Here is a 112,485-nt window from a genome sequence, read left to right as displayed (position 1 = left end):
TTCTCCCTTTTCTTTGTAGGTCTAGGTTCACACATACTTCACAAGTTCTCGACCACTGAAATACACCCCAGCCCCAAAAATCCGTTTCCAAAATGAGAAACAGGGACAAGGTTCAGGGATTTCACTTCCTGAGGGAATTGGGGACCTTGAAGACCGGGAGATCCAGGCCAGGACGCTGGCCCTACCCTTCCTATTTTTGCAATTAGTCCCAAGCATTGGTCATACTGCCGCAGCAAGGTTTATGGGAAGTTGCAAGAGTGCAATTTAGTCATCAGCTTCAGCTTTTTTTCTCGCGTGCAGCTCCAAGGTAGACCCCTGAACCTGTGCACCGAGCTAAACCCAAGAGCCCCTGCCCTTTTCGCCTCCAAACTCCAGCCTTAGCTACGTGATGCAGGGATGCAAGAGTCAGAGAGGATCTCTGGTGACAGCTCTGGCAAGGCTGGGGGCTACTAATGGACGGGTTACAGTCCCCACCACGCTGCAGAGGGGGCGGGGCTCGCGCTATGACACCGCCCTCAGTTGGTCCCTCCCACTCGCGCGTTGCCAGGGAGATCAGGTGACTCCCGGCTTCCAGCGCTTGAGGCGCGGGTGACGTCAGGCGCGCCGCTGCGGCTCAGTGGCTCGCGGCAGGTGCGGTGTTGTTACAGGAGTCTGGTCCAGTTTTCCTCAGTCAAGACCGGGTCAGCTACCGGCCGCTGCGTGGAGCAAGAGGTGAGGGCCGTGGGGGTTGGAGCAGGGCAGCCAGCCCGGGCCGGGGCGCAGGGAGACGCAGGCGGCTGCGTGGGGAGAGCAGTCGGGACCCGCGGAGCGGCGGGTTGGGGGCGCGCGGGTCCTGAGGGGAGGGGACCCCACTGCTGCCCTCGCCCGGAGCCTCTGTGGCGGACTGAGGGTCTCCCGCCGTCTGTGGGACCCTCTGAGCGAGGGAGACGGCCGGCTGGGAGCGGAGCGGGGCTCGCCCCACCCTGTCTCCGGGGATGCCTGCCGGAAGCTGCTGGATTTCTTCGCCTTGGGCTGCGGTTTCTGAGACTGTGCGACGGGAGCTAGGGTCAAGCTTGCCCATTGGGAGTGGGGGTCGGGTCGCGGGGTGAGCCGCAAAGCGGGGACGTTAAGGAGGTGTGGACGCAGGACCCGAGTGTACACCTGTTGAGGGGGTGAAACTGGAGAGGGTCCTGAGTGAGGACAGGGAAAGAGGGGACCTCTCGGAGAGGAGACTCGAGCCTTGAACTCCGTGGAGTGGGTGCTGGGGCTATCGGGGACTATGGAAAGTTTGGACCATTAAGTTGGGACTTGTTGGGGAAAAGCTTGAGCGGCTAGCTGAGACATTAAGGGAGCCATTAAGACTGGGTTGGGAAAAGGGGAACACTATGATAGAGAGGCACTTGAAGTGTGTGATATTCTGGAAAAGCGGTAACAACACCTGAACTTGGTGTATTTATAACAGAGTTTGTGGGTGTTCAGGCAGCCAAAATACCTGTAACACTTAAGCAGTTTTGTTTGTTTTTATTCTAGAAGGGCCGTGCCCAACAGTGTCTTATTTTCTTGTATCCCATTTGACTGGATAGAATGACTAGATGAGAGATATATGCTTCCTTCGGTTTGCTTAGAGACTGGAATGTCCTCAGCACATTGCCTTTCAGAGACCTCGGAATGCTTTGCAAAAATACCCCTATCTCTAGGGTGAAATCCAAACCAAACTGACTGGCAGGAGTTTTAATGTGGGAAGGTACTAAAGGGAATTAGCACCAAACCATGATACGGAGTGTTGAGTAAGATGTAAATTGTAAGACAGATTTTTCAGCTCAATTTTTTTTTTTTTAACCCAACTCCCCTCAGAGTAGGATTGCTTAACTTTGTGTGCGGATGGCATGTGTCGGTTCTGGTTTTGATTTTGAGGAGATAGTTTCTCATGAAATCCAGGCTGGGGACTGGAGAGATGGCTCAGAGGTTAAGAGCATTGACTGCTCTTCCAGAGGTCATGAGTTCAATTCCCAGCAACCACATGATGGCTCACAACCATCTCTTCTGGCCTGCAGGCAAAATGCTGTATAGATAATAAATAAATAAAACTTAAAAAAAAAAAGAAAGAAAGAAATCCAGGCTGGCTTCTACTTTCGTATAGCTGAGGCAAGGCCTTAAACACCTCATCCTCCAGTACTGGGTTTACAGACATAACCATAAACACCCAGCTTTGTTTAAATATTAGTTGAGCTATTTTATCTTGGTTTCCTGAGAAACTGGAAAAGTGTATTTTGGGTTTATAAAGAGGAATGATTTGGTGGTTTATATATTTTTTTATATTTCTGAAATATATTGAAGCTGTTAAGACATGAAATCTTTTCTCTTCTGTAAAGAGTTGAAGTGACTAAGCTGCCCCACCAATTTATATTGTATTTGTTTGACTTCAGAAAACAAAATTGGGCCTCCGGGGATCTTGTACAGTAAAGAGCAGTTTAGGGAATTGTTGAGAACTTTGGTGTCCTCAGCTGGTTTATGTGTAAATGTAGAAACTGGTACAGCACTCTGGAGAGCCTGTCTAGAGTGGTTGAGACAGGGAAAATGAGCAACTTTCAGTCAGACCAGTGAAATAAATCTCCATAAAAGAAGTCCTGAGAAGTGATTTTTAAAATAGACACAACCACAAAACTGCAACATGTCTAAAGACCACAGAGGTTCTTCTTTGTTTTTGTTTTTTGAGACAGGGCTTCTCTGTGTAACAGCCCTGGTTGTCCTGAAACTTGGTCTGTCAGTAGACCAGAGCTGGCCTTGAACTCACAGAAATCCACCTGCCTTTGCCTCCAGAGTGCAAGGATTAAAGGTGAGCTCCAACACCGATGGGGGACACCAAGGTTCTCAAGTGTCTCTGCAGGAACCTAAGAATGGTTGGAAATGAGATGCCTTGGGGTACATCAATTTTTTTTTCCTGTTAACAGTTTTCCAAGTTTCTGGTCATATTTCAGCTGGCGAAGGAATTCTGCCTCCCTGGAAAGAAACAGGCTTTCCCCATCCTCCCAGACACAGTTCCTGGGAACTGTCAGGACAGTTAAGTAGGCTGAGAGTTTTTTTGGAAATTTTCCACTTTCATTCACCCTTGCCACCCCCACATGTTTTTCTCGTTGGTAGAGAACTTAAGAGTTCATTGTCAGTGGGGAAAAAAAAAATGTTTTCCTAAACACAAGCTGTGATAAACACCAGGGCTGGCCATCAGGCATTCAAGAAGCATGGTTTTCCTTACATGGAAGGTGGCCACGGACTAGCGGTGTAGCTCAATGTCAGAGTGCTTGCCAAGCATAGATACACAGTGACCCACCTGGGGTCGGTCTCAGCACCTAAGTGGGAAAAAGTGTTCGGTGTTGTAGTTCCATAATTTGAGAGGCAGAGATGAGGGAGATTGCTAGTTCCAGGCCGTCGTGGGTTACATACTGAGTTTGAGCCACCCTTGGGCCGTGCAGTAACAACACTCTGTCTCCAAAAGAAAATAAGCACACAAATAAATGAATAGTTAAAAGAATTGGGCTGAGGTGGCTAGTGTATTTTGAGCCCTTCAACTTTATCACTCTCTTCTTTTTAATGAGAGGCTATATGAGATTTGAACTGCTTCAAAGCAGGGCATTTTAATCCCTAGATGAGTGGTGTATTTTGAGATGTAGAAATTAAAAAAATAAAAAGAAGTAAAAGTTAGTATCCCATTTATACTTAGAGGCCTTTTCCTTTTCCTTTCTTTCTTTCTTTCTTTTTCTGGAGTCTATAGAATTGGTTACTAATCAGTTACTAATCAAGATCTGGAGGCCTGAGATTAAGCACCTGTTTGTATTTCACGGGTCAACAGGCACACGTTTCATTATCTTATGCCCTTTCTCTGTTACCACGTGTTGATTCTTTCAAGCACTTGCGGTAAGCCAGTAACGGGCGTAGGCTTTGGGACAGACAGCATCCCACCCTGCATCCTTTGACAGCAGGATTGTTACTGGAAATTGTCCCAGCCCTTAAGGAGATGGTCAGTCAGCCCTTAAAGCTCTTCAGGGGTAGACGTGGGGGTTACTGCTCACTAAATTACGTGAGGATTGAAATAGTCATCTTTGACTTTTCCCTGTCTTGTTCAGCCACAGATCTGGCTACGGAGAGGTTTGGGCCTTCCTACTAGGACATCAGCCCTCAGACTAAGCTTTCTTCTTACCTGAGGGAAAAGCTTAGGCAGAAGAGACTTCCTGCTTTCTGCAAGCTAAGCTGAGTGCTGTGTCCCAGGCCTCAAAGCTCCTCACATTTGTCCAAGGCAACTAATTGGCTTGGCTATAAAATGAGAGTCAGCAATTAAAAACGACAGGATAGAAGCAAGGGCTTTGGGTATGAGGCAACTCTCCAGCTCCATACACAAAAGGCTCATGCTACCTTGAGAGCTATATACAAAAGGCTCCTCCACAGGAAGTTTTTAGCAAATGTGGAGTATCAGAACCCTGATCTACCAAGGGTTCAAGTTAACATTTTTTTCTTCCTTTTTTTTTTTTGGTTTTTCAAGGCAGGGTTTCTCTGTGTAGGTTTGGCTGTCCTGGACGGCCAGGACGAGGCTGGCTTCGAACTCACAGAGATCCACCTACCTCTGCCTCCCACAAGTTAACATTTTCCTACTTTACATATGGGACAAAAATTTTCCCATATAACCATTCTGGGTCCCATCCTCCCCGCCTCCTGCTCCCCAACCCCACCCCCTATAATGTTCAGAGATTTATAATTACATCCCTCCCCCCACTTTCTTTTTTTCTTTTCTCTTTTCTTTTCTTTCTTTCTTTCTTTCTTTCTTTTTTTTTTTTTTGAGTCAGAGTTTCTCTGTGTTGCCTTGGCTGTCCTGGACTCGATTTGTAGACAAGGCTGGCCTTGAACTCACGGAGATACACCTGTGTCTGGCTCCCGAATGCTGGGATTAAAGATGTGGGCACCACCATGCCCAGCTTCTTTCGTTCTTTTTTTTTTTTTTTTTTTTTTTTTTTTTAATGAGATCTTTTAAAAGATGACAGGACCTCTTCTTGCACAGACTGTCCTCAAAATACAGCTGAGGCTAGGCTTGAACATCTGACCCTCCTGCTTCTACTTCCGAAGTGCTGGGACTGTGGGCATTATACCTGGCTCTCAGCACTTTTATTATATAATGTGCTTTTTGGATGTTTTTGTACCACTGCTGGCTAATGGTAAGTGTTCCAAGCATATTTAAGGTAGTCTGAGCCAAGCTAGGGTATTTACTATATTAACTGCATTTTTTATTTATGATACTTTCAACTTAAGGGGAGTTTGTCAGGATGTAACTCCCTCCTAAGTAGTGGCACGCTGGAACCGATGAAGGTCTCATAGCCAAATATGTGCAGCCGGCAGGATCCTCACATCAAAAGCAAGGGAGACAAATGGTTGGAGTCTGACCTTTGGGCAGCAGGAGTGATTGATGGTTTTCTGAACTCTTAATTAGGTGGTTTAAGGGAGTGTTGGTAGTCATGGTGGGAGGGAGGTTTGCTTTACCTAAATGTACTCATTAGGGAGTAAATGCTTTGTTTATTCAGCGATGCCTAGCCTTAATTCCCTGGTGACTTGCGCTTAAGAATTGTTAGCTAGTCCCAAGAGCACTGGCTAGAAAGTACACCACATTTGAAAACGATCTAGACATGCTCAGTGGCAAGAGAAGGGCAGGACCAGTGAACAGCTAAGCCGCAGCAGTATCCAGGGAGAGGAGGACCTGCACATGTCCCACTTCTTCCACTTGCAGGCCGGAGCAGTTGGAGAGATGCCTGGGTAGCAGGCGTTGCAGGATCACGCTCATCTCATCTTCATTAAGTCTAACCCTCAAGGGCTGGAGAGACGGCTCAGAGGTTAAGAGCACTGACTGTTCTGCTGTTCTTCCAGAGGTCCTGAGTTCAATTCCCAGCAACCACATGGTGGCTCACAACCATCTATAATGTGATCTGATGCCCTCTTCTGGCCTTTGAGCACTACATACATAATAAATAAATAAAATCTTAAAAAAAAGAAAGACACAGACACTTGTTACATTTAAAAAAAAAAAAAAAGGAAGGAAGAAAAGAAAAAAAAAGTCTAACCCTTGATGCCTCCCTGTTGCCCATAGGAGTCTCCTGGACACTCCGGCTGTTCTGAGTTGTCCTTTACTCAGCCTTCCCAACGTAGCCCACTGCCAAGCTAATGGCAGATCCCAGTTGTCACACCTTCTGGCTTTGCTGACACTTTAGCTACGATTCTTGGGGATCTTCAGTGTCTAAGGGTGGCTACAAAACTACTGGGATACTTTTTTTTTTTTAAGTGAAAAAGAGAAAACTTCAAGTGTTTCTCACACTTCATTTGTGTTCCATATGTGTGGTTTTCATCCTCTCTCCGTGCTTTCCTTGCTGGGTTTGTTTCGTTTTTTAATGTGTATGGGTGATTTGCCTACATGTATGTCTGTGTACTGTGTGCATGCCTGGTGCCGGTGGAGTTCCGAGGAGGGCATTGGATCGCTGGAACTGGGGTTAAAGATGATTAGGAGCTGCTTTGTGGGTGCTGGGAATCTGCTGATCTGGGACCTCTGGAAGAGCAGCCAGCACTCTTAACCACTGAGTCATCTCTCCAGCCCCCTAGCACTTTCTTTAAAGTGACCAAGTGACATCTTATCCTAACTATTTTACGTATGCCTAGACACACCTCAGCCTTTCACTCTCCAATAGCCACATGGCATTGGGATTGTCCGTGATGCTGACCATGGTCCAGATGTTAACCAAAATAATGATTATGCAAGCTAAAACACAAAGCTAAAATGGCCAAAGGAAGTGTAAATAAAAAATGTTATGTATTGTTTGGAAAATGCACTAAGCTCTACAAAAAGACAAATGTTTAAGGCTACTCCAACCCCCTCGAACATAATTGTGGGGTTTGTCTCTAAAAATGCTGTACCAGGCTAGAGAGATGGCTCGGAGGTTAAGAGCACTGACTGTTCTCCCAAAGGTCCTGAGTTCAATTCCTAGCAACCACATGGTGGCTCACAACCATCTATATTGTGATCTGATGCCCTCTTCTGGCCGGCGGGTGTATGTGCAGGCAGAGCACTCATATACATAAAATAAAAATAAATAAATCTTAAAAATGCTGTACCTTTTGAGCTTCAGCACCCTGAGACATTTTGGAGGCTTTAGCCTACTCTTGGTCTGGCTGTAATTAAAATACTCCTTATTATTTTTAATTTTTAAAAAATTTTACCTTACAGGTTTTTTGTTTGTTTGTTTGTTTGTTTTTTTGAGAAAGGGTTTTTCTGAGTAGCCCTGGCTGTTCTGGAACTCAATCTGTAGACTAGGCTTCCCTTGAACTCACAGAGATCCGCCTGCCTCTGCCCTGCAAGTGCTGGGATTAAAGATTTTCGCCACCATCGCCCAGCTTTCATCTCACTTTTTGTTTGTTTGTTTGTTTGTTTGTTTTGTTTTTCAAGATAGAGTTTCTCTCTGTAGCCCTGGATGTTCTGGACTCACTTTATACACCCAGCTGGCCTCGAACTCATAGAGATCAACCTGCCTCTGTTTCCCTCATCTCACTTTTAAAACTCGAAAATTTTGATCCCAGGGCTCATATGGTAGAGAGAACTGACTCCTCCCACACAAATTATACTCTTATGCACATATGCTGGGGCATAAGAGTATACACACACACACTACATGTAATAAAATTGCTTTAACTTGAGATTTTATTTACAAGGAAAACTATCACCACCTTTAAGTTAGGAACTACTGTATCAGCTGTCACAAGTAGAAAGTGAACATTATAAGCTAAAATAGTTAACATGTTGCATACATGTTCACCCAGGGAGCTGACTCACTGTGGTGAGTGTTCAGGTGGCAGTGGGTGGGTGGTAGGGCTGGTTTGGGTAGGCAAGCCTTCAGAGACGTCTCCTTAAATCCTGTCCTAAAACCCATGCATCGCTGATACTAAGAAAGTCACAAAATGGAGAATCTAGTTGTTGAGAAAAAGTGGCAAGGTATGGTAACTCACACCTGCAAACCTACCCACTCAGTCAGCTGAGTTAGAAGGGCAGTTCAAGGCCAGACTAGGCTACATAGCAAGACTGTGTCCTCCCCCCCCCCCAAAAAGTATAATATAGACTTCTGTCTATTTTTTCCTTCTCTCTCCCTTGGTTTTGTGCTTTTTTTTTTCTTTTACTGCTTGTATTTTGATGTGAATTACCAAAAGATGGCCTAGGAGGTAGAGAGGCTGTGCACTGTGTTAAATCCTAGGCCTGATGTCAACTTCCCCACAAAGCCCAATCGAACACTCTGGGAGGGTAGTAGAACCTGCCTTTGTTGATGCTGTGATGCGGGTGTTGTCTGGTCTGTGCAAGCGTGCCCCCGGCAAATTCAGGTTTTATGTATGCTATTAGTTTCTAGTCTCGCCAGTGCCACTAACTGCTCTGAATCCTCTGTCTTTCTGCATGTAGAGCGCTCTTTGTGGGTGTTCATAGTGGCAGAAAGTTGTCCTTTGGCACTTTTGTCTTCTAGTCTTTATTATCCAGAAGCTTATACCTTTAAAAATGTTAGGAGACCAGGAGGAGGGGTGGGAGAGTGCTGTGGGGTGGTGCTGAGGTGTGAACTGAAATTTACTGTTGTCTGTTAAGAGCTACCTGCTGCGTTGACAGAGCTGTGGCGCTCCCCGAGGGTTAGAAAAGTGGCTTTCATGGTCCGAGCAAAGAGGGCCGGTTGGGTGCTCATCAGGAGTCAGGAGTGCTTAGTTAAATTGGCAGCACATTAAGCTGTAGGGGCCTTTTACAGAGCCATCAAGATGTCAACTTCCCCACAAAGCCCAATCTAATGCTCTGGGAGGCTGGTGGAACCGGCCTTTCAGGGGCTGTGCTAGTGGGGGACCTGACCTGGGAAGAGGTTTTATCAGGCCTGTTGGGAGGGATGGCCCTGTCCCTTTATAGTGTGTCCTCTCAACTTGGCAGGGGGCAGAGTTCTTCCTGGCTTTCTAAGCTCTAACCTCTCCTTTCATTTCCCTAACTCACTTTCTACGTTAACAGCTTTCTTCCCCCTTTCCCTTCCCTTCTGTTCACCGCTGCCCCCTCTTTTGATCCTTTCTCTCACTGGGCCTCATTTTCTCTCTGTTTCCACTTTGAGGGCTGACTTGTTTGAAGTTCCAGAGTTACAGTGCTGTCCTGTGACTGGATGCTATTCAGAGGCCCCATCCTTTTCTGCTGAGGAGCAGCCAGCCATAGGCTTTCAGAGAGCAGCTCGGCCGGCCCTGAGTCTGAGCCGAGTGCCTGAGTGAGGCTCCAGTTAGGTCCAGTTTGAAGCAGGTGTGAGTCCTTAGTCAGGCAAGACTCCTTTTGGAAGCCCAAGGCAAAGGGAGTCTGCATTCAAACAACCTGTGGTTTTTGCCACAGGACCAAACACAGTGAAGGCTGGAACAGGCCAGTGATGAGGTTGCCTGGGAACCTACTAATTACTCTGCTTGCAATTATGGTCTTGCCTTGGAGCCAGGTGTCCCCAGAGGGTTTCTGAAACAAATTCTGTCTTCCTTGTCATTGGAACCATCTAGAAGCATCCTTTCCTTCTCAATAAATTAAGAAATGAATGCCCTCCCCCCCCAATTAAGGATAATCAGTAAGGATTTGAACCTTTATTGTTAATTATGTCATAGAGGCTAGACATGGTGGTACATGCCTTAAGTCTCAGCACTTCATAGTCAGAGGCAATCTCTGTGAGTTCAAGGCCAGTCTGGTCTACAGAGTGAGTTCCAGGACAGCCAGGCCAGATAATGAGAGCCTGTCTCAAAACAACAGCAATAACAACCAAAAAGCAAACCAAACAATTAAAAGACCATTTTGGTCTATATAGACCAGCCAGGACTACAGAGTGAGACCTTGTCTCAAAAAAGAATAACATAAACAATGTACTCAATAATTGTATTCATTAATATAACCATTTTTTGTGATCTAATTTTTATTTTTGTTTTGTATTTTGAGACACACTTTGGTGACTGTAGCCTGGGTGAGTTTGAACTTACTATGTAGTCCAGGATGGTCTTGAGCTTGTAAACTTCCCATCTAGGCCTCATAAATGCTAGGATTATCGTCTATGACAGTAGAGCTTCATTTTTTAAAAATATTTATTTAGTTAGTTATTATGTATATGTTTTGTTTGCATGTACCCCTGCAGGCCAGAAGAGGGCACCAGATCTCATTATAGATGGTTATGAACCACTGTGTGGTTGCTAGGAATTGAACTCAGGACCTCTGGAAGAGCAGTCAGTGCTCCTAACCGCTGAGCCATCTCTCCAGCCCCCTAGAACTTCATTTTTATTTACTTATTGATCGATTGCTTGACTAAGAAAAGATCTCATTGTGTATTGCTGGCTGGCTTGGAATTTGAATTTACTGGTAGACCAGGCTGGCCTCTAACTCAGAGATCTGCCTGCATCTTCCTCCAAAGTGGTGAGATTAATGCCTAGCTTAAAACTTCAATTTTTTAATCCAAATAGCTAAGAGAATGCATGACTTTGCAAGTTGCTGCTTCTTAACCACATTGGTCCGTGTAATTCTGTCCCATTGTCTTGAAGGTTCTCAGCAGTGTTACTTCTGTCTGTAGTTTGGATTTATTTTGCCTTCACAAGAATGGGCTTTTGGGATACCATACATCCTGTGTATGTGATATGTACCTGTTATTAATATACAATAACAAACCTGTGCATATGTAGATAAATTTTTAGGTTTTTAGCATACTGCTGTAATATGTCTGTAAGATGAAACCCCTAGAGGTAGAACTGCCAGTTCAAATGTAAAATGTTACTTTATTTGAGGTATAATTTTAAATATGATCTGGGCATGGTGACAAACATTTGTAATCCCAGCACTTGGGAGGCTGAGGCAGGAGGAGCTCAAGTTTCAAACCAGCCTGGGCTACATAGGGAGATGTCAGGAAGGAAGCAAATCTTTCCGTGAATGCCTTTGCATGTGAGTTTGGGGTTGACGCTGAGATGTTTTCCTCAGCCAGCTGCACGTTCACTATTGTGGTCCAACTTCTCCACTGAGGGCTGTTCCGCTTGTACTCTTCAGTGACATTGTAGAGCTCTGAAATACAGCCCCTGGACCTCCTAACTCCAGTTTGTCCAGTCTGAGTAGCTGGACCACTTAACAATACATTTGAAATTAGAAAACTTCCAGAGTTTCCTTCCTGATGCACTAACAGACTAATGGAGAAGATTGGTAAAGCCTGAACTAATGTTAGAACTCTTCTCCAGTACCTAGTGCTGGCATTGAGAAGGTATTTCATAATGTGGTTGAGTAAGTTAAGCGATTGGCGTGGCAAGCTGATGTAAATAGAGTTCTACGATTCTTTTTGAAAATAGTAAAGAGTAACTATTTAAAAAGCATCCTGTGCAACTTTCTCATCTTTAGCCTCACTCCGTACAACAGGTGCCCCCATAGTGCTCCCATCCACTTATGAAATGTGCTCTTTTTCTTTGATATTTCCCAGGTTGTTGCCTCTGACTGATGTGTGAGGTTGGAGTAATTGAAATTTCTGTGTCCGCTTAGCTCTTGGTGCGGTCATCATTTCTGCTTACAAGTCGAACTTCCCTGTCACTTGGTCTACTCTGTGCTTCCTAGCTTACAGGCTGCTCTGCAGTTGCTGCTGCTGTCTCTGTGGTCTGAGTAGGAGCAGAGCCTTGCTTACATCCTCTCAGCAGTGCCTGGAACCGCTGGGGTTGAGTTACAGCTAATGTTCCAGGAAGTTTTCATGGACTGAATAAATGACAGTGTGAGTAGCATAAGGAGGTATGCCAAAGGTATAATTAAGGGGAGATTTAATTTAGTGAAAACTATAAATCAAGGGGATAGATGATTGTACAAAACCAATAATCTAGAGCTTTTTTAAAGCTCAGTAATGTGCACTCAAAATTATAGATGCAGATTCAAAACAAAAACAAAAACTTGAGGGGCCTACAATATAAAACAATCTCTTTACCATCCTGTTGGAAGGGCAGCTAAAAGAAATGGAGGCCTTTAGGTTAAGATCCGTGTGTGTGTGTGTGTGTGTGTGTGTGTGTGTGTGTGTGTGTGTGTTTAAACTTTAACCCTGACTTGTACCCATCCATGCATCTTCTCAGTTATGACAAAAAAAAGTCACAGCTACAAAAGCCACAGCAAAAAAGCAGTAAAGAGCAGACATGGAGTAGGTAGTGAATAAGGTGAAGATTAGGACGAGGAAGGAAAATTGGCTTCTCAGACGTGGCTGCGGTTTGGTTTTGTTTCCCGATAGGGTTTCTCTGCATGTAGCCTTGGCTGTCTTGGACGAACTCACAGAGATCTGTCTGCCTCTGCCTCCCAAGTGCTGGGATTACAGGTATGTGCCAACACGCCCAGCTTAGAAGTGGCTGAGTCTTAACAGGTGAAGTAATCGTTAAAAAGGAGCGAGCAGCATGAACATATCAGAAAATATTAATTTCCCCAAGCTTGCCACTACAAATGTCAGCCACCTTTAGGTATAAATAATTTTTTAAAACTGCCCGTGATTTCTGCTCCCTAACCAAACCATTATAGATTTCTTTTTTTATATTTACGTATTATCTGTTTGCTTTACAATATAGAATATGAAAGCTTGATTGTTTAACCCACTGAATTTATATTTTTTATGCAAACATGACCCAGCTCAAGATACAGATGATCCCCGCCACCTGAAAGTCCCACCTGTGTCTCAGTGTCCGCAGTCTCGGCTGCTCTTGCTCCCCAGGTGAACAGAACCATAGACCATCAGGGGTGGTGCTTGATTCCAGCAGACGCTGCTCGCCTGTCTCTGGGATTCACCCGTGCCGTCGCAGTAATAGTTCTTTATTTATTACTGCTAGGTTGTTGTTGTTGCTTACCCCATATAAATATATCGTAATTTAATCTGTCCTGCTGCTCACTTGGATAGTTTCCAGTTTGGAGCAACTATAAGTAAAAGTTGTTCTGGTGTACGTGTCGTGTAGTAGGCCTTTGTACCTCTTCCCTGCAGCGCATAGGAACAGGCTGGGTACATTTTGACTATCAGCTGCCCGGCATATACCACCGTGGTCCCATATAAACTGCTGAGTGGCGATATAGCAGAAAACTGTAGTTGATAAAAAGCATACCCTGTAGCATAGTTCCTCAGAATTCATACTGAAGTGAAGACAAAGCATGGTTCTGTAGCCTCACTGACGTCTCAAAAATATCCCAGAAGCTGTTACCAGGAAGGCAAATTGCTGAGTCATAAGACAAACTGAACATATGACATGCTTTTCCTAAAAGTGTGGTGCTTTAGCTTTTATTTATAGTTCTATGATGCCTTGTGTTATTTTTGTATATAAAGCTAGGAATCAACTCCTCCCTCCCCAAGACATCCAATTAATCCTGACTGTTTTCTTTTCCTTTGAAGGGTAGTGGTATCTTTCTGCTAAATTAAGTGACTGTAGTGTGTGAATTTGTTTTAGGACTTATCTCTCAATTCAAAACTTTTAAAGTTTAATTTAGGGGCTGGCAAGATGGCGCTTCAGGTACAGGCACCTACCACCAAGCCTGTTGACCTGAGTTCAATCCCTGGGACCCACATCATAGAAGGAGAGGACTGACTCACCCTCACACAAGTGTAATGGCACACTCCTGCTCACAACACACAACACACACACAAATAAGCATAAATCATTTGGGTAATCGCAATAAAATAGATTTTTATGGGTTACTAGTGTGTGTGACATGTGGAGGACTTATGCTTGTGTGGCAATTTGCTACTGAGCTATCTCTCTTCAGCCCAGGACTGTGCTGTCCTATTAGTGTTTATTTTAACAAAACCATGAGATTGTGCAATTATATAGCTTTCAGTTTTCTCTTTATGTGTTTGTACATATGTGTGTGATATACATGTGTGCATGTTCACGGGTAGCTCAGAAGTTGATGTCTTTTTCTAATCTCTGTCTTTTGCTTTATTTTTTTATTCTTTCACACACACACACACACACACACACACACACACACACACACACACACTAGTCCTTTTCACCTCCTGTTACCCTGTCCCCTCTTCTCTGTTTTCATCTTATTTTTTAGTCAGGGTCTCACTCCTCCCAGAATTCTCAGGAAGCCATTTTGTCTCCTCTTTCCCAGCACTGGGACTGTAAGCTCATGGCTGCTGGGCTTAGTTTTTACGTGGGTTTTGGGATTGAACTCAGGTTCTTCCGCATTCCTGGTAAGCTCTTTACCAGCTGAGCCCTCTGTCCAGCTCCTAACTTGTCCTGCACAGCGTTACATTTTATTTCAAGAGCATAGGCCTTATGGCTGGGGGTCTAGATTAACGTGGCACCCTTGCCCTGAGTATGTGAGGCAGAGTTCAGTCTTCAGCACCAGACCCCATACGCGCAGACACGGAAATGAGACCAAAACCCACCCTTAGACAGACTAATTAGTCGCACCATAGGTACTTTCTTCTTCTCTAGGTATGTAGGTTGTGATTTCTTCTCCCTGCTTTATTTAGTACCAGATGGAGGTCAGAGGCCAGTGTGTGAGAGTCAGTGTTCTCTTCCCACCGTGTGGCTTCCAAGGGTTGAATTCTGGTCATCAGGCTGGCAGGAAGCACTTTTACCTCCTGAGCCATCTTGCATTTTGGTCTCTTAAGTTGAAGGCCTCACCCTCCAGTGTCGGGTACTCTCTATCCGTTCATCTATATGTGATGCAATAAAAAGTTCAGAAGTCCTCTGTGCATGCTTCTGCCATAGCTGGCTGGGAAGTCATGTCTTTGGTGTCCTCTCCTGTATCAGTATTGGATTTTCCCCCCCTGAGACATGGTTTCTCTGTGTAGATCTTACTGTCCTGGAACTTGCTCTGTAGAACAGGCTGCCCTCAAACTCGCAGAGATCTGCCTGCCTCTGCCTCCCTAGTCCTGGGATTTAAAGGCATGTGCCACCTACGCCCAGCTAGTATCTGATTTTCTTTTTTAACCATTGAGACTGTTGAGTTTTTCTGGAGGAAATGTATCCACCATACTGCCCACACACAGGAGCAGTGCCAGCAGTTACCAGGTAAACTGTAACAGTGATATTTTTCAAGGTTATTATATTTTTATTTCTTGGCTATCTATTTTGATGAGGCCTTATCGTATCTTATCTCTGAGAACAACTTTCACAAACAGTTTCTGCCCTTCTCGTACTGGGAAATGACTGTTATCTTGTGACTATGTTGTGTGTCTTGAACAAGATCTGGAAAGAACAGTGGGGCAGTCTAGTCTATTAGTGGATCCTGGCTGTTGCACCCTTTCAGCTCTTCACTTTGAAGCTCTTGCTTCTCTTTAATGCTTCGTACTGTTTACATTTAACCTTTACTACATACTCTACTTTAGTGAGGCTTATGTTTTACCAAATTTATGAGGGAAACCAGTCAAGTTACAAAGTCCAGTGTCTCATATTTAAAACTCATTAGTGTTTTCCTTATGTGGTGTGGTATGTACCGGACGCGTCTGTGTTAGCTTGTTTTTGTCAGGTTGGTGGCTGGAGAACAGTAGGTTTGTCCCAGGTGAAGTCCTGCTTTTCAAATTCTAGCTCTGGGACCTTTGATTTGGTTCAGATTCTCTTGCTGTGGCTTTTGCTGTTACGTATTGTGAGTGGGTTTTTGTTGTTTGTTTAAGATGGCTGTCTGGGACCTGCAGCCATGCGTGTGGAGAACGGGAATTGTTGTTTCTGGAACTGCCGTACGGCTTCCGCTTTCTGTAGGTGTGTCTGAATAATACAGTATTTTCTTCCTCCTTAGACATGTTGTTCCTTAGACAAAAGGCACACACTAAAAATGAGGGGGAAATGTTACTGAGGGAGAAGGGCACATCCATTTGGAAGAACATTTTGAGGGGCCCAGAATGAGAACTGCATAGGGTGGCAAGGAGTGAAAATAAACATGGGTTAAGAGTAGTCATGAAGCATGGAGGTGCCATGTGTGGCAATTCTGTGCTCTTCACTTTGGTTGGTTTTCTCCTCCGCTGCTCACTGGTCTGCTCAGAATACCATCTTCAGGGAAAGGCAGATGGCTTTGTCTAGAGTGAGAATGGTCACTACTGTGTGTAGGCTTTCTGGATGGATCAGGTTAAACCACAGTTTTAATGGAGTTAGGTCATGTATACCGAGCTTGAGGACAGAGTGGCTACAGTGGCTGCTTGGGTTCTACTTTGGTGATTTAGAAATAAATAATGGATTGGCCATATGAGAGTTAGTGAGATTGACGTCTGTGTTAACCAGACTAAATGCGCAGTGGTCAGTGTTTCCCCATGTCTACCTTCAGGCCATGCTTGTAGTATCTGTCACTGTGAGAAAAGTTGTACATTCTCTCTTTCTCAGATGAGGGGATGAGCTGAGAGCTGTACCCAAGATTTACGGACCCAAAAGCTTGGGGTAAGCCCAGAGCATTTTTATCTAGCTATCCCTAGGCCTAGGCCTGAAAGCTTCTAGCCTCCATACAATCTAATCTTCTACAAGCCTGGACCTTGAAGGCTTCACCTTCCAGCCTCCATCTACTAACCTAGGCCTAGAATGTTTTCAGTCTCTGAGACTTACTGCTGAATAAAACACACCATTTCCGGCTCTTTCTGAACTCTGGTTGGCTGGTTCAACTCAGCTATTCTGACTCAAACTCCTCTCCAAGATGACTGACTCAAACTGGCTTCTCTCTGCTTCTCACTGAATGACTCTGCTTGGAAAAACTGCCTCTGACTCCATGAACTAAACTGCACAAACTGAACTGTACTCCCAAACTCTAGTCTACTGTCTCCATGAATTCTCCTGTACTGACTTTCTCCTTCTCAGCCCTCCACCCCCTGAGTGTTGGGCATATCCTGTCTCTGACTTTTTCTGTCAAATCTTTCTCTGATTCGTCACTTTGTCTGTCCCTCAATTAGATGTCATTGTTTGGAATTAAAGGTGTGTTTATATCCCAGGCAGAGTGATTAAAACTGTGAACTAAGGGCATGTATGTATTCCAGCTGGATCACACAGACCTAGGTCTTTGGATGTGATCCCTTGCCAGAGGAGCCATGTTGCTGGATTAAAATTCCTCTACAGAAAGGTTTCCTAGATTAGGATGGGGTATATAACATATAACAGAGGCAGAGAACAGGAGAAATCAAGGAAGGCTTTTGTTGTTGTTTGTTCTTGGGGTATGCAGAGTGTGTGTGAGTGTACATGTATACTTGCCTCTGGTATTGTCCTCACCCTCCACAGTGTTTGAAACAGGATCCCTCTTCTGCTATTTGCTGCTGTGTACAACAGGATTACAGACATAAGTGCTGTTGAACCTGGCTTTATGTGGGTTCTGGAGATCGCAGCTCAGGTCCCATGCTTGAGTACAGAGCCCCGATTCCATATTAGTATCAATTTATTATTTCCTTCAAGACTTTCCCTGCTTCCCTCTGCTAGGTTTAAGCCATTACGCTAGCATTCATTTTATTTGTCTTTCAACCATTTGCTCATGAGAAGAATTTGAACCACACTGATATCTATTCCCCACTATTTTAGTCTACTTCCTAAATTCATATTTAGTTGTATGCCATTGATTGTTACTTGACCCACTTATCATTGGTTCCCAGGCCTAGAAACTCTAGAGAAGTAGTTTAGGTTAGGCCGGGCTTCAGTCTTCCACTTATGATCTGTTATAAAGTCATGTGAAATTCCACCTTCTTTTTGATTTGTCTGTGTGAAGTGCCCACTCTGTCTTAAGGCTGACAGTTAGTTGCTGATTGGCTAGCAGCAATTTTGTAGGCCATAACTTTCATAGATCTTTGTAAGCCTGTGTTAACAGCAAGGAGAGCTTGGATATGCAAGTTAGAACTTTGTACTGACTGAACCATGTCAGTCAGTCCCAGTGACCAGAGAATGGCATTTATGGTCAGCTCAGTTCTGGGTTCCTTGAATCATTTGTAATGAAAAAGGAGCCACTGGCCTTGATTGGTTTAGCAGGTTGGGTTCTTCCTCTGGGGCTGGGACAAGATGAACTTTTCTTGAAGCACATGATCTACAGCAAGAACGGATGGTATCTAATTGGAAATCAGACACTATTTGGGAGGAAGAACATGGACTATAAAGATAACCAGAAAAATCGGTTACTTAATCCAAATCCCTGGGCAACCTATGACTACTCTGGCCTTCATGAAATCACTTAAGAATTTATTGATTACATATTCTAAAGAAGAATTAATAGTGAGATTACTAAGTTGTGGTTATTAGATTCGTTCCGAGTATTGAAATGGGGTTAGGTTAGAAGGATAGGTTAGAGGGTACTCAAGAAGGTTAACTATTAGTCTAGGAGATGGTTAACAGCGAGGCAGCGCGGTATCACAGGTCTCATATTGTTTAAGTGACTCATGTAGAGTAACTTGTTCTCCAGTTAGGATTTGTTTGCTTTTAATCTGGACGTCTCTGCGCCAGGCACTGTGGTGATTGTAGATGAGGAAACAGTGTGTTGGCCCTCAGAGCTTCAAGCCCAGTCAAGAGAACACTTACTAGGCTTGGGGGCCAGGAAGCATAGGCCCCCTCATAGGAACAAGCCACTGAGGACAGGAACTTGCCAACACAAGTCAGGATTCCTGGTGCGTCCTTCAGAGAAGGCAGTGTGGAAGCTTGGAGGAGATTTTTGCTCAGCATTCTCCAGAGACAGCTCACTGCTTGGAGCAGTGGGTCTGGGAAGAGCAACCATATCATCCCAGAGCCCAAGGCAGGGGCCGTGTCTGGTCACTGGTAGCAGGGCTGCTCCTAGGAGACCCCACAGTAGCCGAGCCCTGTTTATTGGAGGGTTTTCTAGTATTGGGCCAGCGCCTACCGATCTGGCTGGAAGGTAGTGCTATTAGATACTCTGCTATCCTGAAGCTGCCGTGCACAGTCATGGACAGTCCAGGAAATTTAAGACCAGAACTCATGTTCCTCATTCAGCACATTGACTGAGGAGACTGCAGGCACTAGGCAGGACTCTAAGGATGTGGTGGGGATCCAAAAGTGACGTCGTGAATTGTCATAGCCTTCGATCTAGAAGAGAAGAGAAGCAAAAGGAAAACAAGCAGATACATAAGATAATCCTGTGGTTATGACAAGAATGAACCAAGATGGACAAGGCTAGAGACTTTTCAGTCTTTAAGGCAACTTTAAGGCGTTCGGTAAATGATCTCATCAGTTGGAAATTTTTTCTAATGATTTCCATATGCAAATAATTTTTATTTTTGTTTCTTAGGTGCATTGCCAGGTTCCTGATGAACCCAGAGAACCCTCCACCGTATCCGGGCCCCGGCCCAACAGCCCCATATCCACCTTATCCACAACAGCCAATGGGGCCTATGGGACCCCCACCTCCTCAGGGGTACCCCTACCCACCTCCTCAGGGGTACCCCTATCAAGGATACCCACAGTATGGCTGGCAGGGCGGACCTCAGGAGCCTCCTAAGACCACAGGTGGGTGTCTTCTTCGGTGTCAAACCACTGAAAAGTGTTTGCATGATTTGTTGGCAAAGAAGAAATTCTGACCTCTGTGATTTGATTGATGTTTGATGCTGATGGCTCAGAGTGGCTTCTCAGTTCTACCTTCTTCCTTCCTGCCTCAGGACCATCTCTGGGGATGACTTTACTGGCCATGTTCTCTAGTGGCAACCTCCTAGCGCACTGGTGGAGAAAGCACCTGTCGGTGTCTTTCTCTTGCAGCTGCTTTTGTTTTGATTTAGTTATTTGGCATTATTTTATCTGTCATCTGGTTGGCGCTCAAGTCATCCTCGTGCCTTGCTGCTGGGGTTGGTTTTCTTACTATTTTCACAGTTGTCTAATGTACTTCTTGAGACTGCAGTTGTTCTCTGGGTCTGTGTGCTAGAACGGTGCTACTCAAGGCGGTTCATTTATTGAAGAAGGAATTGTTACTGGACTGTGAGAACTACAGAAAGTGAGAGCAGAATTTTTTTTTAAAAAAGAGCAATTTGGCATTCCTGACAGTCAAGCATATAATCGCTCTTTACAAGACTATCAGTGCACGATTAAAAATAAACATGGTGAGAAGCATTGTTCTACATACATGTCTTGTGACTCTTTTATTACCCTTTGGTTTACAGAATAACTGTTTCAGCTTTTAAAAATTAATTTTTAATTTATTTAATTTTTAATTAAAAATTAAAAATTAATTTTACAAATGTTTATTATATGCCACATGGTTTCTAAAACCTCTCTATATATCAACATTTAATCCTTGCAACAATTCAATGAGCAAAACTAGGGCCTTGTGTGTGCCAGACCTGTGTTCTGCCACTGAGATAGTCCTGCCCATCATATTTTATGGTTAATCTACATATACACCCCATCAAGGTGTGCAGTTAGGGTTTTGCACTTTACTGGGCTGTATGCCAATGTAAAAAGAAATTACAGCTTGCTAGACAGTTCAGCATCTTGTCTAGTAATTCTGTCTGAAATTCCCAAATGCTCACCCATGTTTCATCCTTCATCCCAAACACTCATGGTTGTTGTTGCCATTTCCAGGCTCACTCTCTTGTGTGCATTTGATGAGTTTAGAATTTTGTGCAGTTTGTCTAGAACAAGTTGTATCTGAAGTTTGGTGGACTTTATGAGAAAATACCAAATCTTATTTGATTCCCTTTTTGTTGGTCCAATTAAGTACTGATGTAAGGCATTTTAAGAAAAGGTTTCTTTATTCTTAAGATTAAAAGGCCCACCAGGCATGGTGGCACACTCCTTTAATCCCAGCACTTGGGAGGCAGAGGCAGGCGGATCTCTGAGAGTTTGAGGCCAGCCTGCTCTACAAAGTGAGTCTGGGACAGCCGTGGCTACACAAAGAGACCCTGCCTCAAAGGTAAAAAAAGAAAAAGATGAAAAGGCTCTTTTAATTTAGTGTTACCAATTATAATTCACAAGTGCAGTGGAAAGGCATTTAACATCCTTTCCTGCAGTTGTGAATCATTAACTGCCTGCATTCATTATGTACCCAAAGAAAGCTGGCACTGCCAGCTGGTCAGCTGCTTTTCTCACTTGGGGCCCAGGCCTGTGGATATAACCCAGGGGAGAGCTTGTTACAGAGTGAACTCACGGGGACTGTCTCACTCCTGCGCTCTCCAGAGTCTGAGCCTTGTGTGGAGACTTAAGCTTTCCTCTCCTTCCGCTCTCTGTTTGTACTGAATTCAAGTGTACCCCACAGTTCCTTTTGTTAATAGCTGCACAGGTGGAAGTGGTTCCTTCTTCAAAGGAAGGAGACAATCCTTTAGCCATTCCTCCTCCTCCTCTTCCTCTTTTTTTTTTTTTTTTGGTTTTTCAAGGCAGGGTTTCTCTGTGTAGCCCTGGATGTCCTAGAACTTACTTTGTAAACCAGGCTGGCCTTGAACCCCCGGAGGTGTGCCTGCCTCTGCCCCACAAGTGCTGGAAATAAAGATGTGCACCATCACCGCCAGCTCCTTCAGCCATTAATTGACTTTTGGTAATTAGTAAAGATTTAAAGTAACATGTATTTGATACGTGGATGGGCAGGTGGCTAATCCAAGAACTTTCTATGGTCCCCTATTTATGATACGTGGTTCATTCTTCAGGCCTTGTAGTCAGGGGCCTGCAAGATGGCTCAGTGGGCAAAGGAGCTTGTTGCCAAACCTGACAACTTGTTTGATATCCCCAGAACCCACATGGTGGAAGAAAGAACCCACTCCTCCATACTGTCCTTTGATCTTCATGTACTTGAGCTGGGGCGTGAATGTGCGCACACATACACACACACACAAGCAAACAAACAAACAAATAAAGATTTAGGAAGACATTGTAGCTCAAACTAAAAACAAAACAAAAAACCCTTTTGTCTGTCTCAGAAAACCAGCCTTTTGGAAATCACATAAGTGGAAGTGCCTGTGGGCATAAGCCTTACCAAAGGGCACACCTGCAATTTAGGTCAGCATCTCATAAGGTTTTTCCTAACTGTAGCAAGTATTTCTTGCGTATCATGCTCACTATCAGCCTCATGCATGCTGACAGCAACCCTGTAACGTCAGCCCTACACTACAGAGGTGAAGTGCGAGGCCTATCGAGATCTTATTTCAGCTATTTATTGTATAAGACTACACCCCAAAGTTCAAGGACCTAAAACCATGATGATTTGATGATGATGATGATGATGATGATGATGCGGTGAGTTGGCAGGGAGATTCTTTTGCCTCATGCGATCTCTTGTAGGGTCACCTGTGTGATGAACTCAGCTGTCAGCCTGGCTGGGGTCTCACTTTCATGACTAGAGTGTTGGTTAGCCTGCACGAACCTCTCAGTACATATCTCCCTTCATGGGGTAGACTAACCTCCCAGTCTTGGAATCAGATATATTTTTCTATTCATATCTCTTCCACGAATTAATTAGATTCACATCCAAGACTACCAGGTATCTCAGCCAATAACTACATTAGCTTAAACAATCCGCCATTGAAGACTTGGACAGCTCAGCAGTTAAGAACACTGGCTGCTCTTCTAGAGGACCCAGGTTCCATTCCCAGCAGTCATGTGGCAGCTCATAGCCATCTGTAACTCCAGTTCCAGAATACTGACACCCTCCTCCGTCCTCTGCAGACATCAGGCATGCATATGGTACACAGACATGCATGCAGACAAACATTTTAAAAAGTCCATCATTGTAGTAGCCTCTGTGTGGACTAGGCCTGTTACTAATCTTAGGCTACTCTTCCACACTCGCCCTCATTCCCACCCTGCCTGCTTTGCCCTACACATCTCGGGAGAGAGAGAAAAAAAAAACTATATGAAACTTGATGTCACCTGGGCCTCATCTCCAGTAGAACTTATTCCTCCGTGTACTTCACCTGGACACTCATGGGCTCAAAGTATATCCTCTCCCCAAATTCAGTTGGTTTTTATTTTATGTCTAGTTAGCTCCTCGGTGCCCAAATTCAAGTAGCCGTGCTTTTACTGTGGTAGCTTAGGCTTTCACTATTTGGCTTAGTCAAGACTTACAAAGGCAGAACCTCATCCTTATCAGTCAACAACAGAGAACCACCAGCTAGCTATCTGATACCAGGTGCTGATCCAAACAGAGAAAAGGGAAGTCTGGGAGCAGAGGCTGCAGGGAACAGAAACCCTCCCACACAGAGAGGGGAGGAAACCCTGGCATATGTTTAAGACACATGGGGAGGTAAATAAGGGCAGGAATGCTGAACAAAAGGAAGCTCAAGACGGGAACACTTAGCCAAGAATATGAAAGATCAAGTGTGAGACAGATTTGGCAGCCAGGTCTTGCCAAACCAGAATTTAAGGCTTTTGCTGCCAGTGGAAGTTTGGTATACATTTGTTCATCTGAGCAATTAGAGATTATAATTTATAATTTTAACTTAGATAGGACTTTGTAGAAATGTGCATGCTGCTCACTAGGGCTGCAACACAGATCATAACAACAGTGTGCTTGCTCCCTGCCAACCCCTGCCAATTATTTTGAGACTGGGTTTCAAGTGGTCCAGACTGGCTTCCAACTCACTATGTAGCTGGGGATGACCGTGAACTCCTGATCCCCTGGCCTCTTGTCTCCCAAATGCTGACTTACAGGCCTGCACCATCATGCCAGACACCAGTATGCACTTTCTGCCCTGTAGTCGTTTCATAAACATTGCTGCTGGCTTTGCATCGAGGGAAGAGGTGCAGCCCTTCATTGGAGCATCTTCAAGAGGCTGAGGGGAAGAAACATGAGGGCAGACTGTGGCAGGCTAAGAATATTGTGTTGTCTAGTCTGGATTCGAACACTCTTTTTCTCATGTGTTCCCCACCAGCTTCGGCTTCTTCCCTCTCACTGGCTGTGGTTGACTTTTTTAGTTTCCTTAAAGGTTACATTCAGTTCAGCCACATGCTGTCTGTCAAGCTTTTTAGTTTTGGTGGGAATTTGTAGTTCTGGTTTACTTTAACCAGAACTCCATAAATAATAAGCAGGCCACCTATCAAACACCTTAGTTGGGTGGCGGAAACACTTTGGTGCTGGATGCAAAAGTGGTCCCACTGCTTTAGTCAAAGCAGTCCCAGCTCTCTATCGCACATTCCATTCCAAGGGAGGGCGGGTAGACTTCCCTCCTTGACTGAGGTGGGGATTAGTGATATCACTTTGCAAAATGCCCATAGGTAGGCAGTCTTTGGAAACATAGTTCTAGCAGTGGCAGGTGAATTCCTGCACCGTGAAGCATCCACTGTGAATACAGTAGTGGAAACAATTAAGAGTGAAAAATTGAACACAACAGTATCTCTAATCTTGTATCAGAAAACAGGTGCCAGACCTGTTGGTGAATGTCTGTCATCCTGCCTACTTGAGAAGTTGAGACAGGAGGATCACATCGAAGGTTTACCGAGGCTACAGAGAAAATAAGCAGTCTGTCTATAAGGAAAGTTCTGTAAACTGTTAGAAGGTCATGAAAAGGCTTGTTTGTTTCTCTGTGTAGCCTTGGCTGTCCTGGACTCCTTTGTAGACCAGGCTGGCCTTGAACTTACAGCGATCCATCTGACTCTGCCTCCCAAGTGCTGGGATTAAAGGCATGCACCACCACCGCCTGGCCATGAAAAGGCGTTTTAATGCTTTCACTAAATTAAAATGACTCTCACTCAGGTACATCAGTCCCAAGAGATCAAAGAATCCTGCTCAGGTGACCCAAGGCTAACCATAGCAGCCGGGCCACTCTGGTTCTGAGCCACAGCAAACACCACTAATCCGTTATCTTCCTGCTGTGCACGACTCAGCTTCTAAACCCTCACCCAAGCGTGGTGGGCAGCCATGCTTGGGTAAGTTTGAGTTTCACAACACTGATCATTTCTTACTGAAGCCAACTCCCCCTTCTTAGAGAAACCAATGCCTCAAAACCATTACTGATTTGCCAGGATTGGCAAGTTCTTTTGCTTGGGGTTTGGTTGTGTTAGAACAGTGGCTTACTTTGTAGCCAAGGCTAACCCCCTCCTGCTAGATGAGATTACAGGTGTGAGCCATAACTCCTGGCTGAGCGCCACCAAAAGTCAATTAAGACAGAGGGCTCTGATTTCAGGCTAAGCACATTTCCTCCTTGTACTCTGCTGTGGAGATCCAGCAGAGATTGGCCAGAAATTCTGAAGGACTCACCAAAGGAAAATATTTTTTTCAGCTTTTTCTTTCTCTTTTTCTGTCTCTCACAGTACAAACATATAAAATAATCTAGTAATTATAATAGGCCAGTAATTTTCTCCTCCTCCTCTCCTTTTTTTTCTTTTCCTCCCTCTCCCTCTAATTAAAAAAAAGGGAGGGGGGCTCACTATGTAGCCCTGGCTGTCCTGGAACTTATTATGTAGACCAGCCTGGCTTCAAACTCAGAGACCCACTTGCCTGTGCCTCACAAGTCCTAGAATTAAAGGTGTGTGGTACCATGCTAGCTATTAGTTTCTTAATAGCAGAAGTAAATTAGCATTCGATAAAACTAGACTGCCATTCCTTACTAATACTAGAATCCAGGTAGTTTCTTTCTTTCGTTTTTATATTTGTTTTTTTTTTTTTTTGGTTTTTGCTTTTGTATTTGTTTTTTATTTTTGTTTTTCAAGACAGAGGTTTCTCTGTGTAGCCCTGGCTGTCCTGGACTTTATAGACCCGTCTGGCCTCAAACTCACAGAGACCTGCCTTGCCTCTGCCTCCCGAGTGCGCTACCACACCTGCCTCCCAGGCAAATTTCTTAACCTCTCTGGTCTTTGCCTGTGTCCTGCCTTTACTTGGAAGTCTCATAAAGGCAGTTTCTTCTATAACAGTGTATGTACATATATACCCTTGGTACATCCGTGGCTGTGGATCTGTTGCGTGTCCGGGCCTCCCTGTTCTCTCTCTGAGAGCCTTGCCTTGCCTTTTAACCACAAAACCTGGCTTTATACATTATCTTCCAGGACGGACTGTGATATCTGGCAACATACTGATTTAAAATGAATCCCACTTACAGCACCATCCTTTGGGACACCCACGTGGAACTCCAAAGCCCAATTGGCCCTGGAATTAGGTTTCTAAGTTGGGAGCCTCCCATTGACCCCATTTCTGTCCTCTGTAATCTGAGGGAAGGAGTGGGAGCACATTTTCAGGGCACGCTTTCAGTTGGCCAGTAATAATTGAGTCAGAACTGTGGGGAAGTGATGGGGACCCGTGCTTCCCTCGATGTCTCGCCTGCTTTCCTCAGTTAGTGTGAGGATAGAGATGGAGAGGTGGTGTTTCTGACTTCTCTGGCTTCCTGGCCTAGGTGTGGGACTGCAGCCTGGACTGTGTGAACCTTCTATTCCTCCTTTCATCCGGAACTCTGAGCACTCAGTTTCTTTCCCTGAGAAGTCTCTCCAGCATGGACAGTGCTCCCCATCCCTGGTGTCAGATGACAGAATGTCTCAGCAAGGACACTGAATAGGCACCAAAGCTACACTGATTCAGTACTCTAAGTGGTATTTATCCTGGTCTGTGGATGGTAGCTTCCTATCCTGTAAAAATGGGGTTACCTGCCCATAAAGAAAGTAAATAAAGGGCTGCGACTTCCACTGCTTATGGCACATCAGTGGGCAATTTGGCTTTTGCTTGTAGATGAACAGAAAGGAGGAAGAGCAGGGATGCTCAAAAAAGGAGGGGAGACTGGCTGAGGGTCAGTCCTGCTTACCCTGCAGGGCCTGTGGCCTGGGGCGAAGGGGGTGGTTCCAGAGTCATCTCACCAGTAATCTAACCCCCTTCTTCTCGTACCCTGCTATGTATTTCCCAGCAGACCCCTAAGTTGCTTCCATTTTACTCAAGTGAAAGCCAGGGTCCTTTCAGGGTGCCCACCAAGGCCCTTCGTGAGCTGGCTGCTGCCCCTCTCACTTTTTAGCCGACCGCTTGTTCTGCTCTTCTGAGGCCATGCTGGGCTTGCCAGGCCTGCGGGCCCTGTGCACAGGCTGCTCCCCCAGGTTTGTCTGCCATGTAGCCTTACTGTCTTTTGGTTCCTGCTTACCTATTACTTAGCCTTCCAATTGCTTCTTCTTCCCTCGGTCCTTTGTGTATAGTACTCAGCCCTGGTGTCCCCAGCTGTCCACCTGTTTCCCCTCCCTGACATACTACTTCATGGTTTGGGGGCTGCTGCTTCCCCCCATGTCATGTACGCTGCTTGAAGGCAGGAGCTTCTGTTTGTTGTTGTTGTTGTTTGAGAAAGGGCCTAAAGACATGTGCCATGATAACCCAGCAGGGCCTTCTTCTCGTTAGGGTCACCACTGAGTTCTGAGCATTGACTGAGTGGCCAAGTGTCCCCTTAGGGTGTCTTGTGCAGTTCTCTCTCAGGCCTTCCCTTTCCTCCTCTTATTTGGACAGAGCCTACTGGGTTTCTGTCAGGTCTATTGCTGGGCACTGCATACATATTCTTTATCATTTCCGCAGCATGACAGTTAAAGCTGTAGGAGGTGGAGCCTAGTGAAGAAGCTGGTTAGTGCAAGATGTGAGCTACCAGGGCACAGGGCAGGCATCTGATAGTGGTGTTTGGCTGAAAGCCTGCTGCCTGCAGACACTGCCTTGGTTGCCCCACCCCTCCAGGAGAGGGGCCTGCTCCTTTGGACTCCGCTTTCTCCAGTGTTGCCTTCCTACTCCAGATCTGTGGCCTGCACTTGCTGTGCCTGGTGCCTCCAGTGCTGCTTCCTCTTCGGCCTCTTAGTTCATCCTGGCGTCTTTCTCAGTAGTTAAGAATTGATTGCTGTGCAGAATATCCTCTGTAGCAGATCCTTAGTTTTCCTGTTCAGTCTCCTTAAAATTCTCCCGTGGGGACTGGAGAGATGGCTCAGAGGTTAAGAGGACAATCTGTTCTTCCAGAGGTCCTGAGTTCAAATCCCAGCAACTACATGCTGGCTCACAACCATCTATAATGTGATCTAATGCCCTCTTCTGGCATGCAGGTGAACATGCAAGCAGAGCACTGTATACATAATAAAAAAAAAAAAATCTCCCTCAGTTAGATCCTTACTGTACTGGCTAGAAGTCTGGGATGAGCCTTTCTATATCTTCTTTTTTTCTTTTTTAAAGATTTGTTTTGTTATTTTAATTATATGTATGGAGGGGGATTGGATGCCAAGTGCCTACAGAGGTCAGAGGTGTCACATCTCTCTGGAGCTGGGGTCACAGGCAATTGTGAAATTCATGATGTGTTGGGAATTGAACTAAGGTCCTCAGGAAAAGCCGTGTATGCTCTTAACCACTGAGCCATCTCTCCAGCCCCTGCCTTCTCTCTCTCTCTCTCTTTCTTTCTTTTTTTAAAATAGGTTTTTCGAGACAGGGTTTCTCTGTGTAGCCTTGGCTGTCCTGGACTTGCTTTGTAGACCAGGCTGGCCTCAAACTCACAGCGATCTGCCTGCCTCTGCCTCCTGAGTGCTGGGATTAAAGGCGTGCGCCACCACACCCGGCTCTTCTCTCTTAACTCCTATCCTGGGACATTCATTTGAATATTCTAAGAATCCTTTGGGAAAGTTGCCTGGGTCTTTTGTTTGCTTGTTTTATGTTTTGTTCTGTTTTTCAAGACAGGGTTTTTCTTTGTAGCCCTGGCTTTCCTAGAATTCACTCTGTAGATCAGGCTGACCTAAGAGATCCTCCTACCTCTGCCTCCTGAGTGCTGGGATTAAAAGGGGTGTGCCATCACTGCCCAGCTCCCCTGGGTCTTATATAGGCCTGCACAGCATCTCTTTAAGATGGTATCTGGGCATGTCACCGATTTGAGATGCTTGTGGTCCCTGACCCAGCCCATGGGTCTGGACACATACTTTTGCTAGAACAGAGACATGAAGGTCCTGGTGGCCACCAGGACAGATGGCTCTGGCTTCTCAGCTCGAAGAAGGCAGGTTGCTTATGTGACCTCTCCAGGGTTTGTGGCACTTGATCTTCTCAGCCCGGTGCATCCTCGTGGTCACCAGAACTCTCTGCACCAGAGAAACTTGCTGATCCTGTGTGTGGAAGAAAGCCCTTTCCTTCCTTCTTGCCCTCCTAAGGTGAAGGCTCCACTCACAGCATAGACTTGTGTGTGGCAGGTGGGAGGAGCTGAGTATATAACTTAGAATTTAAATGTCCCTTTACCCAAATGCTTTTCTCCTCTTAGAACATTCAGAAGGCCTGAGACCCGTCTTGGTCTGCCCTGCTTCAGGCGCAGTTTTTGTTCCTTGGTCTCACCAGGCACCCATTCCTCCTCGTCTCTTACAAATGCCGTTTCTTCTGAGTTGTTGAGACACTCCTTAGCTCTCTCTGGCTAGCTATTACGAGGTAGTCCCTGTGACAACTTTTGTTCATATCCAGACTGGGGCATCAAAGGAGCGAGGAGGGGATAGATAGACGTACGTGCAGAAATGCTGGCGTCAGATAGAATGGCACCAGCTACCACACCGTGTCGTCATATTCACCACAGTGGGAGGGGTTAGCTAGCCTTTGTAAACATCTGGAAGGAAGTAGCCCCAGTTGCGGGGTTTTGTGCACACTGGCCAATATTCCTAAGCATTCACACTTGGACCAGAGAAAGCTTTTTGCCAGTTCTGAGCCTGGGGGTGGGAAGGCTTTGCATTCCTGTGGGTCTTGTGGCATTCGTTCGTAACATGGCTGTGCCCACCTCCCAGTTGGGGTTAAGTTTCTTTCCTTCACTTCCGCTGTCTTCATTCAAAATTTTACAGCATTGCCTTTAGTAATAGAATTCTTTTCTCTGCTCTAAAGCAGAGATGACAGATCTTGTCCAACCTGACTGGTCATTGGGTTCCCCAGGAACTATTCGAAAGTGGTTTTAAAAGGAATGCTTGGCTGGGCACGGTGCTGCAGGCCTTTCATCTCAGCACTGGGAAGGCAGAGGCAGAAGCAGGCACGCTGTGTTTGAGGCCAGCTTGGTCTACAAGTCAAGTTCTAGGACAAAAAGGGCCATGTGAAAAGGTCCTGTCTCAAGAACTTTACATACCAGAGAATGGGGGGGGGGGGGGCGGGACAGCACAGAGTGAAACTGAAGAGTCTTTTCAAGTTGTTAAACTTGAAACTTCTGACTTTGCAGAAAAGACTGAATACTTTGCCCTCCCTTACCTTATCACTTTTGGTCTGAGACTAGAGCAGAGTATTTACCGTGTGGTGGGGGCCTGGAGCATGGTTAGGACGCCAGCAGTCACAAAGCTCTGAGGAGTCCAAAGTGGCTGAATCAGTATCTGTCTCATAAAATACTAATAATAGTCCTAGAATTCAAAAATTCCACTTACAGTCCAGATACCCTATCATGTCCCTTCACTTTCGTGCTACTCCTGGGCGTTGGTGGCTTCCGTGCACATGCCCTTTGTATCTGGCTGGCACTGCGCTGCTACACCACGGATGCCATTGTGTATTTATTACAGGCAGCCTTCCTGTCCGGCAGGATTTCTCAGCAGTATTCACCTTTTTACCAGAAATGTTTTATCTTATGGGCATTTTCGTGAAGCACTGTAGTATGTGCAGCAGCACTCTTCCGCTTGGCTGCCAGCTGCAGCAGAGGCTCTTAGGAATGCTCTGGAAGGGCCACATCCCCTCCCTTGAGAACTATTGCTGTAGAGTCTGAGTCGCTCAGCATTTAAGTGGATCACTGCCTTTGAGCTCAGGGAAGGAAAAGGGCCTTCCTAGCCAGCTTTGCCAGCTGCTGAAAAGCACTGGGTGTGTTCTGCTGGCCTGTGGGGGAAGGTGGTCTCAGAATTTGGAACTGTGTAGAACTTCTGGACTGGATGGGCTTTATTTCTGAATTTCTATGCAGCTTAGGGTTAGAGAACTGTATTAAAGCTATTAGAACAAAAAGGTCTCAGGCCAGTTTTTTAAAAAAAATATTAAATATTAAGTAGTTCTTTTATTAAAGAGTAAATACTAGCTAAATAACAGCAAATATTTGTGGATTAGTTACGTATGTTGGGTGCTTTATATGCTAACTCATTTAGTCATAAAAGCAGCTCTCTGAGGTAAGCCTTCTTGTTATCGCGGCCATATAGATAAATAGAAGTACAAGGGCCAACTGATTGCTGGGCAGCAACGAGCTGGAAGAGCTGAGATTCAGACCCCCAGTCTGAATCAGGGCCCTGGGCTCCTCTGCAATGGCTGCTTTACTGAGCGCCTATCGCATCGATGGTTCTGGGCTGAGAGAATCATGGATTGATTTCTGATTTAGTTGTTGTTGTTTCGAGACAGGGTTTCTCTGTGTAACCATGGCTGCCTGGAACTCACTTTGTAGGCCAGGCTGGCCTGAAACTCAGAGATCCACTTTTGTCTGCCTCCAGAACGCTGGGATTAAAGGCACGCACCATCACTGCCCCCATAATTTCTCGTTTCTTAACAGTCCTTGCTGGTACATGGCAGTGTCCATGTCAGACCAGGGACTTAACAGAAGTTATAAGGTCTTGTTATGGTCCCTCAGTCTCTGGTCAAAAGCCTGGCTTGCTTCCATGTATCGTGTATCTGCACAAATTAGGGGGGAAAAAAGATGGGGAGATGGGCCAATGAGTTAAGTTTACCAGCAAGCCTGATGGCCTAAGGTTGAGCCCTGGGACCACACGGTGAATGAGAGAGCCAGCTCCCTTGCTCTTTCAAGGTGTGTGTGTACCTGTCTCTTCTCTCTCTCCCTTTCTCCCTTTCTCTCTCTCTCTCTGTCTCTCTGTCTCTCTCTCTCTTCACACACAAGTTTTAAAAGGTGTGTAATTCAGGGCCGCTCACAGATGTTACTGTGTCTAATCAGACCTCGCGCGCACGCTTTGTGCACACCATCCGCCGTCCAGGGAGGGAGACTGACATGACTTCCCTGCAGCTGTTGAGGCAGTAGCTGGATGAGCCTGATTTGAACCCACATCTGTCTAGTTTTAAGCTGTTGTCTTGATTTCTAGGCCCTTTTGCATTCTTCTAGGAACTAGCCTTTGACTGGTGTTAGCAGTAGCGCACACTGTTGGCTGCAGAGGACTTGATGATGAGTTCTCTGTGGTGGCCGTCAGTGGACGATTTGACACAGGCAGGTGAGAGCACCCTTCAGGAGTCTTCTAGGCACTTAACACCAGCTGGGCTCTTGTTACCTGTGATAAGACTCATGGATCTGTGGGTTATGTAAAGACGGTCTAGCCAAGCAGGGTGGCACTCGACTTTAAGCTCAGCACTTAGGAAGCAGTGGCAGAGGGATCTCTCTGCCTTTCTGTTTTGAAGGGCTTGCCTTTCCTAGCACCCACACTCCGAGGTAATGAATGTGAAAACACAACTATTATTTGTATAGTCCTTTTCCTTGGCTAGCTGGTGAGTGTATCCGGTGCCTGCTGGCTGGAGCAGGCCGGGTTGCTGAGACCAGTTTGTCATTGTATTCTTAGCCCCCTTTATCCCTGTACAGGCTGGAATTCTGCTCAAATATTACTCTACCTCATCTTGAAAACAAAATGCCCACATAGTCTTCACTTTGCACATAGCTTTCTTCAGTTAGGCTGGTAGAAACAATGAGGACACTGGTTTGGTGGGCAAAGAAAACAAGTCACAAAAAACCACCGCTCTACAAGAGGAAGTTAAAGCTATGCTGGGATGGAGCAGGCCAGTCTCAGAGAGACTGGCTAAGCACACACTGGTGGAGTTTCTCTACCAAGCAAGACCAGTGCTCCAGGTCATTCGTTCTGGGGACACCAGGGTGACAGGGATCTCCTGTAGACAGCTCCTTCTGAACAGTCATAAGGCATTAGTTACACTGCGAGGCCCTAGGCTCCAGGGTTTGCACAGTGCAATGTGGCCCTTGTCACACTAGCTGCCTGTGTGGCATAATGCCCAAAGCATCCTAACTCCATCCTCCCAGTGGCCAGTGTGGTTAGCCATACTGGAAACCTGAGGAAAACCTCTTTACAACTGAAGGCTCCCTTGGGTTTTCTTGGAAGTTACTTTAAGGAGAACTGGCTACCCGGGAAATAGCTTTTTAAAGGTTTGCCTTCTAACCAGTATTGTGGCTCTCCAGAGCTGAGACGCTCTGTTGACAAAGAAAACAGTACTCAGCTGGCAGACAGTGGCACATTAAAGGCCAAATCCAGATTCAACTGTGATCAGAAAAGTTGGTTTTTTCCAAAGCCCAGCTTTTTTAAAGCTCCCCTAATATCCAGAGCTTCTGCCTTTGGTTAGACCTGGGTTCTTACACCAAGAAACCTGGCCCTTTTTAAAAATAATTTTGTGGAGGCTGGAGAGATGGGTCAGTGGTTGAGAGCAAGCATTGCCCGTAGTACTAGAAGACTGAGCTCTGTTCCAAGCTCCCATATTTAGTGGCTTTACAACCTCCTGTAACTCCAGCTCTGGGGACGTCAGATGCCTCTAGTCTCGATGAGTCTCTGCACCCATGCATATACCCACATACACACACACACACACACACACACACACACACACACGCACACACACACACACACACAGACACAGAGACACACACACATACACAATTAAAAATAGCAAAAATTAATCATTTAAAATAACTTTGAAGTTACACAGCTGTATCTTCTGTACTTGGGGAAATGGTAGGACCTGGGAGGAGCCATTGGTAGAGCCTGTAACCAGCATGCACTCTCACTCCCCCACGTGAGACCTGGGAGCTGAACTCAAGTTATCAGGCTTGGCAGCAGACACCTTTACCAGGTGAGCCATCTTACCAGTCCATGATGCAGCCCTTCTTGAAATTCATCTAACGCATGGTCTCTACCCATTTGAAGCTGACCCTGCATTGCATAAGTGTGTGCTGGTGCTCTGTTGTTCCTGTTGTGTTAGCATTTTAAATCATCAAGGCCGAGCCTTGGCCTCCAGGGACTATGACTCTTGAGGAACGGGTGTCAGTTTATACCGAGGTTGCCATTTCAAATGATAGTCTCACTCTGCTGACTCTCCGCTGTGTCTTCCTTTACCCCATCCTAACATGTGCCTCCCTGTGATGAAGATGTACTTCCAAAAAAAAAAGTATAAATAAAGGGCATAAAAATCTCTCCTATGCTGCTCCTATGGTCTCTGGGAAAGCGGGTGGTGGTCTTAGTTAAAAGGAACAAGGTCTGATGCCTAGGATCCCAAGAAGAAGGAAATTATGAGACCATGTGCAATCTGCTCCTCCCCCTGGCTTCAGAAAGCTCCTAATATCTAAAAATGCCAAGGAGAAGGGGTGGCAGGTGAGTGTGGCGGCCCATGCCTGTAGTAAAGCGTTCTAGAGGCCAAAGTCTGGGGACTGTGAGTCTGGGCTTTGCTTATATTATATGAGACCCTGTCTCAAGAAAAAAAAGTTTTATGATTAACTGTCTTCCTTCAATACTTGAGGCTGGTTGGTTTTGGTGCTTTTACTAATATTTACAGTTCTTCAGAGAGCAGCCAGCTAAACCTAAACCCGCAGCTTGCTTTCAAGTGATTTCAGGAGCCATTACTATGACAGTTGTAAAACATGAAGCAAATTGCTTATTCATTTATTCCTTTGGTGTCTTCTGTGTGCTAGGCCTATTGAATTCCCTATGGCAGCTTATGGGCAAAGTGTGATAAATGGCATTGAAGACCTGAACAGTTTTATCCAGGTAGAACTAGGAGCTGGGAGCTCACCAGAGATCTTCCTGAAGGTCAAAAGGAATTCCTAAAAAAACGCTTATTGCCCCTTTAGTGAGAGATAAGCACTTTCGGTCATTATATAGAAGTCTGTCTGTGTAGGCTCTCCCAGCACTGTGTAATACCCATGGTGCTTCCAGGCGTTCCAGCCCCTGGAGGGGCTCTGCCTTCCTTTCTTTGCGTGTCTGTTTGGGGAGTAGCAATAGGCGCCACTGTAGGCTGAACACTGTGTACTGCACACTGGCCTCTGTGGTTTAACTCAGGGAGGAAACTGGTGCATTTTACAGATGAGGGAACTAAAACTGGGAGAAACTGTTGCTTCAGGAGTGGCCTTGAGGCTAGCTGTAGGATGCCTTGCCCTAGGCTGTCTCTCCTTTCTCCTCACTGTGTTTCCTAGCGGGGCCAGTTGCAGGTGCAATATTGGTCTGCCGTGCACAGGTAGAATGTTGCAGACTGTCCAAGAGTGTGCCCGAGGGTGAGTGTGTGCTGTGCTGGACTTCCAGAGTTCCCTGAGAGTGATTCTGTTCTGTCTCCGGCCTCCCTGAGTGGTGGCCTTATAAATAAACCCGCTGCCTTGGGCAGCTGAACTCCCCTCAGTGGTTTTGTGTTCTTGCCTTCCTGGCAGAGCAGAGGCTCTGAAAACATCTGCTTCCCCTCCAAAGCCAAACCGTTTCAGGGATTTATGATGAAGACTAGTGTTTCTGTGGGAGTGTGATGGCGGTAGTCTTTTGAATGCCGTAGTGACAAGCCAGCCAGACTGATCCTGTTGATCGTGGGAGACAGGTGTTTCTTTAAATGCTGGCTCTGTCTCCCAGGCTAGCAGAGTTCTAGCCATAAAACTCAGCACTCTTCTCCCTTTCTCCACTGGGGAAACCTCTGCCCTCTCTTCTGACAAATAAGTGTGTCTGTGTGAGTCAGGGAGTGGTTGTCAGGACCCTTTGGCATTGACCTTCAGGTGGGTGTTAGCTTGTCAGTGTTACAAAAACAACAGCATTTGTGACTAACAGATGTGATACTATTCTTCCCTCTAACTCTGGGCAGTGTGCTCAGTACACAGAGGGGAGACATGGACCAGCCAGTTCTTACTAGCGAGCATATTGACTGACAATGTCATCCTGTCCCATTCTTGACCTCAGCACTCACTGGGCCCAGGGCTCTAACTGCATTCAGGGGAAAACAGCTATTTTTATTGTCATATAATTATGTCTGCTGGTCAAGGAAGAAAACAGCCTGGGGTGTTTTTGCATAAATACATCTGTGGGAGCTGTTAATTAGTTACCTAGAAATCTGTTCCTGGTAGAAGCCAGTTGTGGTCTGTATACCTAAGATAAAACATGCTTTGTGTTCAGTAGAAATGATGTGGCTGTGTTTGCTCTCCTGGAGAATGTGGCAGATACGGTTTGAATGAGGCTCCTGGGGCTGGCCCTCCACATGAGTCAGGCTGACATTGCAGATAACAGCTGCCTGTGCCTTTCTGTACCTGGACACCACGGGTGAGAAACAGCAGCTTCCTCCTTGGTGATATCTGCCTATTTGGGCAGGTTCCCAAGAACTGGCTCCCCTCAAAGGAACTGCTCCATTTCCCCTTTTCCTCTAATTCCAGTACTAAAACCCAAGAAACAATGGTTTCTTTTTTGTTGTTGTTTTGTTTTGTTTTTGTTTTTTCGAGACAGGTTTTCTCTGTGTAACAGCCCTGGCTGTCTTGGAACTCTCTTTATAGTCCAGGCTGGCCTCCAGCTCCCAGAGATCCCCCTGCCTTTGCCTCTAGAGTGCTGGGATTAAAGGAGTGTGCCACCATGGTTTCTTTTATTTCTGTTTAGCTCTCTGAAATCATCCTAGCAGTCTGGAATTCAGGGATATTCAGGGCCACCTACATTAAAGGCTGGGGAAACTTTACTATTAAGCTACATCTCCAGTTTGTTGTTTTTTTCTGAGACAGGGTTTCTCTGTATACCCTTGGCTGTCCTGGACTCGCTTTGTAGACCAGGGTGGCCCTGAATTTACAGTGATCTGACTGTCTCTGCCTCCCAAGTGCTGGGATTAAAGGCTTGTACCACCACACCCGGCTTTTGTTGTTTGGTTTGTTTTGTTATTATAACATTTTTATTATTTTGAGACAAAGGCTAACAAAGTTACCCATGCTAGTCTAAAAGTCCAAACTGGCCTTGAATTTGGCAGTCCTACCCCAACCATCAGGCCTGGCTTCCTCAGTCACTTAATGGTTCTGTTCTACTCCCCGCCCTCCCTGCCCCCAATGGTTCCCTTGTTCCAAGAATCTTTCCTGCTGCTGTATACAGTGTAACAGGTAATGTGTTAACCACCCTCACCACCATTTCATCCTGGGAGCATGAACCACCAGACCATGAGGGCTGCTGTATTGGTCAGAAGAAGACAGGGCCAGACTGGGCACAGTGGCGCCGCGCCTGTAATCCCAGCACTTGGGAGGCAGATGTAGGTGGATCTCTGTGAGTTCGAGGTCAGCCTGGTCTACAAAGTGAGTCCAGGACAGCCAGGGCTACACAGAGAAACCCGTCTCAAACAAACAAACAAACAAAAACAACACAACAGAACAGACAGGGCCAGTCAAAAGTCCATCCACCTCAGCTCATTACGGAGGGCCCTTTCCTGATGCTGAGTTTCAGTTGTTTCTTGTTGGTTCTTCTAGTCTAGCATGCATCTGGGTGCTGCTTCTCCATTTCTTTTCTCAAGTGTTCCGTGAGCTCCCCGAATTAGACAGTCTCCTCTTTTTCCAGACTCTCCTCCAGGGTTGGCAGTGTCAGAAAAAGAGAAGTGAGCTTGTGAGGTGGGAGATGAGCAGCAACCACAGCTGGTTTCCCCTGGAGCCCTGGCAGTGAGGGGTGCTTTGAGGGAGCCGTCTGGAAGAGTCTACCGGCAGGAAAGCGGGCAGGCACCAAGGCAGGCGGAATAGACTTGGCTTTTTGTTAACCATGGCCTGTGTCTGGCTGACTGGAGTCCAGGCTAACCCCAGGGAGTACAGGGCTGAGGAGAACTGAAGCAGCTGCTGAAACAGTGTGGCCCTGTAGTGCCAGCCACACTGTAGTGTCCTGACTTCCTGAATGTTGAAGAGCCCTGGAGGCCTCATGAGTCAGTAGGAGACTAAAGAATGTAGGATTTCATGCCGTTCAGGATCCTTGAGGATGTGTGTAGTTACGTATTCACAGCATCAAGTCTGCTCTTTTGACCACGTCTGAGGACAGAACTCTTTGGCATTAGCTGCATTCACATTGTTGTTCAGTATTGCTTCCAAAACTTTGCTTCCCAAACTGAACCACGGTACCTTTTGAATAGCAGGTCCCTATATCCCCGCACCCCCTTGTCCTGCCCCTGACCACCCCATTCTGCCTTCTGCCTGAGGATTTGACTGCTGCACGTACTTCAGATAAGTGGAGTCATACAGTCATACAGCATCTGCCCTTGTGACTGGTTGAGTTCATGAAGCGTGTCTTTAGGGTTTATCCAAATTTCCATCCTTTTTGAAGCAGAATATTATTCCATTGAAGATATATTCCACATTTACTTTGGTAGATATTGACTTATGCCCACCTTTCAGCCACTGTAAATAATTTCAAATAGTCTAAATAATGGCCATGGGTATGTGGTATTTGTTCAGGTCCTTGCATTCAATTATTTGGGTGACGGTATTAAAGCAACGTGTCTTTAAAGAGTAGCTGCTGATGACTTACCTTTCTCCACTAAGGGCTTGACTTTCAGGCCGAAAGCTTTACTCACTTCCTAAATTTAGACTGCAGCGTGCCCATGAGGGGTCATCTCAGCATCGCACTACATGTTGATATTTGATCGGCTTTCATAACAGGCTGCTGCTGCATTTTACACATCACTCTCTGTGAAGAGCTCTTGAGTTGGTGGCTTCCCTTAGGGCTAGACAGAGCCCTGCTGGTCTTTTGGACTTGTCCCTAGAAATGGCTTCATTTTGAGACTTGAAACCATGAGCCTGAGGACTGGTGTCTTCCATTCAGAAGCCATGTGGGCATGTCAGCACCCAGTCTGCTGGCTCCATAATCTGCTTTTGTTTCAACTGGTAGTGGTAGTAGTAGTAGTTGTTCTTCTTCTTCTTCTTCTTCTTCTTCTTCTTCTTCTTCTTCTTCTTCTTCTTCTTCTTCTTCTGTTTGTCATTTTTGGTTTTTTTCGAGACAGGGTTCTCTGTGTAGCCTTGGCTGTCCTGGACTAACTTTGTAGACCAGGCTGGCCTTGAACTCACAGAGATCCACCTGCCTCTGCCTCCCAAGTGCTGGGATTAAAGGCGTACGCCACCACTGCCCAGCCATTTATTTGCTTTTCAGGGCAGGGTTTCTCTGTGTAAACCTGGCTGTCCTAGAACTCACTCTGTAAACCAGGCTGGCCTTGAATTTACAGAGATTCCGCCTACCTCAGCCTCCCAGGTGCTGGGATTAAAGATGTGCGCCACCACCACCCGGCTCAGCTGGTTCTTGCACAACATAGAGGATGTGGAATTACATGTAGATGTCCCCTAGGAAAACAATCCACTTGGGAAATTCCTCAGTGTTGGGACTTGGACCTAACTGGTTGCACCATCTAATGGCACACCTGCTTGGGAGTGGGCTTTCTGTGGCTGCAGCAGTTGAGTTATAGAGAAGGCTTCCTGGGCCCGGGCCTCCTCCCCATGTTTGCCTGCCATTGCTGCTGGAAATGGAGGTGGCTGATTGTGTGAAGCTGAGTCTTAATGGTCATTGGTGTTTTCTGTGTTAATTAGAAATTCTTTAGATCCACAGATGAGCCATTCAGATTTCTTGTACATTGCCACAGGTGCTAAGGACCTAGATTGTGGGCCATGCAGCCCATGTGAAAGGTACAGAGATCCTGGCAGCCCCTGTTTCTGCCAGCCTTCCTTGGGCCTCAGGAGTTATGGGGGCAGTGTGTGAACAAGGAACTCAGAATTCATCTACAGTGTATGAAGACATCTCCGATAGTCCTGTGGTCTCGTGCTCTTGTTGACAAGAGTAAAAAGGAAAGCACCACCAGCTGTCGTCTGTATTACTCCAGCCCACTCTGTTCTTGCAGACGTGCTATGCCGCTTCAACTGGCCCTGAGTCGGTTCTTTCTCATCTGAATATCCACTTGAGCCCCTCACTGCCTCAGAGCCCAGCTGATAAGGCAGGTTTGCAGGCTTGCAAGTGAGAATGCGCTTGCAGGAACCTCGAGCTTGAAAGAACCTTGATAGTCCAGAGAAGGCGGGGAAGGCTCATTCCCGGAGCTGCCTGGAGCCCGGGTGGGACAGAGCAAAGGAGGGTCATCCTGGGTTTTCTCGGGCACCTTTTCCAGCTGCTCTGGCACATGGATGCTGGGACAGAGGGAGAATAATTGGGTGATATTTTGTCTTTGGGTGCTCACTACAAAGCACCAATATCAATTCTGAGAGGTGACAAGGACAGCCCAAGTTAGGAGCAGGGCTGAACTAGAGCCTGAACTAGGGAGGAGGGAAGGGACATCAGGCAGGTCAGAGCTAGATGAGGACCTGTCAAGGCCATGGCCTGGATTCTGTCCTGTTGTTGTCTTGAATGCTAGAGGACAAGCAGATGCCTCTCGGGATCAGAGGTTTTATGGGGCACAGGGTAAGGAGGATGTTTTCACAAGGCCTTGAACCAAGTCTCTGCTATCCACTTGGGAGGGGCCAGCTAATGAGCCAGGCAGCTGGTTTGGGAGCTGACTCAGAGTGGGGCGCTTTCTGCCCCAACCCTGCAGGTCATTCCTTAGACAGGGAAAGGAGAAAGAAGAGTTATTCAAAGGGTATGCAGCCTGGCCAGTTTCTGGAGGTGGGTGTGCTTGCTCACAGGTGTTCTTGCCCATTCTGGATCTTGGGAAGGTTGAGGCCCAGCAGGTGGTCTAGGCAGGTGCAGATGACACCCCGGGAGGAGTAGGGCTCCTGTTGGGGTGCTCAGGATACCCAGGCCTTCAGTGAGTGAGTCATGTGTATGACTGTACCTATGTCTGTGTCCCTGGGCTATAGCCCCAGGCCTCCCTCCCAATGGTTCCTGTGTTTCGGGCTCAGTATGGAAGGTCTCCTCCACTGTCTTGGAAAGTTCTCTACCTGGACCTTGCCTGGGCTTCTAAGTATTGGACTTCCCAGAGCTATGGCCTGGAATCCAGTTATCTTGAAGCCAGAGGAAAAGTGACAGGAGATGTGTGGCATTGGGGCAACAGAAGAGACATAGGCAGGAGCTTGATTTCAAGGCTACCCCACCCTGGTGTTTATCCGTCCTCCTCCCATGGGTCTACCAGCTGTCTTCATTCTCTCTCCCCTCATAGTGGCACATTCTTCCTCACACAGGAACTGCTCCCTGTACTGATTGTGGGGCCCTCTGCTTCTAGAACAGCATATGGCTTTGCCGCCTCATCTCTCAGTTATTCCAGAAGCTCCTCCTCAGAGTCCAAGGAGAGAATAAAGCCCCTCTTTATTCTTCTTGCCTAGATCTATCTGGAAGAGGCCTACTCTTGTCTGGCATGGTGCCACATGCTGGTCACCCCAGCTTTTAGGAATCTGAGGCAAGAGGATTGAGAGTTCAAGGCTAGAGTTCAAGGCTAGCCTGGGCCACACAGAAAGTGCATTTCTTGCTTGATCAGGAGGGCCCTGCCTAAAAACTCAGTCATGTGAGTAACGTAACAGTTCAGTGGTACTCACTGCATGACTCAGTGTGCTGATGCTGCTCTAAAGATGCGTGGTCTCCTAATCTTCCCAAGAACTCTGGGGGCTGCAGACCGACAATACTACCTCTCTTTTACAACAGAAAAAACTGAGGCTAAGAGAGATTATCACTTACTCAAGGTTACTTGGCTAGCAAGTAGATGATTGTATATTTACTTCAGTTTGCTGTGTTTTGTTAAAACCACTAGTCTGAATCCCTGAATGTAGTAACTCCTACTTCTACTGAATGTAGGACCTCCTACAAAACTGAGCCATGGTGTCTTAGGGCTTATGACCTGGATTGAGACCTTTGTCTTCATGTGCCTGATAAAGACCATGACCAATGCAGCCTCGGGGAGAAAGCTTTTGTTTGTCTTACACGTCTGGATCATAGTCCATCACTGAGGGAAGCTAAGGCAGGAAGTCACGTAGAGCCCCTTGGGGTGCTGCTCCTCTAGGCTTGTTCTCTGTGTCTTGCTCAGCCTGATTTCTTACACACTCCTGACCACCTGACCAGGAATGGCAACACCCAGGTGCTCTGGGCCCTCCCACATCAATTATCAATCAAAAAAATGCCCTACAAACTTTCCCACAGTCCAGGCCTCAACTGAGGCTCCTCTTTCCAGATGACTCCACCTTGTGTCAAGTGGACAAAACCAACACAATATCCCTTTGGGATACCCAGAAAGACCCCTTTTTACTGTCAAAGTGCCTCTTTTCATATGTTCCCTTATCATCCATCAATATAGAAGACTTCTGTGACCTCAAACAACAGCATAGAAGCAAACATCTGGTTCCAGGGGCTGGAGAGATGCCTCAGAGGTTAAGAGCATTGACTGCTCTTCCAAAGGTCATGAGTTCAATTCCCAGCAACCACATGGTGGCTCACAATCATCTATTATGAGATCTGGTGCCCTCTTCTGGCATGCAGGAAGAGTACTGTATACATAATCTTTTTTTTTTTTTTAATTAAATCTGGTTCTCTAGCCCCAGACACCAGCCTGGGCATCATCTGATCCACTCCTCAAGTTGTCCACCCAGAATGGCATCAGATTCTGTAGGTTAAGGCCTGGTCTCTATGTGTCCTCCTCCATCCAGATGCCAGTCTGAGTCTCGATCACCTTGCCTGTAGTTCCAGTCACCTTGCTGCTTAAAGAAACTCCCTACGTGGCTCAGGGAACACTTCTGTTTGCTGGTTTATTATAAAATCCAGTGCAGAAACAGAGAAGGAGCCCTTCTTTCCTGGCAAGAGCACAGAAGGATACGATATTCTGCTGTCTTGGCAGAACTGGCTACCCCTTTCACCCCTACCCTACTTACTACTTCCAGCTGTACCTCAGAATCCTGAGGTAAGGAGAAGGGCTGGAGAGATAGGGGCTGGCATCTTGAGAACATAAGAGCTGCATTTTTGCATATTGCAGGGTGGGACATAGGATACTGCTTCAGATACTGATGCCCTACACATTTGGAGAGCTGGTCTGGGCCACCCTAGGGTATGCTAGCTAATGCGCACATTGCTAAGCCCAGCTGTATGCTGGACCCTGCCTGGCAGACTCTGCCTTAAGTCTCTGCTATGAACACTGGCTGCCTTGGAGCAGTTCCCTTCACCAAGCTCTCAGAGGCCAGAGTTCTGCAGAGTCTCGTGCTAGCAAAACAGCAGGGCCAGAGTGCTGGAAACAATTTTATCACATGAAATTCACACTTCTCTTTAGATTGTTCCCAGCCTGGTACTTGCTTTTGCACTGCCTAGAGTTGGGTTCCTTGACTCTTCTGAAGAGGGGGCACTGGCCCTGCTTTCTGTGGTCACTGCAAGGCTTCTCTAAGGGGCCTTGCTCTTGTTCCACTGCTAAGCAGCCTGCCCTGGGGACAGACGTCAGATCCAGGTCTTGCCAGGTGTGAGGAAAGGCATTTGGCTCTGAGGCATCTGAGGCCCTACACACCCATAGGGTCCATGGAGTCCGAATAGTTGAGGCAGAAAAGGAGAAAGTGCTGTGACAGGAGCCTAGGTGTGAATTCAGTGTGGGACCTCGAGAAGGTGCTGCAGCTTAGCTGGGAGACTGGTAAGGAAACGCTGACTTTAGACAAAATCAAACTCTGAAGTAGTTTCTTTCTCCATAAAATTGGACCACAGTATGCTGGCCACCTGTAATGTGCAGGACTTCCCGGACTTGGGCCCAAAGATGGCAGTGATAAATTATGAAGGCCGTGTCTGGAGATGAAGGCAGCTGTGCTAGCTAGAAGGCTGCAGTCCTGGGTCCTAGTTCCAGATGTTGGAGGGCCACCTAGAGGGAGGAGCAAAGGGACAGAGTTGCAGCATAGCCTCAGCTGGTGCGAGTGAGTAGGCTGTGGAGTTTGTCCTGACAGCGGGTGCCCCCGAGGGGCTGTAACTGGAGTTGAGAGCAGGGACTTTGCTTAGGATGCGAGGAGGAGGAGGATCATCACACTTGGGAAAGGGGATCCAGGACCTGGCCTCCTCACCTCAGAGTGAGTCCAGGACAGCCAAGGCTACACAGAGAGACTCTGTCTCAAAAATCCAAAACCAAACCAAACCAACCAAACAAACAAAAACAGAGAAAAGAGGGCGAGGCTGGGGCTGAGTCTGAGTAGAATCGAGGCTTAGGGAATAGATCGACCAGGATCAGAGCTGCTGGGCGTGGCTTTGAGGGGGCGTAGATTGGGTGGGGTTGGGCTGAGTGGGACTTCAGATTGACAGTTACTTGGGAAGCAGTCCAGGCCAACGAGCACCATAAGCAGCACTTGGAGGGTTCAAGGCAGCCAAAATCAGAAGGGAACCTTCCGGCCAGAGCTGGGTCTACCTTCCTTCCTCCTCCTATCCATTTTAGTTAGAAGAATACCTTTGAGTGTGGCTTAACTCAAACTGAAGTAAAAACCTCTATTGCTCCCCATACTCTGACATTTAAGTTTCTTATGTTGTCTCAGAGATAATGATAACCCTCTCCATATAAACACTGTAAAAGCATCCCCCTGTTGGCCACACAAAGGCCTACCTAGCTCTTTAAAAGATGGCGTTCTCTGCCTAGTCTCTGGTGTGTGCTCTGCTTTACTTTAGCTGAGTGGATTCTAGGGTAAATTGTATATACTATTGTTTTTAAACCCCAAAGTACTTGATTCTCATCCCTACAAATTTCCCTTCTCAGAAATGCTGCCCGCCCCCACACCATAAAGGTGCATGAGAATGTCACCGCGATGGTGCTGACACACGTGGTTGTGAGGATTAAATGAGAGTAGATGACGCTCCTCCAGTGCCACGCACATCGGGCTTCGGACAAGGGCTGTAAACTGAGGCACGCATCCAACTTGTAAATTGGACAACATCAAATGAGGAGCTGGGTGGGGCTTTATAACTTACAGGAAGTGAGGTGCCTGACACTGGAGTGGCCCCTGTCCTGCCCTCCTGGAGCTGAGTCTTCTGTGCGTGAGCCTGACTGTGTTAAGTGCTGCCAGACCATCGCTGCTCCGAGCCCCTTCTTAACTGGTCTCTCTCTTCCCCGCCTGCCCCCCTCCTAGTGTACATTATGGAACGGGAAAGGAAGATGAACACGGATGGCGGGTGTCAGGCAGTCCTGGCCGCATGCTGGGCCGCACTCTGCTGCTGTTGCCTCCTGGACAGCTTGGACTGAGCAGCTAAGATCCAGTTCTCCTGCAGCTGCCACACCTGTTGCTGGAATAAACAACTAGTGTTACACAAGTTCAAGTTTTTTCTTTCTTTGGAAAAAAAAAAAGCTAACCTTCAGACTTTGAAAGTTTAGCACCTGTAAATAGGTGAAATAGTATTTCCACTGACCTTCAACAAGAACACATTTGGGAATACATATGTGTATGCATATCAAATTGTTTATATCTATAAATTTTATTTTATGTAGCACATGTGGAGGTCAGAGACAGCATTCAGGAGTTGATTGTCTCTGACCCAGAAGCTGAACTCAGGTCAGGTCATCAGGATTGTAGCATGTCTTTACCCTCTAAGCCATCTCTTCAGCGCCTAGTGTATCCTGTTAGACCATTTTTCCTATTAATTTGTCTTTTTCTACTTATTTTTAGAGAACCCTAGTTTGGTTTGGTTTTGCAGGGGGAGGCATTTGGGACTGGGTCTCACTATGTAGCTCTGGCTATCCTGGAATTCTGTGTAGACCAAGCTAGTTTCAAACTCACAAAAATTTACCTGCCTCTGTCTCCCAAATGCTGGGATTACAGGTGTGCACCACCACACCTGGCTGCGCAGTCTTTCTGATACATGAATGAACGCTTGTCTAATTTATAAGCGTGCAGGCTTCTAAGTTTTATAGTTGGTGTTGTTCTGTTTATTTAACTTTGTGTGTTAAATCTGAGTGTAGTGTGCGCATATTCATGTGTGGGGCCAGAGGAAAGCCTCCTGTGTCTTTCTCTATAATTCTCTACTTATTTCTTTGAGGTGTAAGGGACTCTCCCTGAACCTGAGCAGGTGTTGTTAGCTAAGTTGGAAGCCACCAGGCCCCAGTGATCTTACTTCTGTGCCCTGAGCAGTTCTGGGTAAAAGGCCTGCATAGGAAGCTGGACTTGGACCTCGGTGCTGGGACCTGAGCTCCGATCCTCATGCGGAGGGAGCATCTCTCCAGTCTGCCCGCTTTGTCGTTACTGTTTCTCTAGATTTTCTAGGTAGATAGAGTTCTCACTTTTTCTGTTTTGATAGTTCCAGCCCCATTTTTGATTAGGTTGTTGAGTAAAAAAAAAAAAAAGGCCCTGACTCGGTTCCCTTTCTATACTGTCACAATGGAGATCACATCTGACACTAGCAAGGCACCAGGCAGTCTGTGCAGCACTCGCAGATACCAGCCCAGCGTCCCCAACTCAGTTCTCTCTGAAGATGCCTGCCAGGAGACCCACAAGCCAGGGTGGGGACAGCAACAAGACCCAGGCAGACGGGACTCTGGCCCCATATCAGATGTCAGGCACAGCCGCAGGCCTCCAGAAGCTTCTCTGGTGCTGCTGACACTGGCTGTATAAATCATCCCCACAGCCTTTGCTTAAGCAGCTCACCGAGCTCAGGAACCTGCTGCCTGGTTTATCATACAGACATCAAGTTGGAGGGGGCGAGGAAGAGAAGCAGAGGGAGTGGAGGAAGGCCTCCTGTGCCGTTTTCTGGGTTCACTACCGTTTAGGAACCGCTACATGTTGAGTTTTCTGAACTCCATCCTTTTGGGTTTTCCTGGTGACTTTATTGTGGTGGAGTGGCTGTCGTGGCACAGGCAGCCATGTTGTGACTGGAGGGAAGGAATCAGATCTAATGCCCACAGACTGAGGAAGCCCAGCGAGACCTGCCCCATCCAGTTTTGAGGGCCTTTCCTTGCTAATGGTTACTCTGACAGGGCAAGTCATGGTTTCTGTGTCACCTTGGGAAGAAGTTATGAGCTATGGGCAAAGCACGTCTATAAATAGCACAGGCATCCCTTCCCCCTTAATTTGAAATGAGATTTGCCATCTACCAAGTTCCCATATGTAAATGTCCACACTGCCAGCTCCCTCTCATTCTTTAGCTAGAAAAGGAGCCCAATCAGGCCCTATGGACTACGTTGCTGCGTCTGTAGATCTGCTGTACATTTCTGCTTGCTCGTTTTGAGGTTTTTCTTTCTCTTTTCTTATGAGACAGGGTCTCTCTATGTGGCCCTGACTAACTGTAATGGGACTTGCTCTGTAGACTAGGCTGGCTGCAAGCTCAGAGATCTGCCTGCCTCTGCTCCTGAGTGCAGGATTAAAAGTGTCTCCTACCAATGCCAACTTAAAAAGAAATTTAAAAAATTTATTATTTGTAAAGTATACTGCCTGCATACGTGACTACATGCCAGAAGAGAGCACCAGATTTCATTATGTAGTTTTTGGGAATTGAACTTAGGACCTTTGGAAGAACAGACAGTACTCTTAACCTATGAGCCATCTCTCCAGACCCCACCAAAAAAATTTTTTTAAGGTGGTAAGTTTAACTGTTTTGCCTGCATGTCTGTACATGCCTGGTACCCACAGAGGTCAGAAGAGAGCTTCAGGTCCCTAGAACTGGAGTTATGTGTGGTTGTGAGCCACCGTGTGGATGCTGTGGGACTGGAGTGACGTGTGGTTGTGAGCCTCCATGTGGCGCTGTGGACTGGATTTAGGTGTGGTTGTGAGCCTCCATGTGGCACTGTGGACTGGATTTAGGTGTGGTTGTGAGCCTCCATGTGGCACTGTGGACTGGATTTAGGTGTGGTTGTGAGTCACCGTGTGGCGCTGTGGACTGGAGTGACGTGTGGTCGTGAGCCACCGTGTGGGTGCTGTGGACTGGATTTAGTGTGGTTGTGAGCCTCCATGTGACGCTATGGTCTGGAGTGACGTGTGGTTGTGAGCCACCGTGTGGCGCTGTGGACTGGACTGGGTCCTCCACAAGAACCATCACCCAGCCCCTTGTTTTGTTTTCCCTCGTGTATGTGTGTTTGAGAGATTTCATGTAGCTCCAAATTTTCCTGGACTGGTGATGAAACTAAGGATAACCCCAAACTCCTGACTTTCCTGCCTCTGCTCCTCAAATGCTAGGATCATACTGTATGTCTACCATTTTATCCTGTTAACTTTGATTAAAAAAAGTTTTCCAATTTTTCTTTTATAGAAAATGCTAAACCTCAGGTAATGAAGATTTAAAATTTCCTCCTAAAATTTTCCTATTTAAATATTTAGATTCATGATCCATTTCCATTTTAGGTTAATTTTTTAAATAAGATGTAATGTTTTGGTCCTGGGGTGGGGCCATGTGTGTTGTGTGTTCAAGGCTAGCCAGGACTAAAGAGTGAGTTCCAGGACAGCCAAGGTTAGTCTCAAAAAAACTGTATAAAAAAAAAAAAGTTCAGGATTAGGATTGTTTTGTTTTGTTTTTTTCCTTTCTTCTTCCCAACATTCTTTATGAAAAAGCCCTTCCGTCAGGGCCTGCTCTGCATATTCGTGGCCAGCCAGCCAGCCAAGCTCCCACCGGCCTCTGTTTTCTCTGTTCTAGTTCCTTCATCTACAGAGACGCAGATACCATTCATCAGTACATTAACTGTACTGACTTTATAAGGAATCTTGTTTTACTTATCACAGTTCTTTTGTCTTTCCATAAATTTTATCTATGATATATCTTATAATTTTTATTGGAGTTGCATTAAATCTAGGTCATTGTGGAGCCTGATCTTACGTTCGTATTTACTTACTTGAGACAGCCCTGGCTGAGACCCAGCCTGATAAGTGTTTTAAATCGGACCTTTGGCTTGTTCCCTATGCCCTTGCTCTTTCACCTGCTGTGTGGGGACGGGGGCGGTGGCTTCTGTTGAAGTGTGGCAGCGTAGGAGATGCAGGGTTCACGAGGACTTTCCTTGCTTTCTTTCAAGTCTTCACACATGTCAGGACACATAACTGTTGTGCAGGAGGGATGAGCAGCTGTGATTAGCAGACACATTCATAATTATTTCTCTAAAAACTACATTAGAGCTGGGTATGGGGCACACACCATTACTCACAAAGGCAGTTACATTTCTGTGTGCTTTATACAGAGTGGTAGTCCAGTCTTGGCTACATAGAGAGATCCTGTTTCAGTTTTTGTGTTTTGTTTTGTTTTGTTTTGTTTTTGAGACCAGGTTTCTCTGTGTAGCCTTGGCTGGTCTGGATTCACTTTGTAGATCAGGCTGGCCTAGAACTCACAGTGATTCAGTAGCCTCTGCCTCCTGAGTGCTGGGATTAAAGGCGTGGGCCGCCACCACGCCCAGCAAGACCCTGTTTGAAAGAACAAAACACAGCTCCTGCATTTGGATATATCTGTGATGTGAGGCATCGAGTCCCTGTCATCTGCTGTAGTTACTGATGCCGGGGTTTCAGCACTAGAGAAAATGTCTTTTTCCCAAGTGTGTTTTGGAGCCTCCCATGCTTGTTGACCAGCATAGCGACATCTTCCCCAGGTCACGTTTGCTCCCATCCAATCTGAGTGGCGGCTGTGGTCCAGAGGCTCTGAGTAGTGGCTGCCCTCCGTTCCTTCCCATGAAGTCTTCTGGCTGACCTTGGGACCAAAGGAAACTGGTTTTCTGTCTCACTAAATGTGAAGCTTTATTTGCTAAGGGTCTCTTCCCCTCAGGGCATATCAGAGTGCTCGCCAAGATCTGCAGCAGGAAGCGGCATTTGGGATTCCTCTTTGTGGCCTGTTTCCTTCTTTTAACGGCATGGGAAATTCTTTCAGAAATACAAAGGCAAAATGAATTCTTTGTTTTACTTAAGTCAGAGTATAAGCCTTTCATTTTACAAGCGCATCTGGACAGAGCCCCAGGCCGCTGTTGCAGGGGCTGTGGCACAGAGCAGGGTGGTTGCTGCCTGTGGTTCAGCCCTGTGCTGAACTGGAGGGCCTCCACTCTCCAGCAGCTCTGTCAGGATGAACAGAGCTATCTCTACCAAATTAAGAAAATGTAATTTTTTTTTAAAGACACTGTGAATGGTGCTTGAGAAAGTACTTGAGAAATTCAGGGAAGAAACATCTTGTCTCTTCATGTTGAGAGCCTTCATTTCTGACCTGTCTTGATACTACCTTTTCCTCATCAGCATGCTGGCCGACAGTTTGCAATGTCATCCTCTCCTAGTGGAGCAGGCTTTTCAAAAAGCTTCCATTATTTATCTGAGCACCCCTGCTTATAGAGGAGTAAGTCTGGGACCTCAGGCCTGCCAATCACCCCCCCAACACCCAGCAATATGTCCTCCCTTAACGTCTCTGTTTAAATACTTGCTTATCATGTGACATCATCTTTACCGGAGAATAGTCAGCACTTGGGCCTCCAGCCCTCTCTCAGACTACTTACCTTTGATTAGCCTTTAAAGAATGTATAGCTCAGCCAGGCGTGGTGGCGCACACCTGTAATCCCAGCACTCGGGAGGCAGAGGCAGATGGATCCCTGTGAGTTCGAGGCCAGCCTGGTCTACAATGCGAGTCCAGGACAGCCAAGGCTACACAGAGAAACGCTGTCTTGAAAAACAAAAACAACAACAAAAACAAGAATGTATAGCTCAGTCAGTTAAGTGCTTGCCATGTGAGCATGAAGACCTGCGTTCAGCTCTCCAGCACCCCTGTAAAAGGCAGAGCCTGAAACACCAGCAGGGAGCAGGGCAGAAGTGGGAGGATCCCAGGGACTTGCTAGCCAATCAGTGAGCTCCAAAACCTTAGCTACCAGAAATTAAGTTGAGAGGCCAGTGAGAAGGCTCTGCAGGTAAAGGTGCCAGCGGCCAGGCCTGACAGCTTGAGTTTGGTGGAAGAAAATAACCAACTCCTGCGGCTTGTCCTCTGACCTCCATGTCCTCGCTGCAGCACTAGAAGAGGGCTAACACCTGGCTGTCCCAAGCTTGTGGTAAGGTGGAGCTCTCGAGGAAGTGCATTAGAGGTCCTTTACCTTTTTTTTGTAATGACTTTCAAAGATGTGCTTACATGCGTCAGTGTGAAGACCAGAAGCCAACACTGGATGTCTGCCTCAGTCGCTCTCCCTCCCCTCCTCCTGCCCCCAGGTTCCTCTGTGAACCTGGAGCTCATTTGTTCCGTTAACTTGGCTGGCCAGTGAGCCCTAGAGACTGTCCTGGGATTACAGGCACACACCACCACACTCGGCTTCTGCACAGGGATGCTGTACCCACACGTGTGACAGTTTACCAACTGAGCCATTTCCTTGCCCGTTAAATGGTGACATCAGTTGTCCAGTTTCCCGTTTTCTTCAGAACTTAGGATTGGCGTATTAGTGATAGCTCTAGACACCGCACCCAGGAACGTGTTGCCAGGCATCTCTGTGAGGTTCTCCTTTGTTTTACCAAGGAACTAAATGTCTGGATATTTAGTTCGCCCTCCCCAGTGCCTACAGGAGCCCTTCAGCTTAACCTTGGGCATCCACCCGCGACCCTGGCCTGCCACACAGAATGCATCTGTTGTCGTCTGTCGGTGTCCCCTCCCCCGACACACTGGCTCACCTTGACTGCTCAGTCATTCTTTAATAACACAGAACCACAATGATAAATACGTCACAGCTTTTCATGATTTCTCCATAGGATGTCACCTCTTTGTAGCTTCTTCTCAACCACCTGCCAGGTCCCACCAAACACTTCCCCTCCTCATCTTGTTCATAATGCCCTTTGTATGTGTTACTTTGTGGTTTATGAGGTCAGAGCTGTGATGTCTTCCATATCATCATCAGGTCAGCAGCAGTTAGGACTGGAGCCTATGTAGGTAACCGTCATTCTCAGAGCACCAAGCACTGAGGAGTTGGGCAGCTGAGGAAAAGCTAAACAAGATCCCTTGAAGGGCCAGCAGGGCACACACTCAGCCGGATGCAGGAAGCTTACTCTGTCCCAGCTGACCACTGGAGCAGGTCCTTCTCAGATGGGCTCCCTCCAGAGCACATTCTGGGGCAGGGCAGGCACTAGATCTTGACCTTTGTTGGCCTCAGCGAACAAAGGCACAGGAAGGAGAGAGCCAGATCCCACGGCATGTGTAGCCAGGCTGCTAGTGTTCTGCGGTGAGCCATCCTGATGTGCAGCAGTGTAAGGAGGCAGTAAGTGGAATGCACAGGTAAGGACCTGCCTTTAACTCACTATGTGTCTCAGCAGATTGTCTGACACTCCAAATCCATAATATAGCCAAGCTGATCTCAGTTCTTCTACACAGCACCTCCATCTGTCTCTGGCTCAGAGGCACACAGCCTCTCTTAGATGTCAAACAACCCTGTCCCTGTGCTTGGCTAGAGGGTGGCAGTGCAGTCCTACATATTATAAGCTGGTACTGTTGCATACATGTGCTCAGTTGTGGTTTAGGGTTTTGGAGGTAATGCAACATTGTGTAGTCTCTTGAGTGCTGAGCTTATAGGTGTGTCACCACTCAGCTTTCAGTTTTGTTTATCCAAGTGATGCCACCAGGTGTTCTGCTCACAGCATTGGGGGTGGACAGTGCTAACTAGAAAGCTGGCCTTGTGGGGGCTGGAGAGATGGCTCAGAGGTTAAGAACATCTGTTCTTCCAAAGGGCCCAAGTTCAATTCCCAGCAATCACATGGTGGCTCACTGCCATCTGTAATGAGATCTGGTGCCTTCTTGTGGCAGGTAGGCATACATATGGGCAGAATAGTGTATAAATCATCTTAAAGAAAGGAAAGAAGGAGGGAGGGAAGAAAGCTGACCTTGTGACTTGGGCCCTGGTGGGATTGCTCTGGGGCTTGGCTGGATGACCAAGGGGTTCCTTGGTTCTCCTAGCCTCTCGGCTGCACTTGTAACTGAGGACAGGGCCCATTCCCAGGCCAGGACGCTTATCTTTCCCAAGCCAATCCATAAACCCTGGCCTCACATGGAAGCACGTGGGTGGCAGTCAGAAGACCCTCAGATCCGTGCAGCTTTCAGTCTGGTCTACCTCAGAATGTCTTGGGATACTCAAGTAGGCAGAGTAGGAATTTAGGAAACCTGGTTTCTCATGACTCAGTTTCATAGATGAGATCATGAAGCCAGAACTAAAGCTTCTGAGGGTGGCCTGAGACATAAGGTGGGAAAAGCACAAGGGGCTGGGAACAGCCGGGCTCAGCAGGCAAAGAACCTGGCTTAGGCTGTGCCAAGTCCTGACAGCCCCATAGCCTCTGGGAGAGGAAGCGCTGTGTGGACGGGTCTCCTGATCTCTCCCACCCTCAGCCTTTGGAATGCAGAGTAAACATTACAAACTTAACCTGCCCATTGAGCCCTGGGGGTGAGGCTGGGCCTGTCCCACTGCAGTCCTAGCCCTCCCTCACATACTTGCCACTGTGGGCTAAGCAGATGCCTGTGAATGTTTTGTCAGCAATGGGGCCTCCTTGTGCCAGCAGCAAGTGATGTCACTAGCAGGGTATCCTCTAAAAGGTGAGGCAGAGCCCCTTCAAGCTCTGTCCCCCCTTCCCTGCATGAGGGGTACAAGCCACTCTATGATGTTTTGAGGTTCTACTTATAATGATAAGGATTTGCCTCTTAGTCTGCACAGTAGAAAAGCATTCTGGTATCTTCTGTGGTCTCAGAAAAGCTAGTTAGCTGCCTTCTGCTTATCTGGATGTCTGTGTGGGGCGATGGCAACTGAGACTCCACCGGTGGCACTTCTCATGGAGCACTGTGACTAAGTGGTCCCAAGAGCTGAGGACAAACCCCTCTGGGAACCTGTTTCTGGTGTGGGACATTGACGCTTCAAGGTGCAGTCTTGAAGGTTCTTGCTCAGTATAGAAAAGGTATCGGGGCAGACTGTCCTCTCCTTGGTGCTCTTAGACCAGCCTGTTGAGATGCACTCACAAGCATGCACAGGACATGTAGACTCTAGCAGCATACCAGAGCCTTTGATTAATCATTTAGAAGGTCAGAGCAGAGCAAGTGAAGGCTTCAGATGTCAGGCTGACATCAGCTGAGAAAGCCTCCGCTCACATTCTTGTGACTCACCCCTGCCCTGTCCCACTTACCCATTGCCTGCCCTCGTAAATAACTCCTGTGAGGTTGTAGATTATCCTGGGACCAAGGGGCTTTTGGTGTGATATTTCAGGTGGCACTGGAGAAAGACCCCAGGAACCGGTGGTAGGCACTTGGTCGCAGGGGACCCCGCAGGGGTCGCGGCTGTGCTTCTGACATAGCTGCCTACCTTTCTTCTACCATGAAGACAAGAAGTGGGTAACTGCCTTGCCCATAACCGTCTCAGTCCTTGCAAACTTGCTCTGCATCCAAGGCCTCTGGGGCCTTTCTGACCTGTGCTGTCCTACCCCACCACTAACTCCTTGTATCTGTACCCAGGTGGCAAAGTTCTAGGTCTTTGTCCCTCTGTAGACACCAGGCTGGAGCTGAGAAGACTGACATCTGACAGCTGGTGCAATGTGTGTGTGTGTGGGGGGGGGGGGTGTCGTCAACAAAAGAGAGAAAGCAATAAAGGAGCCTAGATGTGATGTCATCCCAGCCTGGCCACTGGAAATAGAGATCTCGCAGACCCTTCTTGCCTGGGACCAGTACAGAGGGCCCTACTAATTGTTGAACAGGAAGACCTGTGACCCTAGTAAATGAATGCGGTTAGTCCTTTGAGGTGAAGAACGGAAGCCACTTTTTAAAAGTCCTATGTATCTCAGAAAGACCCTAGCCTTTGTCTCAAGTCTGGTCACAGGGGGGCACTTGATCTCCAAGGAGGATCACAAACTGAGCAAGCTCTACAGTGCCAGAACCTCTTTCCAGGCCAGGTCCACACAGCTCCCATCCCTATCCATTATGGCCGACTCTCAACCCCCTTTTGTAAGGGAAAGAATCTCACAGAGCTAGCACAGCTTACATAAGGTATTCAGCAGCACACACACCCTGCGTTGCCTGTAGAAGGCAGTTACCAGGACAGTCCATTTGGCCTGGGTGTGGAACACCATCTCTGCCACAGTGCCTGCTGCAAGCCCGACCGGTACTCCCAGCTCAGCTCCAGGACATGCCCACTGAGCACAGAATACATGGCTGATCCCTCAGAGGTGACAGGGACAGTGGCAACACAGAAGACAGCTATGAGACTCCTAGTTGGATAGAGATCCTGTGGCAGAGGCCAGACCTTGCTACTCAGTTCAGGAAACACCTCCCGTGAGCAGGTGGGCATCTGGAAGGTGCTGCTGGGAGATTTACCATCTCCAGGCCCACAGCCATGTGAGAAGCTGTGAAGACCTGCCTCCCGACGAACTCCTGGGCCAGTTACTTTCCACTGCTTTGGTTAACTTGAAAACAAGAGAGGCGGGCAGGAGACCTGCAGACCAGCCTGGCCCCCTCCCTATCCTCTGGCCTGTGTGGCAGGCAAGGGAGTCAGAACGGCTTTGGAAGACTGTCCTCTGGAAATGGGTGCCTTGGGCATCTTTACACCTCCGTCAGCAGTCTGGGAAGAATGAGCTGGAAGTCCCTAGGTCCCCAGGCTTCCAGGAATTTGTGCAATGAGCCCTGGCAGGAATGCCCTTGGCTGATCTGGAGGAAGGCAGTGAAGGAAGCAGGATTTGGTATTTGCGTTGATGCAGCTGTTGGTTCTCACGGGAGCGAAGGCCCTGTGCCTGATGCTGGAGAGGGTCTCAGGGGGAAGCAGGAGACTAGTGCCCTGAGCCTTGCTTGCCATTGGGAGCAACCACCCCAATGGATGGGAGCTGGAGGCTGGGGCCCATGGTCTGCGTTAAACCTGTGCCAGATCCCTAGGAAGCCAGGGCATCTCCTGCATCAGCCCCAGTGCTGCCAAGGTATAAAAGTAGAAACTGCAAGACTAGAGCCGAAGGCCGGCCACTGGAGAACTGGTCCAGTTCATGAAGCCCACATATTCCTGTTGTGCTGGTTTGAAGTCCTTACTGTTATGAATTTGATGACTGTTCTAAACTTACAGACGTAGCTGCCAATTGCTACCCACCGTACAATAGGCCCCTAGCGGAAGGGAAACGGAGGTGTACTCAAGTGTAGGCTCAGATTTCCAGTTCCATCCTGAAGGCCTCCAGCCCTCTGTCCTCCCTGCTTTGCTTTAAGGTATCATTTGCGACTGAGTATCATAGTTTTTGTTGTTTTGTTTTGTTTTGGAGACAGGGTTTCTCTGTAGCCCTAGCCACCCTGGAACTCACTCTGTAGACCAGGCTGGCCTTGACTTCACAGATATCTGCCTCCTGGGTGTTTAGATTAAAAGCATGTGCCACCATCGCCGGGTGGGGTTTTGTTGTTGTTGTTTATTCCCAATCATTCCTTTTAGGCACAGATTTGAATTCCGCCTGGGTTAGCTGAGTCTGCAGGAGTGACCCCCAATATACACAAAACCTCTGTAGGGCAGCAGGCAGCGGGCAGCGCTTCTTCCTGGCTTATCAGGTGACTAGGGTCAGCAGCTTCACTGCCTTGGGTAGGGTCATTCTGTAGTGTCCCTAGTATCCGTTCCTAGTTGGAACAATGTCATCTTCTTAAGTGATGGGAGGAGAGGAAGTAGCGGGTTGGCCAGCCACCCTTCCCTGTGCATCCTTGGCAAGGACAGGAGAAACAGGCTGCACAACACCGCTGCTGTCACTCTTCTCTGGTCCTGGGAGGTAACTGCAGGGCTCATACCAGATCTATCTCACGCTCCTTGTCTTTTCTCTTTCCAGTGTATGTGGTGGAAGACCAAAGAAGAGATGACCTGGGCCCATCCACCTGCCTTACAGCCTGCTGGACTGCTCTCTGTTGCTGCTGCCTCTGGGACATGCTCACTTGATAAGCCCAGCTCTCCTGCTTGGCCACTCTTTGCCACCTCCGATAGGTGTGCCTGGCCCCGTCTCTTCTGATTGCTATAAGTGGCTAGCTCTGCGCAGACACCTCTACCTTCAGTCCTATGGAGTTCTAGATTAGTGAGGGTTACTGCTATTTAATTCAGTGACGATCTTTTTAATGTTCAAAACTCATTTCTTACTGATCTCTAACAAATGTGCTAAATAATTTACTTTTTTTTGGCCAAAGGCTTAGTTATGAAATATATATTTATAATGTTTAAATTATACACACAAGGTAATGGCAATATGTGACACACCACTAGATCTCTCTGCTCTCACCCTGTATGTTTCAATAAATCTGTCCAAAACCTGGCTGGCTGATTATTCTAGAAAGCTAAACCACCTTGAGCTGTGTCTCTCCATCCACCAAGGCCTGTAAGATGCAAGCCGGTCAGCTTGTGACAACCACTGTCTAATTCATACAGAGGAACCTTCCTTCTATTCTGGTTAAAAGTGGGTGCCCAAGGCCCAGTGTCAAAGATGGCTCAGGCAGGCATCTTTACCAACACAGCTCAGACTCACTTTTGCCCAGGCTTTGGGAAAGGAACCTCTCTGGGTGACTGACTGGACTGCTCAGGGCAGCTCGCCTGGAGTCCTAGCTAACAAACCTGCTCCTCTCACATTTGGCCACAAGGTGTCGCTAAGCTGTCAAAAAACAAGAGTCTCCTTGGCTGCAGAGCGTCAGGACAGCCCTGCAGCTGCCCTACTAAAGCAAAAGGGGGCGCAGGGAGATGAAAGTGAAGTCGCTGTGGATACGCAGTCAGTCTGAGGCTAGGCTGGGCTGGATGAGGTCCTGTCTCAGGAAGTGACCCACAATTTTATATCATCACACACTAGATCAATGCTCCCAGTTCACTGAGGCACAAAGCCCACCACAACTGGACTCAGCAACTAATCTGTGCAGTGGCCAAGTGCAGGGCACTAGGAGGAGGAGTTCAGAATGTGTACTGTTCTAAACTCTTGGGAGTTTACATCTTGTCAGTACAGTTGTGTTTAACTGGCCTGCGGTGAAATCCCTAAAGCTGCACAATGGGCCGCACTGTCCCGAGAATGTGCGGGCCATCTCCCCAACTCCACTGCCCCTCGGAAGGAAGGGGACGCCAGGAAGCAGAACCACAGTGCCCACCATGGCCAGACAGAGCCCGGACATGCTGCTTGCATTTGAACTGCTTTGAGATTTTGGGGAGAAAACAGGGAAGGAATCTTGAGGCTGACTGTGGTTCTGTTCCCTTCACCTACGCACTTGTCCTCCTCCTTCATGCGTCCTACGTAGAGGCCCATGAGCCACCCGCCAGAGGGCCAGAAAGAGGAGGAAAAAGGGACACGGGCTGAGGAAGACACTCGCCTCTCCCTCCTCAGCAGGAGAAAGACAGGTGTCACAGACGTAGCCTTTATTGTCTAACCCACGTGCCTAGTGACAGACTTGCAGTTTCTCTACCTGCCCTCCAGCCTTCCCTCTGTTGAGAGCTGTCCTGGGCAGGGGTGGCAGACAGGTGGGACCTGCAAGGGCTTGGGGTGATGGAGCAAATGGGGCCACTGGGCAGAGGGAGACCAGGACCCTGCAGTCTGTGCCTTGACAGGATGAAGGGGTGAGGAGGAGGAACTTCCCCAGCAGCTCCTACTGTGTGCGCCGTACCAGCATCTCTCGGATGTTGTCCTGAGCTTCCTTAACGCTCCGCTCCAGGTAGGATTTCTTCTGCTGTAATACAAGACAGATGAGTTAGGACCAAAGTGAGCAGGCACAGCCACTCTAGACTCAGGCTCTGCTGTCCTCCCTGGCAGTGACGCCAGAAACATGCCGCCAAATAAAGACGGGTAAGCTCACCTGTCCACAGCATCCCCCTCAAGCAGCAGGGGGACCTAGCCTGGCACAGGAAGCGGGCAGGCCACAGCCCTTTACCCCCAGAGGAAGTACATGACATTATACCAGATGAAGGCCAGAAAATTCCAGGACATAGCTGCTGCCCAGCCGTGGACGTCTCCTCGGGGTTTTCCACAGCCTGAGCCAGGCAGCCATGGCCCTTGGTGTGTAGAGCAGACAGCACGCACTGCACTGTCCACTGAGCCCAGAGCAGCCATCTGCACATCTCACTGGGGCAGATGAGTCAGGGTGCAGTCTGCTTTTCTAATGAATCTGCTGCCGCCTCGATCCAGAGCAGTGACGCATGCGTAAAGCAGGCTTGTGGAAGTTCACCTTCTGTCCCATCTGGGTCCTGAATTAAAATTCTCAACTTCGGCAAAGAGACACAACTACGTTCAGAAGCCACATCAGGACTGAGACCGTAAAGATTAGTCAAAGGAAATGATGTGCGTACATTTTTTGTCTTGTGCTCATCCCAAAAGTATGGTGGCTTTACCACAGGCTCCTGCCCTGGGAACAAAGTTGTGGCTGTGTTCCCACTTAACAGACATGAAAGTGCCCATTAGAGGAATAGTATATATGTCTTCAAATAATCCTTGGAACCACCCCCTTCCAGGGTACTTATGACTGAGGGGGAGCTGCACTGGGGCTGGTGACAGCCTGATCCAGGTGCCTCCAGTGCCCTCCACATTTCCCAGAGTGCCTACATGACCCAGGGAAAGTAGGACAGAGGGCAGGCGAGCTACACACCACTGTGCTTTCGGAGACATCACAACCTGCTTGCCAGGCCCTCACTTGCTGAAGGCACAGACAGGGAAAGAGCCTACCTACAAGGTGGTCATTTGTACCGAACCTGTGATGTACGGTCTGCAAGCCTCTGCCTTAAACTTCTCCCGCTAATGCCAGACAGTTACCAAGCGACGCATTCCAAGGCTCGCTCTGCAGAAGCGAGACACAAATCTGCATTAGCCCTTGTGTGAGCATGTCTCCAGCCTGACCTTCTGATCAAATCTCTTGTGTAGGAAAAGCCCAGCCCCCTGACTCATCTCCCATCTGCCAACTTGTACCCACTTCCTTACAACACCAGGAGCACCATAAAAGCCAGCAAGACTGGGACAATTCAGCGGCCCCAATTGTGTACTGTTGCCATGGAATTTTGCTTAAGTACACTTCTAACCCTGATACTGCCTATCGCTGTGATAAGAGTGGGGACTGAACTTCTTTGATAAACTACCCTTAGAGTTTACGTGTGGGTTTACGAGGCACACACTGATAGCTGCTGGCTCATCGCTGAGGAATGTGCCCACAATGGACAACAGTCATAGCGCCACATACCACCTGGGCACCCTGGACCCAGCCTCATGGGAAGTGATGACAGGGCTGGGGGACAAAGCAGGACTCTCCCTGCCACAGCTAGCACTCGGGGACCTGGTCTGTCACTTTGATCTGACAAACTACTGTCACAGATGGCAAATACATAAACTTAGAACAATCACAGGGCCACGTCGTCATCCGGCCCAGGCTTCTGAGCAAACCCTTACCACCAACACTGTCTTATCCCACAGCAGTTCTTCCTTCAGTCTTTCATGAATTTTCACACTTATATAACCCAAAGTCTTCACATTAAAAAAAAAAAAAAAAAGGCGTGTAGGAGCTGGAGAAGTAGCTCAGCAGTTTTGAGTGCTGATCGCTCTTACAGAGGACCCAGGTTCAGTCCCTAGCACCCACATGGTAACTCAAAACCATGCATAACTATAGTTTCAGGGGATCCAATGCCTTCTTTTGATGTCCTCAGACACCAGGAACATATACAGTACACATACATACATGGAGATAAAACACCCATACATGTAAGATAAAAATCTTTTTTTAAAAATGTAAGTGTAAATGAGTTTATCTCTTTAAATTTCATTGTCTGGTTGGTTTTTGTTTCTTAAAGACAGACTTCCTATGTAACCTGGTCTGTCTCTGCGCGAAGCCTAGGCTGGCTCTGAACTTGTAGCAATCCTTCTGCCTCAGTCTTGCAAGTGCTGAGATTACAAGTATGTACCATCAAACCCAGCCTTCTAAATCTTCAGTTAAAAAAAAAAAACTTAATGGGCAATTCTTAAAAATAAATAATAGATGACCCAATAGTGGAGCGTTTCTAAGTAGTTCAATTGTTCCTGTCTCAGCCTCAATTACAACTAAGCCAAATGGTGCCCAACCCAGAACTGCTGTGAGGCAAACCATCTCACAAAAGGTGTCCTGAAGCTCTCATCCCTGCTACCCCAGCACACTCTGTCAGGAACACAAGTCACCTGATTTGATCACATTATGGATTCTACATCCAGTTAATGTCCTTGAATGAAGGAGATGTGAAGATAGGTCACCCAGGGAGGGACAATGTCAGCTGTAGAGACTAGGCAGAGATTTGAGTCTTCTGTGAGAAAGCTGAAGAGCGAAGTAAGCGTTCTTTCTGAGGCCCTTCAGAGGAAGCACAGGCCCATCATATCTTAATTCTGAACTCTTAGCTCAGGAAAATGTGAAAAGTTTTTTTTTTTTTAAATCTATGAATTTGTGGTGACTTCTTAGGTAGCTAAGAAATCAACACAGTAACTGGGAAGATGTGTGTCCCCAGACACAGCTCATACCAAAGGCTCTTGTGTAGCTGAAGGAGCCTATTCTGTCATACCTCTGGCCACATCAACTGGCATATGTCTCTAAACATTTATATGCCAGGACCATACTTATCTCAAAATCAACTGTGAGAAAAGCAACCGAAGCCATCAGAGAGGGCACAGGAGATGAAGGGGTGAGGATTTAGCTAAGCTTGTCTCCCTTGACTCTGTAGTTTATCCCTAAAAGGGTCAGAAAGCTGGGGCCACCCCTCTCTGGAACAGCAGCTCCATCCTTGCATTAGGTTTAGACAAGGTCACTGTACGCCATCCTTGAGTCTGTCGCACCTTGCTAGCCCTGTCTCAGACGTATCCAGAGCCTTCGGGAAGTGCCTCCTCTGGAGTGCCTTTCTCCGCTCCTGGCCTCCACCATCGTGGCTGGGGGCCTCCTCCTCTCCAGCAGCGTTCCACTTAGAGTCAAAGGCAAAAAGCTATTTTGTCTGTGGGCTGCTAAGGCTGAACAGCATAGTCTAGGTGGCTTTTAAACGCAAATCTTCTGCAGGCTGCGGCCACGACCAAGGCAGAGTAAGGATGTAGTTGGCGTGGCCTGGCTCACAGACAATAACTCCTCCAAGTGTGCAAATGAGCTCCTTGATGTCTTATAAGGGCACTAATCCCACTCAAAGGGCTCCACCCCCATGACCTAATCACTTCCCAAATCCAGCTTTTCCAGGCCTTTCTTGTGTCACCTTATCTGAGAAGGAAATAAATGTCCATGGGCAGAACTTGGTCCTGTCCGTGCCTAGATGGCTGGTGCATAGCAGCAGCTCCTGCTGGTTGGATGCAGGGCATTTGATGGGAGGACACTCACTGTTCCGTGAGTGTGGAACATGCACCAGAGAAGCAAAGGAAGAAAGTGACCCCTCTTCACAATGGCTTTCCTGTTTGGGCTTTGGCTCCCACCCTGTTGCCCCTGGATAGATACAGATTTACAACTAAAACCTCTCTGATGCCAACAGAGACAGCAGAGCCTTGACCTCACAAACAGAGGAGAGGCCCTTAGGCTTTAGCAGGAAACCTCTATAGCTTTAAAGCAAGCCTTGTCAAGTTCCCGAAGTTTAGACTCGGAGATCTGTAAAAACTACTGCATCTGGTGCCAGCCTTGGCGCTTCAGTGAACTACATGTGGACAATGATCGCCTGTAAGCTCTGGGGGCCCCAGGACCCACACCTTCCGGCAGTCCTGGGAAAGGCATGTGCTGTCCTTACTGCAGCTTCCTGCTGCCTCTCTATGCAGCCCCAACTCCAAGCCATCCCCTAGGGAACTCTCTAGTTATGTCAAACCACAGAGCTCTGGGTTCTAAGACATTCCTGTGGGACCTTCTTTTGATAAGAATTTCTGAGATTTCCTGTGGGCTCAGCATGGCCAGGGAAGCGTCATTGCTGAAGTTAGTGCTCACAGATCCAAGGCTCTTTTTCTGGAAGACAGTCTGAGGCTGGCTTTTCCGTCTCATCAGAGGGACAAGCTTCAAGTACCCATGACTGTCCCGACATGACACAATCTCTTAGACTCCCATGATTCTCCACAGGCTTTTCTCTCTTAGGAACTCTCTCCTAAATCCTCACTTTTTCCCCTCCTGGCTTGTTGTGCCTTGGGGTATATAAAAAAGAAGGTTTTTGTAGTCCAGGCTGGCTTTGAACTCACAGTTCTTCTGCCTCTACCTCCCAAGTGTTGGGAAAACAGGTGTGCAGCACCACCCAGCCACCAAGTGCCTCTCCCCTATCCTCCACTCTCTGGGGCCTCAACACGCCTCCTCACTGTGCCTCTCAATGCTTCCTCAGCCACAGAACCTTAAACATTAAGTAAAATGAAGCAAAGGCAGAGGGAAGGCACAGTGGAGCAAAGCGGGCCTCCAGCTAGCCCTGTCCAAGCTGCGGGGACAACTGGCAAGGTTGTCTCAGACTCTCAGATATTTGGTGAAATTTAAGACCTCAGGGACTCCCGGCTGTGAGTCTGGCCTATCCCAGCCGCATACTTTCTCCGTATGGTGAGTCCACACTTTCAGCTTCTCTAGACCCCTGGCAGCTTCAAGTTTCCCTAGGAATTGGAAAGTGAAGGTGAAGGCTATCTTTTTCTCATGTCATCGCGGATTAGAAGCCCAAGAAACAAGCATAGCGGCTCATGACTGTGAAGCCAGCACTTGACTGTGACCACTGCAAGGGGAGGAGGAGGAGGAAGAGGAAAAAGAGGAGGAAAAAGGAAAGAAAAAGAAAAGGAAGGAAGGAGGAGAAGAAGGAGAAAGAGGAGGAGGAGGAGAAATAATAACAGTACAAACAAGGGTTGGAGAGATGGCTCAGCTGGTAAAGTTCGGGTTCTCAGCACATCCTTCACATGGCGACACATGTCGCTACGATCTCCCCAGTAGAGAGGATCCCGGCATCCCTCCAGCCAGCCAGTCTAGGCAAATCAAGCTCCAGGTTCACTGAGAGACCCTGCTTCAAAGGAGAAGCTGGCGAGCAACTAATGAAGACAACCAAGGTTGACTTCTGGCCTCCACCCATACTCACAGACACTGGTGTACACACACACACACACACACACACACACACACACACACACACACACACACACATACACACACTTGACTTTTCTGTCTTTAGACAGAGGGTGGCAGCTGCCCACCACAATAAAGCTTTAAAAAGGTCAGGATATGCTAAGGTAAGAGAGTTTATCTCAGCAGACAGGAAGCCAATGTGGAAAGCACGGGGGAGAGAAAGAAAAAGAAAGGAAGAGACCGAAGGCACAAGCAGGAAGTCAGAAGGCAAAACGGGAGGCCTCTGTAGCCAGTGGGAGCAGCTCTCAGCCACAAGGATGTCCATGACCAAAACTGAAGACGAAAGCATCACAGACAGGAAAGTCAGGACTTGGTGTAAGAGGCAGGGGCTGACCACCTGTGAACTCTCACAAGGATGCCAGCCCTCATGCCGACCGCAACACTGCAGCACCGAGGGTCGAGCTCAAAGAATGAAAGCACTAGCGTGTTAGAGCATGCAGTGGGGAGAAACCTTTCTCCTCCCAAACCACTGGCCAGCCCGTTAGTCCCCAAGGGTATGTGATCTCTACTGCTGCCTTCCCGGACGAGTTCCACCAAAGCTCCAAGAAAACCCAAGCTAACAGACACTCTGGAAGAGAGAGGGTGAAGGAAGGCTTCCAGGGAACGCACGACCACAGGGGGCAATTTGTCCGAAGAAAATGGCACTGGCTTCATTCAAAGAGCCATCACTAGTAGGACGAAAACCTAGAAATCCTGTCCGGCTGGCACTGATACAGGCTGGGTCATTTGGGTCAGCAAAGACTAAGGGGAGAAGAGCCCTGATGAGGTTCTCGTGTGGTTCCCACCGCCGAAGCTCAGTGTCAGCAGGGAGCTGTCAGAAATGCACATTCTTGGGCCCCAACCAAGGCTCACTGAATCAGAGACTCTGGGTTGAGTCCAGTTATCTGTGTTTTTACAGCCGTCCAGTGATTCCAAAACCTGCTAAAGTGTGAGAGCCACTGTTCCAAATCAGGCGTCAGTAAGATTTTCCTATAAAAGGCCAGATAATAAACACTTTAGGTTTTATGGGGTTATCCACAACTGCAGCACAGAAGTGCCCATGGACAGCGCGGGGAGCAGTGGTGTCACCTAGGTAACAGGCCACATCTTCAGCAGCTGCCAGCCTCTCTCCGTGAGAAGATGGAGCTTTACAGGGTGGAACTGAGTACAGCAGGTAGAGACTGTGGCGGCTTTGCACTTCCAATGGAGGCTAATAACCACGGCAGTTTCCATGTGGTCAGCTTTCCATTCGTTCACTCGCTCACTTCACAGAACAGCTCTGCCTACTTTTTCCTTCAACAATCCTGGAGTCAGACATTCACGGCACCCCACTCCCAACTGCCTGGATGAGCCCCACTCACTGGGGACTCTCGGCCCTTCCTGCCCAGGAAGGCTGCATCACCAAGTGACTTAAACTACAAAGCAGACAACAACCCACCGATAATTCCCTCACATTCCTTACTTTACTCATCAGCTGCTTAGCTCAAGTCATCCACCACATCCCATAACGACAGTGTCTGCGCCCCCTCCAGACTGCACCACCACAACCTCAACACCCTCTGGACATTAGAGTCTGACACTACGCTCTGTCACATCTTTAGCCGTCATGCTCACTACCCAATGTGCCACTGGATTTCTTTTGTTTTTGTTTTTTCAGGACAGGGTTTCTCCGTGTAGCCTTGGCTGTCTTGGACTCACGTTGTAGACCAGGCTGGCCTCGAACTCACAGAGATCTGCCTGCCTCTGCCTCCCTGAGCGCTGGGATTGCAGGTGTGTGCCAGCAGGGTCTTAAGCCACCAAAGTCTTGATATTTATCATGAAGACAACATAAAGCCACTAGGTTTTAAACTCTGGTGAGTACAGCATTGCCTTCTGACCGAAGCCGGGAATGAAAACTCAGAAAGGCCTATGGGTCCTGAACAGGTAACAGATATGATCAGAGCAGGGTCTCTTTGTCCCCCAGAGTGAGTGGCCAAGTGAGTCCAGGGCAGCCAAAGCCCCAGGGCCCCTGCTGCCAAGGCTAAGCATCCTGGTCCAGTTGCCTGCGATGTATTTAGTTGTCTGAGTTCCGTGATTCAGAAATGTTGTGAAGCACAGGGTTACAGAACACACATGTGAGTGTTGGAACTCTATTAGAGCAGTGGGTCTATACTTCCTGACGCTGCAACCCCTTCATACAGCTCCTCATGTTGTGGTGGCCCCTCAACCATGAAAGCATTTGTGTTGCTATAATATATATGTATGTATGTATATATATATACACACACACACAGATAAATTATATATAAATTTATATATCACTATAATTTTTCTACTGTTATAAATCATAATGTATTTATTATGTTTACAGTGTTCTGCTTGCATGTATGCCTGCATGCCAGAAGAGGGCACCAGATCTCATTATAGATGGTTTTAAGCCACCATATATGGTTGCTGAGAACTGAACTCAGGACCTCTGGAGGATTTATTTGTGGCTGGAGAGATGGCTCAGTCAGTACCGTGCTTGTTGTGCAGGAATGAGAACCCAAGTGCAATCCCAGGACCCCATGGGCTGGACACAGTGGTCAGGCCAACCAACCTGATCTACTTGGTAAGCCCCAGACCTATGAGAGATCCTGTGACAAAACAGTAAGAATGACACCCAATGTGGACTACTGGCCCACCCCCCCCACCCCCCACCCCCCGCAAACCACGTACACGCATGCACACAAGCACCCTGCACATGCATGTGCACCCACGTGAACAAAGCATAAAAAAGTGATGTGTAAGCCAGGAGATGGTGGTACACAACTTTAATCCCAGCACTTGGGAGGCAGAGGCAGGTGGGTCTCTGGGGGTTCCAGACCAGCCTGGTCTATAGAGTGAGTCCAGGACAGCCAAGGCTACACAGAGAAACCCTATCTTGAAGTGCCCCCCCACAAAGTGATGTATACCTTTAGTCCCGGCATTCAGGAGGCAGAGGCAAGAGAATCTCTGAGTTTGAAGCCAGCCAGGCTACAGAGTGAGTTCCAGGCTAGTTAGAGACAAATAGTAAGACCCTGTCTCAAAAGCAAAACAAACAAACAAACAGGAAATTGGGGATTATAACTCGGGAGGTTGAGGATGTATGCAGTTCATGAGGATGTATGTAGTTCATGAGGATGTATGTAGTTCATAAGGATGTATGTAGTTCAGCACACAGCACTTGCCTAGTACATGTGGAGGCCTAGATTCAGTTCCCAGTACTGCTAAAAGATAAGAAATAAAATCACATGTGCGTGTGTGTGTGTGTGTGCGCGCGCGCACGCGTGCACGTGTGGACAGCAGGATGCGTCAGCAGGCAAGATTGACTACCATCATGACCACCTGGGTTTGATTCCTCAGGACTCACATGAGGGAGGAGAGAACGCATCCTGCAAACTGCCCTCTGAGCTCCGCACACACGATGGCATATACACAGCCACCAACACAAAGAGAAACATAAGCAAAGTTAAAATAATGAAGTTAATGAGCAGCCCTTGAGTTCATGAGAAAGGATGCAGTTCTTACAGAAGAATTTACCCTTAAAGAAATTGAACATTTTATGACTGGATGAAGATGAGGAACTAACAAGCTAAAGAGTAGAAAAAACAAGAGGAAAATAGCTTACAAGAGATGAAATCACCAGAAATGACTAGCTGTGCTCAGACAGGAGCAGTGACTGTGGACTGGTGATGCCTGGTGCACACACCTGTAAGCCCAGCACGCACCTGTAAGCCCGGCACGCACCTGTAAGCCCGGCACGCACCTGTAAGCCCGGCACGCACCTGTAAGCCCGGCGCGCACCTGTAAGCCTGGCACGCACCTGTAAGCCCGGCACGCACCTGTAAGCCCGGCGCGCACCTGTAAGCCGGGCAGAGGCTGAGACCGGTTAGAAAGTATCAGGGCAGCCAAGGCCACACAGCATCCAAGACCCTGTCTTGGGAAAACATAACAAAACAAAAGAAGGAAAGAGGGGAGAAGGGGAAGGAGAGAGGGAGGGAGGGAAGATGGGCTGTGTGGGAAGGGAGGGGTGCCATATTCAACTTCTAGAACATCTTCTACCTTGAGGCATGACCCCAAAGTTTCATGAAAGAAATCAGGCAGTGTTTTAAGTGTCAAGAATTTCCCAGTGAGACACTGGGCCTTGTAAAGATCCAAGACGCTGCAGAAGCACGGGTGTAAGCACACCTAGGAAATGCTGAGCGGGGCTGAAATGCTTTGTGCAGGAAAACAAAGCAGCCAGGGAAGTGTCCCCAGAGACCACGGGGCCAAGGCTGAGAATCGCATTATGTACAAGGAAATCAGCACAGAGAACTACCAAGACCTCCACAGAGTGCGCTTGCCTTCTCAGCTCCAAGTCCCTTCACAGGAGAAAAGCATACTTGCATATAATAAGGAACACGGAGACAGGGTTGGGTTTTTTTGTTTTTCAGTAAATAAAGTTTTCCTAATATATAGTACTTTTGTTTTTCCAAGATTAAAAAAGGCTCTTGGGATGGAGAGATGGCCTAGCATCCACTCTGCCTGGTGACTCACAACAACCTGTGACTCCAGCTCCAGAGGAGCAGACACCTTTTCCCACCTCCCCGCGTACTACACACACACACACACACACACACACACACACACACACACACACACACACACTGTTTCAAGGTTTTATAAAAAGAAGAAAGCAAAGGTCTCGGTAAGGACTGAGAGACTCAGACTCCAGCAGTAATAATACAAAAGCTAGTGAGTGCCTCTTTGCCCTGCCGGTCTGAGAAGGAGCCAGAAATCATAGGTTCATGGTGAAGTTTGGCCTGAAGGCCCAGGAAAGCAGAGAGGAATAGGGTGTGCCAGGGCTGGGAGAGGAAGCAAGAGCCAACACCTCACATTCTTAGCAGTGGGGGTGTGACTGACTCAGCTGGGTTGGAGGTGGGACTCACACGCAGGTGTGTGGACTTGTGGCCTGGCTCTCTGCTCCAGCTAAATCAGGAATTGCTGTTTTCTCACAACTCACAACAAAAGAGCAATTTTAAAAAGAAGCAAAGGGGCTGGCGAGGTGGCTCTGTGTGTCACTGCACTAACGTGATGCTAACCAGATGATGTACACTCCGTCCCCAGGCTCACGGGGTGAAAGGGCAGGCTGACTATGGCAAACTGTCCCCTGACCCCCACCAACCCGCACACATACCCATCACCATGATAAATAAACAACACTTAAAAATTAAACTAAGCCAAAGTACTCAAATGGACATTTCCTTTTAAAAAGGACATATTAATGGCCAGTTGGCACACGAAAATATGTTCAGCATCACCATTTATTACAAATATGCAAATATCACAAATTTCTAGTATCACAATGCGGTATAGTTTTGCATTCATTAGGGCCACTACAACCAAAATGAGAAAATAACACGTGTTGGTTAGGATATGGAGAAACTGGAACGCTCGTGTATTGCCGGCAAAAATGTAACACAGGCAAACAGCTTGGGAGACGTTAAGACATTGAGTCATATGACCTGACAATTTCACAGGAAACCCAGGTATTCAAAAACAGTGTGAGCCCATCTGCACCAGACTTTCAGTGGAGAAACAGTGCACAGGACCATGAATGGGCGCACACCCATAAGGAAATACTTATACTACGGATTATTATTCAGACAAAATGAGGAGTATTGATAAACGCTACATCACAGATAAGCCCTGAAAATATATAAGCTAACCACAAAAACAATACTATAGAAATATCGAAAACAATCAGCCTAGTCCATGAAGATGACTCAGCAGGTGAAGATGGCTGGCCAAAGCCCCGCCACTGCCTGTACTCAAGTCCCCACACAGTAGGAGAGAACAGAGATGCCATGGTGTGAGCGCACCCACATAATACACACGTGCATGCATGTTGGCGAATAAATAAAAATGTAGTGAAATTTTTAAAGAAAAAAATTGGCAATTTAGAAACAGAAAAGACGAACTGCTGCCGTGTGGGGACCGGATGGTAAGAGACTGTTACAGGTGAGCAGGACGGGCTCGTCTGGGGTGACGAATATTCTGGAATCACAGTGGTGATGGTTACACAACCATTTTTTATTAGGTGCATTTTAACTCAATTACCGAAAGTGTTCTTGAACCGATACACCACACATATAAAGCTTTATGCTGCAGCCTGCCTGAAAACAGGGGCAGCAGAGAGGAAGTTCCTAGCAGATTATCCCCCAGCGGTACCCCAACTGCAGCCCACCCAGAAAGTTAAGTAATTCATGCACAGGCAGACACACTGACTTCTGAAAGGTATCGAACGCTCTAAGCAGAAGTACTAAGCATTTAGACTGATGAGTTACTATGGAACTCAGTGTGCCAACGAACAAAGGCAATGTGGTCATATTACTACTTTCCGATTGAGTTAACACGTTTTTACAACTAAGAAAATAGAGATACAGCAACCGGAAACCCATAAAAGGACCTGGAGACCGAGAAAACAAGCTCAAAGCCACGGCAAGCACTGAGGCATGAGTCACAGGCCCCGCCTGGCTGGTCTGTGTGGGTCATCAGAGGCCAGGACTGGAGACTACAAATCCACTCCGATATCAAAGGGCTATTTATAACGCTTTCCAAAAACCCTGGCTCGTGCTTCACCAAATGGAAAGGCAAGAAGGCTCAGCAATACCTGCCGGGATCGTCCCAGGAAACGCTGCTGTCTCCAAGCTACATTTCTAGACTAGACAAGCAAGCAGGACCTCATTCACAGCCAAGTGCTCCGGTGGAACTCAGGTCCACATCACTCACTTCCCCATCCAGGGTGATGGATGTAGAGTTCAGACCATGATGAAACCATCCAATGGATCAAACGTCACAGCTGTCATTTGTCCACACCCACCCATGCTACCATGGAACTGGCGTAAACAGACCAGAGTTTCATATGCTATTAGCTCTGATCTAAGGAGCTGACATAATACCAATTAAATTTATAATGACTGGGGAGTAAAAGAAAGTCCTTGGCACAGCTCTCTATGCAAACATGATTCAAGGGGTGGTTCCATTTTGCCCTTTCTTCAACCCCTAGACGCTAGGCCACATAGAAACCATTCGCACAGTCTCTACTGAGAAATGTTTTAAGAGAACTATCATTTTATAAAAAAATAAATAAAAAATCTTAGAACATTCAAGCATTCCAAAAGAATCCCCACATCTCTGAGTAAAGAAAGATGCCTGCTACAAACCTCTGGAACCCAGAGTTCCACAAGCCTACACACACACACACACACACACACACACACACACACACACACACACACACGAAGAAGGAAGGAAGGTTTGAAAGAACCTTCATTTCTTTAGAGACAATGAATGACGGTATGATTTGGGGTCTAAGCCCAGAATCCTGGGTTCCTGCCCTGGTATTCCTCCTTGTCTCTGAACGAGTCTATGGGCAAAAGATACCAATTCACGAGATGGTTTCTCCACTGCCCATGGCTGTTAAGAAATCAGCGCAGCAGATACCACACTGACATCCTCATGCTGAGCAGCTTCTTGGCTGAGTCTTAAAGCCTCATGGCCACACTTCTGTGAGGTACACTACGGTATCAACAAGCTGGAGCTGCAGCTGTTTACATAGGGCTTCAAAACCTGCTATTGAGTGAGGAAAAAAACCAAACAGGTTGTTAAAATACACTCATCTCGCCGCATATATGCCATGGAAACAGCCAGCACTCTTGATAGCAGCTGCTTCTAGCACCACAGCGGAGCTAACACGGGGAAAAGAGGTTTTCAAACACTCCAGTCTCATCAGGATTGTGCTCTGCTGGAGGTGCTGGGCTGTCTGTGTGTGGAGGGAGTTGTTTATTCTTTTCTTTTTTTTAAATTTTGTTTGTTTGTTTTTCGAGATAGGGTTTCTCCGAGTAGCCTGGGCTGCCTTGAACTCACTTTGTAGACCAGGCTGGCCTCGAACTCACAGCGATCCGCCTCCCTGAATGCTGGGATTCTTTTTTTTAATGTCATCTTGCTTTGTCTCACAATGTAGCCCCGACTGACCTAGAATTCACTATGTGTAACATGCTGGCCTCCAACTCACAGAGATCTGCCTACCTGTGCCTCAGAGAAATGAATAAACATTAGAAAATGCTGAGGCACCACTGAACGTGGTGGCGCACGCCTTTAATCCCAGCACCTGGGAGGCAGAGGCAGGTGGATCACTGTGAGTTCAAGATCAGCCTGATCTACAAAGTGAGTCCAGGACTGCCAAGGCTACACAGAGAAACTGTGTCTCAAAAAACAAAAACAAAAACAAAAACAAACAAACAAAAGCGAAAATGCTGAGGCTGGGGTGTGGCTCAGTGGCAAGGACCAGGGTTCACTCTCCAGCACTTCAGGGGGTGGGGGGAAGGTGGGAATAAACGTTTTCATTTGTTAATCCTGAGTGGTAAGCACATGACAGTTTGTTGAGACAGTGTCTCACATAAGCCATGCTTGCCTCACAGTCATCACTTAGCCAGGAGTGACCTTAAACTCTGATCTTCCTCTTGTGTGCGGCCTGGTGCTAGGCCTGCATATACGAAGCTGTCCGCAGCCGTGTCTTTTAAGGAAGGCTTGCTGTCCCTCCACCCCACTCCCACAGGTTATGGTCTTGAGAAGCGACTGGCATTGCTGACTGCTGTGGGAGAAGAGAGTCACTCGCGAAGCACACATTTCCTTTCTGAGTTTGACAGGGTCTGTCTACCTCTCCAGACCTACGACCACCACCCTTCATCTATATGCCTAACTCTAGGGCAGTATCAGACAGACAGACAGACAGACAGACGGAGGTTTTGGTTTTTAAGATAAGACCTACTGAGGTCTCCACTGGTTCCACTCCTGGTAGGAAGACTCTTTTCTCTTACCTCCTCCCCTGTAACATTTACACAAGCGTGTCTAGGCTTATTGCCCAAGACAGTAAGATGTGAGAGCTACAGTCCTCGCTCTCTAACACCCTACTCCGAGAGTTCACAAGCTCGTCTGTTAATACGTGCGTGCCACAGCAAACAGCATCCATGACAGGTTAGGACTCCTCAAGGTAAATGCAGTTATTCAAAAGCTGAAGTTTTTCTTAGCACATCTCTTGAATCTTAAAAGAAAAATATATGTGTATATGTGGCTGTGCATAGAGAAAAGTACTTGGTTTTTGTTTTGTTTGTTTTATTTTTAAGTGCATGAAATACAAACTTGGATACATGGGGTGGGAGATCCCAACCCAGGAGAGGCTGAGGCAGGACAGATTTTCCAGCCCAGCTTGGGCTACAAAGTGAGTCTCTGTCTCAATAAACAAATCAAACAAACAAAAAATCTATGATATCATCAATAAAATTTGAAGAGGTGGGCATTTCCTTTGTCAAAAGGAAACATGACTCCTAGTTCTGAAGGGTAAACGGCCCCTAAAGAGACGCTCATGTCTTCTGCTGCGCCCCCTGCACGTGGCCCCATGAACATAACACACTCAGCTCAGAAGCTAAGCTGTTGTCAACTTTTTCCCTCTGCATTCCCACTTCCACACCAGCTATCCTTTTCTTTACATTAAGCTAGTTCCATAACTTTATTATTTTGTTATTTTTAATTAATTGATTTATTTTGTATTTTTGTGTTTTGTCTGTGTGTATGTCTACATGCCACAAGTGTCCCTGGTATCCATGGTGACCAGAAAAGGGCATAGGATCCCCTGAGACTGGGTTGTGAGCTGCCAGGTGGTGGTGGGAACTGAAGCCAGGTCCTCTGGAAGATCAGCAGCTACTCTTGACCACTTACCCTCTCCCCAGCCTTGAGGTCTATAGCTTTAAATGCTATCGGTGAGCTGTCAATTTTACAGACAACTTTTTACAACTCTTTTTCTGTTTTTGAGCTAGGGACACTAACTGTCACTAAGAATGCATTCTACTGATGAGCTACACAGCCTGGGTCCTTGGGACAATTGCTTTTTTAGTATTTTATTTTTAAAAAGCTTATTTTATGGGCATAAGTTCTGCCTAATATATATATATATATATATATATATATATATATATATATATATATATATATATATATATATATATATATATATTACTTGTGTGCCTGCAGAGGCCAGAAGTGGACATTGGATCCCTTGGAAATGAATTCACAGATGGTTATGAGTCACCAAGTGGGTGCTGGGAACTGAGCCCAGGTCTTCTGGAAGAGCAGTGTGCCTGCCTTCTTAACCAACAAGCCTCTCTCCAACCCTGTTGCAGGATATTTGATCCCACTATGAACCCTGAGATTGTGAACTATAAAAACCTGCTTCTTGTTTGGTGTGGCTCAGCCCTAACGCACACCTTTAATCCTAGAGCTTTCTGTACCCAGGATTTAATAAAAGTTAACCCTAGGTCAAGAGGCAGAGCAAAAAACCACCTGACAGAGATTAAAAAGTAGGAGGGACTTTTAAGTTGATGGGTATTTAAGACAGAGTGGCTAAGAAGAAGGAGTTTTTGAGCTTTGAGCTAGCAAGCCCTTTGGCTTTTGTTTTTGGCTTTTCCTCCTGGGCTGTCAGCTGAGCTAGCACACTTTTGGCCTTGGGGTTTGGCTTTTAGCTTTTGGCCTTTTCCTTCAGGACGAGAGCTGAGTAGAAAGGTTAGCTGGGTGCTTTCTCTGCCCCTCTGAGCTGGCAAGTTTTCACCCCAGCATCTGGCTCCTGAGTCTTCGTTGGTAAAATCGAACGGTTGGGATTTTCATTCTTTATAACAACACAACCCCAAGGTAATTCTTTTGTCTTAAAAAAAAAATTTTTTTTTAAAGAAAAGAAAAGAAAAAGTATTATGTGCACTTGATGTGCACTTGGGAGAACTACATAACCCAGACTTCCCCCAAAATTCACTACACAATCCAGGCTGACTTCAAATTTGTGACTGCCCTGCCTCAGTTTCCCTTTATAGTTAGTTTTGAAACCTCAAGACTGACCTGGAAGCACCGGTGTACAGAGCAGCAGCACCTGTTCTATGAGTATGTGGGATGTCTGCAGTGGGTAATCTCTGTGAGCTCCGGACACACACACAGCAGTGCGTGCAAACCACAACTCGTGAATCATGTCAACAGTGGGCACAGCTACTTGCTCAGAATTAGCACTCAAAGTGAGTGAAAGTCATGCAAGCCGTTCCCTTTAACTTCAGCGCCTTCCTCCGAGATACTCTCAGCCTTGGCTCCCACTACAACATGGCAGTGCCCACATCATCTGTGATTTAAATGCCCCCTCCTTCGGCTGGGCCCCATCTAGCTGTGGGGATGTGACAGCCAGCCCTGACCTGATGGCACTGTGTTACTGCCTGCTCTACACCAGGGACACTTCCCCCAGAGTGCTCAGACCTGGGCAAAATTCCAACTTGTCAGCTGGGCACTGTACCACAGTTCTGTAATCCTAGCCGCTGAGAGGTGGAGAGACTGAAGGATCAGGAGTTCAATTCGGCCTCAGCTACAGTGAGTCGGAGGGCCAGCTTAGGCTGCCCGGGACCCTGTTTCAAAACCCAAAACAAAATCGAGAGCTTCCAACAGGCCTTTAAGGCTGAAGGATGCCTCCATCTGGTGAGCCTGTCCCAGGCCTTCTCCAACAAGAGAACAGATAAAGTGCAGGAGGAAGAGACAGAGTCCAGCATCACTGGTTCAAAACTTAAGCCTTTACTGAACCCCCTCTCTCTCACACTTAGACCAATCTTCTCTCTGCCTCCAGATGTGTCCACCCTGCCCACCACCACACTCCAAGCTGCCAAGACTTCCCACATGGATGATGCAGCCACCCTTCATGAAACTATTCACTGAGGCAAGCAGGAGACTTAAAGAGATAGGTAAAACTGGGTGGTGACACACAACTGATTAAAGGCTGGTGGATCACAGCAGGCCAGCCTGGTCTACATAGTGAGTTAGTTCCAGGACAGCCAGAGCCACACAGTGAGACAAAGGGGTAGGAGATGGGGTGGGAGAGAGGGAGGGGGAGAGAGAGAGAAATGTAACCAAAAGCATTCCCAAAGCCTACAACATCTGAGTGCTCAGACTACAGAGCTTCACGTGAACACTTGTAATTTTAAAAACAATTCTTTTTTTTTTTTTTGGCCCTGATGTTAAAGTGCTCAAACTCAGACAATACCCCATTCCAAATCAAAAGAGGAATTATGAGAAAAAAAAAAGATTTCAAATGAGTCTTCAGTAACCTGAGAATATGAAAACCTGAGAAAGCCCTGGGGTAAGTCACAAAAGATGCAGAGCAACAGAACCACAAAAATGTCCGCTTGTAGCCAGGCACACGTGTAATCCCAGCGCTCAGGGAGGCAGAGGCAGGCAGATCACTGTGAGTTCGAGGCCAGCCTAGTCTACAAAGTGAGTCCAGGACAGCCAAGGCTACACAGAGAAACTTGGTCTTTAAAATCCAAAAAGAAAAGAAAAGTCTGTTGTGCTGGGTGGTGGTGGTGCACACCTTTAATCCAGGCACTTGAGAGGCAGAAACAGGTGGATTTATGAGTTCTAGGCCAGCCTAGTCTACAAAACAAGTCTAGGACAGCCAAGGCTATACAGAGAAACCCTATGTCTTAGCTTTTTTTTTTTAAAAACTTGACTCAAAACACCCAGTCAGGACTAAGTGTGTGTGTGTGTGTGTGTGTGTGTGTGTGTGTGTGTGTGTGTGTATTTCCATACATTCACTTTCCCATTCAAACTACCAAGCCTCATTTGCCTGCTAACACACACAATCTCTCTCATTCATACACACACAAACACACACACACACATACACACACACACACACACACACACACACACACACACACACACACTGTCTCATAGCAGCACATTCCCACTATCAAAAGCCACACACACAAGGCCTCAATTACACAGCTCATCTCTAGCACGGTGAGCCCGAGCACACTTTTTGAGCCCCTAGGCGCTGGCTCTCCACTGTGAATTGGTGAGGGTATGAGAGCCCTATGAGGTTTGAGAAAACAGAGCGAACAACGTCATTCAATGAGAATGCTACCAGGTTCCTTTTGCCTTTTCTCCCAGGAACTGAACTGAACACCACACTGCAGCTCACCGGTGATCTTAGAACACACTCCCCTTACTGGTTATTTTTAGCAATTTAGTGGACAACGCCTGACAACTAAACATGCCCAGAATAGCTAAAAGGAGGGGGATTATCAGATACCACCAGCAAAAACCAACAACAAAGTCATCCATCACTTCCTCCAACCGTAAGAAGAATCATTTTTCCACATCTTTGCAGCATCACACAGTTTGAAGCTTTAGAGTCACATATAAAAATAGTGTTTCAGTATAAAACACCAGTGGGAACTGATAAGGCTTCCTGATGAGGCACTGTTCCACATGCACGTCTATTTTCTTAAAAACAAAGGCAGAAGCCGGGTGTGGTGGCGCATGTCTACAATCCCGGCACTTGGGAAGTCAGAGCAGAAGGGCCCAGAACAGTCCTCCACTGGCCTCTCTCCATGTGTACTTCCGCATGCACATAGGAATGTTTGAGCTCACGAGGAGCATATTGCATGTGTGCACGCACACACACTAGATAAATACATAAATACAATAATTGTATAGTGCAATATATCTGCGTCCATTCTGGACACACTGTCACGAGATGACTTACAGACCCGAAAGAACCTCTCAGGAGAGATGGAGCTCTCTTGCCAGCGGCAGGGAGAGAACTCTTGAAAAGAAAGAAAGTGAGACTGGAGCTCCTCTTCCACTTAATCCTAATTAGCAACACAAAATCAACCTGAAACAGTCTATTTACAAATGAGATATAGGAAACAAAAAACGGCTGGTCAGGGTGGTGCACGCTTTTAATCCCAGCACTTGGAGGCAGAAGCAGGTTGGTATCCTAGTTGAAGGGCTGCCTAGTCTACAAGAAAAATCCTGTCTTTAAAAAAACAATAAATAGGCCGGGTGTGTTGGCATACGCCATTAATCCCAGCACTTGGGAGGCAGAGGCAGGCGGATTGCTGTGAGTTAGAGGCCAGCATGGTCTACAAAGTGAGTACAGGACAGCCAGGGCTACACAGGGAACCTCTGTTTCAAAAAACCAACCACCCCAAAACAAACAAATAAGTAAAATTTAAAGATAAATAAATTAAATATAGCAAAATAATGGCACAATAAATTAAAATGGTGAATAAACTCCAACAAAGACCAGAACCATCTACATCAGCAAATGACCTGAAACCAGTCAGAACTAACAAGGCACAATTTATAAACCGTCCACGTCCACTCAAGGACTCTAATCCTTTTCCAGCATTTGTTGAACACAGGGACAAACACACCAATAGTCTAAGGGCTGTGTAATTTATAAGACCATATACAGTGCTACAAATGACTAGGACATCTTCCTGTGTGTGCTGATTGTACATGGAGCTAACATGCTATCACCACAGCTCTGCCTTAAACACTGGTAATGGCAAACTACATTTTTAAAAATTGTGTGCATGTGTCTGCATGTGAGCTTGTGCATGTGAGTACAGGTCCCCTGGAGATGGAGGTACAGGCAGCTGTGGTTGAGAGCCACCTGACATGGCCGAGTCATCGCCCCAGCCCTTGGGACAAACTACTTGTAAGCATCATACAAACATCTCTCTGGCTTAAGTGACCACTACATAAATATGAAAAGATATGCCTGGTGCCATGGACATGTCATTAACACAGGTGTGGCCTTCCCCACACTGAGTACTGAACACTCAGGCTTTTCCTGGCTAAAATATTTTTTCCTGCATGCCTGCCTGCATGCCTGTGTGTCTGTCTAAAACAAGGTCTCATGTAGCTCTGTCTGCCTGCCTGCTTGTCTGTCTGTCTGTCTGCCTAAGACAGGGTCTCATGTAGCCCTGCCTGGCCTGAAAGACCTTCTCCTGCTGATGTTCCCCCCCCCCCCCCCCCGCAACGGCTCTGCCACCCAGAACGGTCCGGCTATGGATGTGCACGACTGCACCTGCTTCGTCAGCACCTTTCACTTCACTTGAAGCTGGAACTCACCTGCTTGTGAGACCGGCAGTGACAGATGAGAATCAGGAGAAGTGGAAGGCCACTAACTCCCAATTACCACGTGGTTACAAGACCTGGCAGCTGCCGCTAACATGAAAGACAATTAAAAATGTGACTCGTCAAGAGAAACAAGCCCCTAGGTAGCTTGAAAAAGCTCTGAAGAACTCTCGGGCACAGGAATGAACGAGGAAGCCATGGCGTCTGTGGTTTTAACTGGATATATAAAGGGTGTAAGAGCCAAGGCTGAGGTCACTAACTCTCTGCAGCACTGAAAAAGAATGGCGGGATGGGGCAAACGCTGCACGAAGGACAGTACGAGTTAGATCTCTGAGGAAAAGCACAACCTGAATCAGTATGCAGGAAGCTCATCTCTGGGTGCACTGCAATTTACATGTAATTAGGGCGTTTTTTACCTTAACCATAAAATAAAGGTTCACCGTCAGGGGACAGAGTGAATCAAAGGCATGTGCATGTACAATACCTGTAATGTGTATTTTACAGATAGACAAAAGGAGTTATCTAGTTAAAAGGAACAGTCCACATCTAAATTCTCCTCAGACCAAAAATATTTCTACTGAGTATATATGAAATATACAAAGTTCCTAATTGGGCAAATTTTAGCAACTGGGCCACAACAAATACACTCTAAGGAATTGGGAATACTGATACAGGGAACATCTGGCCAAAACAAGAGTAGGATGTCAGCCTACACTCCCTTAGAAGGCACAGCAGCCGGTTCTGCAGCTCACAGCAGGACCTAAGGATCACACAGCGTCACCATCGACTCTGGGGTTCCCACCCACCAGCTGAGAACATGAATGAACTCTATGAAGAAATAACCAGCCATGTCTGAAATCTCAATGTACGTGGCAATGAGAGATATCAGATGGTTCAAGATGCAAAGTGAAAACACAGGAACTAGGCTGGGAACTGGCCTTGGCTTTTTGTTTTGTTTTGTTTTGTTTTGTTTTTCGAGATGGGGTCTCTCTGTGTAGCCTTGGCTGTCCTGGACTCACTTGGTAGACCAGGCTGGCCTCGAACTCACAGTGATCCACCTGCCTCTGCCTCCCCAGTGCTGGGATTAAAGATAGCAGGGAGGATGAGCAATCACCTCAGATAACAGGCTCTTCACACACACCGAGCAGAAGAAGCAAGAAAGAATACAAGTGATTCTGCTGATAACGCCCAAGAAGAGGGTAAGTTATGTTATTTTTAGGATATTTTTACAGGTAATAAAAATAAACTTTTTATTCTATACGAATGGGTGTTTTGCCTTTATATATGTCTGAGTAGCTTGTACATGCCTGATAACCATGCAAGCCAGAAGAGGGCACCAGACCCCTTGGAGCTGAAGTTCCACGCAGTTGTGAGACACCAGGTGGGTTCTGGGAATTGAATCTGGATCCTCAGGAAGAGCAACTCTTAATGGCTGAACTATCTCTCTGGCCCATAAAGAGTAAAATAGTTGGGGCTGGAAAGATGGCTCAGCTGTTACAAGCACTGACTACTCTTACAGAGGACCCAGATTTGAAACTTAGCACCAAGTCCCTGTAATTCTAGCTTCCAGGGACTGGACACTGGCTTCCTTAGGCACTTGCAATTCTCATGCACATAAGCACATAACTACACACACACACCACACATATAATTTAAAATAATAAACTAAAACTTATTTTTTTTATTTTTAAAATGCTTATCTTCTATGTGGGAGTGTTTTGCCTGTGTACATGTTTGTGTACCACATGCATGCTTAGTGCCTGTGGAGTTGGGAAGATCTCAGATCCCCCAGAACTGGAGTTATGGATGGGTGTGAGCTGCCATGTAGGTGCTAGGAACTGAACCTGGGTCCTCTGCAGGAGCAGCAAGTGCTGGGCCATTTCTCCAGCCCCAAAGTAACTATTTTTAAAAAATGAAACAGTTACCTCAAAAGTTATGGTAGTAAAAAGCAAGTGAATAAATAAATAAATAAGCCAGCCCACCAGGCATGGTGTCTCACGCCTTTAATCCCAGTTCTGAAAGGCAAGAAGGCAGATCTCTGTGTTCATGGTCAACCTGGTCTACAGAGGAAACTGGGAGTGGGGGCGGCTATGTAGAGAAACCTTGTCTTGGGAATATGAGAGGGGGAGGAAAGGGGGGGAGGAGAGAGGGAGAGAGAGAGAGAGAGAGAGAGAGAGAGAGAGAGAGAGAGAGAGAGAGAAGGGAGAAGGTAAGCTAGTGGCCAGGCGTGGTGGAAACACACCTTTAAATCCTGAACATAGGAGGCAGAGACAGGAGGATCTCTGTGAGTTTGAAGCCAGCCTGATGTACATAGTGATTTGCAGCCTACCTAGGGCTATATAACGGGACCTTATCTCAAAAAAAAAAAAAAAAAAAAAAAAAAAAGAAAGTCATGGTAGTGTTTGCCTGTGGGGAGGGGGCAAGGGGGATGGCAATGTGATAGGAATGCTAAACTGTATTTAATACGTATTTCTTCAAATTCCATATCTCATCACAAAATAAATAATTGGACTAAAATTGTAGCGAATTCTATAGTGAGTTAGTTATACAAGCAGCTGAAATGGGTCTACTCCATGCCTAGAATTTTCTGGAGTTTATGAGTTTATGTGTAAGGGAGGGAGGTCTGCATGTGAGTGCAGGTGCCTGCAGAGGCCAGAGGGGTGCACTCCCCCTTGAGCTGCAGTTACAGGTGACTGTGAGAGCCTGACAAAGGCAGTGGGAACTGAACTCAGGTCCTGCTGAAGAACAGTGAATGCTTTTAACCACTGAGCCAGCTCTCCCGCCCTCATGCTTAATGTTTTTAGAACATTCTGGTGACCTCCAAAGACAGACCCCATCACACAACCAATGCCAACCCAAAAATGGGTTACTTATGGGAAAGTTGGGACATTCATGCAAGTGCCACCTGTGCTCTGGAAAAAATTACCCTTAGTGGGCAGAGCAACATTTCCTCGATCATGGGAGTCCCTTCAAAACGTGTTCTCGTCAGGGATCAGGGCTAAGCCAACTGCAGTATCCCAGACACCTCGTCGCGTCCAGTTCTCGGGTCACTTCTCTTCTTCTTTCAGGACTTTAAAACTGCTTTGGGTTTTACTCATAGCCTGGGCTAGGGAAGTGTTTCAACAACTCGAATGCGGCAACACTGCATCAGGAGTGGCAGCAAGCCAAGGCCAAGGCCTGTTATTTCCTCACTCTTATTCTGTCACTGCTGAGCTAACCAGGGTGGTGGAAAGGGTGGAAACCCTGCTGGGGAGAGAAGGAAAAAGCAGAAGTAGAAGAGCACACAGATGTGCCCAGATCTGGAGAAAGCTCATCGAGAGGGTCCAGCGCCAGTGGTGCCCACCAGCCAGAGGTCCCGAAAGAGCAAGTGTGAAACGCAGCAAAGGGCGAAAGACAAACTGCATCAATTAGACTGACATACAACTCTGACAACAAGGGATGCCAGAACTCAGTGATGTTACCTTAAGAAGAGCTGAGAAATTCCTAAAAATATAAAACACGTTGTGAGGTGTGCATGCAGTGGCCATGGAGACTCACACATTGTCCGTCCACTAGACCGATGGGTCAAAGACATACTCATAAATGCCTTACAGCAGTTTCTGCAACAGTATATGCTAACTTTGGTCTGTGTCACAGTATGGCAATTGTTGGAATACTTCAAACTTTCTCATTATTATTGTATGCTATAGGTGATCTAATATTTCTAAAGCTTAGTTTATCTGTATTTCCCGTGTATGAGGACTGTGCCTGGCTGCATGTATGTACGCACACCACCTTTGTGCAGTGCATGAGAGACGAGATGACTGTTTTAGAGTTACAGATGGTTGTGAACCATCCGGGTGCTAGAAACGGAGCCCAGGTCCTCTGCAAGGACAGCAAGTGCTCTTAACTGCTAAGCCAGCATGGATGACCTTTGATGTCACTAGTCTAATTGTTTTCAGGATACTATAAAGCATGTTCATACAAGACAGCAAATGTAACTGATCTTTTCCTCTTCTCCCAAGCCTTAGTCTGAAACAACAGCATTTACCACAGGGTATGAATAGCTTTCTACAATAGACTCTGTAAGTGTTCAAGGCAAAATAGAGTCCAACATCACTTACTTTAAACAAAACAAAACAAAACAAAACAAACAAACAAAAAAGAGACCTGGTCAATGAGAAATACACACCAGAACTCAGATAAGCCAGAAGAAGGGCCACTTGTGACAATAGCCAGGTTGTAAATGGAGAAGAAGATGAAGGAAACGCAAAGTGCTCTTCTAGGGAGCACATCAATTAGAAAGCGCAGCAGCCTTCACAATGGCGGAGGAAACCCTAGCAGTCCTGACAGAGCCAGCTCTCAATTAGGTAAAGGCTGAGAAAGCTGCAGTTGCTTAAAGCTAGAGCAGCTGCTTCCTGGGACTTAAAGGAAGATGCCATCTCTAGTATTCCAAAGAGCGAGATGATGCAGCATGGTTAACAGTGTCCACACCAACCCAGCTTCCCACTGGAAGACGCCATCTCGGGCTCTCCTAGCTAGAGAAGCCATTCTTGACTTCAGAGCCTCAAAGGACAGCCTGGCTGTCTTACTAGACCAATACGGCTAATGATTTACAGTGAAGCCGATGGTCGTTTACTATGCTGAACTTTGAAGGGCCCTACACAGACACACTGCATCTTCTCTGACTGTTCCCAGAATGCTTTCATGAAAATTTTAAGGCCAGTGCTGAAACCTACAGCTCTGAGAAAAAGATCCTTTTTAAAACATTACTGAACAAGTTCTTGGTCACCCAAGATAACTGTGTTCACAGTTTGCTTTTATAAAGGGCTTCACATTTGCTAATACAGTGCGGCAGTTTCCATTCTCAGCGCTCACGTCTAACTTAGTTAAAGCCAGGTAAGGTGGTGAGTGCCTGTAACCCAGCACGCTGGAGCGTTCAGGGCCAGCCTGCCTACAGCCAGGAAAGGGGAGAGGTAGAGAGCCCGCACAAGGGCCTGGGCACAGCTGTCCATCGTGGTTGCCACAGATGGCAAATCTCTGATGGCCCTGGACAAGGTAAATTAAAAGGGTTCATTACTTTAGAGGCCATTGAGAGCGCTGGTAGTTCACAGAAGCTGAAATACCAACATTACCCTAAGCTTGCGGGCTGGCTGGGGATGAGGTTCAGCTGGCTGAGGGCTTGCCTAGCATCCACAGGCTCCTGGGCTGGATCGCCAGCACAGCATAAGGCTGTAACACGTGGAGCTGGATGTGGTGGCACATGCTGGTAATCTCAGCATTCAGAAGCTCAAGGCCGGGGCTGCAGAGATGGTTCCGAGGTTAAGAGCACATGTTCTTGCAGAGATCCTGGATTCCGTTCCAAGCACCCACATGCAGCCCCTGACTGTCTAAAGCACTAGTCCCAGGGGATTTGGCACCGAGCACATACATGGTGTAGATACATATATGCTGGCAAGACACCATACACATCAAATAATAAAATAAAACTTAATAAAAAAAATTTTTAAAGAAGTTCAGAGTTGTTGTCATCTATATAATGGATTGAAGAGCAGCCTAGGCTACCTGACTCAAAAAAATAAATACTGCTACCTTGATTAACTCTTACATGTAGCATGCAGTACTGTTTGAAAGCATTCTGCCTACAGTAGAGCTTCTTGCAGAGTTAAGGGTGCTGGGTTTATGCTGTTTATGAACACAGGCATGCTAGGCAAACACTGACTCTATCCACTGTGCCCCCATACAGCAAACTTTACTGTCTTCTAAAATTGCCACGGCCACCCCAACTTTCAGCAACCACCACCCTCGATCAGTCAGCAGCCACTGATGTTTAACACAGACCTTCTAGCATGAAAGAGAACATAACTGACCAAAGGTTCAGGTGATCAGTCACACTTTTCTCCAAGAAAGCACTTTTAAATCTTTTTAAGAGTAGTGGCAGATGCCTTTAACCCCAGCACGCAGGGGGCAGATGCAGGCAGATCTCTGAGTTCAATGCCAGCCAGGTCTACAGAGTGAGATCCAGGATGGCCAAGGCTACACAGAGAAACCCTGTCTTGAAAAAATATGTATGTATAATATAATATATATAATATTGTATTATAATATATAGTCCATGTTATAATAATACATATACATGTACATATATTTTTGTTTACCTTATGTGGTATGGTTATTTGGCTTGCGTGTATGCCTGTGTACCATGTACCTACTGGTGACCACAGAGGTTAGAGGGAGTCTAGAAGTAGAGTTACAGACAGTTGTTAGCTGCCGTGTGGGTGCTGGGAACTAACCCTGGGTCCTCCGCAGGAACAACAGATGTTCTTAACCACCGAGTCTTTCCAGCCTCAATAAAGCACTGGAAGATCATAGCGTATGTATTTTTTAAATTAAAATGATATAGCGCACTAGCTAGGCAACTCTCATAGGTACTGAGGAAAAAGGGGGGGGTTAATTTTAGCCTTAATATGATACATGCTTTATTACTACCAAAGTCTGGGGTGTCTTCAAGGCCTAACTGTCTGCTAATGCAGAGATAGGTTCCTGCCATAGCTGAACGGGAAGTTAAGAGCCTGCAGCAACAGAAAACAAAAAGCAAATACAAACTTGCATTATTAACCCAGAAGGCTATTGATAAGTGACACAGAATAACATTTTATTTTTTAAAAATGTATGTGTGAGCCGGGCGTGGTAGCACATGCTTTTAATCCCAGCACTTGGAAGGCAGAGGCAGGTGGATCACTGTGAGTTCCAGGCCAACCTGGTCTACAAAGTGAGTCCATGACAGCCAAGGCTACACAGAGAAACCCTGTCTTGATGCCCACTCCCCCAAAAGTCATCAGTAAAACTAAAGTAACTCAAAGAAACTCATAGTTTTTGTTGTGTTGTTGTTGTTTTTTAAGATACTACATGCTCCGAGCCCATGTCAAATCAGTGCCTCTGAGAAATCCCGACAGACTAGAAGGGGTGCCTCCCCAGTTCAGCAGAGGAGTGAGTCACATTCTAAACCACTGCCTCAATGGCACTGACAGAAATTAGGTCACATGACCTATGAGATCATGCTGTATCCACCCTGCTCACAGGAAATCTTGGTGCCTAAGAAACAGCCGATTTTCTGGTCTAATCTAACCTGTATATACAGGACAGACCCTTCGCCAAAGCTCCAAAGACAACGCCATTGAAGGTTTCACTGCGTCAGGAAACTGTACTAACAGGCTGAGCCTCCCTGCACTTTCCTAGTCTGCCATCTTTACCCAAGATTTAAAGTTGCTTGTTTTCTGCGCAGGAGAACATACCATCCCTCAGACTGTGCATTAATCATGGCTCCCTACTTTGTCTCTGTCTAAAATCCAAATCTAAGATAAAAGAACTGCACGTACAGGAAGTACAGTAAGGCCTCTAGCAGCTGTTACTGCTGCCCAGGACTCTACCCATCTGCCACAGCCCACTATTTAAACAGCGCACTGCTTTTTTGTTTGTGTCTTTTTTAATTTATTTTTTGTTTTAAATTTATTTTTTGTATATGCCCTTTTTCTTTTTCTTTTTCAAAAGAAATTGTCCATTAAAAGGCAGTGGAGAAAATACATTCAGATCAACACTTTATCTTTAAAATTGCCCAAAGTTTTAAAAAAGAGAGAATTTTGTTTCTTTTCTCTTTGTAGTCTGGAACTCACTCTGTAGACCAGGCTGGCCTCGAACTCAGAGAGATCCGCTTGCCTCTGCCTCCTGAGTGCTGGGATTAAAAGCGTGGGTCACTATAGCTAAGCTACAGTTTTGTTGATCTTCAAATATTGCCATAAATATGGCTATTCCCATGGCTTTAACACAATTAGAACAAATTAGATAAAACCAAAAACATGGCCTAAACTCTGTCAGCCATATGTTTTCACTGACTAACACAATGGGATTATCACTTTTGTTGCCTGAAAGCTGACTGCTGCTGTTGCACATACCTCCAGCTCTTTTATTTTCTCTTCTGCTGTTTTCTGTTTTTCTAACAGCTGGTTGTGAATTACTTCCTTGGACTGTAGGATAAACCTAGAAAACAAAAAGAGTTGAAAACTAAGCCACTTGACCACTATATTAAAAACCAAACCAATAGTTATACACCACAATTAACAAGGCAATCAAACAGATACCTCTACATTCAGGGGGGGAAATTACATTAAATAAACTTTGGAAACCATAACCATTTTTTAAGTTTTCTTGGCCAAGGAAAATTAAAGGGCTAAAAGTAAATTCTGCTTTCTTATTTAAAGGACAATCTGGTGTTCACTATTTTACAAAAAAAAAAAAAAAAGGAAAAAGCATTAAAATGCATTAAAAAGTCAACATATAAACTACAAAAACTTCCGGTAATTTTGAGTTATCTAACTTTTTCATGGACTTTTTAAAGCAGTATTTGTAAATCGGAGTGTCCTTCCATCTTGTTGGCTCTTTGTAACAGCAGTAACTCATGACCTTTAAAGTCACAATCGAGCACTGTGCTAAGCTCAATGCCTTAGTGTCTATACGGGCTCCTCACACAAAGGCACTGCAAGCCTGCTGTCCTTTATGGTTATCCCCAGTGATTAATACCTCTGAAGAGCTCAAAATGCACCAGCAGAAAATTTCAACTTTTTCCGTTTCACAGGCACATTATCTACCACTGTTGAGGGTCCAAACATGAGGAAGCTTTATATATTAACACTGAATCTGTTTTGTGGCATTAAGCTCATAATTCTTGCTGCAGGAAAAGGAAGAACAAATTGTTTCAGAGCCTCAAGTAAAGGAGTTGAATGAAGTATTTCCTTTCTCCTAGAACCACGGAAAAACGCCAATTACTCAAACCATTTTCAGGATTATTTAACTAGGTTAAAATAGATTTCAAGTAACAATTATGATTACTTTTTAAAGATAACTCTTATATGCATTAAGGTTTTGCCAGCATGTGTATCTCTGTGAGGGTGTTGGAGGTGTGCTGGGAATTGAACCCGGGTCCTCTGGAAAAACACCCTGTGCTCTTAACCACTGAGCCATCTCTCCAGCCCAACAATTACAATTATGTAAATGGACGGTTTCCCCTCTTGCATTTAAGGGTTCAGCAGCAAAGAACTAAACATTATCTTTTAACAAAAAAGCTAAACAAATCAAGGTAGCTTTATGTGATTTTCCCCTGCCAACTAAAATGAAATAACACTATGCCTGGGTGGGATCCAATCAAGAAACTCTGTTATCGTGGGTATTGAACTAGTGACAGGAGACCTGACACCGGAGGAAAAGCCTTTTCTTCTCCTGTCATGACTACACCTTACCATGCATATCAGTACAATCCCATGAACTCTTTTTCATGCCACTAACTGTTAAACTTCATCCATGATGCCAATCACCCAGATATCTTTCTTTTTTTTAAGATTTGTTTTATTTTTATGTGTATGAGCGTTTTGCCTGTGTGTGTCTGTGTACACTACATGTGCGCCTGGCATCCACAAAGGCCAGAAGAGGGCATCGGAAGCCCTGGAACTGGGATTAAAGATGGTAGTGAGCCAGCACATAGCGTTGGGAAATGAACCAGGGGCCTCAGCAAGAGCAACAAGTGCAAGAAGAGACTTGATACCCTATGAGCACACCCAGGGGGAGGAGGTCCCCTCAGTCACAATCATAGGGGAGGGGAATAAGGGGAAAATGGGAGGGAGGGAGGAATGGGAGGATACAAGGGATGGGATAACCATTGAGATGTAATAAGAATAAATTAATAAAATAAAATAAAATAAAATAAAATAAAAAAGCAACAAGTGTTCTTAATGGCAGAGCCACTTCTCCAGCCTTTAGTCCAGCTATCTTAACTAATGTTTCTTCATTATGTCCTGGAAAAATGTTCACACACATGAAAAATAATGATTAATTAAATATAGGTCTTTCCCTATAGAACCCATCACATCTAAACATTCTTACTGGATCCCAGAGACAAGTGCTATTTCAGATAAGAGTGCATCACGCAGCAGCGTTTCTCTTTCAGAGGTGGGGAATGTTACTCAGGAAGAGTTGTTCTGAACTACGGGGTCTTAGTGACATATGTAAAAAGCATCACTGTTGCAGGATATTTGATCCCATTGTGAACCCCAAGATTGTGAACTGTAAAACCCTGTCTTTTGTTTGATGTGGTGGAGCCCTAACACACACCTTTAATCTCAAAGCCTTCTGTACACAGGATTTAATAGTTAACCCTAGGTCAAGAGGCAGAGCAAGAAACCATCTGACAGGGATTAAAGAGTAGGGGGGACTTTGAGTTGAAGGATATTTAAGACAGCGTGGATAAGAAGAGGCAGCTTTTGAACTTTGGGCTAGCAGGCCCTTTGGCTTTTAATTTTTTGGCTTTTCTTCCTGGGCTGTCAGCTGAGCTAGTGAGCTTTTGGCTTTGAGCTTTTTGGTTTTTCCTCTGGGACATGGGCTGAGTAGGAAGGTCAGCTGCGTGCTTTCTCTACCTCTCTGAGCTGGCAGGTTTTCACCCCAGCATCTGACTCCCGAGCCTTTACTGGTAAAATTGAATGGTTTGGGACTTACTTTCTTTAAAACAACACATCACATAGGCAAGATCCAGGAGCTGCCGACTATGTCATTCATGCACAATTTTGCTAATAAAGCCATTTACACATGAAAGTAATTTTCAAAGTAAAATACACATTTACCAACAGCACTGCCTGCCTGCCATTGAGTAGCATTCCCAAATGATAGGTCATCCGACATCAGCTTTCTTAGGTTCTGGGAAATTTCAAGGCTAAGATTAGAGGTCAAGTCATTACTTTATGTGGTCTTTAAAAAGAAAGTTATCTGAACAGATACTAAATCCCTTGAGCAGAAAATAAAGTCACTAGAAAGCAAGAACAGTAAACAACAGAAATATGTTGTCTGTGGCCACACAGCCCTAAGGTCATATGTTAGCCTGGCCAACTTCACAGGCCAGAGCCAGCCAGCCTACTACTGTGAACCTGAAACATCTTAGCCATCCAGGTTTTAAATAAGAGGAACATTTTATAAGGCCAAATGTGTACCTAAGAGGGCTGTTACATATACAATTCAAACACAAAATGTATGAAAAGTTGAGCCCTCAATTCAAAAATGGCACAGATATTCTATACAGTTATTAGAAAGCCCTCCAAAAGGTTAAGATTTCCGAAAAGTCCTTAGGAAGTAATTTATCTATGATCTAGGAGGGAGTGAATTGTTTAGAGACAATGTATCATAAGTCTTGTTTTCACAAGTATTAAATATACAGTTTCTAAAAGAGAATCTCACAGAAATCCTGCCTAATTGTTTCCATAAACAGATAATGAAAAGAATAGGGAGTTGAAAATGTACCTCCCCACCTCCCCACCCCCAAATGAAAGAACCAAAAAAAAAAAAAGGGGGGGGGGAAGAATTCTCCTGTGATAAGTGATGAGCAGGCAGTGTGCAGGTGACAGCTGGGATTACATAACCTGTGTTAGAGTCACTGCTTTGAAAAGGACCTCCATTTTCACCTGGAAGCCAATGCCCCGTGGTCCTGCAAAGCCAGCTCTCAAAGACATGTGCCCTGCCTGCATTAACCCCTCAGTTATTTGCAATTATGTTGCCTGGATAAAATACTTCTCTAGGAGGAATGCCACAGGCTGTGATTTAGATAACACTTCAGGGCTGACAGGTGAGTTCCACTTTCTTATAACTCAGCATGGATCAAAAGTACTATGCTCCTCCCAGAAACACAGCTTAGGACCAGTGGCAGTGCTGTCTACTGGGTACACCCCAGAGTGTGCTCGCCTGGACGCACGGCCATTCAAAACCAAATGCTCTCAGCCCTGGCTTTGTTTGGATAGGTTTCTTTTTGTTTTGTTTTGTTTTTTGTTGTGACAGGGTTTCTCTGTGTAGCCTTGGCTGTCCTGGACTCACTTTGTAGACCAGGCTGGCCTTGAACTAACAGCAATCCACCTGCCTCTGCCTCCCGAGTGCTGGGATTAAAGAGCGTGTGCCACCATGCTCGGCATTTAAAAAAAAAGAATCTTAATAGCATTTCATTTTCAGGACTTCCACAAACTGAGCAGCACAAAAAGGGATGAATAAGAAGGGACCTAACTGGAGACAAGGGAGTGCACACCTGTAGTCCTGACACAAGGGAGCACACACCTGTAGTCCTGACACAAGGGAGTGCACACCTGTAGTCCTGACACAAGGGAGCACGTACCTATAGTCCTGACACAAGGGAGAGCATACCTGTAGTCCTGACACAAGGGAGCACGCACCTGTAGTCCTGACACAAGGGAGCACACACCTGTAGTCCTGACACAAGGGAGCACACACCTGTAGTCCTGACACAAGGGAGCACACACCTGTAGTCCTGACACAAGGGAGCACACATCTGTAGTCCTGACACAAGGGAGCACACACCTGTAGTCCTGACACAAGGGAGAGCACACCTGTAGTCCTGACACAAGGGAGCACACACCTGTAGTCCTGACACAAGGGAGAGCACACCTGTAGTCCTGACACAAGGGAGCACGTACCTATAGTCCTGACACAAGGGAGCGCACACCTGTAGTCCTGACACAAGGGAGCGCACACCTGTAGTTCTGACACACAGGAGCACACATCTGTAGTCCTGACACAAGGGAGAGCACACTTGTAGTCCTGACACACAGGAGCACACACCTGTAGTCCTGGCACAAGGGAGCATGCACCTGTAGTCCTGACACAAGGGAGCACACACCTGTAGTCCTGACACAAGGGAGCGCACACCTGTAGTCCTGACACAAGGGAGCGCACACCTGTAGTCCTGGCACATGGGAGCACACACCTGTAGTCCTAACACACGGGAGCACGCACCTGCTAGTCCTGACACATGGTAGCACACATTTGTAGTCCTGACACAAGGGAGCACACACCTCTAGTCCTGACACAAGGGAGAGCACACCTGTAGTCCTGACACAAGGGAGCACACACCTGTAGTCCTGACACACGGGAGCACACACCTGTAGTCCTGGCACAAGGGAGCGCACACCTGTAGTCCTGACACAAGGGAGCACACACCTGTAGTCCTGACACAAGGGAGCACGCACCTGTAGTCCTGACACACGGGAGCGCACACCTGTAGTCCTGACACAAGGGAGCGCACACCTGTAATCCTGACACAAGAAGGCAGAAACAGGAGGGTTAGGAGCTCAAGGTTATCCCCAGCTACAGAGCAAGTTGGAGGCTAGCCTCGGCTATATGATACCCCATCTCAAAAAGCCAAAATAGTCATGTTAGAAAGCAGAAAGTAGGTTTTCACCCTGAAAGTCCCTGAAAAATTTTGGAGGCTTTGAACATTTGCACTGATGTGAAAACAGGAAACAGACAGCAGGTAAAAAAAGAAAAAATGGGTCAACATGAGGCTGCGCCTAGAAGAATCTTCTATTCAAGGCAATCTCCCACCTAAGAGTACTGGAAAAAGAAATTTGCCTCTTTGTAAGACACAATAAAACTTCTTTAAGATTGAGTAGAATAACCAAATAAAAAATTATCTTGCTGGCTGGGGGTAGTGGCCTTGGGAGGCAGAGGCAGGTGGATCTCTGTGAGCTCGAGGCTAGCCTGGTCTACAAAGAGAGAACAGAGTGGTGTGCGCCACCACTGCCTGGCTGAACTTAGACTTTGCAAAACAAAACAAAACAAACCACCACTCTAAGACACTCAAGAGTCCCAGCCAGTTTCAAAAATGAAAACACACCAAAAAAAAAAAAAAACTGGACAAAGTATAAACTCCTGCTACCCAAAGATAATGACAGTCTTAAGGGCAGCCAGAGAATGACACATTATATTCATGATAAGAATTCTAACATAAATTATTCAAGAAGACAATGGTGTGACATTTTCAAAGAGCTGGGGGGGAAAAAAGCATTAACCAGCATAGGTGAAAATATACTTCAAAAATAAAAAAAGAAATTCAAACAAAAGCTGAGAATATTTATCCTGGCAAACATATGCCCTAAGGAATGCTACAAATAGTCCTTCCACCAGGAGAAGTGCGACATAGCTATGTGGCCGAGTGCACGCCCTGCCTGGCACGTGCAAGACCCTGAGTCCAATCTTCAACACTTGGAAGGTGAAAAGCAAGGGAATCATGTTTGAGGACAGCCTGGCTACACAGTGAGTTCCAGCCAAGCCTTGGCTATATATCCCCTGTCTCAAAAACAAACAAGCAAACCCCACCGACTAATTTTCAAAGGCATCAAAAATATACACTGGAGAAAGGGCAGCCTATTCAGTGAATGGTGCTGCGAAAACTGGAAATACAAATCAACAGATCAAACTTGATTCCTATCCCTTACCCTATATAAAACTGCATGAGAGAGCTTCATCTATTAAAGGCCCAAAACTCTTAAACTACTAGAGGTAAACAGAAAAAACACTTGAAGACATTGTTACAATTTGGGAGCTCTGGTAGGAGTGGCCCATGCCCGTAATCCCAACACTTGAACTGTCCCATACAGGTGGGTTGCTTGCTACAAAATTCTAAGCCAGCCTAGGAAACACAGTGAGTCCTTGCCTGGGAGATAAATTGTACAGCCTATCTCAAACAAATAGTGAGAGAGACAGAGACAGAATGAGTTTCTGGACAGGACTCCCCAAAATCATCGGAAACAAGATGTTATTCCATTAAACTATAATCATCTGCACAGCACAGGAAACAAGCAACAGTGAAGAACCAACCTTCAGAACGAGGAAACATATTTTCAAATGCTATGTAGAAAGGGTCACTAGACCACACAGAAAACTGAAAACATCCACTGGAGCCAGGGGCACAGCTCAGGCAGGGTGCTTGCCTTGCAAGCATGAGACACTGGGTTCAATCACCAGCATACCATAAGCCAGGTTTGGTACCTAAATCTCCAACCCCCGGGGAGGTGGAGGCAGGAGGTTAAGGCCATCCTCAACTAGAAAGAAAATTACAGCGAGTGTGATAGCAGGCGAGCAGGATAAAATCAAGACTGACAACAAGTTCAATGCCTGGAACCCAAGTGGTGGAATGAGAAACAACTCCCACAAGCTGTCCCCTGACCCTCATACACTTGCACGTCCCCAGCCTGACAACACACACATATAAATTACAGCACTTCGGAGGCAGATCCCTGTGAGTTTGAGGCCAGCCTGGTTTTACATAGTACGACAGTTCTCAACCTATAGGCTAAAACCCCTTTTGGGGGCGGAGGTTGAACAATCTTGCCTAAGGCCATGGGAAAACACAGATAATCATGATTCATAACAGTAGCAAAACTACAGTTATAAAGTAGCAATGAAAATAACTGTATAGTTGGGGTCACCACAGCACAGGGGAACTGTATCAAAGGTGGCAGCATTAGGAAGGATGCGAACCACTGACATAGTGAGATCCAGGAAAACCAGGGTAAAATCATAAGACACGGTCTCACATCAACAAAAGCCGGGCACACCTACAGAGTTGGTGCTCACGCTTGCTTCTCTGCTGCTCTGAGAAACACTGACCAAAAGCAACTTTGGGGCGGAAAGGGTTTGTTTCATTTTACAACCCCCAGGTCATAATCCCATAATCCATCACCGAACTAAGTCAAAACAGGAACCTGGAGGCAGGAACTGAAGCAGGGACCAAGGAGGACTGTCGCTTACTGTCGTGGCTTGCTCAGCTTGCTTGCCTGTTTACTTGCTTTGTTTGTTTGTTTGTTTGTTTGTTTGTTTGTTTTTCAAGACAGGGTTTCTCTGTGTAGCCTTGGCCATCCTGGATCTCGCTCTGTAGACCAGGCTGGCCTCGAACTCACAGAAATCTGCCTGCCTCTGCCTCCCTAGTGCTGAGATTAAAGGTCTTCAGCACTCTGCAAGACTAAATTATTTTTTGTTTAATTTATGTGTATGTCTCTGTAAGAGTGCATGTATATATGCAGACCAGTGAGTGTTTGCATGAGTATGTAGGCCAGAGGCCAACCTCAGCTGTGGTTCCTTAGGAGCCATCTATCTACCTTGCTGTTTGAGGCAGCATCTCCCTGTGTAGCCCTGGTTGGCCTGAAACTCCCCATATAGACTAGGCTGGCCTCAAACTCACAGATCCACCTGCCTCTGCTTCCAGAGTACTGGGATTAAGAGAGTGGGCACCATCCCCAACTCTACCTTGTTTTTTTTGTTTTGTTTTGTTTTGTTTTTTTATACAGGACCTCTCACTGGGACCAGGGACACAGAATCAGGTTAAGCCAGCTGGCCAACGAGCTTCCAATGAACCATCTACCTCTGCCATGTTTGTGAGTGTATACCATCATGCATGTCCATCTTCTTACCTGGGTGCTGGGGATTGAACTCAGGTCTTCATGCTTATTTGGCAGAATGTTTCTAATTGAGTTCTCTCTCTCAGACAGACAGACAGACACACACACACACACACACACACACACACAAAACTTCAAGGTCATTCTCAGCTATATAGTAAATATACATATATATATGATACCCGATCTCAGAGAGAGAGAGAGAGAGAGAGAGAGAGAGAGAGAGAGAGAGAGAGAGAGATCCCAGTAAAACAATTAAACATAAGACAAATGGGGGAAATCTAATTGGAAAGCCCAAGGTCAACCTAATATTTACAAATGTGAAAGGCCAAGAAGGAATGCTAGAAAATTAAGATGTAGAAGGAACAACGCACCGCTGGACTCCTTCTTGCAGGGTCAGGTGGGAACTGAGAACTCGCTGCAGGGACTAGACACATGGCTCCTGAGGACCCCAATCCCACCTACAAACATTCTGTGCTCCAGATAAGCAACGTACGCTGCAAGGTTCAGTTTGTACTAATTGAAAAAACACTGTCTATTTTTAAGTCAAAACCATTACTCCTGAAATGGAAGCTGTAGTACGTTAATCTATTTTTAAAACAGATGTTTATTTTGGGTTACTATTTGGCATTCTAAGTATTCTGGTAAATAATCACCTCTGATGTTTACCACTTTTATTTGGCCTCGTTAAACCTCAAATGTTGAAGCAAACACTGAGAAAGCTGCTGCTGCTGCTTCTTTTTTTAAAAGATGAAATCTTTATTTTACTAGCAGGTTAAAATACAATCCTGGAAAAAATATAACCAAGGATAATGAAAGAAAGTTACTATTCTATGATTACTGGTGGACCTACACAAAGCTGATTAAAAAAAAAAAACAGAAAGTCATTTAAAAAAAACTTTAAAACAAGTCAAAAGTTATTGAGAACCATACATACAGCATGTATACTGGAAGCCGGTGTGGCGATCCCAGCTCTTGGGAGTGTGAATCAGGAAAATCAACCTTGGTTTGAGACTACCATGATCTACATAGTGAATTCCTCTAAGCCAGGCTGGGCTACAGCGTGAAAACATGTCTCAAAATGAAGCAAAACAAAACAAAAAATAGAATGCACATTGTCATCCAAATCTTTTACTCTCAGCAAACATAAAAAGACGGGCAGAGAGAGCAGTCATGAGTCCTTACCTATTTAGAGATATGTTTTTAATACTACGCTCTAGATGCTTCAGAGTTTTGGTATCAGAGTAATTTAAGTCCTCTTTGAAGCCAAAAGGATAATGTCTTCCAAACATCCGATCCATTTCAAAGTAACTGATACGACTCAAAACAAGAGAGGATGGGGCCAGCTCGTAGGTGAGAGCACTTGCCACTGGCACCAGCACCTGAGTGCAACCCCAGGACCTAGGTGTTCAAGGAGACAAGTGGCTCCCTCAAGCTGTCCTGACTTCTGCATGTGCTCCTGCATACAAGAGATTAGTTAATTAATTAAAATGATTATTTTAATAAGAGAGAGATCGGGGCTGGAAAGTGGCTGAATGATTAAGAGTGCACACACACACACACACACACACACACACACACACACACACACACACACTTACTTTTCTTTTTTTTTAAGAGAGAGGTAATAAGAATTCCTGGCCACGAGCCGGGCAGTGGTGGTGCACACCTTTAATCCCAGCACTTGGGAGGCAGAAGCTGGTGGATCCATGTGAGTTCGAGGCCAGCCTGGCCTACAAAGTGAGTCCAGGACAGCCAAGGCTACACAGAGAAACCCTGTCTCAAACAAAACAAAACAAAACAAAAGAATTCCTGGCCAGGACAATAAGACATTCCCTCAGCTGTCACCAGACCCTCAGTCCTTCTGTCTCAGCTCCATGCACCCAGCAATGGATTATGCACTTACACTCTAGAGCCCAGGGATTTCTGATACAAGTATTTAAGAGAAAAGAATACTAACAAGTCATTACCAACTATGCATCTACACAATGGTCTGAGACTCAGGCCGGGGGTCAGTCCTTTCAAGACCTTTTGGGGTATTTCACTAAACAGACTACAGTCCTTGACACAAGCATTTCAGCCATCTCATTCAAACAGATTAGACAGCAAGCTGTTCCTAAATTTGTCACGATGACATAAGTGGCAGTTAAAATCAGAAAATTCTTTAGGACAACTTAAAACTGGCTGTTTTGTTTTCTTCTCAAGTTGGCCAGAACATATTTCTCAGGAACAAAGTAACAGGTTGCTGCAAGTCAATGTGTGTATGCCATCCCTGAGTTAACTATATTGATTCTGCTTCATGAACTCAGATACACTGTGGCATCCTCTCATGTTGTTGAATAACGGCTACCTTCATGCAGCAGAGACAAACTGTTTACTGTTTTATGTGGGAAAAAAATGTGTGTGTGTGCATGTGTGTGTGTGATGATATAAAATCATCTCAAGTCCTTTTTTAAAAAGCTATTTCTAATTATTTTATGTGTATACATGTTTTGTCTGCATGTATGTCTGTGCATGTGTGTCTGCATGTATGTGTGTGGGCCTGAGCTCATGGAGGCCGGAGGAGGACATGTGATCCCTAGAATTATACATGTTGTGAGCCACCATGTAGGTGCTGGGAAATTCAACTCTAGTCCTCTGGAAGAGCAAGCAGCCACTGTTCCCAACCACTGAGCCATCTCTCCAGCCCCTGTATCAGGTCTGTTGATGTTGAGAATTGTAGATGCTAAGTAACAGAATGAATGGATTATATCCCTTTAAAAAAAGAAAAAAGAAAAAAAACAAACTTAAAGCCTAAGAGTAAATAACCCCAAATCACGTATACATTAAATAAAATTTTATTTTAGCATGTTCACACTAAGAAGCTCCTTTTCCCTTTTTTTTTTTTTTTTTTTTTTTGGGTAAACAATTGACTCTAATTAGCACATTTTCAAAATTAATTTCCTGTGTTTCAGTGAGAATGTTTACATTCTGAGGAACATGGGAGGGGAAGACAGGAAGGAATTAGTAAAGTCCTCTTCTGCAGAAGAAACAGGGCTATGTAAGACTTACGCAAATGTCTGATGAGCGCTGTGGCCCAAAAACAATTATGTCACTGTACACCGCAGGAGGACAAGTCGTAATGAGCATCAGGTCTTTAAATCACTGACAACTGAAGGAAATTAAGCCAATTACGCAAAGGTCCCCTCTCTCCAGAGCCCTGCACCTGGGAAGGAGATGCGCCCATCTGGGGTTCTATACATATTCGACATCAACAAAACTGAAGTCATCTTTCCCACACACAACGGCAAAAGTTGTTTTTCTTTCCCTCAGAACTGTGAGCAACGAAGCAATGACTTTAAATGGCTCTGTATAAAAACATAAGAAGGGTGAGCCCTGTTCTATTAGTAGAAGTAGCTGAGCAGCAAGAACCTCTCTTCTTTTAAAAATAAAAATGTTTTAAAGTGAAAAAAAAAAAAAGAAGGAGAAAAAAAATTACCTTTGAAAATCAACTTTGCAAGCCGGGCATGGTGGTACATGCTTGTAATCCCAGCACTCAGAAGGCAGAGGCAGGTGGATCGCTGTGAGTTCCGGGCCAGCCTGGTCTACAAAGCAAGTCTAAAACAGCCAATGCTAACACAGAGAAACCCTGTCTCAAAAAATGAAAAGAAGAAGAGGAGGAGGAGGAGGAAGAAGTGGAGGAGGAGGAAGAAAAGGAGGAAGAGGAAAGAAAATCATCTTTGCAGCTGGGCAATGGTGGCACATCTTTAATCCCAGCACTTGGGAGGCAAAGGCAGGCAGAGTTATGAGTTCAAGGCCAGCCTAGACTACAGAGTGAGTTCTAGGACAACCAGGGTGACATAGAGAAACCCTGTTTCAAAACCCAATCCCCCACAAAAAAAAAAAAAAAAAAAAAAAAAAAAAAAAGAAAGAAAGAAAGTCATCTTTGCATTGCTTTCTAAACCCTAAAATACAGATTAATCCCTACGGAAAGAAGATAAAGGAAACTTATATATTTGCATTTACAATAGGACTTTCCCACCAAAAGTAATCTACACATTTTTTTCCCATCTGCACTTAGCACTAAATATCTAAACCTGGGGCTGAGAAGATGGCTCAACAGTTAAGGGCAGTGTCTGCTGCTCTTACAGAGATTCTGAGTTCAATTCCCAGCATCCACATGGAGGCTCAAAACCGGCTATAACTGTAGTCCCATGGAATCTGATGCCCTCTTCTGGTGTTCAGACTGTACATGCAAACAAAATACATACATAAATAAATATTAAAAAATAATAAGTGCTGGGCATGGTGGCACACACCTTTAATCTCAGTACTCGGGAGGCAGAGGCAGGCGGGTCGCTGTGAGTTCAAGGCCAGACTGGTCTACAAAGTGAGTCCAGGACAGCTAAGGCTAACACAGAAAAACCCTGCCTCGAAAAACCAAATAAATAAATAAATAAATAAGACAATGGCATGAACGTTACGGCTTTAAACAAAGAGCAAATGAAGCAAGCTGTGTTGAAGAGCTTGTGTTTCTTTACCCTAATTAGCTGACCATCTGCCTGAGCACTCTTCAGAGAGCATCTCTTGGCCATCAGGAGTGCACATACTCTCACTTTCTACCTATGCAGCATTTGACTTAAGTTGATACTTCTGGATCTTTCAACCAACAAAGATCAACCATAAGATTACTTCAACGAGTAGAAATAGCCACGCTCCCCAGCAGCAACCTCTGCATTGCTAGACGCTTATCCAGAGGGTAGATTTATACCATTGTTCATTCTTAGTTCCTTAAATGTAAAAAAACACCCACAGAATGGTGGCATACCTCTAAATTGGTTTAAATATGGCACCAAGTTATTTTTAGTCGGCTTCAAGCTTTAAAAAGGGACTTATCATTCTTCTCAAAGGCTAATCTACTCAAGTTGCTCCCATGTTAAAAAAAAAAAGGCCAATTTATCTGTTTTGAAAATTAGATGTGTTGTTTATTCACTGCTGAACCCAATGTTAGGATAGTCCTCACATCAAATCAAGGTCAGAGTCATGCCTACCGTTCATAGAAGCTAGCATAGTTATATGTTATCTGTATATATTTCTTATCAAAACACCAAAATTATTTGTTTAAACTTCTCATCCTATACTATACAGAGTAAAAAGGGAAATTCACCCGATTAGAAATTGTTTCTTATTTGTGAAAAAGCACAAGAAACATCACATTTGTTTGAAATCTGGAGTCTCCCTTTGCACGCTAGAAAGATGCAAAGACAAACACTTCCAAATAGCCAGACAGATCGCCCCGCAGTTGTAACTTTCATCATCCTTCTCAAAACGGAGTGCTGAGATCAGCTCACAAACAGCTTAAGCAGCAGAACTAGAAATCGGTGGTAGTAGTGTCAGGCTACATAACAGCCTCTCCGAAGACTATGAAGCAAGAGAGCGAGAATGTGCTGGCAACGACCCAAGAGACGGACAGACACAGCTTTGAGCTCTGGCAGTGGCTGTAACAGTGGAGGGCGATCCATCTTTCCTGACCCCGAAGCTTGGCTTCCTTTACTTTAACCCCAAAATAACCACACAGAAGTTATTTAACACTACCAACCTTCTCTAAATATAAGCTAGAGGGCACGCTTGCTTGCAAAGGTCTGCTTAAATACATACATACCCTGAAAAGGGAAATCTGTCTTCCAGCATTGTAAGGATGAAAAAAGTCAGACATGATTATATTGAAATTGCATTATATAGAATAACCCTTGTTCCCCCCTAGAACTGGGCCTGCAGCGTCATTCTGAAGGTCTGGGGATTTCTTTGTTGTCGGTTTTGACACTTTGAAACTTAGTCAACTTTCTCAAAAGAAGGAATCATACCAGATTAATCAAGTCAGATCAAGTAGTTCTGCTAAGAAACAACTCCTGTGCCGTTAGTCACAATGTTACTTTGTTTATGTGTCATATTTGAGTCGATATTACTATGTAACCAAGTTAGCCTAAAACTCCTCATGTGCTGGGCGTGGTGGGCCACGCCCTTTAATGGCAGCACTCGGGAGGCAGAGACAGGCGGATCACTGTGAGTTTGAGGCCAACCTGGTCTATAAAGCGAGTGTAGGACAGCCAAAGATACACAGAGAAGCCCTGTCTTGACAAAACAAAACAAAACAAAAACCTCCCTGTGTAGCCGAGATTGGCCTGAAACTCCACAATCATCCTGCCCAGGCTCCCAAGTGCTGAGATATCAGGCATTCACCTAACACATGGCTTTATATATTACTTTTATAATTCTATCATGACCAAATCATGTATTAAGATAGGATTATAAGCTCTAATTCTTGAACCTCTGATACTTTCTTTTTCATTTGTTTTGGTTTTAGTTTTTTGAGACAGAGTTTCTCTATGTAGCCTTGGCTGTCCTGGACTCACTTTGTAGACCAGGCTGGCCTCGAACTCACAGCAATCTGCCGGCCTCTGCCTCCTGAGTGCTGGGATTAAAGGCGTGTGCCACCATACCCAGCTTGAACCACTGATACTTTCTAAGCATAACTTTTCTCTAAAGAATCTAGAAGCTGGGTATACAGGTATAGGCCTGTAACTCTAGCACTTAGGAGATACAAGCAAAAAGATCAAGAGTGCCTTCTTAAATTTATTGCATTTTCAAAGACAGGTCACCAATGTTTTTTCCTTCCATACTGGCCATTTGAAATCAGTTAACATGATTTATTTCTTTTGTTTTTGTTTGTTTGTTTTTTGAGACAGAGTTTCTCTGTGTGACAGCTCCAGCTGTCCTGGACTCTTTGTAGACCAGGCTGGCCTTGAACTCACATAGATCCACCTGCCTTTGCCTCCCGAGTGAGGAGTTCAAGACCATCCTCTGCTATAGAGTTTAAGGTCAACCTGGGTAGAGACCCTATGTCAAATAAACAAGCAAAAAAAAGAACCCAAAAAGTGCAGTTATTTTAGGGTAAAAACAATCAGATTCAGTTCAAACCAATATATTTAGCATGTATTTTGTGCCAAACATTATTCTGAGAATGGAAGAATCAAAGGCAATATATGTACATGGTCTCAAGAGAGTTGATCTGGTTGTGGAGATCACATGACACACTCAATGTGGTGTACTGGCAGTCAAAACAAAAAGTTTTGGTATTGCTGAAGAAAGAAAGGGTAAATCCATACAAGTTTCAAAAACATCGTATGTTTTGACCCATATCGTTTCTTTTGGAGGGGTTGGGGGACCGGAGTGGGAGGATGGAAGGGTGGGAGGTGGGAAAGAGTGGTTTCAAGACAGGGTTTCTCTGTGTAGCCTTGGCTGTCCTGGAGCTTGTTCTGTAGTCCAGACTGGCCTCGAACTCACAGAGATCTGCCTCCCACTGCCTCCCAAGTGCTGGGCTTAAAGGCGTGCTCTGTGTCTTGAAGGATGAGAATTTCCCAAGAGAAAGAGGAATACTGAAGGCCAAGATCAGAATAAACAAACATCCTCCCCTCCAAAAAAAAAAAAAAGCCCAAAAACATGATATATATGAAAACAAAACCAGGTGGCAAGGGTGAAAACGACTAGTGCATGCGCCAGGCCTCCTCTTCCCTAAGCTCGTGACAGACATCCCCAATCAGAGAGAGTTAAAAACCACACCAAGTCCTGAATACTTCTGTGTGTGCTATTCTGAGTCTAGTAAGAAGTAGTAGGCCCCGAGGCTAGAAGGGCCAATGAAATAGAGCATATGAGCATAAGTGTGAGGCTGAGCAGCTTAGGTTTTCTCCCACAGTGACACACGAAGGTCCTGTGAGGCATGATGGAGTCTGACGCTGTGAAGACTGGATGTGTGAGCAGACAAGAGAGCAGAAAGACAAGTGAGGTGACAGATGCTGCTGCAAGGTCAGCTCAAGATACAATCCCAGTCCTGGGAGGCGAGGGCAGGTGACAGGAGCTCAAGATTATCTTGGCTACTATAATCAATTCAGGCTAGCCTGGGCTATCTCAAAAAAAAAAAGAAAAAGAAAAAGAAAGAAAGAAAGAAAGAAAAGTTGAGAATGTAGCTTAGTGACACAGCACCTGTCTAGCACGGATGAGGTCCCCAGTTCAATATTCAGCGCTCCAAACAAAACAACCGCAACAGCAACAACAGTAACTATGGGTTCAAAGCAAAGTAGGAAAACCTACTACTTAGGTTCTAAAACAAAAGCTGGGCTTTAGATTTTACAACTTTGTTTCAAAGTACAAACTTGAGTATACTCAAGCAATCAGAACCCCCAAGTCACACTTAAGAAGGAAGGTAAGGGCTAGAATTAGAATTACAGAAATGAATGACAATGAGGCTCAAGATTACTCAAGGCCATAAATCCAGAAGTAGGTATTCCAGGGTTAGCACCAAGAAAGGGAGCGTCCTCATGACCAGGCTGGCACTCGGCAAGTCGCTCCTGCCCTGAGGCACCAATACGCTGGCCAAATAACCGACACTGTTCACCTCACATGGCCTACAACGCAGGGCACGCTCGTGCTGCGCTGCACGGAACGCAGAGTGCAGCAAAGCTCAATTTAAAACCAAGGCTGATCCAAAACTCTAAAACTGCACACTTCTCTGAAGAAATGTAACTTCTACCAGTAAGTATTTACATGTTAGCCTTTAAGCTCTGTAACTTTTTGCACAGCACACAACCCATCTGGAGGATTTTGGACAGTATCAAAACAGAAAATAACTCCCAGCCAGGCATGGCGGTACATGCCTTTATTCCCAGCACACTGGAGGCAGAGGCAGGAGAAGTCACTGTGCGTTTGAGGCCAGCCTGGTCTACAAAGTGAGCCCAGGATAGCCAGGGCTACACACAGAGAAACCTTGTCTCAAAAACACCAAAAGAAAGAAAAAAGAAAAGAAAAGAACTCCCACCACTTATGCAGAATGTTATTGACTAACATTACTAGTATGTTATTAAATGACATTATTCTAATTAAATGTAAAAACTTCAGGGCTGGGGTTGCAGCTTGGTGGCTGAGGATTTGTCTGGCATGAGCAAAGCCCTAAGTCTGATGCTTAGAAGCAAGCATAAAACAATTAATGGCTGGGCGTGGTGGCACACGCCTTTAATCCCAGCACTTGGGAGGCAGAGGCAGGTGGATTGCCATGAGTTCGAAGCCAGCCTGGTCTACAAAGTGAGTCTAGAACAGCCAAGGCTACACCGAGAAACCCTGTCTCAAAAAACCAGAAAAAAAATATATATATAAAATAATAAAATAAAAAAGTAAAATGTTAATTTCTATATAGCACACTGGAGTAACCCTAACTTGGGATAAGTCCCTGTCTCAATAAACAATAAAATGCTTGTCAAGGGCCTACAATATAATCCCAACAATCAGGAGCAGAGGCAGCTGGTTCCCTGTGAGTTCAAAGCCAGCCTGGTTGGTCTCCACAGTGAATTCCAGGACAGCCAGGGCCCCACAGCTCCATAGAGAGACAGTCTATAAAAAAGATTTTTTAGCTGTTATAAACAAATGCTAAAGTAATAATGTGAAACCCAAGGGTATTAATAGGCCAGCATTACTGTTTTAAGACCTAAGGATATTCAAATTGAGGGATAAAGTTACTGCAGTGAATGCTAACAATGCATTTCATGCTACGTGACACACAACTGAGGCTTCTACTTTGTTCCCCTTCTGTTCTGTACCATTAACAACCTCACAACTTGGAGCCAACATTGAATACCTGTAACCCCAGCATTGGGTGACACGGAGGCAGGAGCACAGGGGGTTCAGCACTGGGTGACACAGAGGCAGGAGGGCAGGGGGTTCAGCACTGGGTGACACGGAGGCAGGAGCACAGGGGGTTCAGCACTGGGTGACACAGAGGCAGGAGCACAGGGGGTTCAGCACTGGGTGACACAGAGGCAGGAGCACAGGGGGTTCAGCACTGGGTGACACGGAGGCAGGAGCACAGGGGGTTCAGCACTGGGTGACACAGAGGCAGGAAGACAGGGGGTTCAGCACTGGGTGACACGGAGGCAGGAGCACAGGGGGTTCAGCACTGGGTGACACAGAGGCAGGAGCACAGGGGGTTCAGCACTGGGTGACACAGAGGCAGGAGCACAGGGGGTTCAGCACTGGGTGACACAGAGGCAGGAAGACAGGGGGTTCAGCACTGGGTGACACGGAGGCAGGAGCACAGGGGGTTCAGCACTGGGTGACACAGAGGCAGGAAGACAGGGGGTTCAGCACTGGGTGACACGGAGGCAGGAGCACAGGGGGTTCAGCACTGGGTGACACGGAGGCAGGAGCACAGGGGGTTCAGCACTGGGTGACACAGAGGCAGGAAGACAGGGGGTTCAGCACTGGGTGACACGGAGGCAGGAGCACAGGGGGTTCAGCACTGGGTGACACAGAGGCAGGAGGGCAGGGGGTTCAGCACTGGGTGACACGGAGGCAGGAGCACAGGGGGTTCAGCACTGGGTGACACAGAGGCAGGAGCACAGGGGGTTCAGCACTGGGTGACACAGAGGCAGGAGCACAGGGGGTTCAGCACTGGGTGACACAGAGGCAGGAAGACAGGGGGTTCAGCACTGGGTGACACGGAGGCAGGAGCACAGGGGGTTCAGCACTGGGTGACACAGAGGCAGGAAGACAGGGGGTTCAGCACTGGGTGACACGGAGGCAGGAGCACAGGGGGTTCAGCACTGGGTGACACGGAGGCAGGAGCACAGGGGGTTCAGCACTGGGTGACACGGAGGCAGGAGCACAGGGGGTTCAGCACTGGGTGACACAGAGGCAGGAAGACAGGGGGTTCAGCACTGGGTGACACGGAGGCAGGAGGGCAGGGGGTTCAGTCACCTTCTACTGCACAATGAGTTTGAGGCCAGAGTGAGACTGTCCTGAAAATAAAAACAAAAACTCGCAAAAGGGACTCTTCTAAAATAAGAAAAAAATGAAAAATATGTGTAAGAGAAAATGTATATAAGATTCATCTGAGAAAGCAAATCTGACATTTAACATCACTGCTTCCTTAGCAGGAAGTGTGAATTAGCCATGGGAAGGGACACCTTGTCATGATGTCATTCTAAAGTCATTACAGAATTTTACACATGTTATGCTTCCTACCAGTCAATCACAAAAGAAGTCATCTCGAGACGGAGGTCAAATTCCATTCTAAGTAAAAGATCTCCAAACTTAACGTAAAGGCCCCACCTAGTACAGAAGAGCGAAGCCCAAGCACAGCCCCTCCCCCGCTTTAGCTAACTGTAATGGAATGTGACCCACACACAAGGGCTTTCCCATTCTTCATTTTCTCACAAAACATGAAGCAGATTTAATCTCTCTCTTAAGGAGAATATGCTTTTGACAGAAAAGAACTGTGACGTCACTGGTTAATTACATCAATAACCAAGGTTTTTAAGTCCTTTCCCTGCTCATTAGCCCACTTGCATCCTCAGGAGTGTTCTTCCTTTCTCAATAAACTGTCTCTATTTCCACTCATTATAAAAATTTTTAAATAAATAAATTATATTGATAATTAGTACAAAGCACAAATTACTGGGCACCTACACTTGCTTGCACAGGCCTACCCACAGACACACCCCACATATAAAATTAATAAAAATAAAAATAGTTTAGCAGGGCATGGAGGCGCGTGCCTTTAATCCCAGGACTCAGAAGGCAGAGGCAGGTGGATCGCCATGGGTCGCTGTGGGTTCAAGGCCAGTGTGGTCTGCAAAGCAACTCCAGGACAGATAAGGCTAACACAGAGAGATCCTATCTTGAAAAACAAAATAAATAAATAAAATAGTTTTAGCCAAGCTACATAGAGAAACCCTGTCTCAAAAACAAAACAAGCAAACAAAATACAAAAATAAATAAATAAATAAAATATTGTTATGAAAGCGGAGGGGCTGCAGAGATAGCTCAGCAGCTAGGAATCCTAGCTGCTCTTACAGAGGACCCAAGTTTAGTTCCCAACATTCACATCAGAAAGCTCACAACTGCCTACAACTCCAGTTCCAAGGAATATGCTGCCTCCATGGGCACAGGCAAGAGTGCACACACATGTGCGCACACACATACACACACAGACAGAGAGAGACAGTGAGAGACACAGAGAGAGAAAGAGAAACACAAATTATAAAAATCTGTTCTTTTTTTAAAAGAAGGGAACAAATATATAAATATACACACAGCTGGAGTTTTACTCTTTTTAAGAAAGTTTTTAAAAGTTATTTCTATGATATTTTAAGCTAAGTTTTAAAATGAACAATCCCACCATTTAATTCACCGAAAAGCTCTGACAAGAAAACCCCATGAAGGGCACGTGCTACTTACATTCTTCCTACGCCTTCATACATGTTCGTCTCACCGACCAGCGCCATAATCTCTTTGTCCGTGAGGTATGCGTGCTTTTTCGTTCTGTTTAGCTGATCAATCTGTATGTCTGCAAGCTTCATCTTCTGTTGAGTGTCAATGACTTTGGCTTGAAGCTCTGTGAAGGCCTAAGGAAAACAAGTGTTTGATTTAGCAGGTAAACATTTTAAAGGAAGCCTTTAAGTCAAATCCAGATTTATTAAACAGAACATGCTAACCAGACAAAGCTGTGAAACTTACCAAAATAAGCATAAACAAGTCAACAGAATTGTAATACTACCCTAAGTTCTAAATGGACCCTATTCATAGACGATGTGACCAACATGAACAAGCAAAACAAATGTGCTTTAGAAAATAACCGGAGATCCAGGGACCAGATAGTAATAAAATAAATGAAATACTCAGGAGATAAAGCTAGGGAGCTAGAAACAACTCTACATCTGTGCTGCACAACTGGAACTCACAGCCCTCACTACAGCTGCACTGCACAACTGGAACTCACAGCCCTCACTACAGCTGCACTCCACAGCTGGAACTCACAGCCCTCCCTACAACTGCTCTGCACAGCTGGAACTCACAGCCCTCACTACAGCTGCACTGCACAGCTGGAACTCACAGCCCTCACTACAGCTGCACTGCACAGCTGGAACTCACAGCCCTCACTACAGCTGCACTGCACAGCTGGAACTCACAGCCCTCACTACAGCTGCACTGCACAGCTGGAACTCACAGCCCTCACTACAGCTGCACTGCACAACTGGAACTCACAGCCCTCACTACAGCTGCACTGCACAACTGGAACTCACAGCCCTCACTACAGCTGCACTGCACAGCTGGAACTCACAGCCCTCTCACTACAGCTGCACTGCACAACTGGAACTCACAGCTTTCACTACAGCTGCTCTGCACAACTGGAACTCACAGCCCTCACTACAGCTGCTCTGCACAACTGGAACTCACAGCCCTCACTATAGCTGCTCTGCACAACTGGAACTCACAGCCCTCACTATAGCTGCTCTGCACAACTGGAACTCACAGCCCTCACTACAGCTGCACTGCACAGCTGGAACTCACAGCCCTCACTACAGCTGCACTGCACAACTGGAACTCACAGCCCTCACTACAGCTGCACTGCACAACTGGAACTCACAGCCCTCACTACAGCTGCACTGCACAGCTGGAACTCACAGCCCTCTCACTACAGCTGCACTGCACAACTGGAACTCACAGCCCTCACTACAGCTGCACTGCACAGCTGGAACTCACAGCCCTCACTACAGCTGCACTGCACAACTGGAACTCACAGCCCTCACTACAGCTGCACTGCACAGCTGGAACTCACAGCCCTCACTACAGCTGCACTGCACAACTGGAACTCACAGCCCTCACTACAGCTGCACTGCACAACTGGAACTCACAGCCCTCACTACAGCTGCTCTGCACAACTGGAACTCACAGCCCTCACTACAGCTGCTCTGCACAACTGGAACTCACAGCCCTCACTACAGCTGCACTGCACAACTGGAACTCACAGCCCTCACTACAGCTGCACTGCACAACTGGAACTCACAGCCCTCACTACAGCTGCACTGCACAACTGGAACTCACAGCCCTCACTACAGCTGCTCTGCACAACTGGAACTCACAGCCCTCACTACAGCTGCACTGCACAACTGGAACTCACAGCCCTCACTACAGCTGCACTGCACAACTGGAACTCACAGCCCTCATGTTATTTCAAACCCCCAACAGCAGAGCCAGACCTGGGCTCTCACACTTATAACAACTTGGAGGGGGAAGCAGGAGGATCAGACCCATGGCAGACACAGCACTAACATTTCCGTGCATGCGCGCACACACTTAAAAATTAATTTTTAACTACCTATAGCTAGATGGATAGACAGATCAATAGATCGATAGATAGACAGATAGATGATGGATGGAGAGACATCCATCAGACAGACAGACAGACAGACAGATAGATGATGGGTGGATGGATGAATGGACGGATGGAGGAACGGACAGGCAGACAGGCAGAAGTCTATGAGATGGCTCAGCGGGCAAAGGGACTTATTTACCAAGCCTAACAACCTGAGTTCTGCCAGGCGTGGTGGCACACGCCTTTAATCCCAGCACTCGGGAGGCAGAGGCAGGTGGATAACTGTGAGGTTGAGGCCAGCCTGGTCTACAAAGTGAGTCTAGGACAGCTAAGGCTACACAGAGAAACACTGTCTCCAAAAACAATAAAATAAAATAAAAATAACCACCACAACAAATTGAGTTCCATCCCTGGAAGCTGAGTGCACATGATAAAAGGAGAAAACCAGCCCCCCAAAATTATACTCTGACCATCACACATTCTAACTACATACTAGCATCATGGCATGGGTGTATCCACACACAAATAGATATCTGAGATTTACATGTCCAAGCATGAGGTGCACACTTTTAATCCCCCACACTCAGGAGGCAGAGGCAGGAGGACCTCTTGTGAATTCAAGGCTATGCTAGTCTACAGAGTGAGCTGCAGGCTAGTCAGGGTTACAGGGCGAGACCCATGTCTCAAAAAAGAAAAAAGCACTTAAGGACTGAGATTTACAGCAGGAGAGAATGCTGTATAAGGCTAAGTTTACCCGTTTCAGGACAAGAACAGCAAAAACCAAGGCATCCCCGGAACAATAACAAGCGGCTTCTTTTATTAGGAACAGCAGCTCTTTCAGCTGTTGGGTTGCTTAGGCAAAGTGAACCAGTGGCAGCTCCTTAAGCTGCGACCCAAGGTTCACTCCCAGGACTCACAAAGAACAGAGCCTGGGAACTGGAGGAGTGGCTCAGGGACTAAGAGCACTGGCTACTCTTGCAGAAGACCAGGTTTGGCTCCTAGTACCCACCCCACAGGTCACAACCACCTGTGACTACAGTGTCAGGGGGATGCACACATGACATACTGACATTCAAGCAGGCAAGACATTCACATACATAACATACACCTTGTTTAATGGAAGGCACAGAGGCAGGGAAAGAGGGTCTCTACATGCAGCCCGCTAGGCAATGTAGCCAAAGCGGCAATCCCTAGGCCCCAGTGAGAAGCCTTTTCTGAAAAACAAACAAACAAACAAACAAACAAACAAACAAAAACAAAACAAAAAACGAAGAGGAGGGGAGTAGGAAGCTCTGGGTGCAAATCCTAGCACAGGGGACACTAGGTGTATGGTGCATGCCAGCTACACAGCCAAGTTCCTGGCCAGCCCAGGCTACATGAGACCCTGTCTCTAGGGAAGAAAATGACACACAGTCTGCCTCAGTGAAATGGCTCAGCTTGCCTAGAAGGCCTGATGACCAGAGTTCAATACCCAGGACCCACCTGGTATGGAGGAACCAACTCCCAAAAGCTGTTCTCTGACCTCCACTAAGCTCCCCGTAGGCATGTCTAGACAGACAGACAGACAGACAGACAGAGAGACAGACAGACACAGACACACTTTTTAAAATGTTTCTCGGGCTGGGCACAATGGCACACCCCTTTAATCCCAGCACTCGGGAGGCAGAAGCAGGCGGATCTCTGTGAGTTTGAGGCTAGCCTGGTCTACAAAACAAAGAGAGTTCCAGGACAGCCAGGCCTATTACACAGAGAAACTCTTGTCTCGAAAAGCAAAAAACAACAACAAACTCATCTAAAGAGCCTACTGATGGAAAAAAATGTTATGATAATATCAAATCCTAGGCTCAGTTTTTAAAATGTATTTATTACTGTATGTGTGGGCATGGGCCAGTGTACTGGGGAGTGCCTCAGAGATGTCACAGAACAACTCTGAGCAGTCTCTCCTTCTACCATGAGTTCCAGGTGTAAAGCATCTTTATCCACTAACCCCTCTCGCTGCCTGGAGCTCGATCTTTGAAGACTTTTCTCGCTGGTGGCCCTAGCATGTGTCTACTATCCCAATAATCAGGAGGTAGGGGCACTAAAGAACATTAGGGGTTCAGGCCCTGACCAAATAAACCAACCCACATACCTTTCTAGTTTACCTTTCTAGAAAATTAGATTTAAACTGCATGAATTCTAGGGTCCTTTCTAATTACCGAAACCTCGCCACAAAGAAAGCACAGCCTGAGGTCTTAGAAGTGTTAGGATCCTATGACTTTCAAGTGGCAAAAAATGTTTCCAATTAACACAACCCACTTATACAAGGGCATTTGACTCAAGACTGTAATTCCATAACTCATGGGCTGAGGTAGAAGACTGTCTGCAGTTGAGTTCAAGGCCAGCCTGGCTACAAAGTAAATCCAAGGCCAATCTAGAACACACTGAGACAATCTCAAAAAAAAAAAGAAAAGAAAAAGAAAAAAAAAGCAAACTAACAAGAAAACCATTTATAAGCATCAGAATGAGAAAAAAAAAAAAAGACCCAATTCCTCTGAAAGCTTTTTTGGAAACCCTACTGGATGTTTCTGGGTTTGGTTTTAGGGTGTTTTTTGGGGGTGGGGGAGCAAGTTCTGTAAAAAGGAGATGGGCAGGGAGGACTAAAGCCTCGGCGTGAACATTACTACAACAGTGTCTGGTTTCCTGAGCTGTGGAAACAAGAAACTTTCAAAGTATGGTATAAAATGACCTAAAAAGCAAAGGATGAAGCTGGAGTTTTAAAATCAAATGAGAAAACCGAATTATAGGTGCCTCGGATCCAGCATCAGTGTTAAGACGCTGCCTTCGGTTCTTGCTATGAAATTAGGTCCCTAGCGTTCTCCAAACTGCAGAGAGAGCATAAGGACGCACAGCAGCCCAGCCCGAGACCCAGCCACCCACTCAGCCACCCCGCCCGAAGCAGCTCCTGCTCGCCAGAGCCCCCTCCTGAAGCCAAGAGGGTCCGGCCTCGGGACTCCCGGCGGCCAGACCCCGCCCCCTACAGCCTCTTCCTACAGCGCGACTCCAGCCTCCCCCCCATTCTTGTCCCCACTCGCTTCATCCTTCAAACAGAAGGTTCTGTCTGCTCGAAAGCCCCCTTTACCTTCTTCAACTCCAGATCAAAGGAGGCCGCCATATTGGAGCACTCTATGCGCCTGCGTTAGAGGTAAGCCGGAAAGGGATGGGGGAAGGGCGCTTTCAGGCTTACTTGCTAGGCTTGCCTCTGCGCCTGCGCAAAAGTGAAACTCAAAAGTAACCCGGGTTTCTTACTCCGTACTCTATCTACCCTACTCCAGCACTCTGCCTAGAGACTAGTGACCCTAAACACTGGGAATCCCGATTAAATTCGATAAGCGTGTAACCGCTGAGGTCTGGCTCGCTCTTATTTTCCACATACCTTCCTTTAGGCTGCGGAATTGAAACAGCTTTGTGGTTCAGCACACATCAAGCATTCTCGGCCAATCTCTGTGTTGTCAGGGGTGT

The 112,485-nt window shown here is 46.4% G+C and overlaps 2 protein-coding genes across 4 annotated transcripts; one reads left to right on the top strand and one right to left on the bottom strand.

Annotated features, from left to right (window-relative positions):
- Positions 1-554: 554 nt before the first annotated feature.
- Positions 555-56,816, top strand: CYSTM1 (cysteine rich transmembrane module containing 1). 3 transcript variants are annotated; one of them, XM_084780426.1, is made up of 3 exons: positions 555-711; positions 19,220-19,437; positions 44,751-44,931. In XM_084780426.1, exons 2-3 carry the CDS (start codon positions 19,239-19,241, stop codon positions 44,861-44,863), a joined length of 312 nt encoding a protein of 103 aa, XP_084636552.1. In that variant the 5' UTR covers positions 555-711; positions 19,220-19,238; the 3' UTR covers positions 44,864-44,931. The 3 variants fall into 3 exon arrangements, with proteins under 3 accessions (XP_084636552.1, XP_084636550.1, XP_084636551.1); XM_084780424.1 differs by lacking the exon at positions 555-711 and adding an exon at positions 778-1,084; XM_084780425.1 differs by lacking the exons at positions 555-711; positions 44,751-44,931 and adding exons at positions 846-1,084; positions 56,343-56,816.
- A 1,017-nt stretch (positions 56,817-57,833) lies between these two features.
- On the bottom strand, positions 57,834-112,234 carry PFDN1 (prefoldin subunit 1). The gene is made up of 4 exons (XM_084780427.1): positions 112,106-112,234; positions 107,067-107,233; positions 86,478-86,562; positions 57,834-58,203 (listed from the first exon to the last, which is right to left on the bottom strand). Exons 1-4 carry the CDS (start codon positions 112,136-112,138, stop codon positions 58,123-58,125), a joined length of 366 nt encoding a protein of 121 aa, XP_084636553.1. The 5' UTR covers positions 112,139-112,234; the 3' UTR covers positions 57,834-58,122.
- Between the last annotated feature and the right edge of the window lie 251 nt (positions 112,235-112,485).

Source organism: Acomys minous, assembly GCF_964271855.1.
Source record: "Acomys minous genome assembly, chromosome: 4".
Lineage (NCBI taxonomy): Eukaryota > Metazoa > Chordata > Mammalia > Rodentia > Muridae > Acomys > Acomys minous.
The sequence above is the reverse complement of the archived record's forward strand: the minus strand, read 5'-3'. Positions and strand labels throughout refer to the sequence as shown.

Coding starts and splice junctions, on each gene's coding strand:
- PFDN1 (XM_084780427.1), bottom strand. CDS start 112,138: ATGGCGGCCTCCTTTGATCTGGAGTTGAAGAAG. Junction 86,563..107,066: donor TATGAAGGCGTAGGAAGAAT/GTAAGTAGCACG, acceptor TTTGTTTTCTAG/GTTTATCCTACAGTCCAAGG. Junction 58,204..86,477: donor AGAAAATAAAAGAGCTGGAG/GTATGTGCAACA, acceptor CTTGTATTACAG/CAGAAGAAATCCTACCTGGA.
- CYSTM1 (XM_084780424.1), top strand. CDS start 975: ATGCCTGCCGGAAGCTGCTGGATTTCTTCGCCTTGGGCTGCGGTTTCT. Junction 1,085..19,219: donor AGTGGGGGTCGGGTCGCGGG/GTGAGCCGCAAA, acceptor TTTGTTTCTTAG/GTGCATTGCCAGGTTCCTGA. Junction 19,438..44,750: donor GGAGCCTCCTAAGACCACAG/GTGGGTGTCTTC, acceptor CCCCCCTCCTAG/TGTACATTATGGAACGGGAA.